The sequence below is a fragment of the Euleptes europaea genome, chromosome 18 (genome assembly GCF_029931775.1).
Source record: "Euleptes europaea isolate rEulEur1 chromosome 18, rEulEur1.hap1, whole genome shotgun sequence".
Taxonomy (NCBI): Eukaryota; Metazoa; Chordata; class Lepidosauria; order Squamata; family Sphaerodactylidae; genus Euleptes; species Euleptes europaea.
In genome coordinates this window covers 7,874,216-7,981,888 of record NC_079329.1, presented here as the reverse complement: position 1 = coordinate 7,981,888, position 107,673 = coordinate 7,874,216, and the positions used below count along the sequence as shown (strand labels likewise).

Genomic DNA, 107,673 nt, shown 5'->3' with positions numbered 1-107,673 from the left:
CTATGCTGGGGATAATTGGAGAATTGGCTGAGATTGTGCTAAAAAATAGTCTGGTTCCAACGCATGGGGGTCTTTGAAAGAATGTAGTTTCTAGGGCCTGAGTGGAGGGACATATTTAAAGTCTTTTGCTTAAGTGTGAGAATAATTCATACCAAGAATGCAGCTGAGAATCACATACTCTTCCCATGATGCCACCCGTTGTTTTTTTAATGCCTCTGGCTAATGATCTATCCACATTGTCCAGAAGTAGCCTGTTATGTTTTCCATGAAACTGCCAGTCACTCCATTTCCCACCCCATTCTGCTTTGGTTCCATAGTAGTTCTTGTTTCGGTACCTCAGAAGCGTTCAAAGTGCTGCTCCACCCATCCAGAAGTGCAGTATCCAGATCTGACAGACATCTGAAGTTGTTTCCTGGGTGTCTGAGCAGTGCGCGGCTGTGGCATTTGTGGACCGTGTGCTGGGCTCGATGGGCAAGTGTGTCAACCAACGCTTGAACATAAGTGTCAAGTATTTGGTGGCTCTTTCCAGTGGGTCCCTCAAGAACGATATAATTACCGATCAAAGCAGCATCTCTCTGGAGACCAGTTGACTCCCTCTACAATTACACATGTAATGGCTGTTTTCCTGAGTTGTGTGTTGCTACACAGGAACCCCATTATGAGAACTCAAATGGACTTCTTACAATGATTAGTTATAGGTGTGGATGGCTTATTGGATTGAAGAGGATTCCACTCACGAAACATGGCCACCTTACCATGCAGATGTTCCTCTCAAGGAATTGACTCAGGATGACAAGAGCCATAACACCCACAGACAGAAAATGAATATGTTAGGTAGAAAGCTTGGCTACACGGGCCTTTTATGCATGGCTGTTTCCCTCGCCGTTACCCCTCCAATGACTTCGGGTCTTTGTGTTGATTATGCATGCCGTTTCCGACCCCCAGAGGTCCCCTCGCTCTCCCCCTGTGTTTCCCCGCGTTTCCCCCGCATTTTCAGAGGCCCCTTTTATCTCGAATTTGAAGAGGCGGGGAAACGAAGGGAGAGCGAGGTGACCTCTGATGGCCGGAAGCGGCCTGCATAATCCAAGCAAAGACCTGACGCCATCGGAGGGGTGAAGGCGAGGGAAACAGCCATGCATAAAAGGCCAAACTTGTGTTTATCATGACCTGCTTTGTGGTGGAGGGAATCAATTTAACTGAAGAAAACTCATGAGTCCCGAGAAGAGCGATAATTCCTGAGGGGCAGCTGCGTTAGTCTAATGTGGACTTCCAAGTATAGAGAATTACTTTAGCACCACGAAGGGCTCATTGCAAGAATGTAATCTGGAGATGCTTGTGTCTGCATCAGGAAGTGTAGCACTATCCAGAGTTTGCTGATGGTGGTACATGCCAACCTGGAACTGGCGACCGTACTCCTATATTTGTAATGTGTGTGCATGCTCTATATATGATTTAAATAGACCACTGAGGAAGGCCATATATGCCGAAACACGTTGGGCTTGTGGTGACAGACATCAACCTTAAGAAATGCCATTGTGCTGTTTTAATGGTTTTGAAATCATTTTAATTCTTATATAGCGCCTCTATATAATTCATTTTGCTGGAATTTGTTGCTACACGGGAACCCCATTATGAGAAATCAAGTGGACTTCTTACAATAATTAGTTATGGGTGTGGATGGCATATTTGATAGAAGAGGATTCCACTCACGAAACTTGGTCACCTGATCCTGCAGATGTTCCTTTCAAGGGGAGAGGAATTGCCTCAGGATCACAAGAGCCATAATGCCCGCAGATAGAAAACGAGTATGTTGGGTAGAAAGCTTGGCTACATAGGCTGTTTCCCTCGCCTTTACCCCTTCAACAACTAAAAGGCTTTGTTTTGATTATGCATACTGTTTCGAACTAGGGTTGCCAACCTCCAGCTACTGGCTGGAGATCTCCTGCTCTTACAACTGATCTCCAGCCGATAGAGATCAGTTCCCCTGGAGAAAGTGGCTGCTTTGGCAATTGGACTCTATGGAATTAAAGTCCCTGCCCTCCCCAAACCCCGCCCTCCTCAGGCTCCTCCCCCAAAACCTCCCACCGGTGGCAAAGAGGGACCTGGCAACCCTATTTCTGACCCTCAGAGGTCACCTCCCTCTCCCCCTGCATTTTCCCACATTTTGTCTGCGTTTTCAGAGACCTGTTTTATCTCGAATTTGAAAACGCGGCTAAGTTCAGCCTTGTTCTGAAGTTAGCCAAGGGGAATTCATGTGTCACCAACATGCACATATTAGGAGATCATGTATAAAAAACAAACAATGTTTGGGGTTTGCCCGATTTTGTTTTTTCTTGACTTCCATGGAACATGCATGCTAAAAAATCCCACAACTGAAGTTGGCATATACAGGAATAGACAATCAACATTATTTTATTTATTTATTATTTATTATATAAGACAAAGCGGGAGACCACAAAGAATAGCAGTGGGGGAACAATTTGGAAATCCCACCCCATCACAAAGCATCCCCTCTCCAAGAATCTCCGGCCCTCTATGAGCTTTCCAGAGGGGGGGGGCACTGACTGATCCTCCCCCCTTCTCCACTTTAACTGACTCTCTGCTGCTCTCAGTATACTGTGTCTCCTAGAGCATGTTCAGCCCACATCAGGCCATGGGGGAAATAATTATTTTTTCTTTATCGTCTGTTTCCTTTACAAAGTTACCTTTTTTTGCACGCCCGGGGAGTCCTCAAAGCAGGCAGGCACCTTTATTTGTGGATTGCCTGGCCTGCCTTCATTTGTGATGATCAGTGTTCAACACCCACCTTACTATGCAATAGAGCGATATTGTACTTTGACCACATTATGAGCAGACAAGAGTCACTGGAAAAGACAATAATGCTCCTAAGTGGAAGGCAGCAGGAAAAGCATATTCGAAAGGGTCAAAAAGAGGAGCAAAAACCCCAATGAAAGCCTTTTATTAGGCTGCAGAAAGAAAATCACAGTGTAAGGATGTGTCACTGGCAACCCAGATCAAGTTAGTTCATGCTATAGTATTTCCTAATACTATGTATGGGTGTGAAAGTTGGACAGTGAAGAAAGCTGACAGGAAGAAAGTAGATTCCTTTGAAATGTGGTGTTGAAGAAGAACTTTAGGGATCCCATAGACCACCCAAAAACACACACACAAATCAGTGGGTTCTAGATCATATCAAGCCTGAACTGTCCCTAGAAGCTAAAATGACTAAACTGAAGCTATCGTGCTTTGATCACAGTACGAGAAGACAGGGGTCACTGGAAAAGACAATCATGCTAGGAAGAGTGGAAGGCAGCAGGAAAAGAGGAAGACCCAACAGGAGATGGATTGACTCTATAAAGGAAGCCACGGCCCTCAGTTTGCAAGACCTGAGCAAGGCTGTTGACGATAGGACTTTTGGAGGACATTGATTCATAGGGGCGCCAGGAGTCAGAAGCAATTGGATGGCACTTAACATACACACACAGTGAACAATCTATTTACATTATATCACAAGCATAAACGGTCTATTTCAAATGGAACGGGCAACTCTCCAGGTAGAGCAGATGGTCAAATTAGCATGCACAGCTGCTCTTTACCAGTAAAGTCAGTACAAAAGGGAATCTGCCTGGACAGCTTTCACCTTAAGTGGTTTGTGTCTTATTTTCTGGTTTTCAAAGTATGATGAACATTTCCTCCCAGGCTCATTTCTCAGCTTCATATTTGAACATCCTGACTGGAAGGAGGGAAAACCCTACTTTATCAGCATTGAATACATTAATATTCTCTCTTCTACTGTAAAGTTGTTTTCCCTTTGCTTTAGAATAGAATCATAGAGTTGGAAGGGGCCACCATGGCCATCTAGTCCAACCCCCTGCACAATGCAGGAAATCCACAACTACCCCCCCACACTCCCAGTGACCCCTACGCCATGCCCAGACAATGGCAAAAAAACCCAAAACAAAACAAAAATCCCAAAACTCTCCAAGATCCCTGGCCAATCTGGCCTGGAGGAAAATTGCTTCCTGACCCCAATGTGGTGATCAGCACTACACTGGACGAAGAAGAGTCGGTTTTTGTATGCTGACTTTCTCTACCACTTAAGGAAGAACCAAACCAAACCAGCTTACAATCACCTTCCCTGCCCCTCTCTTTAACTGACACCCTGTGAGGTAGGTGGGGCTGAGAGAGCTGTGACTAGCCCAAGGTTACCTAGCTGGCTTCATGTGTAGGAGTGGGGAAACCAATCCAGTTCACCTGATTAGCTTCCACCGCTAGGGTTGCCAACCTCCAGGTAGTAGCAGGAGATCTCCTGCTATTACAACTGATCTCCAGTCGATAGAGATCAGTACACCTGGAGAAAATGGCCGCTTTGGCCATTGGACTCTATGGCATTGAAGTCCCTCCCCTCCCCAAACCTCATCCTCCTCAGGCTCCGCCTCCAAAACCTCCCCCAATGGCGAAGAGGGACCTGGCAACCCTATCCACCGCTCATGTGGAGGAGCAGGGAACGGCTTGGGGGTTTAACTAGTGCTTTAACTGGAGATGCCAGGGATTGGACCTGGGACCTTCTGCATGCCAAACAGATGCTCTACAAACTGAGCCACAGCCACTCTGACTCTCTAGTCCCCCTCTGAGGCTTAGAGACAGCGTAAAGTTCTTCCCTTCCAGCATTTACACTGTCACCTCCTGCGTCCAAATGTCAGGTTTCTTTTGGACAACCTTCGCAAGGCCTCCTTCACCTGATCATTCCTCAGACAATAAATCATGGGGTTCAGAAAGGGCGTAGCGGAAGTGTAGAAAAGTGTTATGGCCTTAGCAATCTCTCTCTGGTTTTCTCCGTCGGGAGCCAAGTACATTCCTGCAACAGAGCCATAGAAAAGCGTGACTACCACTATGTGGAATGAAATGGTGGAAAAGGCCTTCCTGCGGCTGCCTTCGAAAGAGGGTTTCATCAGGGTGAGGATGATCACTGCGTAGGACAAGACGGCAAACAGCACGTTGCCTAAAATCAGAACGTTGGCACAAATCTGGAAAACAATGGGGGCGACTCCGAAGGGTGGGCAGGCCAAGGCCAGAATAGGCCCCGGATCACACAAAAAGTGATCAATGACATTGGGGCCACAGAAGGACATATTGGACATCATAATCACCGGGATGACATATCCCATGAAACCGCAGATCCAACAAGCAACCACCAGGTTGTAGCAGGACTCTTGCGTCATGAGTTGTGGGTAGTGGAGGGGATGGCAGATGGCCACATGCCGATCTAAGGCCATGGCTGAGAGGAAGAAATTTTCAGTGGCACCAAAAGAGAATAACATGTAGAACTGAAGGAAGCAGTCACTGAAGGAAATGACCCCATAAGGGGACGCCAAGTCAACGAGCATGCGAGGCGCCGTGGTGCTCACGTAGCAGATCTCCAGCCAGGAGAAGTTGCCCAGCAGGATGTACATGGGAAGCCGGGACAGGTGGGTGTCTAGGACCACCAGGGTGATGATGGTGATGTTCTCTGCCAACGTGATGACATAGAGGATGCCAAAAAAGATGAGGAGCAGGAAACGTTCTTGTCGGCCGACTCCAAATCCCAGCAAAATGAATTCCTGTACTCTGGTCCTATTGTCCAGCTCCATCTGGAATCAGAAAATAGAGTCAACATCACACACTGTATGGAACTATTGTCTGCCTATCCATAAAATGCTAACCAAGCATGCTATTTAAGAAGGACTGGTGGGCAGTTCTCCACATGAGCAGCAGACGCTAATCTGGTGAACTGGGTTGGTTTCCCCACTCTTCCACATGAGCCAGCTGGGTGACCTTGGGCCAGTCCCAGCTCTCTTAGGGCTCTCTCAGCCCCACCTACATCACAGGTGTCTGTTATGGGGAAGGGAAGGAAGAAGAAGAAGAGTTGGTTTTTATATGCCGACCTTCTCTACCATTTAAGGAAGAATCACGCCCTCCTACAATCACCTTCCCTTCCCCTCCCCACAACAGACACCTGTGAGGTAGGTGGGGCTGAGAGAGCTTTGACCAGCCAAGGACACCCAGCTGGCTTCATGTGGAGGAGTGGGGAATCAAACCTGGCTCTCCAGATTAGAGTCCACCGCTCCAAACCACCGCTCTTAACTACTACACCACGCTGGCTCCCAGCAATTGTAACCTGGTTTGATTCTTCCTTAAGTTTTTCTCACTGGAAAATGTCTCCCTCATGCTTTTATTTCATCTAGGAAAATCATATGGATATACTGTTTCCCTCCTTGAGAAGGCAATTGCTGAGGCAAAACTAAAAGTTTAAAATACAGCTGAACTATGGGATTTAGCTCTCTTGTAATAGCTGCCAGTCAGATCCACAGATGATTAAACATTCTATTCGACACATGGAAAGTATTCAACAAAGAAACTATTATGGTCTGTTGTTAACACACAGTCAGAAATAATTCTTTCTCTCTCCTTCCACCCTCTTTCTTGCCAGCTGTTGATAACAATAGATCCAAATTTCGTCGAAGGAACCCAAATCTTTTTCTTGGACGGGGCATAACCATTCAAGATCGACCCCTCTGCATTTCCTGCTTCAGCCTTCTTTGTTTCGTTCCCCGTTTCTTTACCTCAGTAACATTCAAAGTGCTACTTTGCTTAGCGGAAGTCCATTGCTGAAGATCAGTAGGAACAACTTCATCAGGGTGGCCCCATTGCCCAGCTCCATCTGGAGGAGAGATCAAATTGGTAACAAGGCGTGCAACCAGAAGCAAAACTTCTCTCGCTGATTCTTGGTGCTGAACAGGCAGTTGCTTCTGCACTATTGTTGGTAAAGAGTCTTTGGTTGGTCAGGAGTAATTTGTAAAGAACAAAGCCAGTACTCGAGCAGAATAGACCGTGTTTTTCAACTTTACCAACAAGTGGTTTAGGTCAGGGGTAGGAAAATTTCATCCCTACATGGCCTACCTGTTTTTACTTGAACTCTCTTCCAAAATGTAGACTTAAAATGTTCAAAGAAAGCATGCAGACTCAGGTTGATCTCTGAGCATATCAGACATAATCAAATTGTGTTAAGTAAATCTGAGTTCCCACTTCTTTCTACGAAGGCAAGAAATGCTTTGCTGCATCATCCCTAAATGCACCTAATCTGGAATTCTTCTCCTGAATCCCAGCAAACATCTGGCCATAGCTCACCAACCAGAAATTACCCAGTGGTCTACCAATGGATCATGTTCTTCCTTCTCCCAACCCTGGTTTAGCAAGTGTTATATTAACAGCCTATTCCTGAGCTGGTGGCGTTCGGGGAGGGCGGGAAGAGGCACAGCCGCACCTCCTCCTAAGCCGTTTTCGCGCACGCCGCAAGAACGAACGGAGCTTTTAGCCCCGTTGAAAACAGCAAGGCTGCGCCTGCTAAAAAGCAGGCACGGCACCGCTGTTCCCGGCACCGGGGTAATAGGCCGAATGGGGATAGGAAACCGCCTAACTGGTGGTTCCTCCCCCACAGTCTGGGAACCCTCCCCTGCTCCGGCATGGCCATTCTATGCCTTGGCCTGCACCATGGAGAAACAGCGCTGGTGGAGGGGCGCGGCTCCGCGGCACTTGGGCGCTGCCAGAACTGCCCTCGCCAGCAGCATAAGTGCATCTTAATGTTTAGACGCACTTACGCTGGCGGCCAGGTCATGCTGCCTCCTAAGGGGATTCGGCCCCCTTCCTCAGGAATGCGCTGTTAATCATGTGAACACTACAGTAATATGGTAGAACCAATTTCTTGTCCGATGGAGATGCAGAAAGTTCCGCAATCTTGTAGATCCTCTTTCAGATGGGCCGCCTCAGCAAACCTCACCTTCTGGGATTCTCATGTCATCTCCTTTTGTGTGGTACTCTGGAGTTTTGCTTCTCAATCATCTTCAGTGTTCTTCTTCAACCACTCAGGGACGTGAGGTAGGCCTAATGTTGGCGTTATGCCTTGTAGTATTCTGGACTTGAATCTTTATGGCGAACCGAGAAGAGGTTGGCTTAGTTTGGGCAGGATGGTTGTGTGTTTCGTTTAGAGGTTCTGTTCTGGTTTTATGTTATTTGCTGAAGCTTTATCCAAGAATTGGCCCAATGGGTGCTGTTGGTCTATTGAGGACAGTTTCCCATCAAAACAAGATCTCCTTGGAGACCAATTGCTCCTTCGTTAGAGAACCAGTTACTTATTAGGTCTTTGTTTTCTCCAATATTTAATGGGGAAATGAAATGGGGGCTGTTTAACTTTTCCCCTCCCCTGGATCCCCCATACACATGGGTAAAAGAAATGGCTAGGAGGGCCTCCTAAGGATGATGAAAGAATGTCTGTTTATGCCACAAGACATGCTTAATGAACACTTGGGGAGACAGCTATTTCTTTGGCTGGTCCACCTGGAGGCATTCAGCAGCCCTTCTGAAGAGATGATACATATCCAACAAACAGTTTGGGCTTAGAGACTGTACACATGATACTTAGGGTTGCCAACCTCCAGGTACTAGCTGGAGATCTCCTGCTATTACAACTGATCTCCAGCCGACAGAGATCAGTTCACCTGGAGAAAATGACAGCTCTGGCAATTGGACTCTATGGCGTTGGAGTCCCTCCCCAAACCCCGCCCTCCTCAGGCTCTGCCCCAAAAACCTCCTGCTGGTGGCAAAGAGGGAGCTGGCAACCCTAGTGATACTGCAATATGATATTGCAATAACTGTTTGCAAATTGCAATGACTGCAGCACCCCAGTACCAAAGCAAAGTTTGCCGGTACATAAGGCAGGGGCCCGTAACCTTTTTGAGCCTGTGGGCACCTTTGGAATTGGGGCATGTGGTCATGGGCGCAGACACGAAACAAGCATGGCAGAAAATTGAGCAGCCACAAAATGGAGGTGGATTCCCGCACAGTCACCACTCTGGTGACTTTGGGTCTTTGTGTGGATTATGCATGCTGTTTCCGGCTGCCAGAGGTCGCCTCGCTCTCCCCCTGCCTTTCCCCGCGTTCTGCCTGTGTTTTCAGGGACCTGTTTTATTTTAAATTTGGAAACGTGGGCAAAATGCGGGGAAACGCAGGGGGAGAGCGAGGTGACCTCTGGCGGTCGGTAACAGCATGCATAATCCACACAAAGACCCAAAGTCATTGGAGCAGTGACTGCGAGGGAAACAGCCATGCATAAAAGACCGTTGTCTCCCCCATTCTTTTGCTCCCTGTGTGCTATTTTTAATCAGAACTGGCACCTACGTTTTAGTGACTTCACTGCTTGCTTTGTGTCCTGCTCTTGTCCAAAGCCCCAAGGTGGTTTGAGGCATTTTTAAAACTACGAGGACAATAAAAAAGCATAAGATTCATTTCGACAACACAAGGAAAGAGAGATGTCTATGTTTCTACACAGACATTGCCATTAGCCATAACCAGAGAATATATACAAACGGTGTGGAAGTTTGCATCTGTTTTTATTGAATTTAATAGACCGTGCGCAAACACAAAAATCACATAGCTGAGGGCCAAATGAGATGTGATGCCGTCCTCATCTCCACCTAAAACTAGGGTTGCCAACCTCCAGGTACTAGCTAGAGATCTCCTGCTATTACAGCTGATCTCCAGCCGAGAGAGATCAGTTCATCTGAAGAAAATGGCTGCTTTGGCCATTGGACTCTATGGCACTGGAGTCCCTCCCCTCCCCAAACCCTGCCCTCCTCAGGCCCCACCTCAGAAACCTCCCGCCGGTGGCAAAGAGGGATTGGCAACCCTACCTAAAACGGGCCATTTAAAAATGCTGCAGGAAAACGAACAAGGGAGGAGGACTCTTTCTCTCTTGTCTGATTGTCAGTATATGTGCTTGTTGCTTAGCCTTTTATGTTGGCCTCTACTGTTTCAACATTTCCTTCTTCTCTTCTGCTTTTTAGGCAGTCACCTTTCTCATCAGCAAGTTCTCCTTTCTCTTCAGCAGCCTCTTCAGAGCCTCCTTAACCTGATCGTTCCTCAGACAGTATATAAGAGGATTGAGAAAGGGTGTGATGGCAGTGTAAAAGATTACTATCGCCTTAGTAAGGTCTGAGGCGCTTTCTCCAGCTGAAGTTAAGTACATTGCAGCCAAAGAGCCATAGAAAAGTGTCACCACCACTAGGTGGAAAGATATGGTGGAGAAGGCCTTCCTACGGCTGCCTTGGAAAGAAGCTTTCAGTAGGGTCAGAATCACAACACCGTAGGACAGCATGACAAATAGGGCATTGCTTAAAATCCCTGTATTCAGGGAAATCTGACAGACATTGGGGGCATATCCTAGAGGTGGACAGGCCAGGGCTAGAATCGGCCCAGGGTCACACAAAAAGTGGTCAATGACGTTGGGACCACAGAAGGACAACCTGGAGATCAAAACCACCGGGAAAAGGTGCCAGAGGAAACCAAGGAGCCAAGAAGCACCCACAAGAGCATAGCAGAAATCATGGGACATAATTTGTGGGTAGCGCAGAGGGTGGCAGATGGCCAAGTACCGATCCAAGGCCATGGCGGAGAGGAAGAAGCTCTCAGTAGTGCCCAGTGAGAAGAAGACATAGAACTGAAGGAAGCAAGAATGGAAGGAGATGATCCCGTGAAGGGACGGCAAGTCAAAGAGCATCCGGGGCACAGTGGCCGTCACGTAACACATCTCCAGCCAGGAGAAGTTGCTCAGCAGGATGTACATGGGAAGCCGGGACAAGTGGGCATCTAGAACCACCAGGGTGATGATGGTGAGGTTCTCAGCCAATGTGAGGACGTAGAGAATGGTAAAAAAGATGAGAAGCAGGAACCGCTTCTGCTGCCCCTCTCCGAAGCCCAGCAAAATGAATTCTTTCACTGAAGTCTGATTGGCCAGCTCCATCTGGAACCAAGGAGGAAAGTTTAAATGCTGCACCCTCAGCAGAATTAGACATTTACCATATTCTGACAGACTTTGCCCAGGATCAGAGGAGTGTGCATATTATCTTAGGTGTTGTGGAACACAGGCAGGATGGTGCTGCTGCAGTCGTCTTGTTTGGGGGCTTCCTGGAGGCACCTGGTCGGCCACGGTGTGAACAGACTGCTGGATTTGATGGACCATGTTCTGATCCTGCATGACTTTTCTTATGTTCATAAGGAAGACAGGGCTATCAATGGCTACTAGGCAAACTGAATACCAGTCATGATGCAGACCTATTCTCTCCAGGATCAGAGGAGCATGCCTATTATATTAGAGGCTGTGGAAAACAGGCAGGATTATGCTGCTGCGGTCATCTTGTTTGTGGTCTTCCTAGAGGCACCTGGTTGGCCACCGTGTGAACAGACTGCTGGACTTGATGGGCATGGGTCTGATCCAGCAGGGCTTTTCTTATGTTCTTGTGTTCTAATACAAAGAAAATCGACACATTATCTCATAAGATGATGGAATGCACCCTCTTAAAACACAACCGAGATAAATGGATTACTCCCATATTGGCGAGAATTCCTGCCCCCATAACAAGAGATAAAACAGTCCCCTTTTTGCTGGTGGATAGAGATCAAAATATAACACTGGCCGCGGCCAAATATCTCTCCATCATATTTTCCTCTAAGAAATAACAGCTCAGGACCTATGTGTCATAGGAGCAAAGAAGGAAAGTAAAGCATATCCTTACAGACAGTTGCTTAGGCCTTCTTTCTGTTATCAGGACATATATCCATTTATGTAGTGCTTTTCCTCAGTTTGACGCAGCTGTATCTAAATAAGCCTTATGTGACAGCCTTCTAAGGTAGTTCAGCATTATTTGTTTTTAATCCCATTCTTCCTCCAAGAACAGCATACATGGTCCTGCTCTCCACCAGCATGGTGTAGTGGTTAAGAGCTGTGGTTTGGAGTGGTGGAGTCTGATCTGGAGAACCAGGTTCGATTCCCCACTCCTCCACATGAGTGGCGGAGGCTAATCTGGTGAATTGGATTTGTTTCCCCACTCCTACACACAAAGCCAGTTGGGTGACCTTGGGCAAGTCATTCTCTCTCAGCCTCACCTACCTCACAGGGTGTGTGTTGTGGGGAGGGGAAGGGAAGGAGATTGTAAGCCGGTTTGATTCTCCCTTAAGTGGCAGAGAAAGTCGGCATATAAAAGCCAACTCTTCTTCTTCTTCTTCTTCTTCTTCTTCTTCTTCTTCTTCTTCTTCTTCTTCTTCTTCTTCTTCTTTTCCCCTCACAACAGCTCTGTGAAGTAGACTATTCTGATGAGCTTCAGCCCAGCCATGGAGCTTCATGACCAAGTGAGAATATGAATGTGAGACTCTTCGGTCATCCCTTGACACTTCAACCCATACACTATATTGGCTTTCAGTCCCCTGCTTGAGGTGGGGGTGGAGGGAGGGCTGCGTGAGTGATAGATAGCACCTGTCCAAAGTGGTGATTGAACGAATCAGGAGGATTGCATGGAGCATGTTCATTCCATACCACACAATCACGGCACCAGAAACGTAACTTTTTGAAAGGGGTACAGTACTATCTGAGGAGCCCCTTGACATAGAGTGGTAAGCTGCAGTAATGCAGTCCAAAGCTCTGCTCATGACCTGAGGAAGGCAACCTGGGGAAGGCAATGGCAAAACCACCCCGTAAACAAAGTCTGCCTAGAAAATGTCAGGATGTGACATCACCCCATGGGTTAAGAACAGGGGACCGTTACCTTTTTACAGTACTATCTGCTTCATGTACAGGTTTAAAAGCAGAAGATAGTGGAATAAAATGTACTCCTATAAACTGATGGTGCTGCTGCTAGTCCTTCAAAGGCGGAAGCTGCCACCCTAACTGCTTCCACTTCAGACAACTCAGGTTTCTCTGCATCAAAAATGCAAAGTGGGTAGCCTGGCTCCTTGTTCTTCCTTTGGTCTTGCCTACTGTATTGTGTCCTTTACAAAGTGGGAGAGATTCCCAGCCTCCAGGACATCCTCTGTCCTCCTTCCACTTATGAAATTTCATCCTAGACTACTGACAAGTGGTTGACTTAGCAATGGATGGTCCCCCAGCATTGATAATATAATAATCAGCGTTACTATATTGGGCATCCTTTCCTTGACCAGGCAGATCTCTGCAATCTTTACAAGCCCTTAACAACCTAACTGAACATTTTTCATATTCCCTCTCCCTGCCTCAGCTCTCTCTCTCACCCTCTGGCTATAATTTTATAATGAAATGAGCTCTCAACTTCCCTCGAAGAAGTAAAAATCTTTTCCAGAAGGGTGGCATCCTTTAACATTTATCCCTCTACAGTTGCATCCCTGTTGTATTTACCATGACAACCACTTCCAGTTTTGTACCTCAGTAGACGTCACAGCGTTGACCCATCCGCTGAAGGTTCACCGTAGCACTGTGTCAGAATTTGGGAGAACGAGGCTATGTAGGTGTCCCTGTTGTCTGGTTCATCAGGAGCAGCAATTCTTCTCCTAATGTTTAGCTCCATCTGGAGCATCAGCCAATCTGCAAGAGGTCATTGGTCAGTAGTAAACTAAGATACTCTATGGGCGCTTTCACACATGCTGAATAACGCACTTTCAATCCACTTTCAATGCACTTTACTGATCGTTTGCAAGTGGATGTCATCATTTCACACAGTAAGACCCCCCTGCAAAGGGCATTGAAAGTGGATTGAAAGAAAGTGCATTATTCGGCATGTGTGGAAGTGCCCTGTGCTAGTTTGTTTGAAGCATCTCTTGTTGTTAGTACCAGTTTCAAGACATCTTTTCAGAGACTGGCGACAGTACACAGAAGAAAGAAGTTAATAATTAGTCAGTGCTAAGTGACATCAAGAATGAAGTCTTTCTTGACAGCATAAGAAGAGCCTTGCTGGTACAGCCCTGGAGATCACTTGGCCCAGAATTCTTTGCAAAACTGCCACCAACCAACAGGAGATAGGTGATCCACTAGAACAGTCCAGTAGCTCATTTGTCCATTGTAATCTCCCTTCTACACATCACAAATACTTCAAGCTGCCTTATACTGAATCAATACCCTCGGTCCATCCAAGTCAGTATTGTCTACTCAGATCGGCAGCGGCTCTCCAGGGCCTCAGGCTGAGGTCTTTCGCATCACCTACTTGCCTAGTCCCTTTAACTGGAGATGCCGGGGATTGAACCTGGGACCTTCTGCATGCCAAGCAGACGCTCTACCACTGAGCCACGCCCCCTCCTTCTAGCTCATATCTGACTGACTTAGCAGGTTTAGGATCTATAAAACAATGGTGCACACTTGTTTGGATAAAATATTTCTCTTAACGGGAAACAAAAAGTACCAACATTTTTAGAGTAATCTAAAATGTTAAGAGTAATCTAAAAGTTTATCAAAGCTAGCCCTCTTAGAACCCATTTTAACCCCCTTGTGTGAGCCTGTATTTTATACCTCAGCACTGCATAGATGACCAGCTCTCACCAGACAGAGCCAACGTTAGGAGGTTACATATCCCTTGGATTAACGCTTAGTTTTAAATTTAGTTTTGCTAGTAGACAGAGACATGACTGCACTGTAGAGCTAAATGTGGGCAGGTTGGCGGTAGCTCCGTACACCATCTCCATCCTGTTTTAAAATGTTTGCTGAGGCTTTCCTCCAGGAAATTAATGTCCCTTGAGAAGTTTTCAGTGGAGAGTAATTCTGTTTTCTATCCAAACAAGGTCTCCTCAGAGATCGGTTGCCTCCACAGGGAGAACTAGTACATGGCTTTTGCCTTCCTAGAGGAGGTGGTTTGCCATTGCCTGCTCCTGCAGGGGCTGAGAGAGTTCTGAGAGAACTGAGACTAGCCCAAGGTCGCCCAGCAGGCTTCGTGTGGAGGAGTGGGGAATCAAACCCGGTTCTCTGGATTAGAGTCTTAACTACCATGCCACGCTGGCTCAGCCCATAATGATACATAACAATAATGATACAAAACGAACAACGTTCCCAATTTTATCTATTTTTATTGCATTACATGGAATACAGAAATATTACATAATCAAAGCCATAATCAGAGATCATACATTTTATTTATTACATTTACTTTCTTCAAGGAAATCTGTCAACATAATGTACCTCAATAACCATTTCAATCCTTAAGGTTGCCAGCTCTGGGTTGGGAAATACCTGGAGATTTTTTGGGGGTGGGGTGGGGGAGCCTGAGGAGGCAGGGGTTTGAGGAGGGACTTCATAACGCCATAGAGTCCACCTTCAAAGGCAGCCTCCATGTGAACAGATCTCTGTCACCGGGAGATTAGTTGTAATCCGAGGAGATCTCCAGCGATCACCTGGAGGTTGGCAACTCTATTGAATTCGGGTCCTCAAAACGGAGAATCGACTACCTTTTTGTGACATGTGGTTGCTGACCAACCATTAAACTCCTCCCTCATCCTTTCTTCACCTGAGTTTTTCCGCATTATGCCCAGTCAGTTCAAAATACTAAAGAAGAAATCCCGTTAAGATTCTGATGAAGGCTCCTCTGATTAAGTTCATCCCGTGAATGGCATCAGGTTGATTTATATAGTCATCTTTCTCCCCAGGAAACTCACCTTTCTTCTCTGAAACCTGCCCAGTGCCTCCTTCACCTGATCATTCCTCAGGCAATAAATCATGGGGTTCAAAAAGGGCGTAATGGAAGTGTAGAAGAGCGTGACGGCCTTTGTGACCTCTGACTGATTTTCTCCATCTGGGATTATGTACATGGCTCCAACAGAGCCATAGAAAAGTGTCACCACCACGAGGTGGAATGAAATAGTGGAGAAAGCCTTTCTTCTACTCCCTTCGAAAGAGGGCTTCATCAGGGTGAGAATTACAGTGCTATAAGACAGCGCGACAAAGAGGACATTTCCCAGAAGGAAAATATTCACTAAAATCTGACAAAGAAGGGGAGCCACTCCTAAGGGTGGGCAGGCCAGGGAGAGGAGGGGCCCAGCATCACACAAAAAGTGGTCAATGATGTTGGGGCCGCAGAAGGACAACCTAGACATCAGAGTCACTGGGACAACAAAGGCAGTGAAGCCAAGGACCCAACAAGCAGCCACCAGAACACAGCAAAAATTTGTGGACATGATTTGTGGGTAGTGCAGAGGGTGGCAGATGGCCAAGTACCGATCCAAGGCCATGGCAGAGAGGAAGAGATCTTCAGTGGTGCCAAGAGAGAATAACAGGTAGAACTGGAGGAAGCAGTCCCTGAAAGAGCTGATCCCTTGAGGGGAGGACAGGTCAAAGATCATACGAGGCACGGTGGTGCTCACGTAACACATCTCCAGCCAGGAAAAGTGGCTCAGCAGGATGTACATGGGAAGCCGGGCCAGGTGGGCATCTAGGAGCACCAGTGCGATGATGATAAAGTTCTCAGCCAACGTGAGCACGTAAAGAATGGTGAAAAAGATGAGGAGCAGGAACCGTTCCTGTTGGCCGACTCTAAATCCCAGCAAAATAAATTCCTGAACTGTGGTTCCATTGGCCAACTCCATCTGGAATCAGATGATACGTTCATTGCATAGCAGAAACAAAGATAATCGGTTTGTCCTACAATTCTAAAGAGGACCCTTTGGCCACTTCTCCTACCCCATTTTGTTTGGAGGTCCCATGCAACTATTTTTCTGATCAGTTACACAAAACACACTGTTTTCACAAAGATTTTGAAACAACCCTCCACCTCTTCCCCCTGAATCCAAGAAGAAGCATGCTGAATTGAGATAAAGAGAATTTTCCCTCCTGTTCATCTCCCCTCCCCCTCTATTTGAGGTGTCCTCTTTGTCAAATTGAAGCTTGTGCTACCAATTGTGTGCTTCTTGAGGAGCAGTTTGTGTGTTCCTCGGGTCTGGGACCTTTTAATACTGCAAAACTCCATAATCACCGATGCTGCTAGACTACAAAGTGTAGAATTTAACCGTGACAAAAGCACTTTGAATATATCCATGGACGTTCCCTCCCCTGCCCAGTGATATCAATTCCCTCTCCACAGCTGCTGGACCTCTTAACAGGCTGGGCGATCCCCCAGACAGGGGAAGCCACTGATAACTAATCTAAGACTGCTGTTTGCAATGATGGTCATTGATAGATCAGTGCTAATTTGCAGAAGAAAGTCAGAACTGGAGCAAAACTGATCCCTTTTTAAAGAGTCTTCGTCAAAAAGCAAGATCGCTTAGAGAAGAGTTGAACTGAGTTTGGTGTAGGGAACTCTGCTTAATTTTTTTTTCTTTTGCTATATCAGCAGCCTGCTTACATGTTTCCAATTTCCAAAGGAACAATACCCGTTCAGGGTCTCTGAAAAGTCCCGGCATAATACACCTTCTCCCATGAATGTGTAGGAAGTGCCCTCCTGGACTGACCTGCTTCAGAATTATTTGCAAAAATTGCAGCATCCTGTAGAGAATAGGTGCTCCACTGGAGATTGGTCCTCCTTTCTGCCTTGCTTATATGGTAGCTGAATTAAATAAAACCCATGATTGAATCAAATAATGCTGCTCATGGAAAGAAGAAGGAGAAGGAGAAGGAGAAGGAGAAGGTGAAGGAGAAAGAGAAGGAGAAGGAGGAGGAGGAGAAGGAGAAGGAGAAGAAGAAGAAGGAGAAGAAGAAGAGTTGGTTTTTATATCCCAACTTTCTCTACCTTTAAGGAGTCTCAAACCGGCTTACAATCTCCTTCCCTTCCTCTCCCCACAACAGAAGCCTTGTGAGGGAGGTGCGGCTGGGAGAGTTTGGAGAGAACTGCGACTAGCCCAAGGTCACCTTACTTCATGAGGAGGAGTGGGGAATCCAACTCGGTTCTCCAGATTAGAGTCCACCGCTCTTAACCACTACACCACACCGGCTCTGAAATGAAATATTTCATACCAACCTTGTTAGAGGGCACCTGAGGAAATCTAGCTTTCTAGGAGTCGCCGCTCAGATTTCCTTTTCTTTGGGAAGAGCCCACGTTTTCATACCTCAGTAGTGCAAGATCACTTCTCCCACCAGCCGCAGCCATGATTTAGAGACAGTGCGCACATCTGGAGGACACACATTATTCCCTGTATCGTAACTTGGGCTCAAATGTGCTTTCAGTCGCAGACAGAGACTGCATGGTAAATTGACTGCAGGCAGCTTGCTTATTGGTTGTGTATGAAGACTCCACCCTTTATTAAGAGCTTCGCTGACGCTTTCGTCCGGGAAAGTTGCTTGGGGAGCTTTCTGTGGAAGGCGGCTCTGTTTTCAAACCACCCAAAATCTCTTGGGGGACTACGTGGAATTCCCTCCCTGGTGACATCAGGGCCTTGCGGGACCTTAAAGCGTTCCACGGGGCCTCGAAGACGGAATTGTTCCACCGCAACAGAGGGCAGCTGCAGGTTGGCCATTGGTGCTGGCCTCCCCATCCCTCCCCCCACTTTTGCTAACTTTGCAGTGTTGTGCTGCCTGATTGGTAGGGTTGCCAACCTCCAGGTACTCAATAAATCACAACGTGTGCTGAGAAAACACTGGTTAAAGGGAAAAACAGCACCAGCTCCAATTAACAATAATCAAACTGAATTATATAATGATTACTCAAAAATAATTCAGTATTGGTGTACTATTCTGTACATTTGTCAGTGATATAATCAAAACAGTCACAACCAAGGTGTCACAGGTTACCCCACCAATGAAAAATAAAAGTATTATAAACATCAAAATGAAATAGAGTCCAAAGTGTACAATTCGAGTTCAAATAAAAGTCCAGTACTGAGTCCTCTTAAGAGAAAATGAGCTGGTTCCGGGAAGATCCAGAAACCATCTGGTATGAAACTTGCAATAATGACAGTGCATCAAGGTCCAAAGTCCAACAAATCCAAGACAACACCTCCGGATTTGAGTGTGTTTCGCCTGGAAAGAGCTTCTTCAGTTGATTAATCAATTTTCATAAGGGTACAACGACCTCAACTTCTTCAGTTGATTAATCAATTTTCATAAGGGTACAACGACCTCAATGACCAGCGGCCCCACGGGCTCTAGCCGTGGGGCCGCTGGTCATTGAGGTCGTTGTACCCTTATGAAAATTGATTAATCAACTGAAGAAGTTGAGGTCGTTGTACCCTTATGAAAATTGATTAATCAACTGAAGAAGCTCTTTCCAGGCGAAACACACTCAAATCCGGAGGTGTTGTCTTGGATTTGTTGGACTTTGGACCTTGATGCACTGTCATTATTGCAAGTTTCATACCAGATGGTTTCTGGATCTTCCCGGAACCAGCTCATTTTCTCTTAAGAGGACTCAGTATTGGACTTTTATTTGAACTCGAATTGTACACTTTGGACTCTATTTCATTTTGATGTTTATAATACTTTTATTTTTCATTGGTGGGGTAACCTGTGACACCTTGGTTGTGACTGTTTTGATTATATCACTGACAAATGTACAGAATAGTACACCAATACTGAATTATTTTTGAGTAATCATTATATAATTCAGTTTGATTATTGTTAATTGGAGCTGGTGCTGTTTTTCCCTTTAACCTCCAGGTACTGACTATATAAATAGGTGTACTGATATGAAATTGTGCAACCCTAAGGGAATTGTCTCAGTACACTACCACAACTTTTCCTTATATATTTCTTTCTTACAAAGTTTCTTTCTCCAAGTGTATATTATTTTAATTTTAACCTTTAAGACAAGTTAAAAGGTTAAAATTAAAATAATATACACTTGGAGAAAGAAACTTTGTAAGAAAGAAATATATTTATAAGGAAAAGTTGTGGTAGTGTACTGAGATAATTCCCTTAGGGTTGCACAACCTCCAGGTACTTGCTGGAGATCTCCTGCTGTTACGACTGATCTCCAGCCGATAGAGGTCAGTTCCCCTGGAGGAAATGGCCACTTTGGCCATTGGACTCTGTGGCATTGAAGTCCCTCCTCAGGTTCTGCTCTCATAAACTCCCGCCGGTGGCAAAAAGGGACCTGGCAACCCTTCTGATCAGTCTTCTGCGGTTGTCATTATCACTATTATTACTACTAGACTGAGAGCCATTTTGGTATTTTATTTGTATTTTATTGGATATTTATTTAAACTCATTTATGTTAGATGGGTTTGATGATGATGATTGTTGCTGTTTTAAATTCGAGTTTATGGTTTTATGTGATTGGAATGTTGTTATCTGCTCTGAGCCCAACTTGGCTGGGAATAGGGTTGCCAACCTCCAGGTACTAGCTGGAAATCTCCTGCTATTACAATTGATTTCCAGCCAATAGAGATCAGTTCCCCTAGAGAAAATGGCCACTTGGACTTTATGGCATTGAAGTCCCTTCCCTCCCCAAACCCCGCCCTCTTCAGGCTCCACCCCAAAAACCTCCCACAGGTAACAAAGAGGGACCTGGCAACCCTAGCCAAGAACAAGGGCAGGTGATAAATTTAAATAAATAATAATAAAATAATAATATGTAGCCCCACTGGGAGAACCAGCAGGTCACAAGAATCTTCATATTGCTTGTTGCACATCCATCTTTGTCATTCTCCTACTCGTTGTTTTGGCTTTTTTGTTTTACCATCAAGTCTCAGCTGACCTATGGCAACCCCGTGGGGTTTTCAAGGCAAGATACATTCAGAGGTAGTTTGCCATTGCCTGTCTCCACGGCTCAACCCTGGACTTCCTTGGTGGTCTCCCATCCAAATACTGACCAAGGCCAGCCCTGCTTAGCTTCTGAGATCTGATGATATTGGGCTAGCTTGGGCAATCCAGGTCAGGGCTTGTTTTGGCTAGAGACACCTTTACATGCGCGAAATGGAAAAAGGGTAATCTGCAAGTACTGAATTCCAGATTTCTAAATATGTCCTGACATCTCTGTTTGAACATCGAGCAGAAAATTATGGACGCTTTGCACACACGTTGTACTGTATTCCCAGGATTAGCCCATGCCGTCTTTGTCAATGGAGCCCTTGATGGTGGGCTTGGTTGTAGGACTGTAAATGACTCCAGGAGTCAAATGAAATAGTGATTTAAATCTCCAAGCAGCCAAATTCCAGACAGCAGCAGCTCCCACACAATCCTTTTGACAGGGATAGAGCAAAAAAAAGAAACCCAAGAATAACAGAAATCCAAGAATAATTTGAATCCCAACTGCACAGAGGATATTGGTTGGGAGTGTGTCGTGTTTAATACCCAGGGGTGTCATCCATAGAAGAAGAAGAAGAGGAGGAGGAAGAGGAGCTGGTTTTTATATGCCAACTTTCTCTGTCAATTAAGGGAGAATCAAACCGGCTTACAATCACGTTCCCTTCCCCTCCCCACAACAGACACCCTGTGAGGTAGGTGGAGCGGAGAGAGCTGTGACTAGCCCAAGGTCACCCAGCTGGCTTCATGTGTAGGAGCGGGGGGAAACAAACCCAATTCACCAGATTACCGTCTGCCGCTCATGTGGAAGAGTGGGGAATCGAACCTGGTTCTCCAGATGAGACTCCACTGCTCCAAACCACCGCTCTTATCCACTACACCACACTGGCTCCAGAACTGTGAAGGGGATCTGTGAAGTTGTCACACAGGAGAATGGTCAGCATGGCTGGCAGCCTAGAACCAGGTAGGATCTCTGGCCACTGTTCCAGATGGCCATGATTCAGTGTAGATATGCTCTTAAGAAGTCTTAGGCATCTTGTTAGCTTTCCTATAGCAGATAATTAACCTTCTGGCAAGAGACATCAAGCAATGTGTGTGGTTCATCTTGGTTACTGTACACAAGTGAATCTTGCCTCCATTTTATTGTTTTATTAAAGCATTACTACCATTGTCTTTAACACTAAGGCCATTTATGCTTGGTAATTGGCAGCATGTTCCAGGCTGAAGTGCCCCGCAGTTTTTTCAAGTTAACAGGAAAAAAAAAATAGAATTAAAAGTAAAAGTCCCCTTCCCTCCCTCGTGTTATGTGCCCACCCTCCATTGTGACTTCCGGAGAAGTACCCCTTAACTTTATATCATCCACTATATATTGAATTTCCCTTTACTACAATATTTTATTTACAACTCTTTCACAATCTTCATAAAATCAATCTTTGCCATGTTAGCCCAGTGTACAAAGGCCTTATTCCAGTCCCTTTTAAACTCTTCTACATCATTTCCATGTAGATTATTAGTTAATTTGGCCATTTGTACAAAATATAATACTTTATCTCTCCAATCCTTTAAAAGAAGCCTAGTTTCTCCCTTCCAGGTTTTAGCTAGTGTTATTCTTGAAGCCGCAAAACTATAATGACAGATCATCTTATCTGCTTTCTCCATTTCTTTTGGTAATAGGCCTATTAGACAGGATTCCGGTTTCCGTTTTATGTTCCCGTAAATCAAATTGTTCGTTTCTCTTATAACCTTTTCCCAAAAAATTTAAACTACCGTATTTTTCACTCCATAGGACGCACCTTTCCATAAGACGCACCTAGTTTTTAGAGGAGGAAAACAAGAAAAAATCTTGTTTTCCTCCTCTAAAAACTTGTCTTATGGAGGAAATGCCGGCTGGGCGCCTGCGCGTCGGGATGGCGTGAGCCAGTGTTCCCTGCCCCGACGGCCATCTGGGAGGTGGGCGGGGCCGCGCAGAGCACTTTCAATACCTGCCCCACCCGCCCGGCTTCTAGGGACTCCCTGGAAGCCCGGCGGGGGGTCTTTAAACTCCTCTGCGCTGCCTGGGATGGCAGCGCAGAGCACTTTCAAGACCCCCCCCCCCACCTGGCTTCCAGGGAGTCCCTGGAAGCCCGGCGGGGGGGTCTTTAAACTCCTCTGCGCTGCCTGCCTAGCCAGCGCAGAGCAGTTTAACCTCCCCCCCACGCGCTTCCCGGTCCCAAGGCTTAGCTGTTGGGTGGGTCCCTGGCCCTCTCCTGGCCAAGCCCCGGCCCTCTCTGAATGCGCCCGGCGCGCCGCTGCCACTAGGGAGAAGCTGGGGATGGGCGCCTCCGTGCCGAGCCCTCCCCTCTCTCGGCCAAGCGCTGGGTGCGGCATTGGCTCCTGCCGCCCAGTCCTGTCGCCCCGGCTCCTCCACTGCGCTCCTCTGGGGATCCCGGTAAGTGGGGTTTTTCCCTTCCCTCTCCGGGAACCCCCGGGAGGGTGGGAACCGTGGAGGGGGCGTGATTTAGTCCCAAGGCCCAGCTAGCCATCGGGGAGGGGAACGCCGGCTAGCGTCGTTCCTGCACGCCCAACCATCTGGCGGGAGGGGCAGGGGTCCGCACATTCGCTCCATAAGACGCACCGACATTTCCCCTCACTTTTGAGGAGGAAAAAAGTGCGTCTTATGGAGCGAAAAATACAGTAAATTACAGGTCCACCAGGCGTGGGAAAATGTGCCTTTTTGTTCTTTACATCTCCAACATTTGTCAGAAATACATTTGTCCATTTTCGCCAATATCTCTGGGGTTATATACCATCTGTAAAACATCTTATACACACTCTCTCTTATACATTTCTTCTCAGCCTGCCCAGAGCTTCCTTCACCTGATCATTCCTCAGGCAATAAATCATGGGGTTGAAAAAGGGCGCAATGGAAGTGCAGAAGAGCGTGACGGCTTTCGTGACCTCCGCCTGATTTTCTCCATCTGGACATATGTATATCGCTGCCACAGAGCCATAGTAAAACGTCACCACGATTAGGTGGAAGGAGATGGTGGAGAAGGCCTTCTTACGGCTGCCTTCGAAAGCGGGCTTCATCAGGGTGAGAATCACAGTGCCGTAGGAGAGGACAACAAACAAGACATTGCTTAAAATTAAAGCATTGGCAAGCACCTGACAAACAAGGGGAGCCACTCCTAAAGGGGGACAGACCAGGGAGAGGATGGGCTCAGCATCACACAAAAAATGGTCAATGATGTTGGGGCCGCAGAAGGACAATCTGGACATCATAGTCACTGGAACAACGTAGGCAGTGAAGCCCAGGCCCCAACAAGCAACCACCAGAGCATAACAGAAATCTTGGGACATAATCTGTGGGTAGCGCAGAGGGTGGCAGATGGCCACGTACCGGTCCAAGGCCATGGCAGAGAGGAAGAGATCTTCAGAGGTCCCGAGAGAAAATAACAGGTAGAACTGGAGGAAACAGTCCCTGAAAGAGATGATCCCTTGAGGGGATGCCAGATCAAAGATCATCCGGGGCACGGTGGTGCTCACGAGACAGATCTCCAGCCAGGAGAAGTTGCCCAGCAATATGTACATGGGGTGCCGGGACAAGTGGGTGTCAAGAACCACCAGTGTGATGATGGTCAGGTTTTCAGCCAACGTGACCATGTAGAGAATGGCAAAAAAGGCGAGGAGCAGGAACCGTTCCTGTTGGCCGACTCCAAACCCCAGCAAGATGAATTCCGTCACTGGGGTCCCATTGACCAGTTGGCCCAGCTCCATCTGGAATTGGATAATACAGCCATTGTCACATAGCAGAAGCAAATGTTGTCTGCCTGTCCTAAAATGCTAAAGAGGACCCTTTGGTTTGTCTACCACCACAATGTGTTACATCTACATTTCTCATCTATTATGTTTCTGGTAAGTTATACAAAACATACGGTTTCCATAAAGCCTTCCATACACTTCCCACATCTTCCTGCCTAAAGCCAAGATGAAGCATGAAACTCACATAAACACAGTTTCTTCCCCGTGCCAAAATGTTTCTGACCTGTTATACAAAACATGCGGTTTCCAGGAGCCCTATCAATCACCCCCTCTTCCCCCAGAATCCAAAATGAAGCGCATGGAACATACATGAATTAATGGTTTCATTTGCTTTTACCCACAGGCCATTACAAACATGTCAAGGATACCACAGATACATAATAAAGGAAATATAAGGTTAATAAAATTCTGGATTGATAATAAATATAATAAAACTATGCTAAAATATACATAATAAAACTATCCTAAAAATCATTGCATTCAGTGAAATAATGACTAAAATTGTGGTGGTGTCCCAGTTGACCAATGGGAACATACAATTTCTCCCCCTGTTTATCTCCTTCTCCACCTCTCTTTGATGTCTCCTTTCTGTCAAATGGTGTATTGTAAGCTCCTCAGGACAGGGACCTTTTAATACTGCAAGACACCATAATCACTGATACTGCTAAACCCACAAAGTGTAGAACAAAAGCCCTTGAAATATATCCAGGAATCAGCCCTCCCCTGGCCAGGGATATCAGGTTCCTCTCCCTTACTGCTGGATGCTGACAAATAATGCAGAACCAATTCATTGTGAAAAAAAAATTAAAAGAGGACTCAAAACCTATGTAAACCACCTCACCCAACAACATACATAGGCAGGCTATGAGGAGCAACAATATGAAGCCTACTTCATTATGCAGTAGTAAACTATCATAATCCTTCAGGCATCGTTCTGTATTTGTATAGGAAATGTCTGTGGCCAGACCCAGGTTGGAAACTTTACTCTGCCATGGAAGCTTGCTGGGTGAGCTTAGGCCAGTGACACCCTCTCAGCCAGACCTACCTCACAGGGTTGTCGTGAAGATAAACTGGAGCTGGGGAGAATGTTGTAAGATCATTTGGATCCTCATTGGGGGAAAAGATGGGGTAGAAATGGTCAGTAAATCAGTTCCGTCTGACGCTTGGTAGGATCAAAGTACCTTTTGACAAGAAGAGTTATCTTGTTGCTGATTCTGAGCTGAAGAAATTGCTGCTGATTCTGAGCTAAAGACTGCGGTTTGTAAAGACAGCCATTGATAGGTCAGTGTAAAATAAGCAGCCTACCTTGAACATATATCTTACTGGATTACAGTGAAGTCCTCTTTTTCTGCCACTATTTGCAAAAGTCCCATTGTCCAGCAGACAATAGGGAGACACAGGAAATTCGTGGATTTACGCACGGTGGTCTTCCTTCTGCCCACCTTTCAGTTAGATGGCTAGTTAGGCACATAAATAACAGCACTACATGTTTGTGTGAATCAAATTATAGTCTTAATGGGAAGCATGAAAAAACCCCTCGTAATCTTCCAACCAATCTTCTTAGATGGCACAGTATCCAAACTAGCCTTCTGAGAAGGACTTCTTAATATCTATGTACCTCAGTAATGCCCAAGCAGCTATCCAAGACTCAGACTGGTTCTGGTGGAGGAGGTCGAAGCATAGGTTGATGATAAAAAGGTTGGTTGTGGGTTCCTTATGAATCCATTGTTAAAAGATCTGCAGACGTTTTCCTTCAGGGAATGGATGGATCTTGGGGATTTATTTACAGTGCGAAGTCCTTTTTCGTACTATGAAAACAAGATCTCCTTAGAAACAAATTGCCTCAACTGGGAGAAGCAATAGTTGCCTGTTCTTTGTCTTTTCATGTAATGAGGGCTCCAAGCAGTTGGGTGCAATTATTTGATTTCCGCTCTAGGATTAGTTGGGCAGGATCCAGATTTTCAGCTAGGGTTGCCAACCTCCAGGTGGTTAGCAAAAGTGGACACGTCTGTGTACAATTTGGTTGTAAGTCAAAAAAACCACAGATACAAAATAATGATATTAGCATGCAATTCTATTATAAATTTTATGCAGCCAATTATCAAAACATCAACCAGTGAAAAAAAGTGTTTTCTTGTTTAAGGTAAAAAGTAAAGGTCCCCCAGCAAGCTGGGTCCTCATGTTACTGACCTCGGAAGGATGGAAGGCTGAGTCAACCTTGAGCCAGCTACCTGAAACCGACTTCTGTTGGGATCAAACTCAGGTCATAAGCAGAGCTTTTGACTGCAGTACTGCAGCTTAACACTCTGCACCACGGGGCTCTTTGCTTTTTTAACTTTTCTTGTTTAGAAACAGGTATAAAATACCAGGTAAGTATCTTAACAGTAGTATAAGTAACAATGAATCTAGTATGTCAGGATATAATATGTACTCTTCTTAAATTCCACAGATGTCAGATAGAAGAGGAAGATGGCTGTTTTGGATCTTCTTCAGTTCCTCTTCTGACACCTATCATCAATAAAATATATGAACTCCCACCTGACTCTCTTTATAGTATCAAAATTATTATTATATTATATTATATTATATTATATTATATTATATTATATTATATTATATTATATTATATTATATTATATTATATGAATTAAGGTCTATGCAATTCTTTTAAAGTTGTATATAATGTAAATTCTTTCAAAGGTGTACAAATTACAAAAGAAATACAAAAGAGAAATTGGAACTTATTAAGAGAAAACCAGTTCCTGTGTATATAAAATTGATGTGTAGAGTCTTTTTACATTTTATAGAACTGTAGTATTCTCATAGGAAATTGGATAAATCTAAATTGGTGTTAAGTCCGTTTGGAGTAATAGTATTAAAAAGAAATATGAAGCGGGATTCCTGTTGGGCCATGATTCTGTCAATATTTGTGTTCTGAAAAGGTTTGCCTGAATATTGCCATACCACAAAAAATTGCATTTCATGATCCTGATGTTTTAACTGTTTATAAGGAGCCCTGTGGGGCAGAGTGGTAAGCTGCAGTATTGCAGTCCAAAGCTTTGCTCATGACCTGAATTCGATCCCGACAGAGGTCAGTTTCAGGTAGCCGGCTCAAGATTGACTCAGCCTCCCATCCTTCTGAGGTCGGTAAAATGAGTACCCAGCTTGCTGGGGGTAAAGGGAAGATGACTGGGGAAGGCACTGGCAAACCACCCCGTAAACAAGTCTGCCTAGAAAATGTCGGCATGTGACATCACCCCACGGGTCAAGAATGACCCGGTGCTTGCACAGGTCACCTTTACCTTTAGTGTGATGTAAGGGGTGCTTCCATGTTGTTGTTTCTAATGCACGATTGGTGTTCACCAATTCTTAATTTTACTGCGCGTTTGGTCTTGCCCACGTACAGTAATCTACATGGGCATCTGATTATGTAAATCACTATTTCACTATTGCAATTACTGAAGTGTTGCAATTTAAAGACAAAACCTGTACGTGTGTCCTGGAATTCTTTTACTGGTAAAGCTTGTGCACATGCTATACAGTCCCAGCAGCAAAAATGACAGATACTTTGGTTCCTATTAGGTATGATCAGACTATCTGAGTGAATTAATTTGTCCTTAAGGGACCACATTCTTTTTAAACCAATTTTTGGTAGTTGTGTGCACCCCGGTATTTCTTGCACCAGGTGCCAGTGTTTGTTTAAGATTTTTTGTATGCCTCTAGTTAGGGGTGTTTATTGTAGTGCTGCTGTGATGCCAATGTTCCTATTGTGTCTGTTTCTTTCTTGTAATAGTCCCGGTCTAAGTGTATTATCCACCCATTTCCTCAAGTGTTGGATCACTTCTCTGGGGAAACCTCTTGTCTCTAAGATGCTGCTTAGGGAATTGGCCGCTTCTTGATAGTCCCCTTCTGTAGGGCATATTCTTTTTTAAATGTTGGGGATGGTGTGATTGATAATGTAGCAAGGCTCCTTTATTTGTTGGTTTTTTGAAAGGTTTGACTCCTATTTTTTGGTTAGAGGTTCTGTATACACATTCGTCCAGGAAATTTACCGAAAACGGATTAGAGTTGCTAGTGAATTTGATTTGTGCATCCCGGGAGTTAATCCATTGTATAAAGTCTTGTAACTTATTGGCTGGCTGAAACACCAGAAAAATGTCATCAATAAAATGAAAAAATGCCAAAATGTGATCATTAAATGGATTGTTGTTGTAAATGAATTGTTTTTCGGAGTTAACCATATATATGTTGGCTATTGAAGGTGCGCATGTGCAGCCCATGGCTACACCCTGCAACTGTAAAAATAGTTGATCTTTGAAAGGAGAAAATTTATTCTCAAAAATTAAATCAATCAAGTTAATAAAAAAATGTGTTGGGGGTATTTGATTTGATCTAGTTGTCAACAGGTCCTCTATTAAATGACTTGTATTCTCTAAAGTATAGTTACCACACGTCCCCATTTCCCGGGGACAGTCCCCGGATTTACAAATCTGTCCCCGGACAAAATCCGTCCTCGGAACGTCCCCGGATTTGATTTAATGTCCCCGAATTTATATTTTAAGTTGTGGGGGTCCACCCCCTTGATGTTACCGCCGGCCGTGCCTTCCCATGTTGGAGTTTTGTCGGGCGGGGCCTCCTCGGCCTCAGACCATTCAGAAGGGGAGCTAGAGCTGTCTTCCCCTTCTGTCATCGCCAGGGTTGCTCTCTATAAGTGAGAGCCACACCTCTGGCTGAGCAATCCTCCTCGGCCTCAGCCCCGCCGACCTTCCCTTCCCCCAATCCTGCTCCACCCCTTTACCTCCCCCTCCGAGGCTTTATCGGGGCCTTGATGCCTCTCAGGCCCCTCCCTTCCGTCCCTCCTCCCTGTCGGTGCCGGCCGTGAGATCCTCCCAGCTGTTTGCCTAGCCCGCCCGCCTCTCAGCTGTTGGGCAGGGCTGGGCTGGTTACAGGGAGAGGTCTCTCTCCCTGCCTCCGAGTCCTGACTGTTCCAAGGGTCGGGGGCAGTCGGGGGCCGTGCCGCAGCAACGCAGCTGGCCCCGGACCTCCCCGTTTTCCCCAGGCTCCGTCCTGTTGCGGCAAGGGCGGGGCCGGCCTCCCAGTTTGGCGGCTCACGCCTAGCCGCCCTGCTGATGCTGCGCCATTGGAAGTGGCGGGTGAACCTCAGTCATTGAACATGTTGCAACTAAAAGACATAAAAGCTCCGTGATTCAGGAAAGTAGCAAGTTGCAACACAAAGATATCAGCATACTTTAAGAAAATTGTGCCAGATCAAATTGAAATAAACATTGCCCTTCCAGAAGGAACTTTCGCATTTCATACCATGAAGCATTACCACAGTTTCAACTCTATGGACTGTACTTCCGGCTTGATTAAGAATTTCATACCATGAAGCATTACCACAGTTTCAACTCTATGGACTGTACTTCCGGCTTGATTAAGAAATTCAATGAACCGAAATTCACGTGTTCCAGAGCAAAAGTTGAAGCCATTGTCAAACATGTGATTGCTCCCTGGGCAATTGCTGAAGCTGTAGAAGAAATTAATAGTGCTTCTTTTGTAACTATACTTCTAGATGCTTCAAATCATTGTAATACAAAATTACTACCAATTATTGTTCACTACGTACATGTGAATGCTGAGAAAGCCATATCCATCCTTAATAAACTTGTGGACTTTGTTCAAATTACAGGGGAAACAGCTGAAATAATATACACGGCTTCATTTCAAACAATCAGAGATCTAGGTTTGGAGCATAAAGTGGTAGTGGTTTCAGCAGACAATATGAACACTAACTTTGGTGGTCTGAAGAGAAAAGGTTCAAACAATGTTCTCACCAAAATGAAGGAAGGTTTGGGAAAGAATATTCTCGGCTCGGGATGTAATGCTCATATGATACATAACAGTGCACATTCTGCAATAAATTCAATCCCTGTTGATGTTGAAGGACTTGTAGTAAAGATTTTTGGCTATTTTCACATATTTACAGTGAGAGTAGAACGTCTAAAAGAGTTCTGCGAGTTTGTAGGACAGGAACACAAGAATATTCTTAGCTACAGTAATGTCAGATGGCTTTCACTGCTACCAGCCATCAGAAGGATCTGTGAAATATATGCTGCCTTGAAATCCTTCTTTCTGTCTGAGGAGAAATGTCCAGCCATGCTGAAAAAGTGGTTCAATGATCCTTGCACCTATTTATGGATGAATTTTGTTGCCTCAACTCTGCCACTTTTCCATGATTCCATACTCCAAGCCGAAGGAGGGGCAGTAACAGCAGTGGAATCTTGCATGATTCTCAACAGTTTGATTGAGAAACTTCAGGCTAGGAACGATGACAAGTTTATTCCCATCTCAGTGAAGAAACTTTTGCCATCTCTTGAAGAAGAAGGTTCCTGCACGAAGGAAGAATTTCTCACCATATCAAGCAATTTCTACACTACTGCTATTGAATATCTAACTGCTTGGAGCTCCCACTCTGAAGATATAAGGTGTATGGAGTGCATTTTGCTTAGGACTTCTCCACAGAGAGAAAACTCTGAAGCGTGTCTCCAATATTTTTCATCAAGAGTAGGAGTTGATCTAAATGAAGAGTTGGTTCAACTCTGTCTCTGTCTACCAGGAAGCAATGCTGCAGTGGAGAGAGTGTTTTCTTCCATGAACATGATGTGGACATCTCAGAGATCAAGACTTGGTATTGACACTATCTAAGCTATGTTAGCTGTCCTAAGTAACTTTTCCATGACTTGCCAAGAATTTGCAACAAAACTGGAGTCAAGAAGAGATCTTCTCAACAAGGTGCACTCTTCGGAAAAATACAACTAGTTCAAAACAAAGGGAACTCTTCAATTTCATTAACGTAGTTGTTTTAATGTATTATCTTAGTAATAAAGGCAAACTTCCTATCGAACTATCATTCTGACTGAAGTTGAAAAGTGTCCCCGGATTAATTGAAAAAAATCTGGTAACCTTACCTAAAGGGACATTTGTGTATAATGCGGCAACGTCCAACGTTACCAAAGTTGCATCCTGAGGTATGTCTCTCCCTTCCATTTTGCAAATGAACTGTTTGGTGCCTAAAATGTATGAGGGCGTGTCTATTGCATAGTTATGTAAGTAGTGTTCTAGATATTGTGCTATAGGGTTGATGATAGAATTTCTTCCGCTGACAATGGGACGGCCTGAAGGAGGATCGGTGCCTTTGTGTATTTTAGGAAGAGTATAAAATACTGGCACTTTAGGAAATGTATTGATTAAATAATCCGCCTCTTGCTTATTTATTTAATCTAATGCCAGTCCCTCTTGTACCACCATTTTGACTGACAGCAAGGCATTTCCCAGGCATTTCCCAGCAGCTTAGAGGATGAGGGCCCCAGGAGGCATGCCCTGGCCAGGAGGAGGAAAGGCGGACTATAAATAATCGAACGAGAATATAAATCAAACAATGCTGAATTGTCTGTATTTTACTATGGGCTCACAGTCTGATTTATGCTTCCTATAAGCCACCTTAAACCCCTTTTCCCCTGTGAAAAATGGAAATATATTCTGAAGAAAGAATGATTTAATAAGATTGTACAGTAAACACAACGTATTAGTTTCATGTCCTTGATTCCATAGCTGGGAGTTTAGTTTGTTCAGGCTTTCTTCTCCCTCCCCCTTTTTATACTGTCATATTTCTCCCCAGCAATGATACCTTTCTTTTCCGCAACCTGCCCAGAGCTTCCTTCACCTGATCATTCCTCAGGCAATAAATCATGGGGTTCAAAAACGGAGTAATGGAAGTGTAGAAGAGCGTTACAGCCTTCGTGACCTCTGCCTGATTTTCTCCTTCTGGAGTTATGTACATTCCTACCACGGAGCCATAGAAAAGCGTCACCACGATTAGATGGAAGGAGATGGTGGAGAAGGCCTTCTTACGGCTGCCTTCGAAAGAGGGCTTCAACAGGGTGAGAATCACGGTGCCGTAGGAGAGCACAACAAACAAGACGTTGCTGAATACAAAAATATTGACAAACGTCTGACAGACAAGGGGAGTGACTCCTAAGGGTGGGCAGGCAAGGGAGAGGAGGGGCCCCGCATCACACAAAAAATGGTCAATGATGTTGGGGCCGCAGAAGGACAACCTGGACATCATAGTCACTGGGACAACATAGGCCATGAAGCCCAGGCCCCAACAAGCAACCACCAGAGCATAACAGAAATCTTGGGACATAATCTGTGGGTAGCGCAGAGGGTGGCAGATGGCCACATACCGGTCCAAGGCCATGGCGGAGAGGAAGAAATTTTCAGTGGTCCCAAAAGAAAATAGCAGGTAGAACTGGAGGAAACACTCCCTGAAAGAGATGATCCCTTGAAGGGATGTCAGATCAAAGATCAATCGGGGCACGGTGGTGCTCACGTAACAGATCTCCAGCCAGGAGAAGTTGCTCAGCAGGATGTACATGGGGAGCCGGGACAAGTGAGTGTCGAGAACCACCAGTATGATGATGGTGAGGTTCTCGGCCAACGTGGCCACATAAAGAATGGCAAAGAAGATGAGGAGCAGGAACCGTTCCTGTTGGCCGACTCCAAATCCCAGCAGAATGAATTCCGTCACTGGGGTCCCATTGACCAGTTGCCCCAACTCCATCTGGAATCAGAAGATACAATCATCACCACGTAGCAGAAGCTAATGTTGTCTGCCTGTCAGCCTGTCCTAAAATGCTAAAGATGACTCTTTGTTGGGTCTTTACCATATTGTGTTTTAGGCCCCGTGCAGCTTTACTTTAATGATATTGTTCACATGGCCAATTCGGCCCTGAAGAATGTCACACTGAGATCAAAATAAGAAAAAAGTAACTCTCTAACTAGCCCATAAAGAAATTAATATTTTTAGTCTTAATGGTCTGCAAAAGAAATTTGGCATCTGCCAGTGTAATATTAAAATCCACCCCTGCTAAAATAACCCTCAAATTGTCCAATTTGGAGACAGATTCCCGGATAAAAGACTATCCATCTGTCTCTAGCCTCGCTGAGCAAGTCACAGCTAAACAAAGTGGCCCCCATGCAGCGATGTTTCTGATAAGTTATACAAAACTTATCCATAAAGCCTTTTCATAAAGCTTTCCATAAGCCTTTCATATGCCTCCCACCTCTTCCTGCCTAAAGCCAAGATGAAGCATGCAAAACTCCCATCAACACAATTTCTTCTTCTGACCTTTTACACAAAACACAGTGTTTCCATGAACCCCATAAAACACCCCCTTCCCCCAGAAGCCAAAATGAAGCATATGGAACATACACACAATTTCTTCCCTTGTTTATCTCCACCTCGCATTGATGTCAGTGTGGTGTAGTGGTTATGAGCGGTGGACTCTAAGTTGTGATTAGGTGTTACACTATATATCAAGCTAGTTGGCCATCTGTCAGCAATGCTGATTCTATGACCTTAGGCAGATCATGATAGGGAGGGCATCTTGGCCATCTTCTGGGCATGAAGTATGGGTCACTGGGGGTGTGGGGGGAGGTCGTTTGGAATTTCCTGCATTGTGTAGGGGGTTGGACTAGATGACCCTGGTGGTACCATCCAACTCTATGATTCTAAGTCATGAAAATGTCGCTTTTGAGGAAATAATCAAATCTAGAGAATAATCTAGAGAACCAGGTTTGATTCCCCACTCCTCCACATGAGCGGAGGACTCTAATCTGGTGAACTGATTTGGTTTTTCCAATCCTACATATGAAGCCAGCTGGGGAACCTTGGGCTAGTCACAGTTTTCTCTGAACTCTCTCAACCCCACCTACCTCACAAGGTGCCTGTTGTGAGAAGAGGAAGAGAAGGAGATTGATTCTCCTTAAAAGGTAGGCATCATATAAAAACCAACTCTTCTTCTTCTTCCTTTTTGTCAAATTGGGCATTGTAAGCTCCTCAGGACAGGGACCTTTTCTTCTGCAAAACACCATAATCACTGATACTGCTAAACCACAAAATGTAGAATTTAGCCATGACAAAAGCACTTTAAATACAGCCAGGAATCTGTCCCCTCCCTTGTTTACTGTTTCTGTTTTTCCTTCTTGCTGCTGGATGCTGACTTGGTGCCAATTCAAATAATGCAAAACAAATTTAAAGTCAAATGCAAGCTATGGAATCTACTTCACCTGACAACATGCATATGAATTTTCCATTTTTACCTGAAGAACACCCCCCCCACTAAGTGTAAGAATATTTAGGTTGCAGTTTCTCTCTTGACACACGTTACCTGATCTAAATAAACATAATAACAGATATTTATTTTATTTACTTAATTTATACTCTGTAGACCTCCCCAATAGGAACCCAGAGTGGTTTACACCATTCTCCTCTCCATTTCTCTTCGCGACAACCCAGAGTGGATCCAAAAGCAGCTTGAATCTGTTCTCCCCATTTAATCTTTACGACAACCCTGAGAGGTAGGTTAGGCTGAGATTGTGTGTCTGGCCCAAGGCTATTCAGCAAGCGTCCATGGCCGAGTGGGGATTCAAACGGAGGTGTCCCAGATCCTTGTTCAGTACTCTAACGACTATGCCACACCGGCTCTCAAGTAACTGTTTCAAAAGTTGGCTTCTTGACCTCAGAACTTTCGTCCCTCTGCTTCTGGGGTCTCCCCACCCCAAATGGGAAGTGTTAACATAGTACCGTGATGGCTGGTCTGGTGTTCAGACAGAAGTAATTTTTTCTCAGGAGTTCAGCTACTGCATATAGCAAAGTGCCAAGAGAGAAGAAGAAGAATTGGTTTTTATACACTGACTTTCTCTACCTTTTAAGGAGAATCAAACCAGGTTCCAATCTCCTTCCCTTCCTCTCCCCGCAACAGACACTTTGTGATGTAGGTGGGGCTGAGAGAGTTCAGAGAGAACTGTGACTAGCCCAAGGTCACCCAGTAGGCTTAGAACATAAGAACATAAGAAAGGCCATGCTGGATCAGACCCAGGCCCATCAAGTCCAGCAGTCTGTTCACACAGTGGCCAAACAGGTGCCTCTAGGAAGCCCCCAAATAAGACGACCGCAGCAGCACCATCCTGCCTGTGTTCCAAAGCACCTAATATAATAGGCATGCTCCTCTGATCCCGGAGAGAATAGGTGTGCATCATAACTAGTATTCATTTTGACTAGTAGCTATTGATAGCGCTGTCTTCCTTACGAACATAAGGAAAGTCATGCAGGATCAGAACATGGTCCATCAAATCCAGTAGCCTGTTCACACAGCGGCCAACCAGGTGCCTCTAGGAAGCCCACAAACAAGACAACTGCAGCAGTACCATCCTGCCTGTGTTCCACAGCACCTGATATAATAGGCATGCTCCTCTGATCCTGGAGAGAATAGGTGTGCATCATAACTAGTATTCATTTTAATAAGCAGCCATGAATACCCCTCTCCTCCATGAACATGTCCACTCCCCTCTTCAAGCCTTCCAAGTTGGCAGCCATCACCACATCCTGGGGCAGAGAGTTCCACAGTTTAACTATGCATTGTGTGAAGAATTTATGTGGAGGAAATTACAGATTACAGTCTGCCGCTCTTAACCACGACACCATGCTGGGAGAGGGAGACGCACACCAAAACTGTGATTTGGATGTTATCAATCAATCTTTGTTAAAAGACCCTGGTTGTCCCTTCCAACTCTATTAAAAGACCCTGGTGGTCCCTTCCAACTCTATGATTCTATGAAAAACCAGTAATAGACAAGTATGGCTCTTCACAATTTCCCACAAAAACCCTTGGTATTCAACTCTACCCACAAGTTTATACAAATAATAATAAAAAAGTTGTTTGCACTCTTTGCAAACTATGTATACTACCCTTTAAAAAAATTGGATGTTATGCCTCTGTTGATACACCCCAAGACCGCATTAGCCTCTTTTTTTTTTACCACTGCATCACACTGGCAGCTCATATTTAGCTTACAGTCCACCCGTACCCCAAGATCTTGTTTACACACACTTCTGCCCAGAAGTGTATCCCCTATCCAGTATGCATGTTTTGTGTTTGCATAGGAATTGCCTGTGGCTACATCCCTTATTTAAGAAATGGCTACCAAGGATGCTTCCTTAATAGTGAGAGACAGAGTCATGTATTGTTAGAGAGTCAGACTAGGATCTGAGAGACCAAGCTTAGAAGAGAAAGCTCTCCCACTTAAGGAAGAATCAAACCAGCTGACAATCACCTTCCCTTCACCCCCCCCCCCCACAACAGACACCCTGTGATGAAGGTGGGGATGAGAGAACTGTGACTAGCCCAAGGTCACCCTGCTGGCTTTATGTGTAGGGGTGGGGAAACCAACCCGGTTCACCAGCTTAGCCTCTGACGTTCATGTGGAGAAGGAGTGGGGAATCAAACACGGTTCTCCAGATCAGAGTCCACCGCTCCAAACCACCGCTCCTAACCACTACACCACTCTGGTGTAGAAACCCCACTCTGCCATGTAAGCTTGCCGGGTGAACTTGGGCCAGGCAACCCTCTCAGCCAGACCCACCTCGCAAGGCTCTTGTGAATATAAAATGGAGCTGGGGAGAATGCTGTAAGCTTCGTTGTAACCTCATTGGGGAGGAAGGTGGGGTAGAAATGAAGTCAGTGAATCAGCTCCATCAGACTCTTGGTAGCGTCGAAGCACCTTTTGACAAGGTGAGTTATCTTCCACGCAGAGGATGCTGCTGATACTGAGCTGAAGACTGCTGTTTGTAGCGATGGCCCTTTACAGGTCAGCATGAAACATGCTTTGCTGGATCACAGTGAAACCTTCTTATTCTGCAACTATTTGCAAAAATCCCATTGTCTGTCAGACAATAGGGGTCCACAGGAAATTCATGGATGTGCACACGGAGGTCTTCCTTCCACCCACCCTTCACACATGAACACATGAAGCTGCCTTATACTGAGCCAGACCCTTGGTCCATCGAAGTCAGTATCGTCTACTCAGACCAGCAGCAGCTCTCCAGGGTCTCAGGCAGGGGTCTTTCCCATCACCGACTTGCCTAGCCCCTTTAACTGGAGATGCTGGGGATTGAACCTGGGACCTTCTGCTGGCCAAACAGATGCTCTACCACTGAGCCACAGCCCTTTCATTTAGATGGCAAGTTATGAAACTAAAAAACAACACTTATATGTTTGTCTGAATCAAACAATAGTCCTTATGGTTAAGCAGGAACCCCCCACCTCCCCAAATCTTTTGGACCAGTCTTCTTAGGTGGCACCATCTCATAACTAGCCTTCTGAGGACTTCTCAATCTCTATTTCCTTCTGTGTTGTGTACCTGAGTAATGCACAGATGGTTTCCCAATCCCAAGACTCTGGCTGGTGCTGGAGGTGGAGATAGAAGCAATATCACTATAGGTTGAGGACAGAAAGGCTGGTTGTGGATTCTCTATGGAACATGAATTCATTTTTTAAAGATTTGCCGGAGCTTCCCCCCCCCCCAGAAATGAATGACCCCCCAGGACCTTATTTACAGTATGTGTAGTTCCCCCTCCTTTTTTTTTTAAAACTGTCTAAATAAGATCTCCTCAGAAACTAATTGCCTCATTTGGGAAAAGCAATAATTTCCATGTTGCTTGTTTTTCCATGTAATGAGGCCTCCAAGTCATGTGGATGTAGAGTTGCCAACCTCCAGGTAGTAGCTGGAGATCTCCTGCTGTTACAACTGATCTCCAGCTGATAGAGATCTGTTCACCTGGAGAAAATGGCCACTTTGGCAATTGGACTCTATGGCGTTGAAGTCCCTCCCCTCTCCAAACCTCGCCCTCCTCAGGCTCTGCCCCAAAAACCTCCTGCCGGTAGCGAAGAGGGACCTGGCAACCCTAGTCCTAGCCAATCAGTCGGGTTGCCATCCTCCAGGGGGTATACAATGAACAGGAGGTGTACTGATGTAAGGTTATGCAAAATCCCTGTAAGGAAATTATACTCAGTACACAGCCACTATGCACATCAAAACTATTTCAAAATTGTATTACACTTAAACAGCAAACATCAATGTGTACAACACTTACAGTAAATTACAGGTACTGAACAATAAGACAGACTATGCAGTAGAACAGACTATGCAGTAGACTGTATAATATAAAGTCCGTAATATATCAGATGACAACATAGTCCAAAGCCTGTAATTAATACAACCCCCAGGGAAAAAAATACGTCCGGCAGTGAGATCCTGTGCTGTAGTTGAAAGATGCACTCAGTTCCGCGGTCAGCTGGTACAGGCTGGCCAATCACGTTCCTCAGATTTTTTTGCTGCTGGAGTTTAGCTAGCAGCCTCCTTCGCATAATATAGCTCTCCTAGCAGACATATGGGAATGATATGAAACATCTTATTTGTATTAGAAATCAAGAGTCTGTTGAAAGCGCTTGCTGTAGAGACTATGCGTTTTCATTCAGTTGTAATTTAAACACATACGGTTACAAGATCCCGGTAGCAATCTTGTTTCGCGTTGATATTCAACTTGCTTCTTCAGACTGTGCATTTAATTCTATAATACCAACAAAACATAATAATGTGATATCCTAATACTATTCATACCCTTAAAAACCCAACAATATTTAATAAAATATAATGTTTATGCTTACCCGACTGCAAACTTGCAGTTCATGAGAATGACTCCTAGTCCTTTAATTTGTGAAATCTACTAAGCATTCCCTTAAATGTTACATTTCAGGTGTTATCACTAAATTCATGTCGTATGAGGTAAGTATCCTTCATAGACTTACATATCAATTTCTTATCATTTCTCATGTAACACTTTTATTTTAATAACAACTGACTTTTCCTTTTCCTTTTACAGATATTTTTAACATGATCCCTTCTGTAGGTGGTGAGTATTTTTAGATAAAGACTATAGTGTGTCTTAGCAATTCTGGGTACAATAATACTTCATGCCATAATATTCATAAATAACTGGACAGTTCTAAAGCTGAATTTAATCCATAGGGATGTATAGAGTTAAACAAGTGGATGAATCTTGCCTCCTGCTGGCAAAGAATTCTTTCCGCATCAATATATGGATTTTTATGTATTTGCCAAATGACAAAGAATTGCAGATCAGTGTCCCTGTGCCCCTTTTCCAAGAAATGGGAGACCATGGGCACGTCAAGAACCCGATTACGGATTCTTGAACGATGTTTGTCTATTCTATATTTTAATGCTCTTAAGGTCTTACCCACATAAATCAAATTGCAAACACATTTTATAATGTAAATTGTTCCCTTAGAATCACAATTGGTGAAAGATTTAAGTACAAAACGGAAACCTGTTTGCTGGCATACAAATTCTTTGACAGGTAAAGATAATTGACATTATACACATCGTCCACAGGAATAATGCCCCGTGGTTACTGGCTGAGGATGTTTTATTAGCCTATAGTCTGATCTTATAAGTTGATCCCTGATGGCTTGGGTCTTTTTAGACCTATTCTAGGTAATTGGTCACATCCAGGGATGCTTCTTACTAAGTGCCAATTTTTGTATATTATTGCCTTTATTGATGGTGCCAAATGTGTATAAGTTAATGAAAAGGTTAAAGATCAGGGATCAACTGGCTCTCCATGGAGGGAGCAAGGAAGGGAAAGAAAGGTGCCAAGACAGTGGTAAAAGTTCAGTTTAATCCCTTCCCTCTGTCTCAAGTAAAACTGATCTTTATCGGCTTCACTTAAAAACATTCCTACCATTGTAGGCCAATTAACTAGCCTTAATTGCAATATGACAACAGTTGATGTGAACTTACTAGATATCAGCCCGTCATGAGCCAGGTTCTGGCTGGGGTGGGCGGGCTAGAAATTCAAGTAATAAATAACTAAAACACAAAGGAAGTTTACAAAATGGAAGCAATGGTAGTTCAGTGGTAGAATTCTCGCCTGCCACACGTGAGGCCTGGATTCGATTCCCAGCCAATGCATCGCTTCATTTTGTAAAGTGGATGTAGCTCAGTGGTAGAGTGCATGCTTTGCATGTGTGAGGCCCCAGGTTCAATCCCTGGCATCTCCAGTTAAAGGGACCAGGCAAGTAGGTGATGGGAAAGACCTCTGCCGAGACCCTGGAGAGCCGCTGCCAGTCTGAGTAGACAATACTGACTTTGATGGACCAAGGGTCTGATTCAGTAGAAGGCAGCTTCATGTGTTCATGTGTTCACCAAGAGGTCTAACCCTCCTCGCACTAGCTGTGGCAGCGACCATTCCCAAATAACATACAGGTCAACTTGTTTCTTTGAGTTTATTGCTGTCCAGCTTCTCTCCATTAGCCTACTTCATACTCCTTCTTTGCAAGAGTTTGGCCATTGCTTCCTTCACCTGGTCATTCCTAAGGCAGTAGATCAGGGGGTTAAGCAGAGGGGTGATGGCAGAGTAGAAGAGAGTCACAACCTTAGTAGCCTCTGCCTGATCTTCTCCGTTCGGTCCGACGTACATAGCTACCACAGAGCCATAGAAAAGCATCACCACTGCTAGGTGAGAAGAGATGGTGGAGAAGCCCTTCATGGAGCTGCCTTGGCTAGATCTTTTCACCAGGGTGACACTTACGAAGGCATACGAGACTACAATGAAGAGGAAGGTGGCCAGAACCACAGATGAGACAGAGATGTTGAAGAGGAGGGGTACATACCCCAGCGGGGGGCATGCCAAGGCAAAGAGGGGGCCAGGATCACACACAAAATGGTCGATAGTGTTGTGGCCACAGAAGGACAACCTGGAGATCAAGAACACCGGCACAGCATACCACAAGAAACCCAAGATCCAGCAAGCAGCTACCAATTTGTAGCAGGCCTGTTGAGACATAATTTTTGAGTACCGCAGTGGGTGACAGATAGCTAAATAGCGATCCATGGCCATGGCTGAGAGGAAGAAGCATTCGGTATTGCCAAGGGAGAAGAAGTTGTAAAATTGGAGGAAGCAGGCGTGGAAGGAGATGACCCCATGTGCGAAGGACAGGTCATAGAGCATCCGGGGCACTGTGGCGCTCACATAGCATATCTCCAGGCAGGAGAAGTTGCTCAGCAGGATGTACATGGGAAGACGGGCTAGGTGAGAGTCTCGAACGACTATCATGATGACAACGAAGTTCTCAGCCAAAGTGAGGGTGTAGACGACCACGAAGAAGATGAGAAGGAGCCAGCGCCCCTGACGTCCAGCCCTGAAGCCCAGCAGAATGAACTCCTGTACTGTGGTCCCATTGTCCACCCCAATCTCATGGACAGGATCATTCTGCATCATTGTTGAACAGCAAGCAAAGCTCTTTCATCCTAAGCTCGGAGGAGATAAAGCAATTATTGATGGGCAATCAGTCGTCCTGCAGTTCAGAGCCAGCGTGGTCTAGTGGTTAAGAGCGGTGGTTGGGAGCGGTGGAGTCTGATCTGGAGAACCGGGTTTGATTCCCCACTCCTCCACATGAGCGGCAGAGGCTAATCTGGGTGAACCGAGTTGGTTTCCCCACTCCTACACACGAAGCCAGCTGGGTGACCTTGGGCAAGTTACAGCTCTCTTAGAGCTCTCTCCGCCCCACCTTCCTCACAGGGTGTCTGTTGTGGGGAGGGGAAGGGGAGGTGATTGTAAGCCGGTTTGAGTCACCCTTAAGTGGGAGAGAAAGTCGGCATATAAAAACCAACTCTTCTTCTTTTTCTTCTTCAGAGCATGTGGAGGTTCCCGATGCAAGGATTCCTGTCTGCAAAGATAGTCACTGGCGTGTCCAAGTTAACTTGAAGAAGAAGGAGGATCCTTCTGAACGTTGCAATGTTTTTTAAAAATTAAGTGCCATTACCAAGAAGGTTTAGATCAGAAGTGGCCTGGCTTGAATCTTGTGTGATCTTGTTTGTTTTTTGCTAGAACCCTTCTGGTTTAATCTGACATTTTGAAATGTACAAAGCAATCCTGCATATTCATTGTCTCCGAACAGTTATAGAGCAACTATGTTAAGTGATCTACAGTGTGCAATGTTGCTGGAGTGCATATTCCTTGCTAGACCAACCCTAAATCCCCTTCATCCAGAATTCTATGCAAAATTCAATAGATTGCCCGCCAGAAATTGGCTAGTAATCCTCAAATCTATCTTGATTTTCCTTCTTCACACATCAGCTGACGTGGCAACCGACCACTGAGTCCTCATTCGAAAAAATTGAAAGAAGTGCAGTCTATTCTTCAAATACGGCCCCTTTCCACCTCTACCCTCTAATTCCCATCTTTTACAATGTTGATAATCTATATTGCTGTACCTTAGAAGTTCTCAGAGAGCTGCTCCAACTAGCCAGGGACTTGATGAAAACACAATGCTGGCTTGGGGTGGGGGACTTATTAGTTATTCCTTGTATCAAAATCAGGCCTCAAATGTGGTCTTCTTTGTAATGGACAGAAGATTGTCTCGCTTAATCGGACTTTGGGCAGGTTGGCTGTAAGCTCTTTGTAGAGGATGGTTCCTGTTTTTAAAGCATCTAAATGATTGCATCTAAAAAATAAATGGCCCTTGGGAAGTTGTCTGTAGAGAATAATTCCATTTTCCAGCCAAACAAGTTTTCCTTAGAGTCCAGTTGCTTAGTGGAGAACCAGCAACTTACAAGAGCTTTTATCTTTCTGTGTAGGGATGTAATGGCACCATTAAAACCCTTAAAATTCATAAAAGCCTTCTCGTTATTGGGTTGCTCTCCATCTGGCTAGCTCACCTAGGGGCGGAATTGGTTAAAAGGTCCCCTTGCCAGCCTCTTGCATAGCTCTATCTAGTCTCCAGCTAATTTTCCCAAATAAAGGAGACCTCTGTGCCTGGTGTAACAGGGAGGGGCTGTGGCTCAGTGGTAGAGCCTCTGCTTGGCATGCAGAAGGTCCCAGGTTCAATCCCTGGCATTTCCAGTTAGACTACGCAAGTAGGTAATGCAAAGGACCTCCGCTGGGGACCCTGGAGAGCTGCTGCCTGTCTGAGTAGACAACACTGACTCTGATGGACCAAGAGTCTGATTCAGTATAAGGCAGCTTCATGTGTTCACTCAAACACCACCTTGATTTTTGGGGGAAGGCCATAGCTCATTGGTAGAGCATCTGCTTGGCATGCAGAAGGTCCCAGGTTCAATCCCCGCCATCGCCAGTTGAAGGGACTAGGCAAGTAGGTGATGCGAAAGACCTCATCCTGAATCCCCGGAGAGCCGCTGCCGGTCTGAGTAGACAATACTGACTTTGATGGACTAAGAGTCTGATTCAGTAGAAGGCAGCTTCATGTGTTCATGTGTACTAAATCCTCTGTATGGAATAAATTGACTCATTTGTGGGGCATTCCCCACTGGGATTACTTTGGCTGTGCTGAAATTTCTTCCACTTGTTCAGGGAAACTGCTGCTTGGTCAGTTACGACTAGGGATATATCCAGTCCAAATATATACCTGAAAAATACCACGTGAAGCCTGCTGGGTGAACTCTCAGAATTCTCTCAGTCCACAAGGAGGCAGGCAGTGGCAAAACCACCTCTGAACCTCTGTTGCCTTGAAAACCCTATGACTTGATGGCACTTTCCACCACCACTACATTTTCCAGGTATACTCGGGATTCAGATACATAGAGAATCCTGGTCAATATGGGTATCCTCATCCTGAATATTCCTGGAAATATTCAGGAATAACCAGGAATATCCAGGGATGGCATTTTAAAGCACCAACCTGAATGGGTTTTTTTTTCTTTTTTCAAGTTTCCCAGGAGGGAGGGGGCAGGGAGGCAGCTCTCACAAGAAAATGGGATCGCATGTTAGAGGGACCTTGCCAGGGTAGTTCTGCTGGGATTCTCTGGTTTGGCATTGGCTGTGTTGGGCTTGTTGGCTCTGTTTGCACTGGGAGGCTTACGGCTAGTGGTTGCTTGCTCTTCTGTGTTTGCCTTTTCTTTGCCCCTCTACACAATGTCATCTTCAGATAGAGCAATACTTCACTCAGGTAACTGACACATTCAGGGCCCAGGATAAGAGTCTTTCCCCCTCAGCTCCTTCAGCCCATCCTGACAACCCTATCTTGTTTATTTAGTTGACTTACTAGGGGTTGCTGGTTATTTTCTCCAGTGTGCTTTGTTTCTTTCCCCCCCTCCAGGGCACCGTGGCCCTCACATAACACATCTCCAGCCAGGAGAAGTTGCTCAGCAGGATGTACATGGGAAGACGGGCTAGGTGAGAGTCTTGAACAACTATCATGTGCTGCTTGGTCAGTTATGACATCAGCAACGATGTGGCAGGGAGGAGTCAGGAGGGCATCAAGGCTACTGGGTCTTCCTCTCTAAATGGGCTGGTGTTCTAGTAGCAGAGCCCGGCACAAGATGGAGACCCTCAACTTTGATGCAATGTTTGTGGCAGAGAACCCACAGCCCTCCTCCCCTTGTGAGTCCTGTTCAGGAAGACAACTGAAATGGTTAACGTTGGCAGGAGAAAGTATGGTTTTACCATAGAGTTTCCAGTGATTCCTAGAGCTACCCAATGTCACTTCTGGGTTTTCCTGAAAGTGACTTCATGGTGCATGTGATACAGAGCACTCCCCCATGTCCCCACCCACTACACTCCTGCTGTTGCTAGCCATGGCCTGGCAACCCTAACTTGAGCATGTTTGCCCAATCAATGTGAGTGTGGTTGAAATCACCAGTAGTATAACATTCTTCCCTTTGGTCACCTCCTTTATTTCCCTGTCCATCTCAAGATCTGCCTTTTGGTTTTGATCGAGGGGCTGACAGTACACTTCCCTCCCCAAAACAAGCACTTTGGTGATGTCCAGCTTATACATGCACCCTATATAGTCCCTAAAGAAAGCCAGTTTCTGGCCTCCAGACCCACAACCAGTTAGACATTAGGTAAAATCTGTGACATCATACAAGTCACCTTGGTTCACCTGGAGGAAAAAACTCAGTTTTGTTCTCCCTTCACACGAGAATGGCAGAAAATGCACTTGTTCTTCAACCGCCCCATAGCCTCCTTCATTTCATGATTCCTTAGAGAATATATGATAGGATTGAGGGCAGGCGTGATGACAGTGTAGAATACTGAAGCCATCTTGTCCACCCTGGAGCTGGAGAATGGTATGAGATACACAAAAAGGCAGGGTACGAAAATCAGGCTAACCACCATCAAGTGAGAGCTGCAGGTGGACAGAACCTTCCCTCCCCTCTCCTTGAAATGACCCTTCAGAGTTGCTATGATGACACCATAGGAGACCATCAAGATGAGGAAGGAGACCAGGGAGAGCAGGCCACTGTTGGCCACCATGAGGAGCTCCGTAACATAGGCATTGGTGCATGCCAGCCTGACCACCTGAGGAACATCACAGTAGAAACTGTCCAGCTCATTTGGGCCACAGAATGGAAGCCGGAGGATCAGGACCAGTTGGATCGCAGAATGGACGAAGCCTCCAACCCAGCATGAAACGAGCAGCCGGACACAGCGCGGGCGGTTCATTGTGGCTGTGTAAGTCAGGGGTTGGCAAATGGCCACGTAGCGATCGTACGCCATGAGTGTGAGGAGGAGCATCTCCGAACCGCCCAGAAAGTGGAGGAAGAAGAACTGGGCCATGCAGCCCCCAAAGGAAATGGTTCTGTCACAGGTCACCAGGTCGGCCATCATCTTTGGGGCGGCCACACTCCCCAAGCCAGAGTCGATGACGGACAAACTAGCTAGGAAAAAGTACATCGGGGATTGGTGGAGGCGGGGCTCTGTGTTCACAGTGACCACGATGAGAAGGTTGCCCAACATAATGGTGGTATAGGAGACCAAGACCAGGAGGAAGAAAAGGAGATGGATGGAGTGGGAGCAGGAGATACCCAGGAAGATGAACTCAGTGACAGTGGAGACATTCATGAAGATGACAGAACCTGGGGGAGAGAAGATGGTTAGCAGCCTGTGGTGGTTGATCACCATGGACAACACAACAGCCAGTACGGTATTGGAATCCTTAGGCAGCCAAGCTCATGAAGCTTATTTTATGACATTATGAGTCCATAGATATCAAAATGAACTTTAATCAATATATCTTTCTTTAAAGGTATTCTGAGTCCAACTGTTGGTTTATCAAAGCCAGTATTGTCTACTTTGACTGGCATTGGCTCGCCAGGGTCTCAGGCAGGAATATTTCACATCACCTACAACCAGATCCTTTTTATTAACTGGAGGGGGATTGAACTTGAGACCTTCTGCATGCAAAGCAGATTCTCTACCACTGAGCCATAACCTCTCCTCATATGGTGGATTATGGAATGAGATATTGGCCTTTTATGCTTGGCTGTTTTCCTCGCGGTCACCTCTCTGACGACTTCGGGTCTTTGTGTTGATTATGCATGCTGTTTCCGACCATCAGAGGTCGCCTGGCTCTCCCCCTGCTTTTCCCCGCATTTTCCCCATGTTTTCAGAGACCTGTTTTATCTCGAATTTGAAAACGCGGGCAGAAGGCGGGGAAACACAGGGGGAGAGTGAGGCGACCTCTGATGTTCAGAAACGGCATGCATAATCAAAACAAAGACCCAAAGTCGTCCGAGGGGTGATGGCAAGGGAAACAGCCAAGCATAAAAGGCAGCAGGCATTCTCTTATATCAGTATTTTCCACTCAATGTTAAAAGAAGGGAGGAAAGAAGAATTAAGGAAAGAAATGTCTTCCAAAGACTTGATGGTCTTGGATGAAAAACCAAACTGCCCATTCAAGATCTGTTGATCGTTAAGGCACAATCAATCTCTGTTAAACAAACCTGAGAGTTTACACTCTTGCACAAGAAAGCACTCCTAACCAGATCTACTCAGAATCCTACTCAATGGGGCTGACTCCTAGGAAAGGGATCTCATGATTGCACTGTAAGAAAATGTTTTGCTGGTTTCGACCATGATTCATCTAGTTCAGTCAGCTTCAGAAGAATCCCAGCTTTGAGTCGACCAGTGACCTAAGAGTAGACTGTGGTCTACCTCCCACCCGCTTTTGTTTTAGTACTCCATATTATAGCAGGTCCTTTATAACATAGCACAGGAGAAAAAGACAAAGCCCAAATTCTGAATGAGGAATGACATTCATCCTTAAATTCTGTCTAGACCAGGCTATGTTTTGCAACTGAATCTCCCAGAGTTCTTTTTCAAAAAAGAAGCATTCCCATAACAAGGGATGAGAAGTAAATTTGAGAGAGTAGGGTAAGTAATGGTCTGCTCTGAGCACTGATTAAATCACCTTAGGATGACACAATGGTGATTAGGTAGCCCCATTGTCCAGCCAGGCATACCTTAGGGCCAGGGGAAACGTTTAGCAGCCAACTGCCTTCCTGCTCAAGCTTGACACACAAGATGGATCCCAGAACTCTTTGAGGGGTATCCATTTTGTGGGGAGCAGTGTCTTACTCTTATACCAGTCTTTGGGGCCTGTGCCTTCATGGCACCCCTTAGTGAGAGGAGGGATCTGAATGCTTACAGGGGGAGGAGTTAAGAACAAAAGAACAGAAGGAAAGCCCTGCTGGATCAGACCAAGGCCCATCAAGTCCAGCTGTCTCTTCACGCAGTGGCCAACCAGGTGCCTCCAGGAAGCCCACAAACAAGATGACTGTAGCACCATTGTCCTGCCTGTGTTCCTCAGCACCTCATAGAATAGGCATGCTCCTCTGATCCTGGACAGAATAGGTCTGCATCATGACAAGTATTCATTTTGACTAGTAGCCATGGATAGCCCTGTCCCCTGTGAACATGTCCATTCTCTTCTTCAAGCCTTCCAGATTGACAGCCCTCACCATATCCTGGGGCAGGGAGTGCCACTCTTTAACTATGCATTATTTAGTCCTCCTCTGTAACAATCTGTGCTGAGGCTTTAGCCTGTCATACAGCACTGCCTTTCACAGGGAGGGTTGCCATGACCTGAATGGCCACAGGCATGACAAACCCCACACTACCAGAGTCCCTCTTCTCAGGCTACTCTTTGCACAGAAGTAGGAAGAAAACCAGGAATTATTAAGGAGTAAAAATAAACAGGAGGCAGGAGAAACTAACATATGAACACATGGACACATGAAGCTGCCTTCTACTGAATCAGACCCATGGTCCATCAAAGTCAGTATTGTCAACTCAGACCGGCAGCGGCTCTCCAGGGTCTCAGGCTGAGGTCTTTCACATCACCTACATGCCTAGTCCCTTTAACTGGGATCTTCTGCATGCCAAGCAGAGGCTCTGCCACTGAGCCACAGCCCCTCTGAATCTCAGATTGTAGCAAAAACTGGCAGAGCATCTTAGCTCTCTAAAGCTCTCACTTAGCTTCTCTAAAGTAACTCTCCCCCTAAAATTTGGAATATTCAGTCTCATCACTGTTGAATCAGGTGTGTTTTCCCCTAAGAAACTGCTAAAGCTTCAAAAGTTATCAACTTCAGATGGGTACATTGTCCAAAACTCACCTTCTGTTTCCAGTTTGGCCAAGCTCATTGTTGAAGAATTCTTTGGTGGCTGGGCAGCATTGGTCCGTCCTAAGATGTCCTCCAAGTTTGTTGGCCTCTTGAGATCACACTACAAGGATGAGGAAAGATGCCTGAGATAGCAGGACCAAGGGAAAGGAGAATAGAAAGCAAAAGGAGAAAATGTGGCCCAAAAAATATCCAGTCACTTTGTGGGAAGAGTATCGATCATTGAGACATTGTGAGCACTGGGCAAGCAATTAATTAGCTCGGATAGCCTTTGTAAGAGATACAGGACCCAGAACAAATACAGAAAAAAAGCCTTCCCTTTCCACCATTATAAGTATGGAACTTGTTAGGTTTGGGTAGGAGTTGTGGCTCGTTGGTAGAGCATCTGCTTGGCATGCAGAAAGTCCCAGGTTCAATCCCCAGTATCTCCAGTTAAAACATCTGGCAGCAGGTAATGTGAAAGGCCTTTGTCTAAGACCCTGGAGACCTGCTGCCAGTCTGAGATGACAATATTGGCTTTGATGGACCAACGGACTGGTTCAGTATAAAGCAGCTTTCTGTGATCACGTCTTTCTTCTGACAGTAGGCAACTAGATGCATCTGGGGATCTCAGAAGCAGGGCATGAAGGCAGTGACCATGTGGAATAGAATCTCAGCATCTCTTAAAAAATCTCTCTCTTTTCAAGATATGCAAATGGACAGTTCTTGTTGCAACCCATCACTCAGGATAATCTTCATTCAAAGGGCCAGGTCAATAACAAATACTACTTTTGGAGAGGCTGGTGGCAAGTCTTACCGTTCTCTGCTTGCGACAGTGAAAATCCCAGTAGTCCCTTGGTAAGGGAGTCCGTTCTGTTTTTGCACTCTTTCTCTACTGTGAGCCCTGGAATATTTCATTGGTTTGTCATTGTTCCTTAGGGGAAAAGGGAGTCACAGAAGCTGTTCCCAGATCCCCGTTCAGGTAATTATTGCCTCCTGCTCTGAATGGAAAATGTGGATAAGGGGTTATAGCTCAGAGAGGTTATCTGTTTGGATTAATTCAACAAAACATCCACGAATGGACATAGCAGAGCTGAATCACCTAAAGTCACCACAATTCATTTGAATAGGCATGCCCACCAAATGCAGTTTCTGAGGTTTTAATTAATGATATTCCAAGGCTCTAGCCCTCATGATGCCATATAGCAGGGCCCCCAGTCTCAATGAAATCAGAGTGGGCGCATTTTGCAAATGTTATCATCCCCAGTACTCCCTCTTCCTCCCTTGTTGAATTGCAGCTTGTTCACATCTACCCACTTTTCTTGTGTGTGGCACTCTACTGGATACCTCCCTCCAATCAGATGAAATGAACACATTAATACATGAAGCTGCCTTATACTGAATCAGACCCTCGGTCCATCCAAGTCAGTATTGTCTACTCAGACCGGCAGCGGCTCTCCAGGGTCTCAGGCTGAGGTCTTTCACATCACCTACTTGCCTAGTCCCTTTAACTGGAGATGCTGGGGATTGAACCTGGGACCTTCTGCATGCCGAGCAGATGCTCTACCACTGAGCCACCGCCCCTGCCACTGACAACTGCTCTTTGGGTGTGGCTCTCCAACCAGTTCCCTATCCACCTAACTATCCTAGAGTCCAGTCCGCAGTCTTCCAGTTTATCCATCACAACATCATGGGGAACCCTGCCAAAAGCTTTACTGAAATCCAGGTAAACAACATCGACATCCTTCCCATGATCCAGTAAGCCCATCACTTGTGATAGTTGCACACTTTCTCTTAGTTATAGATCTTTCCTGAGCTCTGTTCCTTCCCTACTAAAGATACTCATTAGTCTCTGGTGTTCTTATCTCCCAAATCTGATTTCCTAACACTTTGTAGGAACTCTGGGGGAAGAATTGTGTTAAATGTGTTGGCCAGAGCATGGGGTTCAATTTTATGACCTTGAAATTAATCAAGAAGATTTATCATACACATAAAAGCTCAGGTGTCAAAACAAAGGAGGAAGACCCAAAGTTCCCAGAATGAATTGGCAATTTGGGGAACCCCTTTTCACATGCTTCATGTTGTCACACATAAATCAGACTGTTGGTCCATAAAGGACAGTAGTGTGTACTCAGATTGGCAGTGGCTTTCCAGGGTCTCAGGTAAAGATACTTCACATCAACTACTATTTGGTCCTTTTAACTGGAGAGGTGGGGGATTGAACCTGGGACCTTCTGCGTGCAAAGCACAGGCTCTGCCATCGAGCCACAACCCATCCCCTGTCTGAGGAAGGCTGGGATAAATTAGCCTGGTCCTTGGACTGGTTAGACCAGGGGCGGGGAACCTTTTTTCTGCCAAGGGCCATTTGGATATTTATAACATCATTCGCGGGCCATACAAAATTATCAACTTAGAAATTAGCCAACCAAGCCCCAAGCCGGAGTTGCTTCTGCTCTGCATGGTCGGGGCCGGATTCTACAGCCGTCTCCTGTGACCTCCACCTGTAGGGTTGAAACGAGGACACACTGGCTAAGAACCCCCCCCCCCGTGAGCGCATTCTGGCCCTGCCCCCTTTAACCCCTCCATTGTTGCCACTTCCGCCCCCAGCCCTCTTGTAGTACAGAGGGAATACGTTTCTCCACGGCCCGGGTGGGAAAGGGTTAACACCGTTTCTTAGGTGGTCCTAGCAGCCCCATAGCTAACAACTCTTCTGAAAGTGGGGGAAAGAAGCTTCCTTTTCTCGGCAAAACAAACTCACATCTGCCTTGAATAGAGGCTATTTCTGTCTGCGGGAGGGGGCGGATTGCCAGTCTTAGATCCTTCTGAGCGAGAGATCTGCCAGGACCCACGAAGGGCCAGACCAAATGATTTCGCGGGCCTTAAACGGCCCCTGGGCCTGACGTTCCCCACCCATGGGTTAGACCATAACTAGGATGGTGGGAATAGAGTGGGTTGCCTATTATAGGTAGGGTGAATTGGAGGTCACCTTGAGATAGCACACAGTGATGGGCTGCTCCTGCAACAGCTCATTATTCATTGGATGGTGGGATACTATGGATTGCTCTTGGTGCTGAGCAGCATCAACCAAACCTTTCATTGTGTGTGTAGCATGTTGGAGAATGGAAGGAGTGGCAGTAGCAGTGGGCTACCTAGTGCATCGTGCCTATTTCTGAATGTTGAGGTCCCATTCATAGCTATGGTAGACCTTTCCTTCACAAATGTGTCCAAGTTTTTAGAAAACCATCCATATAGTAGCTATTGTTCCCCACATCTTTGGGAACTGAATTCCACAAGTGAATTATGTATTTGGGAACTATGCCATTGTGGAACCCGCACCAAGAATGTTCATAACCATATGGACTTGAAGCACCATCAGGAAGTTACTTGATTTTGTTGTGGTGGAACATAGGAAAGGATTAATTAATTCAACCATAAGAACACACCCAAAATCTGATGTACAAAATCAATTTTTACAGAAGTTTATATACCACAACTACTATCTAGCTAGTACATTTTTTTTGGTATTCCTTCAAGTAGCTCAGAGCAGGACACTTTGTTCTTCTTTCTCCATTTTATCCTCACGACAGCCTTGTGAGGTAGGTCAGACAAGGGATGGATCCAAAGTCATTTCAGGATGGTGAACCTGGATTTCCTAGCTACAACTCACTAACTGCTACACCACTCTGGGTCTCGTGGTGAGGGTCAGTAATTTCTGATGGTCATATTCATGTCCGTCCCACTCAGTAAAATCGGAGTAACAGATCCATATACAGGCATTCCTTGTTTTATTGCGCTTCGCTTTATTGCGCTTTGCAGAGAATGTGTTTTCGAGCCAGTCTATTGCCGCCATTTTCCCAAGAGCGTGTGCTCGCTTCTTGTCTCTGTGTCACATTTGGTAACTCTCACAATATTTCAAACTTTTTCATCATTGTTACAGTACGTTGCTTTTTTAGACATAATGCTATTACACACTTAATAGACTAGAGTGTAAACATGAACACATGAAGCTGCCTTATACTGAATCAGACCCTTGGTCCCTCAAAGTCAGTATTGTCTACTCAGATCGGCAGCGGCTCTCCAGAGTCTAAGGTATTCATGTCCCCTACATGCCTAGTCCCTTTAACTGGAGATGGCGGGGATGGAACTTGGCCCCTTCTGCATGCCAAGCAGATGATCCACCACTGAGCCACAGGCCCTCCCCTAACCTTTGTATGCACTGGGAAACCAAAAAAACCTGTCTGACTCACTTTATTGTGGTGGTCTGGAACCAAACCTCCAATATCTCCAAGGTATGCTTGCAGGCCATGCAATCTGATGCTACTGAACTCATTTGCCAAATATATATGAACCCCAACACTACATTCATGGGGCTCAAAGGGCTCTGGCTGTTTGAAGGCATCTTGTCAATGAACTCTCATGTGAATGACTCTCACATGAACAACAATTTTGAACTCTCAGATAAACAATAATTTGACAGTAGAAGAAATTTCACACATGTACTCCATTTGCAGCAACAGGGAAGAGTTTTTGCTTGCATTTCCATTTCCCCATGGCCTCCTTCATCTCTTGGTTCCTCAGGGCATAGATAAGGGGATTGAGGGCAGGGGTGGCCACCATGTAGAATAAGGAGGCTACCTTGTCCACCTGGGAGCTGGAGAAGGGCTTCAGGTACACAAAGACACAAGGCACATAGAAGAGGCTGACCACCATCAGGTGGGAGCTGCAAGTGGACAGAGCTTTCATGCCGGCCTTCCCGAAGTGGCCACAGGAGGTGACCAAGATCATGGCATATGACGCCAACAAGGCCAGGAAGCAGGGCAGGGTTAGCAGGCTGCTGTTGACCACCATGAGAATCTCGACAGCATAAGACTCCGTACAAGCTAGCTTGATCAATTGTGGCATGTCGCAGTAGAAATTGTCCAGCACGTTGGGACCGCAGAATGGCAATTGGGCAACTGCCACCATCTGAATGGTGGTATGAAGGAGGCCTCCTGCCCAGCAAAGCAAAAGGAGCCTGAGGCAAAGCTGCCGGTCCATGATGGCCGTGTATCTCAGTGGGTGGCAGATGGCCACATAGCGGTCATAGGCCATGAGAGTGAGGAGGAGCATCTCTGCTCCCCCAAAGAGGTGGAGGAAGAAGAACTGGGCCATGCAGCTGCCGTAGGAAATGGCATGGCCACAGTTTAACAAGTCAGCTGCTAACTTTGGAGCAGCTACTGATCCTAAGGACATATCTAGGAGTGCCAGATTGGCTAGGAAGAAATACATGGGGCAGTGGAGGAGCCGAGGCTCGGATTGCACCGTCACCATGATCAGGAAGTTGCCCAGGAGAATGGTGGTGCAGCAGGCCAAGACCAAGGTGGAAAGGCAGAGGTAGGAAATGCCGGAGCAGGAGAAGCCCAGTAAAACGAACTCTGAAATGGTGGATCCATTCATGACAATGGCTGGTTCTAGCAGGAGAAAAAGAGAGGGGATGATGAACACATGAAGCTGCCTTCTACTGATTCAGACCCTCTGTTCATCAAAGTCAGTATTGTCTACTCAGACCGGCAGCAGCTCTCCAGGGTCTCAGGCAGAGGTCTTTCATATCACCTGCCTGCCTAGTTCCTTTAACTGGAGATGCCGGGGATTGAACCTGGGACCTTCTGCATGCCAAGCATGTGACTGAGTCACAACCCCTTCCCAATGTTTGACTTTCCTTCAGCCCTGCCCTTCCACTCTACTATACTACATTCTACATTGAGTCTGAATAGCCCAGACCAGCCCAGGTTGTCAGAGTTTGAAAGCTATGCAGGTTCGGCCGTTGTTAGTCCTTGGATGGGAAACCATCAAAGAAGACTGGAGTTGCTATGTGGAGGAAGGCAATGGCAAACCCCCTTGAGAGGTGACCATAAGTCAGTTGCAGCTTAATTCTTACACTAGTAAATACTAGGGTCAGGGCTGACAGTGTGTGACTGGCCCTAGGTTACCCAGCAAGCTTCCATGGCATGAGTGGGGATTTGAAACTGGGTTTCCCAGGCCCTAGTTTGACCCCTTAACCACTACACCAGGCTGTACATGACTACCTGTATAAATTAGGCAAATTCATTTCAGTTACTTACTGACCCATCATTTTTGTTCTAATCAGAAAGGAGAAGAGGTGATGCAGAGTACAGAAACACCACTCTAGTGCAACTGTAAATTCTTTCTGGCTGTAGCTTCTGGGATTTCTCTGCATTTCAAGCCTCCTCAAGGACTAGAAACATGTCTTTAAAGAAAATGTTATCCAGAAGCTGAATTCTATGCCTAGGCCAAAATTCTGTGCCCATGCTTAAAAAATATGGGGATTCTACAGCAACTGGCACAAGGATAATATGGACCCCTGCCTAGCACCTTCTTACTGGAGACTTTTTGAGGCAGATAAAAACTTTTCTGTTTTTTATAAAGTGATTTCTAGATTTTCATGAATTACAGGCATGTGTCTGGTGGCTTGTTGTTCTTAGTTGGTTGACTCTTTTGTTTCACCAGTTTTAATGAATTGTGGTGCTTTCCGTACTTTTCTGATTTGATTGTACGTCACTTGGAGTGCTAACTGAAAAGCAACTCAGTTTTTAGAAATGATTGCTACAGCAATTCCCTCTGCACTGATCTGAATCGTGACTAAATGTAGATTAAGATCTTAAAATAAATGTGGCATCTGCAAGAAAAAGAAAGGCAATGGCAGGAAGAAAAGAAATTAAAAGAGTCATTCATACAAGTAACTATTCAAGTCAATACAAAGCGGATTCATGGCTGGTACCTTTAATTTCACCTACTGAAACTCCATCCCAAGACAATCCAACACCATTCGGGCTTTGAGATCTTTCAGAAAAAGCCAAAAAAGAGTGGGGAAAAGAAGAGGAAAGGGAATCCAGACCAGCAAAGGGAGAAATAGAGGCTGTGGTCCAGCTACCCTTGAGAAAACTGGAAAACGGATAGCTTGTGTGAAAAGGTTCTCTGTACAGTTATGAAAATGGAGTTAGCTTGAATGCTTTGTTCTCTGCCCCACCCAGTTCCCTCCAGCTCCTCTTGAAGCAGAGAGGAGGCAGGCCTTGGAGTTTCCCTTTATATGACTTTTCTACTTTAAATGCCTCTGCAAACAAAGTCTATGTGTTCACAAGGGTTTCAGTACCTTGGAGAGCGCCCGCTGCCGTTCAGTCTCAAAAGAGGATTATAAAAATCCAAAGGGGTTTTCAACTCGTTTTATGCAAAGGATCTATACAAAGGCCCATGTGACATCAGGAAGGGAGGGAGATTTCTTTCCCAGAGAGAAATGCCTTTGCCCGAGAGGTTAGTGCCAGACACAAATCTATGGTGAGACCACACTTGGAATATTGTGTACATTTCTGATCTCCGCACCTGAAAAAGGATGTTGTAGAGCTCGAAATGGTGCAGAAAAGAGCAACCAAAATGACCAAGGGGCTAGACTAGAGCAACTGCCCTGTGATGATTGGTTAAAACACTTAGGGCTAATGTAGAAAAAAGGCAAGTAAGGGGAGACGTGATAGAGGTCTATAAAATTATGAGTGATGTGGACAGCAAAAAAGCTTTTCTCCCTCTCCTGTAATCCTAGAATTCAGGGTCATTCACTGAAGCTGAAAGGTGGGAGATTCAAGAGAGACAAAAGAAAATACTTCTTCACACAGTGTGTTGTTTAATTTGTGGAACTCACTGCTACAGGATGTGATGATGGCTGCCAATTTGGAATCCCAGTGTGGTATAGTGGTTAAGAGTGGCGGACTCTCATCTGGAGAACAGGGTTCAATTCCCTGCTCCTCCACATGAAGACTTCTGGTTGACCTTTGGGCCAGTCACAGTTCTCTCTGAACTCGGGCTCACCTACATCATCAAGACTACATTATCAAGACTCTGGCTTAGGGCTGTTTAGCTTGGAAAGAAGGCAGGTGAGGGGAGACATGATAGAGGTCTATAAAATTATGCATGGTTTGGAGAGAGTGGACAGGAAGAGGTTTTTCTCCCTCTCCCATAATACGAGAACACGGGGTCATCTGCTAAAGCTGGAGGGTGAGAGATTCAAAACAGATAAAAGGAAGTATTTTTTCACACAACACATAGTTAAATTGTGGAACTCCCTGCCCCAGGATGTGGTGATGGCTGCCAGCTTGGAGGGCTTTAAGAGGGGAGTGGACATGTTCATGGAGGAAAGGGGTATTCATGGCTATTAGTTGGAATGGATGCTGGTCATGCTGCATACCTATTCTCTCTAGTATCAGAGGAGCATGCCTATTATATTGGGTGCGGTGGAACACGGGCAGGACGGTGCTGCTGCAGTCGTCTTGTTTGTGGCTTCCTAGAGGCCCCTGGTTGGCCACTGTGTGAGCAGACTGCTGGGCTTGATGGGCCTTGGTCTGATCCAGCAGGGCCTTTCTTATGTTCTTATGGGAGACACAGATTCGAATCCCTACTCTGTCACAGAAGATCATTTCTGGGTGACCGTGGGTCATTAACTCTCCCTTTCTGCCTAACCTACCTCACAGGGTGGTTGATGTAAGGATAAAATGGCAGACGGGAGTATTATGTTGTATGCTGCTTTGGGTCCTCGTTGGGGAGGAGAGCAAGGTATCAATAAAGAGAACAAATCAACGCAAGTGAGTAGCATCAAGTATTAGATGATCCCCCTTCTGATTTTGTGGGTGTGGAAAGTTTAGAGGCCGCCTTCCAAGATGTCTGACCCTTCCATTTTGTAGACTATCACTGCAATTTTATGCAGCTACTCCAGTCTAAGCCGATTGAAATGAATGGCTTTAGACTGGAGTAACTCTTCTTAGATTTGCACCATACATCAGAAGCGTGTTGTATATATTGGGTTTTGATACACAAAGCCTTGCCAAGAGAAGAAGTTGCTTTGGACATTGTTTTTGCTGTGCAATTTTAACATGGTTTGTTGCCCTCCTTATCTGTTGAACTGAACAAATCCCAACTAGTAGTGTAGTGGTTAAGAGTGGTGGTTTGGAGTGGTGGACTTTGACCTGGAGAACCGGGTTTGATTCCCCCACTCCTCCACATGAGCGGTGGAGGCTAATCTGGTGAACTGGATTTGTTTTCCCGCTCTTACACACGAAGCCAGCTGGGTGACCTTGGGCAAGTCACATTCTCCCAGCTTCACCTACCTCACAGGGTGTCTGTTGTGGGGAGGGAAGATGATCGTAAGCCGGTTTGATTCAGCCTTAAGTGGTAGAGAAAGTTGGCATATAAAAATCAACTCTTCTTCTTCATGCTGTTAAGTTGCAGCTGACATATGGCAACCCCATAGGGTTTTCAAGGCAAGAGATGTTCAGAGGCAGTTTGCCACTGCCTGCCTCTGTGTAGCAACCCTGGTATTCTTTGGTGGTCTCCCATCCAAGTACTAACCAGGGCTGGCCCTGCTTAGCTTCTGAGATCTGACAAAATCAGGCTTGGCTGGACTATCCAGTTCAGGCCAAGCAGACATCTAACCCAGATTAACATCAGGTGAACCACTGAGGCCTCTAGCAAAAAACCCTGGGAATTTGAGCAATCAGAAGATTTTTGTTGCTATTGTTGTTGTTGATATGAGCCATTCTCCCTGAACAGGGATGGAATTCCTAGAATCCTTTGCTTGGGAGATAGGATAAAACAATGAGTTGGAAAATGATTTGCAGCCTTGACTCCCCCACCCATCATCCAAATCTCTCTCGCCTTCTCTGCAAGAGCTCTCGGAAAGTGAACTTTCCTTCTCTGCTCCCTTGAGGCCACTTATGTGACTTGTTACTCTCACTTCCAGGCTACAAAAGAGCAGTCGATAGTCACATTTTAATAATTCCTTTCGTTGCAAAGCCTCTGAACATCACGTCACCAGCTTCTTCTGAACATCTAATCCATCTCAGCACATTGCTCCTTATGCCTGCTTGTTCTCTGCCTCAGAGCCGATCACCCTGATGACTCACAGCAGAACATAGACACGGCAGATCCTGTGTGGGCTGGACTGGATGCAAACTTTGGAGATCCGGTGGCTTTGTTAGTCCTGTATAGGCTGTGCATGTTAGACTGAAACCCACCAGAATGGTGGAAGCTAGACGGCAGAAAGCCTTGCCATGACCCGCTGGGCAGTTTCTGATGGACGTCTTGGTTGCTGATGTTCTTGCCCAGAAATGGTGGGTGGTGGTGGACCTAGCTCTGATCCATCACAGAGCCTCCTGTTTCCTTAAGCAACGACGTCTATGCAGATTCACTCAACACACATTATTATAACAGAAGTGGAATCTGCATTTTTACTTAGTAAAAACAACTTAGTTGGAGGACCACGAGGAACCCAGCAGAACACATGAAGGCAAACCCAGTCAACCCCTGTGGTAGGTGAATGGACATCTGCAAATGGACACCCAGATTGCAGCGGGCACAGCCAGGTAAGGGGGAAAGTAGTGAAAGCTAGATCACAACAGGTAGCAGTGCTAGCCTGTCTGTAGCAGTAGAGAAGAGCAAAAGTCTAGTAGCACCTTGAAAAAAATTTCTGGAAGGGTATGAGCTTTCGTGTGTCACAGCTCACTTCTTCGGATATCCACAGAAGGGAGCTGTGACTCACATAAGCTCACACCCTGCCAGAAAATGTTTCTCTAGATGGAAGGGCCTGCAGATGTTTTTGTGTCTCTTTTGAAAGGCAAAAAGGTAGATGGATGGATGGATGGATTGAGGGGAGAGGCAGAACAAAAGCAGCAGATATAACACTGTGGCTAAGGAAAAGAGCTGGTGTCTGGGATTCACATCTTGTCTGAAGGGGATCTCAAGCATGGGAGTCATAATACTGACCTCGCTTATAGAACAGTGGTAAAAATTACAACAAAATGATGTTCTAGACCACTGGTTCCCATCCGGGGGTCCGTGGACCCCCAGGGGTCCGCGAGAACTAAATTAAGGTCCGCGAAACAAAGTTATAAACCCATAATAAATTAATATTTTCAATTAAAAGTTCTCTATTATAAAAATATATTCAAATATTATTCTAATGTCTTAAGTTTAAGTCATTAAGTTTAAAGTTTATTTTCAAATTCTCTGAATTTTTATTTTGAACCTTGGGGTCCCTGCACCGAACAAAAAAGTCCTAGTGGTCCCTGGTCAAAAAAAGGTTGGGAACCACTGTTCTAGACAGATAAATCCCCCCAACACATCCCCACCATGTAAAGCTGTGTGATCTGTGTGTCTTCCTATCCATCTAGACTGTGATAAGATGACACATTTGGTTTTGGTCACAGGTAGAGAAACCCTAAAACCTAGATGTCAGGGCATTACTGATCCTGGCATGGTGCTGACGTACCTTCATGTTACTTTGGTGTGTGTGCATTACACTGGTGTAAGGCTTGTAGTGCCATCCTACTTGCCTGGGAGTAAACCCCATTGACTAGACTGAAACAGGATCCTGAGTGGATTGCTCTTTTAGTTGCTTTCTGAAGCAACTTACAGGCTGGCTTTAGGATTGTGCAGTCAATATCTGCCTTTCAACAGATCAAATGGGTAAATAGTGAGAGTTTAAATTTGCAGGGGACCAAAACCTTTTTCATGTCAGACTACATCAGCGTGGTGTAGTAGTTAAGAGCAGTGGTTTGGAGCCGGGGTTTGGAGTGGTGTAGTCTGATCTGGAGAACCGGGTTCGATTCCCCCACTCCTCCACATGAGCAGCGGAAGCTAATCTAGTGAACTGGATTTGTTTCCCCACTCCTCCACACGAAGCCAGCTGGGTGACCTTGGGCCAGTCACAACTCTCTTAGAACTCTCTCAACCCCACCTACCTCACAGGGTGTCTGTTGTGGGGACGGGGAGGGAAGGTGATTGTAAGCCGGTTTGATTTTTCCTTAAGAAAGTCAACATATAAAAACCAACTCTTCTTCTTCTTCTTCTTCTTCTTCTTCTTCTTCTTCTTCTTCTTCTTCTTCTTCTTCTTCTTCTTTTCAAAAATTAAAACTGCCAATCAGGGGTAAAAGGCAAGGTCTTGCATATTCATAAGGAACATTCATACATAGGCTTTTATAAGAAATAAAGGATTTGCAGGTGAATATTATCACAGAATTATTCAGTTTAATGCTGGGAGAAGATGTCTACTTGGGTGATATTCAGCCTGATCTTCTACTTAGCTACAGCAGTACTACCAGCACAGTCCTAAACAGAGTTACACCTCATATTGAGTCAGTAGCCACTATGAAGAAGTAATCAGTAAGTATAGATCAGTCCTTCAGTACAGGGAGGAAAATGTAAAGTGGCTCTTAATGAATCATGGCTAAACCTCTCATATAGGCTTGCCATTTGCCTGCCTGCAGTGAGTAAGCCCCCACCCTCGACCACAATCTCTTGCTGTCAAGAAATGGAGGATCGGGAGAGTAAAAATGTCATAAAGGGGCCTCCATATTGATGCTCCAGGAATTTTCCCGGTGTCTCTATGTTATTTACCATAGAAATCAGGGGAAATCCCTAGAGTGTCACCTAGAAGTGATGTTGCATTCTTCCCCAAATCCACCCTCCCCGAGCACCATTCTCAAAATCTCCAGGCATTTGCCAAGACAGTGCTGGCAACCTTAGTCTTGTTAGTAAAAGGTAAAGGTCCCCTGTGCAAGCACCGGGTCATTGCTGACCCATGGGGTGATGTCACATCTCGATGTTTCCAAGGCAGACTTTGTTTACGGGGTGGTTTGCCAGTGCCTTCCCCAGTCATCTTCCCTTTGCCCCCAGCAAGCTGGGTCCTCATTTTACCAACTTTGGAAGGATGGAAGGCCGAGTCAACCTCAAGCCGGCTACCTGGAACCGACTTCTGTCGGGATCGAACTCAGGTCATGAGCAGAGCTTGGACTGCAGTACTGCAGTTTACCACTCTGCGCCACAGGGGTTTATAATATGAGCAGCTCTTTTTACCTAAGTGTGCTTCCTGCCTTCCCGCCTTCCCTCCCTCCATCCATCCTTCCTTCCACTATACAGCTGCAAGGACTTTAAGTTACTTTTTCACCTTCAAGGACTTAAAGTCACACGGACGGTTGTTGCATCTTCAAGTGAAGGTTACACGTGTATTAGCACGTCATTGCATCAATTGTATAATGTTTTAAGTTTGTGTTGTGCTCTTCAGTACAATATATTGTTAGCAGCATAATTTTAGGTGTGTATTTATTGCCATAAGTGCCTGCGAATTCCAATAGCCACGAGTGGGGCACTAGTCCTAGTTTCGATTGCACAACCCCCAGGTGCTAGCTGGAGATCTTCTGCTATTACAACCGATCTTCAGCCGTAGAGATCAGCTCACCTAGAGAAAATTAGTACATGAACGAGATGCTTACAAACAAAGTGCAAAAAGTGATTATATAAACTACTAAGTAACATATAACACACATTTACACAAACAAGTGGATATACATATACTGTACATGACCTATAATGTAACAACAAATAAAGTGACAATTGTGCATGAAAGTTTCAAAATTGTCTCTATCCAGAGTACAATAAGTATTCTTGATTTGTAAGTTCATGTAGTCTTATTGACTACATCATCAAGACTACATCATCAAGACTCTGGCTTCAATAAGACTACATGAACTTACAAATCAAGAATACTTATTGTACTCTGGATAGAGACAATTTTGAAACTTTCATGCACAATTGTCACTTTATTTGTTGTTACATTATAGGTCATGTATATGTATATTCACTTGTTTGTGTAAATGTGTGTTATATGTTACTTAGTAGTTTATAAAATCACTTTTAGCACTTTGTTTGTAAGCATCTCGCTCCTGTACTAATTTTCTAATCTGTTGATACTAGTACAGTGGTGCCTTTTTTCTCCCCACCTAGAGAAAATGGCTGCTTTGGCCATTGGACTCTATGGCATTGAGGCCCCTCCCCTCCCCAAACCCCTCCCTCCTCTGACCCCACCCCAAAGACCTCCCCCCGTTGGTGAAGAGGGACCTGGCAACCCTACTTGTGAGACTGTTCCTTTACAACATGATTTTAAAAACTGCCCACTTTATCGCTCACAGGCACAAGACAATGCATTTCTCCTTAATCTATTTTATAATTCTCCCCCAAGTGTCCATCAACAAGGCATGAGCTGACCTGATGGAAGGGGAGAACCACACCACAGTGACTGAGTTTATCCTTCTGGGGTTGGCCGCCGATCCAGAGATGAAGCTTCTCCTCTTTGCTGTCTTCCTGGCAGTGTACGCCACCACTCTGGTAGGCAATTTTTTGATTGTAAGCCTAGTGGCTTTTGAGCCGACCCTCCACACTCCCATGTACTTCCTGTTGGGAAATCTGTCTCTCCTGGATTTCTGTTATTCCACCATCACTGCTCCCAAGATGCTGGTCGGCTTCCTGTTGAGGACTAGCACCATCACGTACGGAGGCTGCGTCTCCCAGATCTTCTTCTTCCACTTCGTTGGAGGCATCAAGATCTTCCTCCTGACCATCATGGCCTACGATCGCTACGTCGCCATCTTCCACCCGTTGCGCTACGCGGCCATCATGAATGGGACCGCCTGCGGTGGGTTCCTGGGGGCCTCTTGGGTCGGCGGCTTTGTCCACTCCATCGTTCAAGTGGCCATTGTTGTCCGGCTGCCCTTTTGCGGCCCCAACGTTCTGGATAATTTCTACTGCGATGTGCCTCAGGTGGTCAAACTGGCATGTGCCGATACTTTTGTGGTGGAGCTGCTCATGGTGTCCAACAATGGCCTGGTGACCTCGATGTGCTTTGTGGTGTTGCTGGTGTCGTACTCCATCCTACTGGCCAAGCTGAGGGCAGGTTCGGCTCCAGGCCGGAGCAAGGCTCTTTCCACGTGTGCTTCTCATATCACCGTGGTGACCCTGATTTTTGGGCCCTGCATCTACATCTATGCCCGTCCTTTCCGGAGCTTCCCGATGGACAAAGCCGTTGCCGTTCTCTACACTCTCCTCACGCCGGTCCTGAACCCTTTCATTTACACGCTGAGGAACAAAGATTTCCAAAGGGCCCTGGGAAAGCTCAGAGGAAGGAAGCAGAAATTAAGTCCCTGATCCCAGGTTGCTGGTTGACCTTGGGATGGTCATGCTCTCCCTCAGCCTCACTTACCTCACAGGGTTGTTGTGAGGATACAAAGGAGGATGAGAGAAGGATACTGACAACTGCTTCTGATCCCCACTGGGGGAAGAGCAGAATATCAATATCTAAATAGGGGAGGGGCTGTGGCTTAGTGGTAGAGCATCTGCTTGGCACGCAGAAGGTCCCAGGTTCAATCCCCGGCATCTCCAGTTAAAGGGACCAGGCAAGTAGGTGATGTGAAAGATCTCTGCCTGAGACCCTGGAAAGCCATGGAGACGGGCTGTGGCTCAGTAGCAGAGCATCTGCTTGGCACGCAGAAGGTCCCAGGTTCAATCCCCAGCATCTCCAGTTAAAGGGACCAGGCAAGTAGGTGCTGTGAAAGACCCCTGACTGAGACCCTGTGGAGCCGCTGTCAGTCTGGGTAGACAATACTGACTTTGATGGACCAAGGGTCTGATTCAGTAGAAGGCAGCTTCATGTGTTCATGTGTTCAAATAAATAAATAAAATTCTCAAAAGAGCTTGTCCCCTTCACAATTGTATTCTATTGGAGTTCTTCAATTACAGCTGACCTCCAGACTACAGTGTTGTGGGCAGTTAGTAATATAGGCACATATAACTTGGAATCATATAGAATAGCAGCTTGAAATTATATAATGGTTGCTAGGAATGCTAATTAAAAGGATCTCTTGCTTAGAGACTGGAGGTAATTTTACAATAGACGAGATGCTAGTTAAAGAGCTGGGCTAAAAGCCATATGGCCTTCAATAACCAAAACATAAGATTAGAATGAAATATTCTTGCCCTTTTGTATTCTTAGAACACTTCCCAGTGGGGGTAATAGGATTTTCATTATAAGAACAATAGCCTTGTTTCCCATCATTTTCCTGTCATCTTATTATTATACACTATCCATCAAAAAGATATAATCCCATATCTATGTTGTTATCTGCCAGACAACCTTGTCTTGAAGGATGTTATTGTTTTGAGAAAGGTCTTGATCTTAGATATGGGGCGAAAACGCATGGTCTCTTTATCCTCCTTTATTCCCTGTTTCAGCCAGGATTCAGCCAGGATCAAACGCATGCGTTTCACCGAACGTGAGTTCGATCCTGGCTGAATCCTGGCTGAAACAGGGAATAAAGGAGGATAAAGTGACCATGAGTTTTTGCCCATGATGTCTGGGGAAGGATTATTCACAGATTAAAATTCCCAGAGAAAGGGTATTTAAGGGGTCTAAAATTATTTAGTAGTTCGGAGTTCTATAGCAGACATGCTGCCCCTGAGCTGTCTGTCTAAAGAATGTCCCCAGAAGCATGGCACATCCAGAGGTATGTGCGCTTGGTATTTTTTATTGTATCTTTTACTGAACAAGATCTACTTAAACTTTGTAATATTCTGTTAGGTTTTTTTCCTACAATGTAACTGTGACTGACTTTGTATTATTTTTGTAACTGATATGTTTTGTGTCCTGATCCCATATTCTTTTATACTCTGAAGTTTCTACAATAAAAGGGAATTTTTTTTAAAAACTCAAAGTTTGTATCACTACTTATGGGGCAACCAGTTAAGTAAGATAACATATTTCTTAGTGAAATACAAATTATAGAAACCTAGTTGCCTTCACAGTACTGACCGCTTCAACAGAAATCAGTTCCCCTGGAGGAAATGGTAGCTGAAGAAGACTTTATGGCCTCACATCCCCACTGAGCTATTCACCAACTTTGGTGAGAAGAGAAAGTATAAAAACCATTCAAGTGTCTTTCTGTGGGCATTTGTTTGTAGCACAGAGTTGGACTATTGACCTGTCTGTGATTATATGTATTGTGATCATTATATGCATATGAATGTAATATTGTATTATTGAATGTGCAGTTGTTATTAAGGATTTGGTCCACTTGGTGGGATTCTCAGTTGTGTACTTATTATGGGAGATGACTATGTAGTTTGGAATATAGTTACTTAAGTATAATTATACAGCCAAACAAACAGCCTAAATTGCTCAGCTTATTATTTTGTGTGTGTGAGTAATTCAACAATTTGTGCAACTGTAGCTCCACACTTTTTTTGTTGCTTGGGTTAACCTCCAGGTGGTGGCTGGAGATCTCCTGCTATTTCGACTGCTCTCCAGGCAATAGAGATCAGTTCCCCTGGGGGAAATGGCCACTTTGGCAATTGGGTTTGGGGAGGGGAGGGACTTCAATGCCATAGAGTCCAATGGCCATTTTCTCCAGGGGAACTGATTTCTATTGCCTGGAGGTCAGTTGCAATAGCTGGAGATCTCCAGCTATCACCCGGAGGCTGGCAACCCTAAGCTCAGTGGACAGCCCTTGAGACTAGCAGACATGTTCTGGGATTGGAATGACAGCCCCCAGATTGGAATGACACCCCTGGGACTAGCTGTCATTCCAGTCCAAGAACAGATCTGCTAATCCCAGGGGCCGTCATTCCACTCTGAGGGCTGTCATTCCAGTCCCAGATTAATGTCTCTGGAACCCAGACACCTTACTGGAAAATCCATTCCACATTTTCTTTGCAACTCTTTTTGTGCTGTAATGGATGTGTCACTGGCCACCAAGATCAGGTTAATTCATGCCATGGTATTCCCTATTACTATGTATGGGTGTGAGAGCTGGACAATCAAGAAGGCTGATAGGAAGAAATTAGATTTCTTTGAAATGTGGTGTTGGAGGAGAGTTTTACAGATACCCTGGACTGCCAAAAAAACAAATCAGTGGCCCTCGGGTGGAGACATCCACCGACAAAAGAAAGACTTCTACATGCTTAGGGACTGCCACATCCACTCAAACATCTTCTGCCTGAAGCAGACCCTTTCGCCCAATTGAAAGGCAGAGCTGGGGAGGGCCGACATTTCCATCCTCACGCTTCTTGCTCTAGAGCACCCCCTTGTGGTAGGAACGGTCATGCTTCCTCTTGTTCGGACGGGACTATTCATGTCGTAAAACCATCACCGCCATTATAACCATCCACATTTATAAGACAAAAAGTTCTGTGTTTGGCATTCTCACGGGAATCCCAAGTTGCACTTTTAATAACTCCCCTTGCAGCAGGTGCGTGCCGCCTGGCTGTCTCTTCAACTCTCCTGGGCCCACCTGCTCCAGAACTTCCCAGCCCGTTAAGATGCCTCTTCCTTGTAGATGGAGTTATATGTTCCTGAGAAGATGTTCTGCCAGGCAGAAGAAACACTTTGGTGGCAGAAGGAGGTCGCTTCCCTTCCACAGACCTGTTGTAGCTGGTAGGTGTTAGCACAGGCTTTGCTAATCCATAGTCAGTAACATAAGCTCCGATTTGCTCTGGAAAGACTCACAAGATGTCTGTTTTTTCAAGATGCCCCTTTCCTTGCAGACCATAATATTTCTTTTTTCCTTTCAGTGCTGTCTCTTTCTACAGCACAGTCTTTTGCATGTGCTTCTACAGTCTCTTTCTATGAGAGTTTTTATTTTTAACGTGTAATTTGGAGTATTTACTTCAGTAGCAGAAATTTTACCTGAGGAGGAGGAGGCGGAAGAAGAAGAAGAGTTGGTTTTTATATGCTGACTTTCTCTACCAATTAAGGAAGAATCAAACCGGCTTTACAATCACCTTCCCCTCCCCACAACAGACACCCTGTGAGGTAGGTGGGGCTGAGAGAGTTGTGACTAGCCCAAGGTCACCCAGCTGGCTTCATGTGGAGGAGAGGGGAAACAAATCCAGTTCACTAGATTAGCCTCCACTGCTCATGTGGAGGAGTGGGGAATCAAACCTGGTTCTCCAGATCAGACTCCACTGCTCTTAACCACTGCTCTTAACCACTATACCATGCAGAAAATTGTGTGGTTAAAGAGTGAGTACTGGAAGAGTAAAGCGTGAGCAAGCTATGTGTAAAGGCTGGCTGTACTGCAATCATTCTGACTGAAGTATATCTTTACAAAAATGATGTTATACAATAGTGCGTGTGTGTTTCAGTATGGAAGGCTAGAGACATGAGTTGTTTATACAAGATAAATCCATCCATTGTGATGACAAGAGACCATCCTAATAATATTCTTAGGTAAAAAATAAGCAAAAATACTTAATGAATGAACACCATATTGTTTGAAGATGTTCTGCTGCTTATAGGCAAATTTGGTAAGCTTTACCATTTTAACCATTTTCCAGAAGAAATATCATATTTCAGCCTATTTCTGAGACAGTGAGTGAATCTTAAATAAGGAGTGTGGAAGATATGAGTAGGAGATAGGTAGGCAATATTTTCCATAGCAAGCTTTACAGGATGAAAACCAGGGAATGGTATAAAATAATTCAGTGCCAACTCATTATTAAGTAAATTCCGAGCAGATACTAATTATAAATTGCGCATAAGGGCGAAGACAGGAATGAGGCTCATGTGCAAAGAGAAACATTCTTTAGACCAGAACTCTTAGAATAAGAACATAAGAAAAGCCATGCTGGATCAGACCAAGTCCAGCAGTCTGTTCACACAGTGGCCAACCAGGTGCCTCTAGGAAGCCCACAAACAAGACAACTGCAGCAGCACCATCCTGCCTGGGTTCCACCGCACCTAATACAACAAGCATGCTCCTCTGATCCTGGAGAGAATAGGCCTGCATCATGACTAGTATTCATTTTGACTAGTAGCCTTGGATACCCCTCTCCTCCATGAACATGTCCACTCCCCTCTTAAAGTCTTCCAAGTTGGCAGCCAGCCCATCACCACATCCTGGAGCAGTGTGTGTGGGTTAAGTGCCGTCAAGTCGCTTCCGACTCATGGCGACCCTATGAATGAAAGTCCTCCAAAATGTCCTATCTTTGACAGCCTTGCTCAGATCTTGCAAATTGAAGGCTGTGGCTTCCTTTATTGAGTTAATCCATCTCTTGTTGGGTCTTCCTCTTTTCCTGCTGCCCTCAACCTTTCCTAGCATGACTGTCTTTTCCAGCGACTCTTGTCTTCTCATGACGTGACCAAAATACGATAGCCTCAGTTTAGTCATTTTAGCTTCTAGGGTCAGTTCAGGCTTGATTTGATCTAGAACCCACTGATTTGTTTTTTTTGGCAGTCCAGGGTATCCGTAACACTCTCCTGCAACACCACATTTCAAAGGAATCTATTTTCTTCCTATCAGCTTTCTTCACTTTCCAGCTTTTCCTGGGGCAGGGAGTTCCACAATTTAACTATGCATTATGTGAAGAAATATTTTTTAAAATCTGTTTTGATACTTGTATCTGAGAAGGGGCAAGAGACAGGGAACTAGGTAACATTTCACTAGCAATCTATTCCCTAAATAAAAATTGGATAAGATGTCAGAAGGAGGTCAGTGAGATCTTCAAGGTGAACGATGCCACATTTTCCTGACAAGCTCTTGTGACTTTAACAACAGCACGACTGGCAGAACTTCAACAGGTGAAGCTTTCCTCATTATTGGGTCATGCCTGCCCTCCTTTCCAAGACACTATCACATCCATCCTACTTTCCATTAACACTGGTGGTTTGCTTCAAATTACACCTTTGGGAGAAAAGTGGGGTATCAATAGCTCAATGTGCAATATGCAAGAAAAGCCATCTAAGCTAGTGGCAATCTCCACAGCTTGTGGCAGAGAGTTCCATAAGTTAACTGTGCATTCCCAAAAGCTGTGCACAGAAATTAATTTTCTGTTTGTCGTGCACCTACTGCCAGAAAAATTCATTGGCTCCAAGTGACTGGCTTATTTTTTTTAGCCATCCTCAAAATTGGTCCCACCACTGCATTTTGAATGCACGTAAGATGATCTTTCTGCTTCTCTCTTTCTGTCTCAACCTCTTCATCTCACGCTTTCCCCAAAAGATAACCTGTATTTATAAATCTGAAATCTTGGCATGCCACTTTTTTTACACAGTGAAGATCAGTGCCTATAACCACCTCATGCCCCACAGAACAAACCCACGACCTCCAGCTTTTGCTGGCTTGGAGATGCAGTGATGGAAAATACTACTAGGGAGGTAAAACTCAAGTTAAAAGACACCTCCTTTCTCATGCCCTCAGTTTCCCCCTCTGTCTTGCCCTCTTCTCTTCATGGTACTCTCCTGTTTTTCTGCTACTGGATGGATAAGCGAGTCTGGATGAGTAAATGGATGCATGCCTTTGCATTTATTCGTTTATATCCCACCTTTCTCTCCAGTTGGGACTCAAAGTAGCTTTTGAACATCGTTCTCCCCTCCTCCATTGTCTCACAACCACCCCGTGAGGTGGGCCAGGTTGAGAGAGTGTGATGGGCCCAAGGTAACCCATAAAGCTTCCATGGTAGAAGTGAGGATTTGAACCCGGATCACCCAAGGTCCCAGACTGCCACTCTGTTGTGGCACTCCCTGCCCCAGGATGTGGTGATGGCTGCCAACTTGGAAGGCTTTAAGAGGGGAGTGGACATGTTCATGGAGAATAGGGCTATCCATGGATACTAGTAGTTATGATGCATTCCTATTCTCTCCAGGATCAGAGGAGCATGCCTATTATATTAGTTGCTGTGGAATACAGGATGCTGCTGCAGTCATCTTGTTTATGGTCTTCCTAGAGGCACCTGGTTGGCCGCTGTGTGAACAGACTGCTGGACTTGATGGGCCTTGGTCTGATTTAGCAGGGCTTTCTTTATGTTCTTATCCACTACTCCATACTGGTTCACATTTCCCACTGTTAATCTAATGACAATGAGAATCCCTGATCTCCTCCTCTTTCCCACCATTGCTTTCCTCTCAGGCTTCCTTCCTCATTCCAGGTGCCCCCTGCCCAAGTCTCCAAAGGATGGAGGATGGCAGTGGAATGGCCAAACTTACAATGGCAGAGTCACCGCCCAAACACCCTGAAGGTATGAGAAACAGCAGCGAAGTGACGGAGTTCATTCTGACGGGATTGTCCCATCAGCGTGGCGTCCAGCTCTTCCTCTTTGCCCTCTTCCTCACTTTCTACTTGATTGTCCTCCCCAGCAACATCCTAATCATTGTCACCATCCGGGGTGACCCTCATCTCAACTCACCCATGTACTTCCTGTTGGCCAACCTCGCTTTCTTGGACCTCTGGTATTCCTCCATCACCGCTCCCAAGATGTTGGTTGACTTCTTTGCCGAGCGCAAGATCATTTCCTTCTGGGGGTGCATCGCTCAGCTCTTCTTCCTTCATTTTGTGGGTGCCTCTGAGATGTTCCTGCTCACTGTCATGGCCTACGACCGCTATGCCGCCATATGCCGGCCCCTGCACTATACCAACATGATGAGCCGGCGTTTGTGCATCGTCCTGGTGCTATGTTCTTGGTTGGGGGGCTTTGTTCACTCCACCATCCAGGTTGTGCTGATCATCCGCCTCCCGTTCTGTGGGCCCAATGAGCTGGACAACTACTTCTGCGACATCACCCAAGTGTTGAGGATCACCTGTGCCAACACCTTTGCTGAGGAGATGGTGATGATCTTCAGCAGTGGCCTCATTTCCGTGGTCTGCTTCGTAGCCCTCTTGGTTTCTTATGCCTTTTTACTCTCTGTGCTGAAGAAGAACTCCGGCGAATCAGCCAGCAAGGCCCTCTCCACTTGCTATTCTCACATTACCATCGTCATTTTCATGTTTGGCCCCGCCATCTACATCTACGCCCGGCCCTTTGATGAATATGCCCCTGACAAGATTGTCTCCGTCTTCCACACAATCATCTTTCCTCTCCTGAACCCCATCATCTACACCCTCAGGAACAAGGAGATCACGACTGCCATGAAGAAGGTGGTCCGTAGATACTTCCTCTGCAAGAAGAACTGAGGGTGAAAGAAGGGCAGCCATCTTGGATTCTTCATTTCATGACCAAGTCATCAGTGACCTCCAATTACCAAGTGTGAACAAATGTTATTGGCTTTAATAACAAAATGTCACTAGGAGGTACAATTCCTCCATGATTCGTCAGCGGTTACCTGGTCTTGTTCATGCTGTGAAACTGAGATCCAACTGTTTTGTGGGTGACACTCAGTTTTCACTGGTTAAATTATCTGTGGTGGCATTTTAACCTCATCAGCCAGATGCCCATTTGTAGAAACAGGTGATGTCAAAAGAATTATGGAGAAATGTCAATTTGCTGTGATCCCCCACCCCCATGCTATAATAGATTATAAAAAGTCATCCTTATTTGTGTGATCTGTCAAACCTGGGTTTCTTTAAGTTAAGGGGCTTGTAATGAAGAAATTAGCCTTTGCTAGTCGCTGTATTTATTAATTAAACTTTTATCCAGCCTTACTTCTTACAGGGAATTTAAGGTTATTTAAACAAAATTCCCAGACAGTCTCCCATTCCAGGGACTGACTAAACCCAGATCTGATTATCTTCAGCAAAGTTACTGTATCAAGTGCCTTCCAACCACACACTGGAAGTAAAATATGAAAATATAAAATATATTTAAATATAAAATAAACATGACCAAGTTAATATGAATGTCTATCTACAAGGGAATATATGTCATATTTTAATAGCCTACAGCCATGGACATCTCAGATTCTGTATGGTGTAAATGTCCTTCAGTAGTATGATGTCCAAACACTGACATTTTTTGAATGCCTATAAATAAAACCCTGGCTCAGATTGTCCAGGGCCTATCCAAGCATTACAGAAATCTCTTCTCGTCTGCCAGCAATTAGGAAGAATTCTCATCTAGACATTAGGAAGAATTTTCTAACAGTTAGAGCAGTTCCTCAGTGGAACAGGCTTTCTCGGGAGGTGGTAAGTGCTCCTTCCCTGGAGGTTTTTAAGCAGAGGCTAGATGGCCATCTGTCAGCAATGCTGATTCTATGACTTTCGGCAGATCATGAGAGGGAGGGCACCTTGGGCATCTTCTGGGCATGGAGTAGGGGTCACTGGGGGTGTGTGGGAGAGGTAGTTGTGAATTTCCTGCATTGTGCAAGGGGTTGGACTAGATGACCCTGGTGGTCCCAACTCTATGATTCTATGTACTCAGAATATAGAAGAATGGACTTAACCAGGAGGCCACTTATTTTGGCTGGTTCTAACAACGTTTGCTTCTGAATCTTTTATTAAAGCCATTTGCAAAAATGGATTGTATTTGTTCTATGTATCAGAGAAAAATTGGGGAGGAAAGGCTCAGGAAAAAAAAACCCTGTCAAGCTCATTAAATACCATTCCATATCTAATCAAAGCCCGAGGTAGCATTCCCCTCCCCACAACTGGAGATTGAACCTGTGTCCTTCTGCACGCCAAGTAGATGCTCTACCACTGAGCCACAGCCCACAGCTGCCCATCAGAGTAGGCAAATCTGCACAAATTGATAATATGCTGCTGTATTGTGAGACCCCCCCATCTCTTAATTCTGCTCAGACCTTGCCTGAATTTTTGTTTAAATGGACAAGCAAGCAAGCAACGGTGACAAATGACCCCACCCTTTCTTGGCTCCCCCTCCCCCATGCAAACTAATAACTGCAGCTCTTGCAGGGGGAAATAGGGTGTTTTTATTAAGTTTTGAAACTTAGTTCTCCAAGTGTTCTGTCTTCGCATCCTGGGTGACGTCAAAGCCACAACTTTGGAGAGGAAAAAAATAACTCCCTCTGGGCCACCAGGATTTCTAACCCCTTAATGCCCTGAGCTGCAGTTCGCTTTATCAATATCCAGAGAGAGAAATTGAGAAATCATCTTTTACCAGCTCTCACATGCCTGCTTGGTTGTATGCGGGGAGTCCAAGGCCTGGACACCAGAATATTGGTGCCTTCACAATGTGATCGGCCACAAAGAGTCATGCACGGGGCAACATCAGAGCAAACAAGTGAGTAGAGCAAGAGGGAAGATTAGACCTTAAACATCCTAATGCAAAATTACTCTTAAGAATCTGAACCTGTATTCTAATTCAACTGTGTTTCTTGATTTTCATATTTTATCAACAATTTTCATTTTTTGTGGGGGAGCGGTTGAAGAAGAAGAAGAGTTGGTTTTTATATGCCGACTTTCTCTACCTTTTAAGGCGAATCAAACCGGCTTACGATCGCCTTCCCTTCCTCTCCCCACAACAGATGCCTTGTGAGGTAGGTGGGGCTGAGAGAGTTTGGAGAGAGCTGTGACTAGACCAAGGTCACCCAGCAGGCTTCAGGTGGAGGAGAGGGGAAACCAACCCGGATCACCGGATTAGAGTCCACCACTCATGTGGAGGAGTGGGGAATCAAGCCCAGTTCTCCAGATTAGACTCCACCGCTCCTAACCACTACACCACGCTGGTGGATTGCTATTGCCTGCCTCTGTGTAGCAACCCTGGACTTTCCTGGCAGTCTCCCATCCCAAACCCCACCCTTGCCCTTGCATACTAAAAGCATTCAAGCACATTGATCAGTTTCTTATCAGATGACATCTAAATGAACTTAAAAGAAGAGTCTCTTACCTTGGTTCCATAGTCTTATGTGCTGTCCGACTTGATTCTCTGAAGGGGAAAATGGGGTGGTCTCTGCCACCCTTTCCAATCACCTCTATTCACAACCAGCCCTCCAACCACTTGGCAATACCACCCAGCTGGGCTTCTCTCTCAGTTTTGCACTTGATTTATTTTATACACATAATAGTAAGAAGCTTTCTTAATCAGCAGCTGCTCTCTCTCTCTCGCTTTCTCACACACACATAGAGAGAAATATATAGGAAATGGAGTTCTTGGATTGGCTTAAGGTACTTCATCAGTGTCACAAAAAGCGAAACTCCCCCCCAATGGTGTCAGTACTACCCTGGAGTCAATGATCCAAAAGTATTGTGGGCCTGTGCATTGTACCCCTTTGAAGGTATGCATCCTTTAACGGATCCTGTGCTTCTTTACATGGTTTATTAGTGGCACTTAGCCTCGATTAAATGGAATCTCCATGTTCAGAGAAAGTATTTATTTGATTTATTTAAATCACTTTTAAGCTGCCTTGCCACCCAATTTATCCTCCCTAACATGGTGAATAACCGAAAAGTTTAAAACAGGCTGATGACTGGTGGAAAAGGCGAAACTTACAGCACTGATAAACCAAAAAGATAATATGCAATTTGTGGGAGAGTGGGAGGCCTGGAGAAATTACTGTGAAAATGAATTGCAAATGGGGACGTTTGTGGGTTATTCCTTGATCTAATCCGTTTTATACTACTTTTAGGGACAACGCTATATTAGTATATATAGTTACTACAATAATTGACTATGTGATAGATAATAGATAATTGGAATATATATATATACATGAAGATATTTTATTTGATTTAGACATAAATATATATTTACATGAATATAACAATATAAGGATTAGAACGATATTCAAAAGAGTATACAAATTTATATTGAGATTGACGGAGATGAAGGGGAAGTCTTATGTTTAGTTTAAATCTGTTTGTATTTTCAACAATAATTTACTATTTTTATTTTTTATTTCAATGATTTTAATATTGTTGATTTGTCTGTTTAAATATTTTGGAAAAAATAAAAAAATATTATTAAAAAAAACAGGCTAATAATTTTGGGAAAACTGAAGCTTTCACCAAAATTAAAAAGCGCATTAAAGAGCTTGATTATAACAGCGCTACTTTTCGTGCTCGCCATGTTTGTCCATCTCAGTTTTTCAGAATACCACCACCACACTGCTTATACTTGCCTGCTTGTACTTACTATTTGACAACTCCTCGTCTTTCTAGAGCCTTCTGTTTAGCTAGACTGAATGCTAACCCCTCTATGGTTATGCAGGGCAGAATTTTGAATATACCATACCCAGACAGGACCTGTCCTTGCTCTTCAGGCTCTATTGATTCATTAGCTCATGCCCTCTTGGAATGCCGCTTTTATGAGGAACTTTGATCACGTTATCTCTCTCCCCTTTTAACATATAAATCTAATGCCTCTGTGTCTGACATAATGCCTTTTTTATTAAGTGACAGGGATCCCAAGGCTACATTGTCAGTGGCAAGATTTATTTCAGTCCTTATATCCCTCAGACATTAGATTTACGCTGCTCAAGATCAATGGATCAAGGAGCTTCTAAGGCAGGGGTGGGGAACGTCAGGCCCGGGGGCCCTATAAGGCCCGCGAAATCATTTGGTCTGGCCCTTCGTGGGTCCTGGCAGATCTCTAGCTCAGAAGGATCTAAGACTGGTGATCCGCCCCCTCCCATGGACAGCAATAGCCTCTATTCAAGGCGAATGTGAGTTTGTTTTGCTGAGAAAAGGAACCTTCTTTTCCCCTTGCAGAAGAGTCATTAGCTATGGAGCTGCTAGGACCACCCAAGAAACTGTGTTAACCTTTTCCCACCCGGGCCGTGGAGAAACATGGCAGACACTTGGAGCAATCTTTGGTCGTGCCTCTTGGCTAAATGTTTGACTGAATATAGCAGGCTAATTTTTAAGTTGATAATTTTGTATGATGTTATAAATATCCAAATGGCCCTTGGCAGAAAAAAGGTTCCCCACCCCTGTTCTAAGGTATAAAGGAAAACAGGCTGATAGACAGACAGACAGATAACCATCAAGTTAAAGCTGACTTATTGTGAGGGTCTCTGTCTTTGTGTCTCTGCTTTCCATCACCTGCGGTATTATCAGTGAACTCGTAAAAGCAGTTCACACCTTCTGGTCTCAGGCGCCAGGCCTGATGGCCCATGTATCTTCCCCCCCGCTGTTTTCCTGCCAGTACTCCCTCAGGCCGGTGCGGCCTTGGAAGTGTGATAGCCGCACCAGACTTCCTGGGATCCGTCTGATGTTTTGTATTATGCCAAGCTTGTAACTTCCCATAACAATAAGTGTGAACCCCAGTGCCCCAGTGCCCTGGAGTCAATATATTCTGTAAACCCGTATAGCCCCTCACTTGCAACTTTCTACCTGTGCCTGTCTCATCTCCTGAAGGCTTCAATAAATCTATTGTTTCTGTATCAACGTCTGAGCAACTGATTTGGAGAAGCAAACTCAGAGAGGGGGATCTCTCACATTAAGTTGCAAGTCCTTGCCTCTCGGACTGCAGCTGTACCGCTTTGGACAGAATGTCAGCCGACGAGGACACCACCCCTATCCCCGATGCCCCCAAGGATCCGGACGAGCCGGAGAAGCCGGACCCGAAGGAGGAGGGAGCCAAGCCAAAGAAACCGAAGGGTCGCGCCCCCGACCAAGATCGGGACGAACGTCCCCGGGGGCTTACTTATTGGCTGGACTCTCCCAAGGGCTGGTCGCTCTCGCGGACTGCGGCGAAGGATCGCCGGTTGGCCTTCCCCAGCACGGGACTCGAAGGGGACCCGGCCCGCAAAGAGGCCCTCATGGAGGAAGAACGAAAGCAGTGGCAGGAAGACCGCCGGGCTATGCAGGAGCAGATGGAGACCATGCAACGCGTAATGGGTGAGATGGCCACGGCCCTAGATGCGCTGAAGTTGCAACCTCCAGCCGGTGCTCCCCCAGACGGGGCGCCGGTAGTTCCGCCCGCAACCCCTGCCCCCCCGGCCCGTCGGGACCTGAAAGTCACGTATGACGGGTCGGGAGACCAGTTGACCTTTTTTATGGTCCAAGTAGACATTTTTATGCGGGAACAAGGCCGAACCTTCGTTTCTGAGGAGTCCCGGGTGCAGTACGTGGCTTCCTTACTGCAAGGGGAGGCGGCTGCCTGGATGGTGTTGCAGTATGAACTCCGCTCGCCGGTGCTGCGAACCCTGGACGAGTTCATGGTAGCACTCCGAAACCGTTTTGAGGACCCGACTCTGGGTGAGCGGGCTAAAGCCTCCCTGATGCAACTGCGCCAAGGGACTAAGTCGGTGGCGCAGTATGCAAGTGAGTTCCAGTCACTGGCTAGCCGAATTCTGGACTGGAGTGAAGCTACCTTGGTACAATGTTTCAGGGAGGGTCTCAACCCAGACCTCCAACATTGGGCCTTCATGCAAGGGAACCCCCCGGATGTGGAAGGTTGGGTTCGCCATGCTGCTGACATCGAGAATCGCAAGCAACTCCTGAACTTATCCAAGCAACGGCTTGGGCGAGACCCCAGGCCCCGAGGTGACCGTGGCCGGGAACTCCGGCAAGGGGGCGGCGGGGGTCTCTCGGCCGCGGAACGCCGCAAGCGGTTCGAGGCCGGCGTCTGCCTGATCTGCGGGGGAAAGGGTCACTTTGCGTCGCAATGCCCCTCTCGCTCAGGCCGTCCGACCCCCCCCCGCCAAACCCAGGCCGAGCCGACGAAACCGGCCGCCGACAGCCAGCCTCGCCGCAGAAGTGGACCACTGAGCCGGCGCTCCGGCGCACCCTCCGCTCTCCACGCGCGCCCCCAGGATGGGGCATCCGACTCTACGGTCCCATCGGGGTCCCGGATTACAAATACCGTCTTTGATTCGGACGGCTCCCCGGAAGCCACCACCCCGTCCCCCTCTTCCAGCGAGGAGGAAGAGTGGGAACAGCCGGCAAAAAACGCCGTCGGTCTGCTGTAGAGGGGGCTCCGCAGCAGACCGTCCCTATCGTTGTGCAAGGAGCTCCACCGATGGTAAGCGCCCAAGAGGACAATGTATTTGTGCGTGTTCACCTGTCCCTACCCAAAGGGGGTCCCCCGTTAGAGGTCCCCGCGTTGGTCGACTCGGGGTGTGCCCGCACCATGATAAATGAGGAAACTGCCAAGAAGTTGGGTGTCCGGCGCAAGCGGCTTCCGGGACCCCTCCGTTTTTCCCAAATGGACGGGAGTGACTTTAAACGGGGCCCTGTGACCCACAGAACTGCAGCCGTGATTATGTCCGTGGGGGAACATTGGGAACGGTTGTATTTCACCATCGCCCCTATTGTAACCCCTGTGGTGTTAGGGATGAACTGGTTAAGGGGACACAATCCCTCCATTGATTGGGTTAAACGGGTGCTTTCTTTCCCCGAAAACCCCTGTGGGTTGCATGACAAGGAACGGGTACTCAGAACTCCAGCCGCCGCACTGGTAGGGTCCCCCGCCCCAGTCTCTCCTCAATTACCCTCTGAGTACTCGCAGTTTACTGATGTTTTCGATGTTAGAGAGTGCGACGAACTGCCTCCCCACAGAGAAACGGACTGTGCCATCGAGATTGTAGGGGAAGGCAAACTGTCTAAGGGAAAGGTTTACCCCATGAGCCCCAGTGAAAAGACTGTATTGCGAGACTATCTGGATGTCAATCTGGCGAGGGGTTTCATACGCCCCTCCAAGGCTCCTTATTCAGCCCCAGCTTTCTTTGTAAAGAAAAAGACGGGAGATTTAAGACTGTGTATTGACTTTCGCAGACTGAACGCAGTCACCCAGTCTAATGCTTACCCCCTCCCTCTTATTCCTGACCTTCTAGCACAATTAAAGGAGGGCCGAATCTTCACCAAACTGGACTTGGTAGAAGCCTACCACCGCATTCGCATCAAAGAAGGAGACGAACCCAAAACGGCCTTTTCCAGTTGTTTTGGGATGTTTGAGTACCTGGTCATGCCGTTCGGACTTTCGGGGGCTCCGAGTGTCTTTATGCAATTAATTAATGAAGTTTTGCATGATTTACTGTTTCGGGGGGTGGTGGTATTTCTCGATGACATTCTTATTTACTCTGAGACCATGGAAGAACATGTGCGCCTAGTGCGAGAAGTGCTCCAGCGGCTGCGGGAGCACAAACTGTATGCTAAGGTGTCCAAGTGTGAATTCCACCAACCTTCTATTACATTTCTGGGGTATGTGATTTCCCACCAAGGGTTGGAAATGGACCCCGCCAAGGTCCAGGCGGTGCGGGACTGGGAAACCCCCACTACCCGCCGCCAACTTCAACAGTTTTTGGGGTTTGCCAACTTTTACCGGAATTTCATTCCCAACTTTGCCCAAGTTGCGCTTCCCCTCACTGCCCTGTTGCGTACCAAGGACAGGGGGGCTAGCGCCGCACTCCCCTCAGCCCGTCTGCAATGGTCTCCCCAGTGCCAGCAAGCTTTTGAACGTTTAAAGCTACTTTTTTCATCCGAACCCGTTTTGGCTCACCCGGATTGCACCAAGCCCTTCGTGGTGCAGGTGGATGCCTCGGATGTAGCCATGGGCGGGGCCCTATTGCAGAGGGATGAGGGGGGACGGTTGAGGCCATGCGCCTACTTCTCCAAGAAGTTTTCCCAGTCCGAAATCAACTGGGCCATTTGGGAGAAGGAGGCAGCAGCGGTCAAACATGCCCTTACCATATGGAGACACTTCTTGGAGGGGGCCGAGCTGCCGTTCGAAGTGTGCACCGATCACAAGAATCTTGAGGCTCTCAAGGGAGCTAGAAAACTCAATGCCAAACAAATTCGGTGGGCCCAATTTTTTGCAAAATTCCGGTTCACCCTCAAACATGTCCCTGGCAAAGAAAATGCCCTAGCTGATGCTTTGTCACGACTTCCCCAGTATCGCAACGATTTCGATCGCCCCGTCGACTCCCTGTTCACTCCCGAACAGCGAGGGGAAGTCCCTGGCTTGGCCGTCACCACCCGATCCCAAGTCCGCCAACCGGAGACCCCCCCTACGCTCAAAGGTATCCCGGAAGTATTCCAACAGCGACTCCGGGACGCCTCCTTACAGGAGGAGGAGCACCATCTCCTCCCTCCTGGCTTGGAACGAACCAACACTTGGTGGGTGCAGGGGGGGAAACTATATGTCCCATCTTCCCTTCGCAAAGAAGTATTGGGACTTGTACATGGGGCCAGGCTAGCGGGTCATTTTGGTTTCGTAAAAACGCTTCACCTGGTTCGAAGGCAATTCTGGTGGCCCGGTATGAGATCTGATGTGGAGTTGTATGTGCGCAGCTGCCCCACCTGCGCCACAGCCAAGAAACGGATGGGAAAACCCCCGGGGCTTCTCAAACCGCTTGAGAACCCCTCCCGTCCCTGGGAAGTCATCGCCATGGATTTTATCACCGACCTACCTCCAAGTCGGGGGAAAACGGTTCTCTGGGTTATCACAGACCTCTTTTCCAAACAGGTTCATTTCGTTCCATGTGCAGGTCTTCCTTCAGCCCAGGGCTTAGCTAAACTGTTCATCACGCACGTCCTCAGGCTACACTCGATCCCGAGGAAGGTCCTCTCCGACCGGGGGGTCCAGTTTGTTGCCAAATTCTGGCGGGCTTTCCTAAAGTTAATGGGAGTGGAGGAACAGGGCCTTTCTTCCGCCTATCACCCCCAAACGGATGGTCAAACAGAACGAGTAAATGCGGTAGTAGAATGTTATTTGCGTTGCTATGTAAATTTCCACCAGGACGACTGGGTCGACCTGCTGCCATTTGCCGAATATGCGTACAACAATGCGCCTCATTCCTCTACCGGCTTTAGTCCCTTCCAAGTTATATACGGGACGGATTTTGGCCCTTTCGGTTCTGCCCCCGTCTCGCCAGAGCTCCAGTCTACCCCTGATCTTCAGGAGTGGATTCAGGTGGTTAAATCCACCTGGCCATGGTTGCTCAAAAATCTGGAAAGGGCAAAAAGCAAGTACAAGGAACAAGCGGACAAACACCGGTCTCCGGGATGGGATCTCAAGGTGGGGGAGCAAGTTTATCTGTCCACCAAAAACCTCCGCTCTCTTCGCCCCTGCAAAAAACTGAGCGACCGTTATGTAGGACCTTTCCCCATTACCAGAGTAATCAACGAGGTTACCGTGGAACTGAGTCTCCCTAAGACACTCAAGGGGGTTCATCCAGTCTTCCATATAAGCCTCCTCAAACCTTATGTAGCAGCTCCCCAGTTCCACCCCCCTCCCGCTCATGAGATTCCTACCGTAGTAGGAGGGGATACCCATTTGGAAATATCCAAGGTTTTAGATTCCAAATGGAAGAAAGGGAAACTGTTTTACTTTGTTCGCTGGAAAAACCTTGGCTCCGCTCATGACGAATGGGTGGCCGCACCCCACATGGCAGCTCCTCGCTTGGTCCGAGAATTCCACCTCGCTTATCCCGATAAGCCTCGTCCTCCCGGAGGGGGGCCTTAAGGGGGGCAGAATGTGAGGGTCTCTGTCTTTGTGTCTCTGCTTTCCATCACCTGCGGTATTATCAGTGAACTCGTAAAAGCAGTTCACACCTTCTGGTCTCAGGCGCCAGGCCTGATGGCCCATGTATCTTCCCCCCCGCTGTTTTCCTGCCAGTACTCCCTCAGGCCGGTGCGGCCTTGGAAGTGTGATAGCCGCACCAGACTTCCTGGGATCCGTCTGATGTTTTGTATTATGCCAAGCTTGTAACTTCCCATAACAATAAGTGTGAACCCCAGTGCCCCAGTGCCCTGGAGTCAATATATTCTGTAAACCCGTATAGCCCCTCACTTGCAACTTTCTACCTGTGCCTGTCTCATCTCCTGAAGGCTTCAATAAATCTATTGTTTCTGTATCAACGTCTGAGCAACTGATTTGGAGAAGCAAACTCAGAGAGGGGGATCTCTCACACTTATGGTGACCCCTTAAGGGTTTCAAGTCAAGAGATGTTCAGAAGTAGTTTCCATTGCCTGCCTCCGTGTCATGACACTAGTGTTCCTTCAAGCTCTCCCATTCAAATATTAGCCAGGGTCAGGGCTGAGTGTGACTGGCCCAAGGTCACCCAGCAAGCTTCCATGGCATGAGTGGGGATTTGAACCTGGGTTTCTTAGGTCCTAGTCCAACACCGCAACCTGACAAACAATCAGTACCTTGAAGGTTGCTACTCAGAGGAAGGCGATGACAAACCACCTCTGTTGTTCTCTCACCTTGAAAACCCTATGGGGTCGCCGTAAGTCAGCCGTGACTTGATGGCACTTTTCACCACCAATGTTCCACCCAGCCGGTTCAGAAATATCTGAACCCAGCACTACCCTGTCGCTCTTTTCCTGGCCCATTTATCCTTCCATTGGATTTATAACAATGTGGGGAAAGGCTGTGGCTCAGTGGCAGAGCATCTGCATGGCATGCAGAAGGTCCCAGGTTCAATCCCCGGCATCTCCAGTTAAAGGGACTATGCAAGAACCAACGGGTTGAAATTAAATCAAAAGAGTTTCTGTCTAGACATTAGGAAGAATTTTCTAACACTTACAGCAGTTCCTCAGTGGAACAGGCTTCCTCAGGAGGTGGTAAGCTCTCCTTCCCTGGAGGTTTTTAAGAAGAGGTTAGATGGACATCTGTCAGCAATGCTGATTCTATGACCTTAGCAGATGGTGAGAGGAAGGGCATCTTGGCCATCTTCTGGGCATGGAGTAGGGGTCACTGGGTGTGCGATGGGGGGAGGTATTTGTGAATTTCCTGCATTGTGCAGGGGGTTGGACTAGATGACCCTGGTGGTACCTTCCAATTCTATGATTCTATGATTCTATTATAAATAGGTGATGTGGAAGACCGCTGCCTGAGACCCTGGAGAGCCGCTGCCGGTCTGAGTGGACAATACTGACTTGGATGGACCAAGAGTCTGATTCAGTATAAGGCAGCTTCATGTGTTCATGTGTGTGTCAATGAAGAAGAAAAGATTTCTGTAGTATTTTACAGTCCTGCTGTCATTTCATTGCAGGGCTACTCACTTCAAGATGGAACACGAGAATCAAACCTTTGTAAGAGAGTTCATTCTCCTGGGATTAGCATGGAATTGGGAACTGCAGCTGTTCCTCTCTGTTCTCCTCCTAATCTTTTATGTCATCATCTTACCTGGGAATATCCTTATCATTGTAACAATTAGGACCGATGTCCAGCTACGGTCCCCCATGTTTTTCTTCTTGGCCAATCTGGCCTTCATGGACATCTGCTACAGCGCTGTTACCCCTCCCAACATGATAGCCAACCTCTTCAACAAGCAAAAATCCATCTCCTATCAAGGCTGCATGGCTCAGATTTTCTTCATCCACTTCCTGGGTGGGGCTGAGTTTTTCCTACTCATAGCCATGGCTATTGACCGGTATATGGCCATCTGCCACCCTTTACACTATGCCACCATGGTGACCAGAGCGGTTTGCTGGGTGTTGGTGTCATGTGCATGGGGTGGAGGCTTCATACACTCTATGATCCAGATGGGTCTCATCCTCCCGCTCCCATTCTGTGGTCCGAACAAACTGGACAACTTCTTCTGCGACGTTACCCAGATCATCAGGCTGGCTTGCACCAACACCTACTTTTTGGAGTTTGTCATGTTTATCAATAGCGGCCTGGTCAGTACTGCGTGCTTCATCCTCCTCCTCATCTCCTACGGGGCCCTGCTTATCAAGGTGAAGGTGGGCTCCAGCCAAGGGAAGACCAAAGCCGCCTCTACTTGCGTCACCCACATCATCATCGTCTTCATCATGTTCTGTCCTGCCATTTACGTTTACTGCCATCCTTTCCGGGACTTCCCCTTTGACAAGTTGGTGGGCTTTTTCCACACGGTGGTCTTTCCCTTGATGAATCCCATGATCTACACGCTGAGGAACAAGGAGGTCAAAGTTGCCATGTTCAGAATGCTCAGGAAATATAAACCTAGGAGGGGCAAGTGAAAAAACAAAAACAGATACAGTAACATAAAGGTTGATTGATTGGCTTGTTGTATAATTTAATTCTGTTCTCATGTGTGTGTAAAGTGTTGTCATGTTGCAGCTGAGTTATGGGAACCCAGTAGGGTTTTCATGGCAAGAGACTGACAGAGGTGGTTTGCCAGTGCCTTCCTCTGCATAGCGACCCTGGTATTCCTTGGTGGTCTCCCATCCAAATACTAACCAGGGCTGACCCTGCTTAGCTTCCAAGATCTGACGAGATCAAGCTAGCCTGGGCCATCCAGGTAAGGGTAAAAGGTATACAGAGATGGTTTGCCATTGCCTGCCTCTTCATAGCAACCCTGGATTTCCTTAGTGATCTCCCACATAAATACTAACCAGGGCCAAGTCTGCTTAGCTTCTGAGAACTAGACTGGGCCGTCCAGGTCAGGGCAGTTCTATTCTTATGGACTGTTTAATATTGAAGTAAATGATAACTAATTCTGTAGGAACATATCTGATTCACAGAGTTAGAGCAATATAGAAGGTTAATCATGTGTCTTCAACTCATAAGTACTTGAAAGAATTTAACCAGTACAATAGGGGGAAAGAAGTCCAAATGTTCCAGAGTGGTATGTTAGACAAATGATATTTCAGTGCTGTAGTATCTCTGTAGTAACTTGCCAAAATGATCTGGTCTCAAGGCTGGGAAAGACTTAAATAACCTCTACTTCACCCCTCTTTATTCACACAACTTGCCTTACATCTTTAAGAATCATAGAATCATAGAGTTGGAAGGGACCGCCAGGGTCATCTAGTCCAACCCTCTGCACAATGCAGGAAATTCACAACTACCTCCCCCACCCCCCAGTGACCCCTACTCCATGCCAAGAAGATGGCTAAGATGCCCTCCCTCTCATCATCTGCCTAAGGTCATAGAATCAGCACTGCTGACAGATGGCCATCTAGCCTCTGCTTAAAAACCTCCAGGGAAGGAGAGCTCACCACCTCCTGAGGAAGCCTGTTCTACTGGGGAACTGCTCTGTTAGAAAATTCTTCCTAAAGTCTAGATGGAAATTTAGATATGAAAATATAAGAGAAATTATTGAATGTAAAGAAGAAGATTGGACTTTAAGAAGAACTTAATATTAAAGATTGGTTTTGTATTATAAACTAAAAGATATATTCAATAAAGATAAACAAGTTGGATTTAACAAAAATAAATCCAAACTGGAAAATATATTAATAAAGGAAAATAAAGGATTGATAGGAAGGATATATAGACTATTAATTGAAGTAAATTTAGAACAAGAAAGAATTAAACCAGTGATGGTGAAATGGATGAAGGAATTAGGATATAATATTGATTTGGAAACATGGGAAAATTTGTGGAAGAAAGAATTTAAATTTACAATAACCAATGAAATTAGAGAGAACCTATACAAAATGTTAGGTTGTCATTGTCATTGTCACACCAATGCTCAACGTAATTTCCAGTGCAAAATTGGGAAGTGGTGTCATCATGTTGGCACCCTGCTCTAGGATTCACTCAAAGCTCTTTGGTTTAACCATAAAGTTTTAGGTGAATTCTAGAGCATAGCCCAGACATGAGGTCACCATAAATCAGGTGCGATTGTATGGCGTGCGCGCACACACACACATAGGAGGAGGAGGAGGAGGAGGAGGAGGAGGAGGAGAGTTGGTGTTTATATGCCGACTTTCTCTAAAGGGAGACTCAAACCAGCTTACAATCTCCTTCCCTTCCCCTCCCCACAACAGACACCCTGTGAGGTAGGTGGGGCTGAGAGAGCTGTGACTAGCCCAAGGTCACCCAGCTGGCTTCAGGTATAGGAGTGGGGAAACCAACCTGGTTCTCCAGATGAGACTCCACCGCTCCAAACCACCACTCTTAAGCACTACACCACACTGGCAAGAATGGCCCTGCTAGATTAAGTCAAAGGATTGTCCGATCAGATTTATTTATTACTCCAAAACCATTTAATATAATTAAATATAAATAGAATAGAATAGAATAGAGTAGAATCAAACCACAATGGTATTTACATGCATCAACCAAAAGAATCAAGAAAAAAAAAAGAACTGGAGATAGTCAAGCCATTTGTCTCCCAACCACGGCTGTGGGCATCCACTTACCCTGAAGGTAAGTTGCAAAACAGGCACGATAAAGAGAGCCATCCATATTGTTTGTTGTCCCCAGAGTCTTGGACATGACCAAAAGGGACTCTGAAATGCAAACGGGGGCTGTCTATCATATGCCGCTTTCAGAAGTGGTATGAAATGTTCGTTTGGTGCTAACTTTTTAATAAGGTCCTTGGGGATTGACGGAAGGAGCAACGCACCAGAGCTCTGTGTATCCTTAGATACACCTTCTCATCCCAGGCTCCCCTAGGGCCAGGAACGGCACAGCAATGGTGATCTGGAAGCTGTCTTCCTGCCTGAAGGACTAGTGGTGAGTGACTCAGCAGTGGTGCGTGAGAGCCAGCATGGTGTAGTGGTTAAGAGTGGTGGTTTGGAATGTTGGACTCTGATCAGGAGAACTGAGTTCGATTCCCCACTCCTCCACATGAGCGGTGGAGACTAATCTGGTGAACCGGGTTGGTTTCCCCATCCCTACACATGAAGCCAGATGGGTGACCTTGGGCTAGTCACAGCTTTCTTAGGGCTCTCTCAGCCTCACCTACCTCAGGGTGTCTGTTATGGGGGGGGAAGGGAAGGTGATTGTAAGCCAGTTTGATTCTTCCTTAAGTGGTAGAGAAAGTCAGCATATAAAAACCAACTCTTCTTCTGCTCCTCCTCCTCCCACTCCTTCTTCTTCTTTTCTCCAGCTGATCTTCTCAGCCATCTTGGCTAGGAGAACCTTCTCATCGGGTACACTCAGATCTCTCCCTCCCTGCTGGTTGAGCTTTGCACAAATGCTCGCCCCAGAGGAGTAGTCGAACTGATCTATGAGATTGTCTGTTGGAATCATTCTCAGGTCCTTTCACAAAGATCAGCTTCCCTGAGCAACCCATTTCTGCCCCCGATGAACCCACAGGGATCTAGGCTGTTAGTTGGCGCCTCATAAGGTACTATATTTTCTTCTTTCTTTAGTGAGATATTGGGTAAATGTTTTGAAAAGGCTGTTAATATGCATGAATACCCTGGACATCATTCCAGAGGGGTTAGTCTGTGAGGTTGTTGTAGCAAAATTAATCAGGAAGTCTTATGGCACATGAAAAGTTATTATTCTAACATATGTTTTTGTCAAATGCATGCAGTGGATCTTCATCAGGCAGAGTAAAGACAGTATTCATCATACGGGAGGGGCCGTGGCTCAGTGGCAGAGCCTCTGCTTGGCCCCCAGAAGGTCCCAGGTTCAATCCCTGGCATCTCCTACTAGGCAAGTAGGTGATGTGAAAGACCCCTACCTGAGACCCTGGAGAGCCACTGCCGGTCTGAGTAGACAATACTGACTTTGATGGACCAAGGCTCTGATTAGTATAAGGCAGCTTCATGTGTTCAAGGCCAATTCAGTCAGAATTTCCAGGGAAGATCAGCAGTAGTTGAATTTTCAGGAACGATACAATTAGAGACAGATTTGCACTAGCTACCCAGGATGTACGTAGTGACAGCTTGCAATGAAAACCAGCCAGTTCACATATATCTTCATCTTGCCGTCTAGGTGGACCAGTGACCATGAAGCCTGCCACCGTTTCTCAGACCTGAAAAGCTTGGGGTGGCGAAAAAGCCAGCCTTCTGCATTGGTTCCAGTTTGGGAAACAGGTCCAAATAATTCAGAACTGCAAAAATCTGGGGAGAATGTCAGATAATTTCAGGACCATCTGTAGCCAACCTACTCAATGGCTGCATGGATAACAAGAAGAAGAAGAGTTGGTTTTTATACCCTGATTTTCTCTACCTTTTAAGGATTCTCAAACTGGCTTACAATCACTTTCCCTTCCTCTCCCCACAACAGACACCCTGTGAGGTAGGTGGGACTGAGAGAGCTCTAAGAGAGCTGTGACTAGCCCAAGGTCACCCAGCAGGCTTCATGTGCAGGAGTGGGGAAACAAACCTGGTTCACCAGATTAGAATCTGCCGCTCATGTGGAGGAGTGGAGAATCAAACCCGCTTCTCCACATTAGAGTCCACCACTCTTAACCACGACACCACGTTGGCTATATACGTAAAGAAGACACATATCCTTGTTTGTTGTGTCCTGATATACATACCAACCACTATTTCTGTACCCCCTATCTAATATTTATTTCTGTAAATAAAATAAAATAAAATAAATGATAACAATAATAAAAACAATAACCCCACTACAGAGGTATGCACTGTAGGAATGGAGCACGGGAATCACACAGTGGTGACGGAGTTTGTTCTCCAAGGATTAGCAAAGAACTGGGAGTTACAGCTGTTCCTGTCTGCCCTCCTCCTACTCTTCTATGTCATCATTCTACCTGGGAATATCCTTATCATTGTGACAATTCGGAATGACCCCCGCCTAGGATCCCCCATGTTTTTCTTCTTGTCCAGCCTGGCCTTCATGGACATCTGCTATAGCACCGTCACCCCTCCCAAGATGATGAGTAATCTCTTCACTCGCCAGAAGACCATCTCCTATCAATGTTGCTTGGCTCAGATTTTTTTTATCCACTTCCTAGGCGGAGCTGAGATCTGCCTGCTTATTGCCATGGCTTTTGACCGGTATGTGGCCATTTGCCACCCACTGCACTATGCCACGATGGTGACCAGGGTCGTTTGCTGGGCGCTGGTGATAGGCTCGTGGGCTGGAGGCTTCATGCACTCTATGATCCAGATGATTCTCATCATCCCACTCCCTTTCTGTGGCCCGAACAAACTGGACAACTTCTTCTGTGACGTTACCCAGATCATCAGGTTGGCCTGCACTGACACCTACTCCTTGGAGTTGGCCATGTTTATCAATAGTGGCCTGGTCACCACCTCATGCTTTATCATCCTCCTCACCTTCTATGGGGCCTTGCTGGTCAAGGTGAGGACAGGCTCAGCCCATGGGAAGAAGGCTGCCTCCACTTGTATCACCCACATCATCATTGTCTTCGTGATATTTGGCCCAGCCATCTATGTCTATTGCCGCCCTTTCCAGGACTTCCCATTTGACAAGGTGGTGGCCTTTTTCCACACGGTGGTCTTTCCTCTGATGAACCCCATGATCTACACCTTGAGGAACAAGGAGGTCAAGGCTGCTATGATCAGATGGTTAAAGAAAAATAAAGGGGCTGTGGCTCAGTGATAGAGCATCTGCTTGGCATGCAGAAGGTCCCAGGTTCAATCCACGGCATCTCCACTTAAAGGGACTAGGCAAGTAGGTGATGTGAAAGACCCCTGTCCGAGACCCTGGAGAGCCGCTGATGGTCTGGGTAGACCATACTGACTTTGATGGACCAAAGGTCAGCTTCAGTATAAGGCAGCTTCATGTGTTCAAGTAGGTACAAAAACAATACAAAAATGTAAAATTTGATGTTTTGATTTCCTTTTTCCTTTAAATGTTAGTTTCTTGGGCCATTTATGCAAAGCTGCTTCCCCGCAGTCACCCCTGCCAACTGCATTGGGGCTGCCTTTTGATTATACATGCCTTTCCCAACCGTCAGAGGTCGCCTCATGCTCCCCACGGGGTTCCGTGCATTTTGCCCATGTTTTCCTGATGCAGTTTTTGCCAGAATCCAGAAAATGCAGGCGATATGGTTGTACACCTGTGGGGAGAGCAAGGCAACTTCTGATGTAACATTGTACCTGCTGAAAGAGATCTGCAGACCTGTTCTGCCAATGTGTTTGTAACTGGTGGTGGTAGTGGTATGGGTTCACATGGCATCTACTCTGTGTATGGAATAGGGTTGCCAGCTCTGGGTTAGGAAATTCTTGGGGATTCGGGCATGGAGCCTGGGAATGGTGGGTTTTGGGGAGGAACCTCAGCAGAGTATAAAGCCATAGAGTCCACCCTCCAAAAGCAGCCATTTTCTCCAGGGGGACTGATTTGTGTAGACTGGAGATCAGATGTAATTCCAGGATATCTCCAGGGCGTACCTGGATGTTGGCAACCCTTGACTGTGGAAATGGTGGCTGAAGCATAAGGTACTGGAGTTCACGGTATCTCGTGGTTATGTATTTTGATCCAAATTGTAAATATGAAACTATTTTTCAGCAGATTGCAAACAATAAATTGTATGCTTTTACAAACTGTAAGCCTGGAGAAATAAAATGATTTTAAGTCAGTAAATCACAACGTTTTTGTGCTGGTTTCCTGTTACATGGATACACCAAGCAAGTTTTTTAAAAACACATATACAAGCAAACGCACAGTAAGAAATACACACGAAATACACACGATTGGTTGTTAGCTCCTCCTCTTCACCATATTGTGGATGGTCAACCAAGACCCTGCATCATTCGTCCTAAGCATCCACTTTCCTGGGGTTGGATCCAGACTTAGGGTTGCCAGGTCCCTCTTCACCATCGGTGGGAGGTTTTGGGGGCAGAGCCTGAGGAGGGCGGGGGTTTGGGGAGGGACTTCAATGCCATAGAGTCCAATTGCCAACGGGGCCATTTTCTCCAGGTGAACTGATCTCTATTGGCTGGAGATCAGTTGTAATAGCAGGTGATCTCCAGATAGTACCTGGAAGTTGGCAACCCTATCCAGACTATATTTTTCAGTCGCTAGAATGGACATTTCCTACCTCTCCCCTCCCTCTGCAGCCCACTGGTCTCCATAAAATGCTGCTCCTCAGAGATACAAGACTGAAGAACTTCACGGGGAGAGGGCAGGCCTGCCGTAAGAAGGGAAAAATCAGTGGGAGTTGGCAAGTTCGCCTGGATCCAACCCATGACATTAATGGGTAGAGTTGCCTGGTCTCTCTTTGCCACTGGCGGGAGGTTTTTTGGGCAGAGCCTGAGGAGGGCAGGGTTTGGGGAGGGGAGGGGCTTCAATGCCACGGAGTCCAATTGCCAAAATGGCCATTGTCTCCAGGTGAACCAATCTCTATTGGCTGGGGATCAGTTGTAATAGCAGGAGATCTCCAGCTAGTACCTGGAGGTTGGCAACCCTATTAATGGACCTTCCTTCATTCCCCATTAATAGGCCTTCCATCAGTCCCAAAACAGCAGATGTAGAGGAAGGGAAAGATATCACAAAATATAGTTATTGGTCGACACAAGGGATTGGGGAATGAGGCTACCATCTCACACAAGTCTGTTTCGGGTATCTACCCAGACAGCAGCTTCTACCATATCACAAGGATCTTTTCTGTGTGACTGAAGGTAAGCTGTGAGTCTATGCGATAAAACATTTTAAAACATTTAAACAGACCTTCTTCCTGAAATGTTGGGGAGATACTGTTAGAGTTAAGCATAACTTCACTTCCAGACATTTTGTGCCCTCTCCCGCGACAGCCATTTTGTGGTTGGCTCCACCTCCTGCAGCAGCCATTTTGGGGTTGTGCCTACTACCCTGGGTCATACTAGAGAGAATGAGGGCTCAGTGCTGTATAGATAATGGAAGAAATCCAAACAGCACTACAAGGTAATGTTAACAAAAGATAAATTTGTAAGAGTGAAGGTAAGTGCAAGAAGTGAACATATATACAAGAATTAAAGGGAAACACAATCAGAGTTTTTCAATACAATTAGCATAAACAGTCCAGCAAGATATGCAATATAACAAAGGAAATTGTCCATTGGATCACATAAAAACAATATAGCTGTCCATAATAGACTTTCCTGTGCTACTCAGTAGCTGGACACAAGATGTCAAAAACAAGGACCACAGCGAGGAGGTGCCAGAAGAGGTGCCCGGACGTGTCGTCTAGATCATGCACACTTTCCGCACATGGCTTCATCAGCTACACGTATCAAAAAAGTTCATGACAATCATATCAATTTCAACGAGGGACCAAAAGGATTTCTATCTAGGTCTCCAAAGCAAACCAGACCAGAGAATGGTCCCTTGAGGGTGGCTGAGTAAAACATGCCCTGGGGTCTCTTCGCTTGCCTCTCTAAGAGCAATGTGCCAGCTAATAGCATGCCTCCCAGAAGAATGAAATTATTTCCCCCTGACTCCTTTCCCTCTCATTTGCTGCCGCCCGCATTTAACCTGCAGTCTGTAGAAATACCTCCCCCCTTTGCCGCTTGCATCATGGGGATGTAGCTTGCTAGAACGGTTTTGGGCCCGTGCCTTCAGAAGAAGCTGGTCCAGCCAACCCCGAGGAGCTTCTGTTGGGAGTCTATCAGGTGGGTGCGAATCCAATTGAGGGAACATGACACTGTTTTTCCAGCAACCAGGCAGAAGGTGGTTCACTTCTCCTACTCAAGGACAGCTCCAGTGTTCCAGGCCGGCATCAGCAACCTTGAGGTAAGGCAGCAGCCAGGGCCCATTGCTTTCAACCCCCAGTCTCACTTATTTGAGAGCCAGCATGGTGTAGTGGTTAGGAGCGGTGGACTTTAACCCGGAGAACCGGGTTTGATTCCCCCCCACCCCGCTCGTTCACATGAAGCCAGCTGGGTGACCTTGGGCCAGTCACAGCTCTCTCTGAATTCTCTCAGCCCCACCTACCACACAAGGTGCCTGTTGTGGGGAGAGGAGGAAATGGTGATTGTGAGCTGCTTTGAGACTCCTTAAAGGTAAAGAAAAGCAGGGTATAAAAACCAACTCAGATCTCAGATATTTGCCCCCAAGATTTTTTTAAAATCTTGTGACAATAAAATGGGATCCTGAAACAAATGAGTGGGCAACCTTTGAGCATTAGTAGAAGATTGGGCAGCTCTGTTCATTTTAACCCAGGTACAGCTCCAAGTAGGAAATGTTGTGATGAAAGAAAATGGTTTTCTTTCCTCAGAAGGATCATAAGCAAGAGAAAGCAGACCTTCAGGGCTGGATTAGGCTGTAGCCATCGAGTTTCGTATTCTGTCTTCCAACACTGTCCACTACGGTGTTTTGGGAGGGGTTTTCCAACCCAGACAGGAAAATCTTATCTGCCTCGTCATTTCCTTGTGCTCAGCAATCAGAGGTCTGTTGCATCAGAGCATGGAGGGTACACATGCTGTCATGCATAATGTGTCTTGTGTGTGTGTGTGTGTTAAGTGCAGTCAAGTCGCTTCCAACTCATGGCAACCCTATGAATGAAAGTCCTCCAAATTGTCCTATCTTTGACAGCCTTGCTCAGATGTTGCAAATTGAAGGCTGTGGATTCCTTTATTGAGTCAATCCATCTCTTCTTGGGTCTTCCTCTTTTCCTGCTGTCCTCAACTTTTCCTAGCATGATTGTCTTTTCCAGTGTCTTACCCAGGACTATATATATACATGGAAGCTTTGTCTGTTGCTGCCTAAGACACATCTGTTCTTCTGACCATCACAGAAACCTGGGGTAAAGATTCCCCCTGGCTAACCTTGTCTTTTATCTGATCCATTATTTATTTTACTTCCTTTCTTATCAATCTTTAACTTGCTTCTTGGGAGAGAAGGAAGCATGGTATAGCCTGATCTTGTCAGATCTCAGACGCTAGGCTCTTCGGGGGATGAAGACGAAGAAGAGTTGGTTTTTATATGCCAACTTTCTCTACCACTTAAGGGAGACTCAAACCGGCTTACAATCTCCTTCCTTTCCCCTCCCCACAACAGACACCCTGGGAGGTAGGTGGGTCTGAGAGAGCTCTAAGAGAGCTGTAACTTGCCCAAGGTCACCCAGCTGGCTTCGTGTGTAAGAGTGGGGAAACAAACCCAGTTCCCCAGATTAGCCTCCGCCACTCATATGGAGGATTGGGGGAATCAACCTGGTTCTCCAGATAAGACTCCACTGCTCCAAACCACCGCTCTTAACCACCATGCTGGAAGGCAATGATAAACCACCTCTGCTTCTCACTTGCCTTGAAAGCCCCTTGCTGAGGTCTAGATCAGGGGTGTTGAACTCATTTGTTACGAGGACCGGATATGACATAAATATCACTTGGTTGGGCTGGGTCATGCATACCATAAAATTTAATGCCAGGTACAGGAGATACAAACTTTATAGAAGACACAGGCAAAGCCAATTAATCTTTTTTACTGTATTTTTTACTTAAAATACAAACAAACTTAACAGAATGACACTCTTACAGTATTTTCTTTTATTTAACAGTTGGATCATTTTTTACCTTGGGAATGGGGAGGGGGCTGGCTCAGCTGGCTCGTGAGTTGGATAGGAGCTCTCAAGGGGCTGGATCCTGCCTGCAGGCCTTATATTTGACACCTCTGGTCGAGATATTCCTAAGGACAAGTATATTCTGGGGAAGGAATGGTTTATTGGAAAAAATGCCTTACTTTGCTGCTGCAGATCAAACTTTGGGTGGCGGAGAAATATCTACAAGTAGGGTTGCCAGCTGCGGGTTGGGAAATACCTGGAGATTTTGGGGATGGGGTCTGAAGAGGGTGGGGTTTGGGAAGAGGAGAGACTTCAATGCAGCAGAGTCCAATTGCCATTTCCTTCAGGGGAACGGATCTCTGTTGGCTGGAGATCAGTTGTAATGGCAGGAGATCTCCAGCCACCGCCTGGAGGACGGCAACCTTGTTGACAGCCCTGAGCTGTAGCTTTGAAGAATGGAAGAATATTTAGTTGGGGGTGCAACATAATCTGGGGGCATCATCTGCCATTGGGGGCACCATCTGCCACTGTCAATACAAGCAACTGTGGTGGAAGGTGACTCATTACAATTTCCTTTCTTTTCCCCTATAATTCTCAGTGACAGGCAAAAAGTGAATGGAGTGGGGAAACAAGACCACGGTGACCGAATTTGTCCTCCTCGGCTTCTCTCCATCCTGGGAAGCCCACCTCCTTTTATTTGTCCTCTTCCTCTTCCTCTACACGGCCACCCTCTTCAGCAACCTTGTTATTCTACTGGCCATTTCCCAGGACCGCTGTCTTCTTCGTTCTCCCATGTTCTTTCTCCTGGCCCACTTGGCCTTCCTGGACCTCTGCCTGTCCTCGTTTGCCACCCCGAGAGCCCTCTTCGACCTCCTCACCCAACGTCAGGTCATCTCCTTCCAGGGCTGCATGACACAGATCTTCTTCCTCCATCTCTTTGGAGGCAGTGAGATGCTGCTTCTCATGGTGATGGCCTATGACCGATACGTGGCCATCTGCCATCCACTCCACTATGCCTCCCTCATGAGCCAGCGCCGTTGTGTGGGGCTTGTGCTGGCCTCCTGGGTTGGTGGACTTCTCCACACCAGCGTGCAGATGGCCTTCATGATCGATGTCCCCTTCTGTGGGCCCAACCACGTGGACAGTTTCTTCTGTGACATTCCCTTGGTCATCAAGTTGGCTTGTCTTGACATCTATCCCCTGGAGATCATGATGATGACCAACAGTGGCCTCATGTCTCTGGTTGGATTCATCACTGTGATTGTCTCCTACGGACTAATTCTCTCAACCATCCATTCCAGAGCTCCTTCCGAAGGGACTTCCAAGGCTATCTCCACCTCCACCACTCACCTCATAGTGGTCAGCATGTACTTTGGGCCTTGTATATATATTTACTTGCGTCCCAGCACCCGCTTCATGAGTGATAAAGTGTTGTCCATCTTCTACACAGCTGTCACCCCCTTGCTAAACCCAGCCATCTATGCTTTGAAAAACAAGGAAATGAAGTCTGCCATGGGGAAGTTGTTGGGAAGACATTCTGTGCAGGTTTCTGATCGGATTCCTGTCATCGCAGCCGGAGTGGTTGTCTCTTGGAGATGCAAGAGAAGCAGCCATGAGGGTATGCCAGGGGGTCGTTTGGCATCACAGTTACCAGTTGCCTAACATGGACACTGTATGGCTGAGGGGCTTATGAGAAATACACAGCCAGGGATGCCAGTGAGATGAAGCCCAGCATGTTTTCCCAGTTAAGGAGGAAAAGACTTGCTCCATTATTGCCCTACTATTTAGATCTCCTGCTTATTTACCGGGCAGTGCAATCCCTGGCGTGTGCTGTGCCATCAGCTTGGACTCAATTCATGTCAGGTATGGCCATTTATGCTGAGCTATTTCCCTGCAGTCATCCCTGCTGGTACTTTGTTTTGATTATGCATGGCTTTCCCGACCCTCAGAGGTTGCCTCGCTCTCCCTGCGGGTTTCTGCACATTTTGCCCGCGTTTTCTGGATTCTTGCTAAAACAGCATCCGGAAAACATGGGCAAAATGTGCGGAAAATGAAGCACTGGGGCAATCGGTAGGGTGATCACAAGAGAAACAGCCCTGCATAAATGGCCTATGACTGTACCAGTTTGAAGACTTATGGCAAAATGTAAGTACACAGAATGAATTGATTCTGTCTGATTTTGAGCTGTAATCCTAACCATGTAATTTAAAATTGGAGGGAAGGCAGCATGGTATAACCCAATTTTGTCAGATACCAAAAGCTAAGCAGGGTCAATACTTGGATGGGAGACCACCGAGGAAGACTCTGCAGAGGAAGGCAATGGCAAACCACCTCTGCTTCTCACTGGCCTTGAAAGCCCCTCTCTGGGATCGCCATAAATTGCTTGCAACTTCACGGCCCATAAGTGTGCACGTGATTTTAAACTGGAATGGTAGCCTCAACTTTCTGCCCTAAAATGGCAAAAAAGAACACCAGCCTGCATAGACAGTCTCGCCCACTGCTTGTCAATTGGACACCACATTCTACTGCTTCTTCCTGGAGAATGCCCCCACCGCTTGAACACTCAATGACAACTCTTTTTCTTTTGTTTTAACAAGCTCCCCAAGCGCTGGGTTGGGCTTGCTTCCAGGACCAACCTTGGAGCAGGTCTGGTCCATCATTGTGTAACTTCTCATGGGGACACCAGAGGTAATTTAGTACTGGGAAACATGAAAAACTGGGGCTGACTCGGACTGGGATCTCTTTTCCCAGCAAGGTGCTGAAGGGTAAGTTGACTTATCTCGTCTTCCAATGTCAATCGTTTCATGTGTCTTTGTTCCTTGTCTTCTGACTCTACCTTGTCAAGTTTGCCTGGTAGCCAGCAGGATGCCTGACTAAACAAAGGTTTTAAAATAATAATTTATTATTAGGTCTATGACAGCAGTCTTTAAGGGAAGAGGAAAGGAAGGGAGGAGAAGACGAGGGAGGATAGGAAACATAATACATAGTAAACATAATAAGGATAATACAATCTTAAGTTAACAATGCTAAAAATTAGATGTCAGTCCAATAAGTAAAAATCCTAACTAAAATAAACTGGGGGTGGAACGAACTGATTAAAAATTGCCAGAGGCAGGCTTTGAGAGTTCTTTCTTCTTAAGAGCAGCCGCTCTGGCCAAAAAGCAGGCAACATTCGATGTGGCTGCACCATTAGTTGAGTCGCCAAGCAAAAAAGGTAACACCCAGACATGTAGAAGGAGGTTCAAGCTGGTGAGGACTGGAGCAATAAGAGCATCTCTATCTTGAGACCAGCGAGGACAGCGGAGCATCAGATGGTCCAACGTTTCAATTTCGCTCATGTTACATGGGCAGAGACAGTCCGGAAAAGGTATCCCGGTATATCTGCCCAACATGACCATGGATGGAAAGGCATTTAAACAAGCTAAAAGGAGAGCCCGATGATATGAGAAGATTGAAACCGTAAAGTGGAACTCTGGAAGCTTCTCTGGTGGGGGGAGTCCCAAGACCAGACGGGAGCAAGTACGTCTGGCCCTCCCAACCATACTGGCCCAATCTAACTCCTTCAATCTCTTCAAGATTGCCACTAAATAAGATGGAACCAGGTTGTCAGAGGGAGCAGAGATTTAGAGTCCCAGTACTTTTAGTTTTTCCGCTAACAGATTCAGCCAGGGGTTGGGGGCCGGGTCCTTAAGAATAAGATGGAGAAACCCCACCTGGGACGGGAGATTGTCGTCAGGCAACTTAAACCTAAGCTTAATTGCTCTCCTCCACGCACGTGCCTCAAGCGAGGGTTGGGCCAATTCCATATGGAGGGCAGGCCCAGCAACACACCTCGGGGTTCCAGTAATTCTCCTGAGAAAATTGTTCAGAAGGCAATCTAGTCTCTCATCCACACCGGGAATCCAAATGTCTGCTCCATACAGAATCTGGGAAACCACCTTCGCGTTGAAGACATCAATGGCAGATGGGATGTGCTTGTCCCCCTTGGTTTGAAAAAACCTCTCTACCATTACAGTGGTGGATCTTGCTGTCTTCTTCACATGGTCCAGATGGGCAGACCAAGATAGGTTGTAACTGAAGACAATGCCCAAGTAGCGGAAGGTGGAAACCCATTCGAGAACAAACGTTTTTGAAAACCTTCCTTCATCGCCTCCTTCTTCCTGGGTTTGTCTGGTTCATTCACATGGCTTCAGACATTTCAAGCTAACCAATCCTTCCTTGGGAGAAAAAGGCAACATATGGTATGCCTGTAATATTCCTGTTACACAGACATCTCAGCAAGGCAGGAATGAAGAAACTGCTTGAGCAGTTGGAGTATCAGACTAGGATCTGGGCGAACCAAGTTCAGATCCCCCACTCTGCCATGAAAAACCTGCTGCGTTACTTTGGAACAGTCACAGATTTTCATCCTGACCTACCTCGTAGGGTTTATTTTATTTATTTTACAAAATTCATCTTTTACCTTTCTGCCCTCACAAGGGCCACCCAGGTGGCTAAGATATTGTTGTTAGAATAAAATGGAGGAGAGAGGAACAGGAATGTGAGCCTGGGTCTTAGTCCAAGATACTGTGACTACGTATAAAACATGAAGATAGGAACCCTCCACACACTGTTGCCCCCCCCCATCAACTGGTATTCAGAGGTACACTGCCTCTGAACATGGAGGATCCTTTTAGCTATTATAACTGTGTGTGTGTGTGCCATCAAGTCACAGCTGACTTATGGCAACCCTGTAGGGTTTTTAAGCTTCATGTGGAGGAGTGGAGAATTGAACCCGGTTCTCCAGATTAGAGTCCATTGCTCCAAATCACCACTCTTACCCACTACACCACACTAATAGCAGCAATTAGGCTTCTCTTCCCTGAACAGATCTAACCACTTTTGAAGGCACCATGTCGATTGGTTCAGCTTAAGAACATAAGAAAGGCCATGCTGGATCAGACCATGGTCCATCAAGTCCAGCAGTCTGTTCACACAGAGGCCAATCAGGTGCCTCCAGGAAGCCCCCAAACAAGAAGGCAGCAGCAGCATTATCCTGCCTGTGTTCCACAGCACCTCATATATTCGGCATGCTCATCTGATCCTGGAGAGAATAGATGTGCATAATGGCTAGTATTTACTTTGACCAGCAGCCATGGATAGCCCTCTCCTCCATAAGAACATAAGGATCAGCTGGATCAGACCAAGACCCATCAAGTCCAGCAGTCTGCTCACACGGTGGCCAGCCAGGTGCCTCCAGGAAGCCCACAAACAAGACGACTGCAGCAGCATCCTGCAAGTGTTCCACAGCACCTCATATAACAGGCATGCTCCTCTGATCCTGGAGAGAATAGGTCTGCATCATGACTAGTATCCATTTTGACTAGTAGCCAGGAATACCCCTCTCCTCCATGAACATGTCCACTCCCCTCTTAAAGCCTTCCAAGTTGGCAGCCATGACCACATTTCGGGGCAGGGTCTGTAACCCAGAGAATTTCAGCCAGCAAAGCTTTTCCTGTCATAGTGAGGGTGCAGATGCCTCCAGGCTGCTTGGTCTCTGCAGAAGCCCAGGCAGGAAGCAAACACTGAGCTTTCCCACATGAGCTTGCTCTCTCTATTTTCCTGCTAGTGTAGTGGTTAAGTGTGGTGGACCCTAATCTGGAGGACCGGGTTGGTTTCCCCAATCCTCCACATGAAGCCTGGCAGCTTCATGTGTGTTCATGTGTCTAGACGTTTGCTATGCATGGACCATTCAGGTGGCTCAGTGGTAGAGTCTCTGCTTGGCATGCAGAAGGTACCAGGTTCAATCCCCGGCATCTCCAGTTAAAGGGACTAGGCAAGTAGGTGATGTGAAAGACCTCTGCCTGAGACCCTGGAGAGCCATGGAGAGGCTGTGGCTCAGTGGCAGAGCATCTGCTCGTCATGCAGAAGGTCCCAAGTTCAATCCCGAGCATCTCCAGTTACAGGGACTAGGCAGGTAGGTGATGTGAAAGACCTCTTCCTGAGACCCTGGAGAGCCATGGAGAGGCTGTGGCTCAGTGTTAGAGCATCGGCTCATCATGCAGAAGGTCCCAGGTTCAATCCGCAGCATCTCCAGTTAAAGGGACTAGGCAGGTAGGTGATGAGAAAGACCTCTGCCTGAGACCCTGGAGAGCCATGGAGAGGGGCCATGGCTCAGTGGTAGAGCATCTGCTTGGCATGCAGAAGGTCCCAGGTTCAATCTGCAGCATCTCCAGTTAAAGGGACTAGGCAGGTAGGTGATGAGAAAGACCTCTGCCTGAGACCTTGGAGAGCCGCTGCCAGTCTGAGTAGACAATACTGGCTTTGATGGACCAAGGGTCTGATTCAGGTTCATGTGTTCATGTGTACAGGAGATGCGCCCAGTGAGATGAAGCGGGGGAAACTGCACAACAACGGTGAAAGAGTTTGTGCTGCTGGGCCTGTCGCAGACAAGGGAGATCCAGCTCTGCCTCTTCTTCCTCTTCCTCTTCATCGACACCCTCATCCTGCCCGTGAACATCCTCATCATTGTGACCATCTAGAGCAACTCCCGCCTCAGCTCCCCCATGTTTTTCTTCCTCGGCAACTTGATGTTCTTTGATCTCTGCTACTGCTCCATCACACCGCCCAAAATGTTGGCCAACTTGTACTCACGCTGGAAAGCCATCTCCTACTGGGGCTGCATGGTCCAGATCTTCTTCCTCCACTGGCTGGGAGCTGCCAAGTTCCTCCTCCTCATCGGCATGGCCTTTGACGTGGCTATCTGCCACCCTTTGCGTTACGGCAACGTTGTGAGCAAAGGCGTCTGCTGGAGTCTTGTCGCGACTGTCTGGCTTCTCGGCTTGATGCACTCCTTGATCCAGATCGTCCCCATCGTCCACCTTCCCTTCTGTAGACCCAACAGGCTGGACAATTTCTTCTGCGACATCAACCAGATCATCAAGCTGGAGTGCTGGCGTGCACGGACACCTACACCATGGAGTTAGTCATATTCTTCAACAGCGGCTTGGCCACTCTGATGTGCTTCATCCTCCTCCTCTCCTACGGAGCCCTGCTTGCCAAGGTGAGGTCCGGCTCCACCAAGGGGAAGAGCAAGACAGCCTCCACCTGCGTCACCCACATCATCATCGTCTTCATCATGTTTGCCCCCGCCATCTACATGTACTGCCGCCCGTTCCAGGACTTCCCACTCGACAAGGTGGTGGCCATCTTCCACACTGTGGTCTTCCCTCTTATGAACCCCATGGTTTATACCTTGAGGAACAATGAAATCAAGCTTGCTATACAGAAGATGATCACCAAAAATAAGATCTGGGGCAGGGAGTGATGTCAGAGGCAGCTGGGTGAGTGTGGAAAATGGGGACGTAACTCTGTGCCCAAGGACTTCACAATCTGTATTAATGCTGCAACTAGGATTGTGCAAAAACAAACAAACAAAAAACCCGGTAAATTTCGGGTTCGGGTTTATTGGGCCTGATTTTTTCCAGTAAACCCGGAATAAGCCGAATACCCATACCGGTAAATATGGGTATTCGCTTATTTCTGAGTTTGCTGAAAAAAATAGGGCCACCCAATATAGTCTATGGGGATTTTTTCCAAAGCTTCTGTGGGAGCCTTTTTGGAGGTAGAGTCACCAACTTTGCAGCATGGCTGCAAGGACTCTCCTTAGATGGTCACCAAACTTTGGTGAGCTTTGGGACAGGGGGTCCGATTTTATGGGCCAGCGAAGGGGTCAGCCCCATTCTCCAGGCATTTGCGAGCCAAGCTGTCCATCAGTTTTCAGGTTCTGAAGTTCAGTGTTGCCGAGGACTGGCAGAAACTGCCAATTGACCTGTTAATTAGCTCACAGAGTTCAGCTGTGAATCTGGTATGGAAGGGGAAACTAACTCGTACCCTAAAAAGTTCCATGGAACTTTATCGTTTTCTTCCTACCCCTCCTTTCTGCCAAGAAGAGATTTGTATTATGCTCTTTACACTTTACAATGCTTCTCTATGGAGGAGGGGGTGACACTTCGGGACCTGACCCAATCTTCAGCAAACTTTGGGGTTCATGCAAGGATAGTCCCTTGAAACTACCCTGAAAATTTGGGAACTCTACCTCCAAAAATGCCTCCCCTAGAGCTCATTTTAAAAAAATCCATTGGGGAAAGCCGAAAAAAGTCGAATACCTAGAGATCTGCTATCCGGCTTTATTCCCAGGTTATGATATTCGGTAAACCTGAATATTGCCAAAATGGCTAATTTCGGGTTTATTGTCGGTTCGGGTTTATCGATATGCACAACCCTAGATCAGGCTAGCCAGGGCTATCTAGATCAGGGCCTCCATCATGTTATGAATCAATTATGTTTTCAACCAATCAGCAAGATTTGAATCAAAAAGAAATCCCAGCATGTGTTTCAAAGACTCTGGAATACGACTCTTGTCTTGCCACAAATTAGTTTTGAAGATTTATGAAAGACAGAAGATTTCCAAGATTGATGAAAGAAAGATATGGAATATGCCGTTGTTAAATTTGATTTAAATAAAAAAAAACTCATAAGCAGTGATATTGACTAAAAATCCGTGGTGGAGTTGAAGAGGCATGACATATATCCGGCACTAGAGGGCAGTAAAGACCATAAATTAGGAAAGTGAAATTTTACACGCTGAAAGTTTTCAAGAGTCCCTATATATTTCTTTTCGCTTTATCCGCAGTCCGGTTAATGCGAACATGACATAGGAAATCCTTAGGCTCTCCTATATTTCGTAAAATGCTAAATAGCAATGTTTGCTTTGAAGATTTCAGAAGTGAGTCATGCGGGTGAATTAACCCTTTTCTTTTCGTGCTATTTGCCCACAGGTGCACCAGTGTGGGTGTGTGGAGGGGATGCAATGTTCATGAAGAAAATGGGAGGGGCCGGGCTCAGTGGTAGAGCATCTGCTTGGCATGCCGAAGGTCCCAGTTTCAATCCCCGGCATCTCCGGTTAAAGGGACTGGGCAAGCAGGTGATGTGAAAGACCCCTGCCTGAGACCCTAGAGAGCTGCTGCCGGTCTGAGTAGACAATACTGACTTGGATGGACCAAGGGTCTGATTCAGTAGAAGGCAGCTTCATGTGTGTTCACAGCAAGAAAGGATTGAACACCTCCTCCCTGAATAATAAACTGAAATCATGAAAGGGCTTTCTTGGGGCTAGGCCCCATTGAATGACCTGTGGGATAAGCCTTTTCTCCTCAGGATGCCTACCGCCCTCCACACCCTCTGTCCCACAGGTTCAGGGTTACTGGTATGTCAGGGAGTCACAGTTTGCTACCCACCTTGCCTCTTTGAAAAAGTATTGAGACCCCAGTTCCTCTCTGTCACTCAAAGACACTACCAGACAGGCAAACCCAGTCCCTTTCAATAATCACCCCACACTCGGGTTGCCAACCTCCAGGTACTAGCTGGAGATCTTCTGCTATTACAACTGATCTCCAGCCAATAGAGATCAGTTCCCCTGGAGAAAATGGCCGCTTGGGCAATTGGACTGTATGACGGAGGCTAATCTGGTGAACTGGATTTGTTTCCCCACTCCTCCACACGAAGCCAGCTGGGTGACCTTGGGCAAGTTACAGCTCTGTTAGAGCTCTCTCAGCCCCACCTACCTCACAGGGTGTCTGTTGTTGGGAGGGGAAGGGAATTGTAAGCCGGTTTGAGTCTCCCTTAAGTGGTAGAGAAAGTCGGCATATAAAAACCAACTCTTCTTCTTCTTCCCGCCAGTGGCGAAGAGGGACCTGCCAACCCTACCCCTCACTCAGACACTGCACAGAACTATTGGGTCTGGGGACACAAATGTTCACATGCTGCCACCATTTCTTCATATCCGTGCGTGTATGTAAAGTGCAGTCAAGTCGCAACTGACTCATGATGGCCCCTTCTGGGGTTTTCAAGGCAAGAGACGTTCGGAGGTGGTTTGCCATTGCCTGCCTCCGCATCATGACCCTGGTATTCCTTGGTGGTCTCCCACACAAATACTAACCAGGGCTGACCCAGCTTAGCTTCCGAGATCTGACAAGATTGGGCTAGGCTGCGCCATCCAGGTCCAGGCATTCATATCCATCTGTATCTATATGTGTGTGTTAAGTGCCGTCAAGTCACTTCCGACTCATGGCGACCCTATGAATCAAAGTCCTCCAAAATGTCCTATCTTTGACAGCCTTGCTCAGATCTTGCAAACTGAGGGCTGTGGCTTCCTTTTTGAGTCAACCCATCTCTTGTTGGGTCTTCCTCTTTTCCTGCTGCCCTCAACTTTTCCTAGCATGGCTGTTTTTTTCCAGTGCCTCTTGTCTTCTCATGACGTGACCAAAATACGACAGCCTCAGTTTAGTCATTTTAGCTTCTAGGGTCAGTTCAGGCTTGATTTGATCTAGAACCCACTGATTTGTTGTTGTTTTTTTGGCAGTTCACGGTAACCGTAACACTCTCCTCCGACACGAAGATCTTAATGTGTGTGTGTGTGTGTGTGTGTGTGTGTGTGTGTGTGTGTCTTTCCCCGAGATAACCAGCCCACAGCATTAAACAAAGAAGGGGTTAAGTTCTATTTCTGGCATAAACACAACATTGGAGTAGATTAGATAGAGGTTACTTTTCAGCTGAACTTTTGAATGATTTCCCTGTTCAGACATTTGGCTTTCTCCGTTACAATTTGACCTTTTGCCAGTCAGCATTAAACTGTTCTTCTCCTCGGCTTCCCTGGACCAGACTCCCTCCCAACTGAACTAACCGCTGTTTTCCACGATCTCCCTCGCCACTGGCCCGCTTTTAGGGAGAGGCAGGACCCAACCTGTCCATCACAACCTGTGACTTCTGAGCAGGCTTGGTTTTGTTTACTGCATTTAGACTCCTGCCTTTCCTTCTGAGGTGCAAGGCAGATTACGGGAAATGAAACAGTGCCATCCAACAGCATAAAACAACCAATGAATGTGGGACCAGCATTACAGAATTCGACAATAATGCAAACTAACTAAAATCAAGAACGCTATAAACGATACAGAAGGTAGATGACAAGCTATAAAACGATGTTGTGAAAACAAGTGATTACCAAGTAAAAACCTGGATTACTATCCTGTTCCATTATAAAGGTGCCGTTCCAGCCCCTTTGGGACCCCACATTCCTGGTACTTCACCTACATACAGGCCATTTATTCATCGGAGGTTTTGCATTGGATTTGCCCCTCTCTAGATGCACATTTTCCCGATCTAAATTCTCAAAACTCTGCATGGGGGCTTATTGTTAAGTTCTGAGAATCTGGATGGGGAAATTGTGCTTCTAGAGAGTGGCAAATCCAAGGCAAAACCTCCCCTGAATAAATGGCCAATGTCACAGGACACGGTTGTAAAAAACAGGCAACCAGTTTTCCTCCTGGAGTTATTTATCAAAAGCGCCTCTCCCCTCCAAATTTATTCAGGCAAGCCACTCCTTTGCAAGAGCTCATCTGCAAGTCAAATAATAATGCAACAATTCAACAGCTCAGAAAATGAGGAGTGACTTCATAGGTATACTGCCTGCTGATCTTTCAAAACACAAGTCAGCAAGAATTTCACAGCTAAAGACTGCGTAAATACTTCCTTCCTGGGGTGCCATTGAATAAAACAGGAATCCCGTGGTACCTTAAAGGCTAACAAGTTTTGTTCCAGCTATGACTTCTTGAGTCAGTATAAATCTATCAGGCACATTTATATGCACGCCAGAAAGGTGGAGGTTATCAGTCCCCTCAGAATAGGTGTTAAACAATCCCTGCTGTTGCTAGACAGGCAAAATTGTAAAACTCAATGCAGGATGAAAAGGCGGGTACCATAGGAAGTTATAGGAGCCCCGTGGCACAGAGTGGTAAGCTGCAGTACTGCAGTCCAAGCTCTGCTCACAACCTGAGTTCGATCCCAACGGAAGTCGGTTTCAGGTAGCCGGCTCAAGGTTGACTCAGCCTTCCATCCTTCCGAGGTCGGTAAAATGAGTACCCAGCTTGCTGGGGGTAAAGGGAAGATGACTGGGGAAGGCGCTGGCAAACAACCCCGTAAACAAAAAACGCCAGGATGTTACGTCACCCCATGGGTCAGGAATGACCTGGTGCTTGCACAGGGGACCTTTACCTTTATAGGAAGTTATAAAGGCATAGCTGAAGTAATTAAGATATGTAAGGGGGGAATATTCAAGATATGAGCATCCATAGTAGGTAGGGTTGCCAACTCAGGGTTGAGAAATTCCTGGAAATTGTGGGGGTGGAGCCTGAGGAGGGTGAGATTTGGAGAGGGGAGGGTCTTCAATGCCGTAGCGTCTAATTGCCAAAGCAGCCATTTTTCTGCAGGGGAACTGATCTCTCTCGCCTGGAGATCAGTTGTAATAGTGGGAGATCTCCAGCCACCATAGGGTTGCCAGGTCCCTCTTTGCCACAGGCAGGAGGTTTTCTGGGCGGAGCCTGAGGAGGGCAGGGTTTGGGGAGGGACTTCAATGCCATAGAGTCCAATAGCCAAATCAGCTATTTTCCCCAGGTGAACTGATCTCTATCAGCTGAAGATCAGTTGTAATAGCAGGAGATCTCCAGCTAGTACCTGGAGATTGATAACCCTAAGCCACCAACTGGAGGTTGGCAACCCTATTAAACTCCCAGGAGTTCATTGTTGCATTCAGTGGTATACTGCCTCTAAACATGGAGTCTCCCTTTAGCTCTTGAGGCTTACAGCCATTCAGAAACCTTTCTCTAACAGCACGTGAGATATTTCTGGGTGTCTGACGGTGCTGTCTGAAGGAGACAGGCATGCCTGGGATGAACGTTGGCAAAGATTCCCTGGCTCCTGTTTCCACCCCAGGGCAGCCAAGGTGACTGGCTCCCAGAGCTGTAACCCAAGCCTCTGGGGTGATCATGCCACTTCCTGGCGTGCCCATTGGTTCCCAGACGGCTCTCTGTATAGCAAAGCCAAGCCGGGCCAGAGACGGATAATTGGAGAGGGTGGCAGAAGAAGGTCAGGTGGAGAAGAAAACCAGGATGAGGGATTCCCAGTCCGGCCAGGATTGTGATACCCAGAGGCAGTGACACTCAGCATGACCTCAACATCTTTGTTTGCTGCTGTGTGCCTTCCCCCCCCCCCCCCCAAGAATAATGCCAGGTACAAACCAGCCAGGGTAGTGTGAAATCCGGGTTCAAATCTCTCCATAAGCGTTAGGATGGTCACTCTCTCTCGGCCTGGACATCCTGTCAGGGTTGTCGTGAGCAAAAGATGCTGCCTTGAGTTATGAGAAGGAAGGGTGGGATTTAAAAAAAAAAATCAGTGGGATAAAACCATGAGCTAAAACTAGGAGAAAAGTGTCCTGTCCCTTTTAATAGAGGCTTAGGCCTTTTATGCATGGGTTTAGGGTTGCCAACCTCCAGGTACTAGCTGGAGATCTGCTATTACAACTGATTTCCAGCCAACAGAGATCAGTTCCCCTGGAGAAAATTGCTGCTTTGGCAATTGGACTCTATGGCATTGAAGTCCCTCCCCTCCCCAAACCCCGCCCTCCTCAGGC

General features: G+C 46.2%; 13 protein-coding genes and 1 pseudogene across 13 annotated transcripts; 6 read left to right on the top strand and 8 right to left on the bottom strand.

Moving 5' to 3' along the window:
* Positions 1–4,679: 4,679 nt before the first annotated feature.
* LOC130490353 (olfactory receptor 11G2-like) lies at positions 4,680–5,630 on the bottom strand. The gene has a single exon (XM_056864180.1). The coding sequence runs from the start codon at positions 5,628–5,630 to the stop codon at positions 4,680–4,682; it is 951 nt and encodes a 316-aa protein (XP_056720158.1).
* Positions 5,631–9,874: 4,244 nt separating this feature from the next.
* On the bottom strand, positions 9,875–10,834 carry LOC130490352 (olfactory receptor 11G2-like). Its single transcript, XM_056864178.1, has one exon. The coding sequence runs from the start codon at positions 10,832–10,834 to the stop codon at positions 9,875–9,877; it is 960 nt and encodes a 319-aa protein (XP_056720156.1).
* A 2,440-nt stretch (positions 10,835–13,274) lies between these two features.
* LOC130490351 (olfactory receptor 11H6-like) lies at positions 13,275–16,404 on the bottom strand. Its single transcript, XM_056864177.1, has 2 exons — positions 15,478–16,404; positions 13,275–13,313 (listed from the first exon to the last, which is right to left on the bottom strand). The coding sequence occupies exons 1-2, from the start codon at positions 16,402–16,404 to the stop codon at positions 13,275–13,277; spliced, it is 966 nt and encodes a 321-aa protein (XP_056720155.1).
* Positions 16,405–23,308: 6,904 nt separating this feature from the next.
* On the bottom strand, positions 23,309–28,982 carry LOC130490350 (olfactory receptor 11H6-like). The gene is made up of 2 exons (XM_056864176.1): positions 28,740–28,982; positions 23,309–24,247 (listed from the first exon to the last, which is right to left on the bottom strand). The coding sequence occupies exons 1-2, from the start codon at positions 28,980–28,982 to the stop codon at positions 23,309–23,311; spliced, it is 1,182 nt and encodes a 393-aa protein (XP_056720154.1).
* Positions 28,983–31,946: 2,964 nt separating this feature from the next.
* On the bottom strand, positions 31,947–32,915 carry LOC130490348 (olfactory receptor 11H6-like). Its single transcript, XM_056864175.1, has one exon. It carries the CDS (start codon positions 32,913–32,915, stop codon positions 31,947–31,949), a length of 969 nt encoding a protein of 322 aa, XP_056720153.1.
* Positions 32,916–40,529: 7,614 nt separating this feature from the next.
* LOC130490347 (olfactory receptor 11G2-like) lies at positions 40,530–41,495 on the bottom strand. The gene has a single exon (XM_056864174.1). The coding sequence runs from the start codon at positions 41,493–41,495 to the stop codon at positions 40,530–40,532; it is 966 nt and encodes a 321-aa protein (XP_056720152.1).
* Positions 41,496–45,131: 3,636 nt separating this feature from the next.
* Positions 45,132–46,082, bottom strand: LOC130490346 (olfactory receptor 4Q3-like). Its single transcript, XM_056864173.1, has one exon. It carries the CDS (start codon positions 46,077–46,079, stop codon positions 45,132–45,134), a length of 948 nt encoding a protein of 315 aa, XP_056720151.1. The 5' UTR covers positions 46,080–46,082.
* Positions 46,083–53,104: 7,022 nt separating this feature from the next.
* Positions 53,105–54,052, bottom strand: LOC130490345 (olfactory receptor 4Q3-like). The gene has a single exon (XM_056864172.1). The coding sequence runs from the start codon at positions 54,050–54,052 to the stop codon at positions 53,105–53,107; it is 948 nt and encodes a 315-aa protein (XP_056720150.1).
* Positions 54,053–62,701: 8,649 nt separating this feature from the next.
* Positions 62,702–63,634, top strand: LOC130489584 (olfactory receptor 4D5-like). The gene has a single exon (XM_056863340.1). The coding sequence runs from the start codon at positions 62,702–62,704 to the stop codon at positions 63,632–63,634; it is 933 nt and encodes a 310-aa protein (XP_056719318.1).
* A 6,863-nt stretch (positions 63,635–70,497) lies between these two features.
* Positions 70,498–71,427, top strand: LOC130489593 (olfactory receptor 734-like). Its single transcript, XM_056863351.1, has one exon. It carries the CDS (start codon positions 70,498–70,500, stop codon positions 71,425–71,427), a length of 930 nt encoding a protein of 309 aa, XP_056719329.1.
* An 11,676-nt stretch (positions 71,428–83,103) lies between these two features.
* LOC130490344 (olfactory receptor 4N2-like) lies at positions 83,104–84,039 on the top strand. The gene has a single exon (XM_056864171.1). It carries the CDS (start codon positions 83,104–83,106, stop codon positions 84,037–84,039), a length of 936 nt encoding a protein of 311 aa, XP_056720149.1.
* Positions 84,040–88,360: 4,321 nt separating this feature from the next.
* On the top strand, positions 88,361–90,836 carry LOC130490343 (olfactory receptor 4N2-like). Its single transcript, XM_056864170.1, has 2 exons — positions 88,361–89,284; positions 90,789–90,836. Exons 1-2 carry the CDS (start codon positions 88,364–88,366, stop codon positions 90,834–90,836), a joined length of 969 nt encoding a protein of 322 aa, XP_056720148.1. The 5' UTR covers positions 88,361–88,363.
* Positions 90,837–94,787: 3,951 nt separating this feature from the next.
* On the top strand, positions 94,788–95,834 carry LOC130490342 (olfactory receptor 4K14-like). The gene has a single exon (XM_056864169.1). It carries the CDS (start codon positions 94,788–94,790, stop codon positions 95,832–95,834), a length of 1,047 nt encoding a protein of 348 aa, XP_056720147.1.
* A 388-nt stretch (positions 95,835–96,222) lies between these two features.
* Positions 96,223–101,478, top strand: LOC130490341 (olfactory receptor 4N2-like; annotated as a pseudogene).
* The last annotated feature ends 6,195 nt before the right edge of the window (positions 101,479–107,673 follow it).

Excerpts from the sequence above, each read along its gene's own strand:
- LOC130490347 (XM_056864174.1), bottom strand. The coding sequence starts at position 41,495 with ATGATGCAGAATGATCCTGTCCATGAGATTGGGGTGGACAATGGGACC.
- LOC130490342 (XM_056864169.1), top strand. The coding sequence starts at position 94,788 with ATGGAGTGGGGAAACAAGACCACGGTGACCGAATTTGTCCTCCTCGGC.
- LOC130489593 (XM_056863351.1), top strand. The coding sequence starts at position 70,498 with ATGAGAAACAGCAGCGAAGTGACGGAGTTCATTCTGACGGGATTGTCC.
- LOC130490348 (XM_056864175.1), bottom strand. The coding sequence starts at position 32,915 with ATGGAGTTGGGGCAACTGGTCAATGGGACCCCAGTGACGGAATTCATT.
- LOC130489584 (XM_056863340.1), top strand. The coding sequence starts at position 62,702 with ATGGAAGGGGAGAACCACACCACAGTGACTGAGTTTATCCTTCTGGGG.
- LOC130490351 (XM_056864177.1), bottom strand. The coding sequence starts at position 16,404 with ATGGAGTTGGCCAATGGAACCACAGTTCAGGAATTTATTTTGCTGGGA. Across the intron at positions 13,314-15,477 it reads GCAGGTTTCAGAGAAGAAAG|TGCTACGGTGAACCTTCAGC; the intron begins GTGAGTTTCCTG and ends ATTCTGACACAG.
- LOC130490345 (XM_056864172.1), bottom strand. The coding sequence starts at position 54,052 with ATGAATGGATCCACCATTTCAGAGTTCGTTTTACTGGGCTTCTCCTGC.
- LOC130490350 (XM_056864176.1), bottom strand. The coding sequence starts at position 28,982 with ATGACAGAAGGGGAAGACAGCTCTAGCTCCCCTTCTGAATGGTCTGAG. Across the intron at positions 24,248-28,739 it reads CCGGGAAATGGGGACGTGTG|ATGGAGCTGGGCCAACTGGT; the intron begins GTAACTATACTT and ends ATCCAATTCCAG.
- LOC130490346 (XM_056864173.1), bottom strand. The coding sequence starts at position 46,079 with ATGAATGTCTCCACTGTCACTGAGTTCATCTTCCTGGGTATCTCCTGC.
- LOC130490352 (XM_056864178.1), bottom strand. The coding sequence starts at position 10,834 with ATGGAGCTGGCCAATCAGACTTCAGTGAAAGAATTCATTTTGCTGGGC.
- LOC130490353 (XM_056864180.1), bottom strand. The coding sequence starts at position 5,630 with ATGGAGCTGGACAATAGGACCAGAGTACAGGAATTCATTTTGCTGGGA.
- LOC130490343 (XM_056864170.1), top strand. The coding sequence starts at position 88,364 with ATGGAGCACGGGAATCACACAGTGGTGACGGAGTTTGTTCTCCAAGGA. Across the intron at positions 89,285-90,788 it reads TAAAGAAAAATAAAGGGGCT|AGATACAAGACTGAAGAACT; the intron begins GTGGCTCAGTGA and ends GCTGCTCCTCAG.
- LOC130490344 (XM_056864171.1), top strand. The coding sequence starts at position 83,104 with ATGGAACACGAGAATCAAACCTTTGTAAGAGAGTTCATTCTCCTGGGA.